Source organism: Zalophus californianus, chromosome 8 (assembly GCF_009762305.2).
Source record: "Zalophus californianus isolate mZalCal1 chromosome 8, mZalCal1.pri.v2, whole genome shotgun sequence".
In the NCBI taxonomy this organism is placed as follows: Eukaryota; Metazoa; Chordata; class Mammalia; order Carnivora; family Otariidae; genus Zalophus; species Zalophus californianus.
Genome location: NC_045602.1, coordinates 8974641 through 9118123, shown reverse-complemented (window position 1 = coordinate 9118123; position 143483 = coordinate 8974641). Strand labels below are relative to the sequence as shown.

Genomic DNA, 143483 nt, shown 5'->3' with positions numbered 1-143483 from the left:
TCTCCATCAGAAACATGCAGAACATGGGGCAAATAAAATGCGGGTGCTACCTAATGCAAGGGGGGGTAGCCTCAATGACTACATGAAGTTTTTCAGAGATCGTGGCATCGGCACTGGGCCTCAAAGGGTGAGTGGGACGGCAGGGGGCTGAGAAAGAGGAGGGGCGGTCCCTGTCTCTGTGTGAGATGCAGAGCGTGTGCTGACAGCAGTTTGCAGCAAGGAGTCAAATCACAAAAAAAAAAAAAAAAATGATGGTGAGGAATTCAGATTGGACCCAGTGATTGCTGGCTTTGTGCACCACTGAGTTACCATGTTCATCCTAACTTCTGAATGCTCACAAGTAAAAGTCACATGGGCCTCACGCCCGGCTGTTGGTGGTTTCGCTGTTTGTAATGGCAGAGTACTGCCTCCAGGGGGCGCTCCGAACCCCCCACCACTCCACCTGAAGGAGGGATGGAGGGGTGCCCCGGACCCTGAGAGGAGGGGAAAGGCGGCCAGAACTCTCCTTCCTAGGAGGGAGGGCCATGAGGATCGCTTCCTACAGTTTTTCTCTCTGCCCCTCTCCCCCATGAACACACACCAGGCTGGGAGGGTTCAGGCCCACCCGAGGCTCTTGAGTGGGTTAACAGGTGTGTCAGGTCAGCTGGGGCTTTGGGGAGAGGTGGACCCTTTCCCTGAGTCTGTCTTTCTATGCCCCCACCACGGTCAGGGGCTTGGGCCCCAGAAGTCCCGGAAAAAAAGGGGCCCTTGGGGGTACTGTCTGGCCTCTGCCTAGGCCTCCAATCAGCATTGCCAAAGAAGTCCAGGCAGCAAACATACTGTGGCAGTTGAAACCCAGATCCCAGCCCCAAGTCTATAGGGGCTGGAGGTGGCAGGATGGGTCTGGGTTCCTGATGATCACCTCCCTGAAGACCCAGCTAACTCCACTGGCTCAGCACCTCTGAAGAAAGGCACTTGGTGGGCAGCACTTGAGAACGGAGAACACAGCCAAGAGAAGGAAGGGGGGGCCAGCTTTGGGGAAGCCTTGAATGCCGAGCTAAAACACCTGGAATGAAGACTGCACTCCAGATTCTCCATATTAGGAGACAAAGTGTCTGGATTTGTGTACTTCCTCCTTACATTGCTTACTAAGACCAACGATCCAAGTGTAACTGATCTGATTTCTCTTCAATATGATACTTGCAGCCCAACCTATAACTACAGGCTATTTTTTTTCAGGCTTAGTGTCATTACTAGTAATAGCTCCATTTACCAAGTACCTGTGACTATTATATCATTAGGTCGCATACACCCCATTATACAGATGAGAAAACTAAGTCTCCAGGAAATCAAAACTTGTAAGTGGCAACACTGGGGCTTGAGCCCAGACCCTATGGCTCCTGTACAACCCACCCCCCCCAATGGTTGCACATTGGGTCCCACATATTTGGCCACTGCTTGCTTACTTTCACAGCCTGGGTGCCTGACCAAGATGAAAAGCACCATGCACGCCCCTGCTAAGGAGTGATAAACTCCCCAATGGCCTGAGGAAAAAAACCTGCAGACTTAGCTTGAGGAGAACACCCTGTCCTCTCAAACCCAGCCTTCTTTTCACGCTCAGTCTAGAAGGCTCCACCCTCCCAGCCCCCCCACCACCACCACCCCCTGTACTCTGTTTATTGCAACCCTACTCTCCTCCAAGGCTTGGCTCCAGTGTCAGCTTCTGAGGTGCCTTCCCTGGCCCTGCCAGTTGGACTTGCTCCTGATCTGCGCTCCTGTGAACTTGGCAGCTGGTGGAGAGCAGGCCCACCCACTCACATTCTGCCTTGACCTCCTGCCGGCAGAGACCAGGTCTCACCCATCCCTCTGTGCCCCATAGGGCTCTGCATATGCTCAGGGCCTGGAGATGAAGCCCACAGTCCCTGGGAATGCTAATGGCCAATGCCACAGGTAGATGGTACCAAGCTAACAGGTGTCCCCGAGGGCTCAGACCTCTATCAGCTGCCCTTCTCCAGCCCTAGGAATGAAAGCACCCCACTATGGCTGGGTCACTTTTACCCTTTCCAGAAGCAGCCAGCCCAGCCTGGGCTCCCAGCCCTGGCAGCGACAGCTCCGGCCTCACCCGCCCTGCTTGGCCAGCTCTCCAGACAGCAGCCTCCTCCTCAGGCTTCCCACACTGCAGTCAGTCCACCTGAGTGTCCGCTTCAACCTCCTGCTTTGCGTTCCAGTTCTGCTTCGCTGCAGCCTGACTTTGGACTTGGCCCTCCCCTGCCCTCCACAGGCTAGTCCGGGACCAGTGCCCCCCACAGCAGCAGGAGGCCAGCCCGCTCACTGGCTAGCTTCCTGGCATCCCCGTGCTGCAGCCGCCCTCCGCGCCGCAGGTCAGATTCTCCCAGACACCCGCACAGCCTGCGCCTGGGGCCCCTGCAGCCCCTGCGTTTGGGGGCAGAGACTCCGCAGGAGCCAGGGCAGTAGCTCCAGGGTCCACCGGCCCGTCACTCTCTCCCACCAGAGAGGCCTCCCCAGCTCCCCCCACCCCACCCCACCCCAGGCAGAAAGTCACACAGGAGGTGCCACACAGCTTGGGGCTTTGGCATCAAGTGCTCAGGGCAGGGTGGGGGCTAAGAGAGTTACAGAATAAAAAAGGAAAAGAGGTGGATTTGAAATCCTTTCTGTGGCTTAACTAGAATGAGCCTTTAGGGAACTGAAGCGTGACCTCTGTTTACAAAGTTCCTAGGCTCCCCGAGCAGTGGATGATTGGCATTTCGCTATCTTATTTACTATCCTATAATGAACATGCTTTTATAATCAGGAAATGTAACTAATAACCAAAACATACAAAGAACGGATACTGTCAAGAGCATCCCCAGATCACAGCATCTATAGAGTGCCCAGGATTCGAGAACAGGGCCTGTGCTGGCCCCAGGGGACCCGCTCCCTCTCCCCACCTCCCAGCAGCCCCCGAGCTCCTGTGGGCAAGTCCCAGATTCACGGCTGGTTTCCTCGATTGTCAAATGGGAATGACAGTGTCTGCACGGCCCGTACAAGAGAGATGCCCACAATAATAAGACCTGTGACCCAGGGCGGCAGAGACTAGATGTCCCCATCATGGACGTGGGCAAGCACTATGGGGGAGCAGTGCTGCCCTCGCACCTCGCAGAAGATGGGGCTGCTCTGGGTGAGAGAGCCATTCCAGGAATGGAAACAAGACCCGGCCATCTTGCTCTCCAACTACCCACAGAACCAGTCTAGTTAATCAGAGTGTGGGTGCTGTTGGTCTACACCCCACTCCTTGGGGTTGGCCCCATTCCTGTCCTCAGCCTGCCTCTTGAGAGAGGGTCAGTGATCAGCCTCGGGCTGTCTTCTGCCAGCACCTGTCCACTCTTGGATAGAAAATATTCACCGAAGGGGCCAGCTGCAAATGGTGTCCAAAGTGGGAGCAGAACCCGGGCCCCCTTTCTCGGTCCAGCACCCCCACTGCATTTCAGCCCGAGCACCCACAGCAACTTCCCAGCAGGGCCTGTTTCCCCTGGAGGGGAAGGAACCACCCTGAGGATGCACATGACCAAAGTGACAGGTGCTTTGGGGAACCCACAGCCTCGTGCATGCCACACCCCTCACTCTATTTCCCTCAGAGGCAGAAAGCCCCAGTTCTCTCTGCTTCCAAGGCACGCAGAAACTTCCAGCACAACCCCAGCCTTGTGCAGCTAAAGACAAGAAGCAGAGAGTCATGGGTGTCCCAGATACCATTCTGGGTGGGGGGTGGGGTGTTCACACATTATCTTCACGGCCACCAAACCCCCCGGCCTCTGGAAGAAACAGCAAGTCATGAATTCTCACCAAAGCCACAGCCCCAGTGCCCACTTCTACTTGGGGTTATCTGAGCACCCTCTACTGCTTTGGGGCTTAAACTGAAAATTACTTCTGAACCGAAGCCCTGGCATCTAGGGTGAGCTCCAAGAGGGCAGAATGGTACTACCTCTGGCTTTGGAGGCCGGTGGGGGCCTACAGCACACACATCACAGCCTCTGGGACACCATGGTTACATGACTGCACGAGAGCAGGTCACTTCAACACTCGGGGTCTCTCCTCCTCGCCCGCACCCACACGGAAGACAGCATGAGTGCCCAGCTCTCTGCCTGGCGGGCAGGAAGCCCGCAAAACACCCTGCGCCCCTGTCTTGACAATCGAAGCAATCACTGTTCATTTTCCATCCAAGGCACAGAAAAAAAGCCTTTAAATTCTTGAGTAAATTCTAAAACCTCCTCTATAAATGCCGTCTCCATGTCACAGGATCCCCTGGGGAGCAGCTGGTCCCACCTCTTATTTGGAGAAATGTGACTGCCTCAATCCTAAGTGAGAGCCTCTGGGCACAGCCAGTCCCCCACGGCCCCACCAGTGCTCCCAGCGGGGGGTGCAGTGCAAAACTGGCCAAGCCCTGGCCCTTACCCACGACCAAGGTGATTCCGGGGAGCTCTTGCCCGGCGGGGGCTCCCAGGTAGACCCACCACGGTCCTGCTCCTCCATGGCCTGCCTGCAGGATGCCAGCTGTCTCCTCGCCCAGCTCCAGAGATCAGTGACCCAACGTGACTGATTTCACCCTCTCTCTGGAGCTGGGAGGCTAAGGGGGGGGCGGGGGGGGGGGGCGGACGGAGCCCAGAGCAGGCGGCTTCCCTTTACAGCCAGGAGCCTGGCCAAGTCACAAGGCTCAGGAAAAGAGCAGAGTGTTGAATTGCAAATCCTCTCCCACCTGGGGACTGGCTAGCAAACAACCCGAGACACCTCCTGTTTCCTGAAGGATGCAGGGATTCCCAGCACACGCCAGTCTGCGTGAGCTTGGTGGAATAGGGGCGGGAGCCCTGACCCCGGCTCTGGTCAGTGAGATGGACTAAGTCCCCCCAGGGCACAGAGCTCTAAGGGGCCGAGGTGGGGGGCTGAGGGCAGCAGGTGCTGGCGAGACCACCTCCCGTGCTGCCCGAAGTGCAGGGAACAGCGTGTTCACCTCCACCTCCACCACCGGGTCCCACCCCCGCCCCGGGGATCCTTTCTCTCTGTTCCTCCAATCCTGTTCCTGTGAGTTGCCTGGGCACACCTCGGGGAATCAGGAAGGCTGGGTTCCTGGAACACCCGCCCCCCTAGAGGCCACGTCTGTCCCCTCCATCACACGCAGCAGCATCAGGCATGGCGACAGCTCACTTATTTTGAACACCTTCCCCCCTCCAAGCTAAGTACTCCAACCGCCTTCTGGTATATATTGTACATAGCCACCCTATAGGGTTACAGTCACAACATGGGAGCTTGAAGAATGGCCGTGGGTCACAAAGTGGGCAGTGGCAAAGTAGAGCCAGCCTGACTTCAAATACGGTGCTGGAAGCATAGTTCTAATCCTACCAGGAGCCCTGGATTCATGGTGTTGGGCTGGGCTCACGGAAGCCCCGGGTTTAGCGGGACCTGCAGCAGGGTTCGAGGGCGGGCATATAATGGGGGCAGTTCCTGGACAAGGCCGGGGGCGGAGGGCGTGCTGCAGGAGCAGGTGCAGGGCTTTGACTTGGTTTGACAAGCACCTCGAGATCCCACCCAGAGGGAGAGGGTGGCCCCCTGAGAGCACAGCAGGGCAAAGGAAGGAGCTTTGGAATAGTGACAAGTCAGGCTCCCTGACTCAACTCTTACGAGAGAGGACCTCGCCCTCCATGCTCTGCTCCTCCGCATGTCCCTGCAACGGGGGACGGGGGACCCTGACACTAAGGCCAACCACCTCCTGATGTCTTTCAACCCCACTTCTGCAACTCCTCCCAGGCCAAGCCTTCTTTGGTTTCACTTTCATGGCTCTTTCCCTCCAGAGAGGACCCTGACCCAGAGCCCGAGCCCACCTGGGCTGGTAGGGCAAGTGAGGTTTAGAACACAGGAAAGGTGTGTCCTATCTAATGCGAGGGGTGAAAGCGCCCCTCCCTTTACAGGTTCTGGGGGCAGTGGCTTCCCCAGGTGCTGCATCCGGGGAGGAGCAAGGAGGGACTCAATCCCAGGCCTCCCGAGTCCAGGTCACCATCGTCCCGGCCACCCTGGTGCCCCTGGCCCTGCTCACCCAGAGAAGCACAGAGAGTGCTAGCAAGGGACCAATGTGCACAGCCTCAGAGCTGGGTGCCCACCCCCACCCCCGCCCCTGCCACCTCCCATAGTCTGAACACTCCGAGTGTCATTAACTATAAGGGAGAGAATCACGCTTTAAGACACTTTTACTGAGCTGGGTCACCACCACTCTTACTATTTTTAATTCATCCTGTCAAGATATTTTAAGAACCTCATGACCAACGAGTGATAAGATTGGGAGTAATTATACCTGGTCGTGTTTAGCGTTTCGCTAGAAACCTCACGGAGGTACGGGACTGCACAGACTAGAAGTTACTCTGAACACGGCAGGCCTGTGTCACGGCATCAATTAGGAGGACGCAGCCCTGTGGACACTCCGGGAGGAACGAGCCAGAGCGGGGTCCTCAGAGCTCCGAGCCCAGGCAGGCTCACGCCCTGGCCGCTGGCCGCGCAGGTCAGCCACCAGAGATCCGGCTGACACGTGTCTTGCTGCAATGTCAGGCTGCTGAGAGCCAGCACCGGTTTGGCCAGTCCGCCTAGAACTGGAGACGTGAGCACTGATGGGACGCCCAGAAGCCACAGGTGACACGTAGACCTCACAACCTGAGTCACACAGACCTGGGCTCTGGCTCTGACCCTCCCCTTAGCAGCAGTTCTGACTCAAGGCAATTCCCTCAGCTTCTAAGAGCCTTTGTTTCTTTATCTGGGAAACACAGGGATAAAAATAGAGTGTCTCCTTCCTCGGGTTGTTGTGGGGACACTTGAGGCCATGTGCAGAGAGTCCTTGACACAATGCCTACCTAGAGTGGGTTAGACTCTCAAAAAAAAGTAGCAACTATTAATCCTCACAATAACGTTGAGGTAGGCATTAATAGCTCCATTTTACAGAAGAAGAAACTGAGCCTGTGTTTATTAGGGGCTTCCGTCAGCTGTTGACTCTCCATCATTTCCTGCCCTACAGCTCCTGAGACTCCATCAGTGCCCCAAGTGGCCGTGGCCAGGACCAAGCTGAATTTCCCCTGAGACACCTCCCCGGCTGTGTGCCCCCCAGCTATGAAGAATCCCCCAGCTGCCGGGCCAGAGTCTGCGAGGCACCTGCTAACCCCCCAAGAACACTGGATTTCTCCATTCCCATTTTCCCTTAGCTCATGCTCTGACCTCTTCCTGGAATGCCCTTCCCCTCCTCTCTTTCTTTTCAAATTTGTCCACTTTCTGGGCTCATGTCAGACCTCCTTCCTCCATGGAGCCTTCCCGGATCTGTCCACCCCATAATGAGTCTTCCATCCTTTGGTGTTTGAGGGAAAGGATGAAGTCAAAACGGACATTTCTGAGCCCTTTCCAGGTGCCTAATGTTTGCTCACACACGCCATCTCTAATCATCAAGGTTTGCTTTTTCCCAGAAGAGGAGACAGGCTCAGGGAAGCTCCCCTGGCCAGGAAGAAGTGGAGAGAGTCCTCCTCATCCAACACGTAGAGCGTGCCAGGGAGGTGACTTACCTGTGAGTCTGTGTCGCATCATCCCAACTACCGTGGGGACCCCTCGACAGGCCTTCCTCCTCTTTGGCTCCAATTAGTACTTCACACAGTGGCAAGGACACAGAAAAAAGTGTCATCAGGTAGGGTTTTTTTCTTTAATAAACTTAATTTTTCTAGAGTAGTTTAGGTTGATCTGCAAATTTGATCTGAAAGTATAGAGAGTTCTCATACACTGTGTTCCCATATATGCACACCTTCATCATCTATCATCATCCTGGCACCTGAGTAGTACAATTCTTACAACTGATGAACCTGGACTACATCAGTATCGTTCAAAGTCCACGGTTGACATTAGGGTTCATTACTGGTGTGGTACGGTCTATGGTGGTTTCGACAAACGTGTACTACCATGTATCTACCTTTTTAGTATCACACAAGTGTTGCACTGCTCTAAAAATCCTCTGTGCCCCACCTATTCACCCCTCCTGCCCTCCGTGTCTTTTCTTGGTCTGATAGCTCATGTTTAGTTTTGTAAGAAACCTCCAAACCGTCTTCCAAAGTGGCTGCACCGTTCTGCATTCCCACCAGCAGTGAGTGTTCCTGCTGCTCTGCATCCTCGCCAGCATTGGGCATTGTCAGTATTCCAGATTTTCTCCATTCTAATAGGTGCATAGTGGTACCTCGTGGTTGTTTCAATTTGCATCTCCCTGATTCCTTATGATGTGGAGCATCTTTTCATATGTTTACTTGCCACCTGTGCGTCTTCTTTGTTGAGGTGTCTGCGAAGGTCTTTGGCTCATTTTTTAATCGAGTTCTTGGTTTTCTTATAGTTGAGCTTGAAGAGTTCTGTGTGTATTTTGGATTAAGAGTCCTTTATCATGTGCACACGAGATCCGTCAAGGTCCCAGTAGAAAACAGATGGGACACCTGAGCTGAGTCCTTAAGGAAACCTATTAAAGAAACTGTTGACAGGATATGGGCAGAGTTGAGGAAGACTGCCAGGGGGCTGTGACAAGACCAGCATCAGCCAGAGGAGGGGCCAAGGCCAGCCTGGGCTGGGGGAAACAAGAGGGGGCAGTGGCCTGAGCCCAGGTGTAGGAGGCAGGGCATCAGCCCCCAAAGGTGTCCATATCCTAATCCCCAGAACCTGTGTCTATGTCACATCCTGGAGGTCACATTACACGGCAAAGGGAAATTAAGGCTGCAGTGGAATTAAGGTTGCTGGTTGGCTGGGCTTAAAATGGGGAGACTGTTCTGGATTATCTCCAATCACCTGAGTAGTCGCCCTGAACCCCCCTCCTGCTTTGCTGCTGCAAAGCTTGGAGCACGCCCATCACCACTGCCTGTCACTGCAGTCTCTATCCTTGCCGTGTGTATCAGGTGGGCCCGATAAAATCACAGGGTTTTTAAAAGAAGGAGGAGGAGGCAGGAGAGAAGCAGAAATGGCAGCATGGGAGTGATCTGGCACGACCTTGCTGACTTGGAGAAGGAGGAGACCATAGGCAATGACACTGGCAGCCTGCAGCAATGGGAAGGCAAAGACACAGGTTCTCTGCTAGGGCTTCCAGAAGGAACACACCCTACCCTGCCAACACCTTGATGGTAGCCCCACCAGACCTGTACTTCTGACCTACTGAACTGTAAGGTACTTACTTTGCATTGTCTGCAGCCACCCAGTTTACTGTCATTTATGACAGCAGACATCGAAGGCTAGTTCACGAAGTAGCTGGAGGAGACCTCTGCAGGGGCTTTGGTGGAGGGTGCCAAGGATTGGAGCCAATCCATGGTAATCCAGCGGGGAGGAAGTGAAAGGAACAATACCTTCAACTGTCTCCTCCCACTTTCCCATTGTCCACCACGCACTGAACCCATGTGGAAGCCAGAGAACCCAGGGCAGAGCAGAGAAGATTGAAGAACAGATATGGAAATGCATAATGAAGGGAAGATGTGTGTGTGTGCGTGCACATGCCTGCCTATCTCTCTCTCACACACACACACACGCACACACACACACACTCTGTGGTTGCTGTGAAGGTAAACTCTGCTTATCTGAGTCAGAAATTCCTACCATAACTCAATCCTGGAGTGAGGGAAACAGGCATTAACTCTTTTTTTCAAGGTTCAAGTAGCAAATAATCTCTCCAGGTCTTCGGTTAGCACCAGGATCCAAAGCTGCATAGGGATTGGAAGCTGTGTTAGTGCAACAAAGTACCATGAACTGGGAGGCTCCAACAATAGAAATTCAGTTGCTTACAGTTTTGGAGGCTGGAAGTCCAAGATTAAGCGCCAGCTGATTTGGCTCCTGCTGAGAACTCTCTTCCTGATGGGCAGACAGTTTCCTTCTCACCGTGTCCTCAGATGGCAGAGAGAGAGGGAGCTCTCTGGTACCTCCACTTGTAAGGACACTAATCCTATGGGATCAGGGCCCCACCCTTCTGACCTCATTTAATCCTAATTACTTCCTTACTCCTAATACAACCACACTAGCGCATAGGCTTCAGCATACGAATTGGGGGAAGGGAGACACAAAGCAGTCCATAGCAGATGGCCTTTTGATTATATCTTGCATATAACAGGCAAGAAGGTCAGGAATCTGGGCACACAAAGCAAGCAAAAGGTCCTGGCCTCAGAGACCCCCTAACCTGGCCAGGATGCCTCGTTAATACTTTACCTGATTGACACAACAGCCCAAAACAGCATCTCTCCATCTCTGGCATCCCTGGACTCAGAACTGCTGTACTTCCACAGCTGCCCACACCTGGTGGATCCCTCTAGCACTGAGTGGTTCTGAGTTATATGCTGCATAATTAAGGTGGAATCATTTAGCCTGGCGTGTGGTTCAACGGGAGAGCCAAGATGTTGATTCTAACATAGACAGCGGAGGATGTCAGGGATCAGTCTTCCAATATAGACTGAAACCAGTCTTAACACAAGTGATGTTTTGTTTTTATTCTAAGGCAAAATTAGGCTCATATGGGGATGGAAGAAGCAAGCTCTAGGCCCAGAGCACCCAGAGAGTGGATACACTCTCTGAGTAGACTTTCAGGTTAGAAGGACCACAAATGAGATTTACAAACAGAAAGCACATCGGTCACTCCGCTGTGGTCCCCTAGGTGAAGAGAGAAATTGTGAGCCCTCTGACATGGTCACAGGGGGAACCCACGAGGTGAGTCAATGGGGCCGATTCTTCCTCACTTCCACAGTAACTGCATTTTACAGGCTGCCTCTGACCAGGCTGGAGAGGCTCATCCATCGAAGCCACCGAGGAAACTCTCCTCTTTCTACCTGACAGAGGATGCTTACGGAGAGCTGTCCTAAAAAGACAACAATACCTCCTTCACCTCTTGGGACACTCCCACAAGGGCCACAAGTGAAAAACCAGGAAATATTCCCTTTGTCTTTGAACTTCCCTACCAGGTAGGAGTTAAGGTTGAACTCTCGTAATGACAGCCCGGGGACTCCAGTCCGGAAGACTCCTATCTGCTCAGTGCTCTAACACACTAAAGTAAGAGGCTGATGGCTCGCTGGAGACATACAGCTGGTGAATGGCAGAGCCGAGGCTCCTACCACCTCTCCTGATCCCAAGCCCCCTGTCCTCTCCACCGTTCCAGCCTAGACCTTGGGAGACTGAGTACTTAGAGAAGTCTTCCAAAGGGAAGCAGCAACTTGCCTTTTTCCAGATCCTACAGGCCTTACTGAGCTACACGAAACCCAGTAAAGAGTTAAAAATTTATTAATGTAGAATTTTTGCTTCAAAGAAAATTTGTCTAAAACTCATGTATGGAATCCTTGTTGTGGACTGAATCGTGTTCCCCAAAAATCCACTTGTTGCATCCTTAGCCCACAATGTGACTGTAAGGTTATATATCTGGATGGAAGATTAAACTATCAGTGGGGCATAGCAACTTTGCCAAACACAAAAAATCAGGAGACCTGTATTTGGCTCTAGTAAGGATCAGGGGTTCTAAGTGCAAGATAATTAAGGGTCTTTTAACTCTAAAGTTCTGGCATTTACAAGGGCTAAGGAAAGAGACCAATAAAAGGTTTTAAAGCATGTTAACACACTTCTTTTCACCTCCTCACCCTGCTCCACGGGAATGACACCCTAAAAGCCTGGAAAGCCTGATACCCTGAGGATGCATCTACCAGTGACAAAGGAATCCCTGGAGGATGTTAGTGTGGTGTTCAAACAGCCCTTTAGCAAGCAGAGTAACAGCAAAGTGCCAAAGTTCTGGCAAGTCCCTGACCAGCTGTTTCTGGGACCACATGCACACAGCAGCACAGTGCAAGCGGGCCAGGTGCCTGGTACCCACGGCATGCCCATTTATGCTGAAGGTTTGGAGCTTTCTCACAGATTGGCTCATTTAATCTTCACGGAAATTCTGCAATGTAGATAATAGTTTTTAAATGCAGAAGTGGGTTGAGAGGTTAAAAAACTTGCCCAAGTTCACACAGCTGGTAAGTCAGGCCCAAACCCCTGTATCACCTTCCACCCAGCACCCAGCGCTTCCGTGGGTTGAACTGAACGGAGAAATGTAAACGCAGCCAACAGGCTTACGTTCGCTGTCCCATCCCGCCCGGCGTTTGCTCAGGGCCACCCTTGGGAGGGGGGTGGGAGGGCGGGTCCTCCCATCCTGGAGGTTCCCGGCGAGGAGGAGGCGCTCACTCTCCTCTCTGGGCAGCTCGCCCGGTCTCCGCGCAGTGAGAGGGAGGGAGCGCCGGCCGCAGGAGCGGGATGGAGAGCAGCAACCCGCGGCCCCCGAGGCCCAGCCCGGGCCCCGCGCTGAGCCTGGACGCCCGACTGGGCGTGGACACGCGCCTCTGGGCCAAGGTGCTGTTCACCGCTCTCTACGCGCTCATCTTCGCGCTGGGCACCGCGGGCAATGCGCTGTCCGCGCACGTGGTGCTGAAGGGGCGCGCCGGGCCCCCGGGGCGCCTGCGCTACCACGTGCTCAGCCTGGCGCTCTCCGGGCTGCTGCTGCTGCTGGTCAGCGTGCCCGTGGAGCTCTACAACTTCGTGTGGTTCCACTACCCCTGGGCGTTCGGCGACCTGGGCTGCCGCGCTTACTACTTCGTGCGCGAGCTGTGCGCCTACACCACGGTGCTCAGCGTAGCCAGCCTGAGCGCCGAGCGCTGCCTGGCCGTGTGCCAGCCCCTGCGCGCCCGTCGCCTGCTGTCGCCGCGCCGGACCCGCCGCCTGCTGTCTCTCGTCTGGGCCGCCTCGCTCGGCCTCGCCCTGCCCATGGCAATCATCATGGGGCAGAAGTACGAGCTGGAGACGGCTGGCGGGGAGCCGGAGCCCGCCTCGCGCGTGTGCACCGTGCTGGTGAGCCGCGCCACGCTCCAGGTCTTCATTCAGGTAAGGGGGCGGGGGCGGGGAGGGTAAAGGGCCGGTGTTTTCACTTCTAAAAACCGCGACCGCCCCCGACTCCGAAAATTTGGGTCTCACTGCCCCATTTTACAGAGGACTTGCGGAGAGGCTTGGCAAAGATGAGGTATTAAGAGAAGTCCAGATTTGAATTCAAAACTAATTCTGAAAGTCTGCGCTCTTCCCAGCGGTGCAAGAATGATGAGCAAACATCACTGGGCATAAGAATTGTGGGGGAGGGGGGCTGTAAAAATATAGATTTCATAATCCACTCCAGCCTTCTACTTTTTTATCATCAAAACTAACCATCTTCATTCAGCCTCACTGCAGAAATATCCAGTTTAATGGGATTTTGTGGAGATATAAAAGAGAAGCCTGAATATTCAGTATTAATGATTTCAGAAGAAATACATATATTAATTGTAGCCTTAACAAGAATTTGGAAAAATATAAAGTTAAACCTGATTAGGAAACATTCCACTTGGCTTCAGAAGTTGCTTATTATGTTCACTATGGAGAATTACTCAGAAGCAACAAGGTAGGATCACTAATTTTTAAAAATCCACTTCCTATATGTTTGTGGGTTGTCACATTCCTTACCCAAATCTGGACCTGATGATAAAGAAGACAAAAACAAAAGCAGAAACACACCAGCAAGCAGAACAGTAATGATACTAATGAAACTGGTCATGCAGGGACTCCAGACCGCAGTCAGAAGGAGGGGCCCCATTGACAATAGTGGGCTGCTCCTCCTACCATGTCAGGTGGACTAGTCATGCCCTGAGACCCCATCGGTCCAGTCCGCACGTTGCCTCCCCCCATGCTGGCCCAAGCATATCACAGCCACAGAGCCACGTATCTAGAGCACCCATCAAGTCTCAGCAGCCTCCATGCAGGTTCTGAGTTGGACCAGAATGATCTAGCTGAATAGTCAGAGCACCACAGCTCCTGCCTTAGGTCTGACTGTGTAGCTCCCTTCTGCACCCTGGTATGGCCGTGGCAATGAACCAGGAACCACATGCTCAAAAGGCGTGGTAGCCAAGGTCCACCAGTTTTCACAGACTAGGGTGGTAGCTTCCAGGCTGCACCTATTTTGGAGTTGGGCTTAGGGCAGGGAGAGAGCCAAGCAAGGTCTGTGCTGTGAATACGCTGCTTGCATAGTTTACATTATGTGGTGCAAACTGACCAATGCGATAGAAACTGTGAAATGTGCCAGGGGCAAGCTTCTGACATTATGCATAGTGAATTCCTTCATGGTAACAGCATTATTCGACAAATGGTATATTAAAAAATATTTAACTTGAGACATACAGTCTATGTTAACACAACAAAATAACCAAACTCAAATTAGGATTATTTCACTAAAAAGTGTCTTATCGCTCGCTGTCCATATTTATCAGTGTTTTCTGACCACAAAAAACATTGCTCATAGTTTTTGAAAGTACAAAAAATCGTCTAGTATTTCAAAGCTCCCAAAGATTAATTACTAACTGATGAATATATTTTTACCCTAGATGTCTGCCTTGATGGGCATCAAAGTTACAATTTGTTAATAAGTATGTTGTTGCTGATAAAACCCTGCTTGGTTCTGCAACAAACTAAAATGACTGTCACTTAGTGTTTTATTTTTCTCTTGGTGCTGCTGATTTGTAAGCATGTGTTATGAAAAAAGCATGAGTGATAACTCCTTAAAAAGGTACAGCACCCAACCCAGATATTTTGTACTGATTTTAAAATGTTATTAAAATGTTCAGTTTAGGGGTGCCTGGGTGGCTCAGATAAGCATCTGCCTTCAGCTCAGGTCATGATCCCAGGGTCCTGGGATCAAGCCCTGCATCGGGCTCCTTGCTCAGCGGGGAGCCTGCTTCTCCCTCTCCCTCTGCCTCTCCCCCTGCTCATGCTCTCGCTCTCTCTCTATCTCTGTGTCTCAAATGAATAAATAAATAAATAATCTTTTTAAAAAAACAGGAAAAAAGTAAAAGAATAAAATGTTTGGTTTAGGGGCACCTGGGTGGCTCAGTCGATTAAGGGTTGGACTCTCGATTTCGGCTCAGGTTGTGATCCTGGGGTCCTGGGATCAAGCCTCGTGTGGGGTCCTATACTCAGCACAAAATCTGCTTGAGGATTCTCTCTCTCCCCTCTCCCTCTGCCTCTACCCCTGCTCCCCCCCAAATAAATAAACTAATCTTTTAAAACAATAAAAACTTAAAATGTTCTGTTTAAAACAAAATGTTTACACAGAACCAATAAGGAAAAACCCTATAACACACAGATTCTGAATATTTTTTAAGATTTTGTTTATTTATTTGAGAGAGAGAGAGCATGAGCAGAGGGAGGAGCAGAGGGGGAAGAATCTCAAGCTGACTCTGCACTCAGTGCAGAGCCTGACATGGGACCCGATCCCATGACCCCAAGATCATGACCTGAGCTGAAAACAAGAGTTGGACGTGCAACCAACTGAGCCACCCAGGCACCCCATATACCTAGAATCTTAAAAATTAAACACTTAAAAAAACAAGGTATTATATAATAAACTCGTTTCTCAAAAGTCAAAAAATACCAACTAATAATTACGTTACAAGGCTTGTAACATAAAACGCTGTTCCGTTACCGCCCCTTCACTCTTTGATTTATATTCTCTCATTGAGGGGCAGCTACCGTCCACCCTTAGTTTTGCTGCTCTTTGCCTACATATTTCTAAAGAACATGCCTGCTTGATTTTGCAGTTTTTACACTTCAGGCAGAGTCTTCTACCTGGAGAGAAGGAGCATCCCGCTCTCTCGCACTGCATCCCTACCCTCCTCATCCCACATCCACACACACTTCTCACGGCTCCTCCAGTGCAATTACGGCAGGGTATAATAAGGTTCGTCTTACGCTCAGTACTTACGTACTGCGACTATGCTAAACGTTCTTCACAGATGAACCACGTCATATATTTTTATTATATTTCCTTTCCAATGTTACCTTTGCTTCCTTGCCATCAATAATGGTCTTTTTTCCAATTGGCTTAGGTTCCTGTGATCTATTTCTCAGGCATGTTTTACCCCTCTACTAGAAGCATAAATACTATTTCGGTGTGTCCACACCCATCCGGTCAACTGTCAGTTGAATCCTCCAGTCGCCCCTGCAGCCCCCTCTCCTGCTCCAATCTAACTGGATGTGCAGCGGCATATTCCATCACTCTGCTCTTCTGTCACGTACACTATTTTTGGATCCTGGGTCTCCCTCTTTATTGGTTTACCACCTTATCTTGATGGAATATATGCTCTCGTAACTTCCTGTGACCTGAGAAAAGTTCTACAGAAGGTTAAAAAAAAGTGCAATTTTGCATGTCTGAAAATGTTCCAGATTATGGAACATAACATGGCCGGGCACAGAATTCCTCAGAAGTTGTAAAGCATCACTCCACGGTTTTCCAGCTCCCATGGTTGCCTTAACGAAGTCCAATGCCATTCTGGTTCCCATCCTTTGTATGTGCCCTGTCCTATCCCTCTGGAAGTTGTCAAGGTTTTCTTTACCCACAGCGTGCTAAAAGTCCTAAGAACAGGCCTCGATGTGGGCTTATTTTCATCCATGGTTCTGGGGTCCCAAGCAGCCTTTCAATCTGGAAGCTTCTATCTTTCACTCTTAGAAAAACTTTCTTCAATGTGGTTTATTTTGAAAAACTATTTCCTCCCCTCTGTTTTCTCTATTTGCTTTCTAGAACCCACTATTACATAGACGATGAGTGCCCTCAACTAATCCCAAATGTTCTTGTAGTCTCTCCTATTTTTATTGCTCTTTCCCATCTTTCTGAGAAGCTTCTCAACCTTATCTTGTAGCCCTGCTGTCGCCCTCCCCCCTCCTGCTGCTGCAGATTCCTGGGCCCTGGGCACAGCCTGATGACCAGAGCATCACAGAGCCTTGGTGCCACCACCATAAGCCATGGAATTACCTTTACAGGTGAATGTGCTGGTATCCTTCGTGCTCCCCTTGGCATTAACTGCCTTCCTGAACGGGGTCACTGTGAGCCACCTGGTGGCCCTCTGCTCCCAGGTGCCGTCCACTTCTGCCCCGGGCAGCCCCACCCCCAGCCACGTGGAGCTAACGAGTGAGGAGAGGAGGACGCCCCCTCTGGGGGGCCAGGCCAGCCTGGTGAGACACAAGGACTCCAGCCGGCTCCGCCGTCTCCAGCACAGCGTCCAGGTTCTCAGTTAAGTACTCAGTAACACTGCCCTGAGTGGAAGAGTTGGGGCTCCAAGGATGCCTCCCCTAGCCCCTGGCCAAGTGACCTTGAGCAAGTTACTACCTCTCTCCAGGCCTCATTTTTTTCTCTATGCCCCAGGGGAATTGTATGACCATAGGGTTTGGTGGTATGATTAAAGGCTAGAATGGGAATTCTGTACATGAAACCCCCATCTGCTCCAGGGAGTAATGCATAAAGACAAGCAGATACCCAGTTACCTTTCAGGGAGTCCAGCCTATGGATGGATACAAGGAGCAGCTATAGTTAGGGACCTGCTGCCCGGGATTGGAAGACTCAGACCAGCTGGGTCCCCAGCCCAGTTCCCCACCAACTCCCTGCTTTCCCTGATACAACATTGAATGTTGGTTGGTTTTTCTAAGTATCTAGGTCAACTTGGCCTTGCAGGGGAAACATTAAGAGGCACAGGAAAACAGGTCTCTCCAAACGCCTGCACTAATGCAGGCACTCGCTAAGGTCTGGGAAGATTGAATAAGAGATCAGGGTCTCTCATCAATGCCCCCAGTGTCATCCAGAGGACAGCAATGCAAGAGCTAAGTGTCATGTGATGTGACAAGAACAGAGGCAGCCCATGACGTGCGTGGACTTTCGTCTATAGACAACGGGCAGCAGAGAGAGTCAATGCCCAAGAATGCAAGGAGATCTGCTTTGGAGATAGGTTTTACTCATCAGTCTCTGGAGTGTAGGCTATGCTTCTCCGCTTCTGTGTGCGTGAGAGCAGTGTGGAGAGTTGTAAAACACAGGCTACAGGGCCCCATCCAGAGATTCTGATTCAGTAGCTCTGGGTGGGCCCGAGACTCTGCATTTCTACCAAGTTCCCAGTTGATGTTGATGCCCTGGTCCAGAGGCCACACAGGATTACAGAATGGATTTGCCAAGCAGGGCAGGTGTGGGGGGGGAATGGGAGGGGTATAAGGGTAGGGACAAAGGGGCCAATTCGGAAACTGCTGTCACAGTCCAGTGGATGGGAGATATGAGCCCCTAGGGTGGGGCAGTAGAGGTGAGGCGGGAGGAATCAAGGGATGCTAAGGAAGAGCTTTTTAACATTGCATCTGGGGGTGATGGAAAAATCAACAGACTATCTGGCTTATGACTTGAGAGCTAGATGGATTGTGGACCATCAGTCAATCAGAAAAAGCGAGAGAAGAGGCTTTATGAGGCAGAAGGACATTTAAGTTCAGTTGTCTCTGCCGTTAGACACCAATCAGGTGGGAACATCTAGCCCTGGTTTTTAGAGTATATTCTGGTGGTCAGGAGGAGGTTATAGAGGTTGTAGAAGTTTCTAGAAGCATGTTGGTGTACAGGTGGGGGTTAAAGTGGGCATTCACCCAGACATCAGAGTAACATCGGGTTTGGCTTCAGATTCAGATCAGAATGTCAGATAGCCTCGAAGTTTCCTCCCAAACCCTGGATTCTGGGAACAAGTTCCAGGGAAATGCTGTGGTCACCTTGGCATCTTCCTCCATGGAGATGGCATAAGTGGGAACGTTTGCTCTCTGTCGCTCTGTCCCTCCCGACCTGTTCTGCAGGAGCCATTGTGGCTGTGTATGTCGTCTGCTGGATGCCGTATCACGTCCGCAGGCTCATGTACTGCTACGTTTCCGATGACGGGTGGACTGGGTAGGTGCAGCGGAGGGACCCAAGAACGTAGGCAAAGGGCCACTGGGTTGGGCCTGGGACTTTCTATGCTCTCCACAGGGATTCCCGGTTGCTGGGTCTTTTGGAACTCTGGCCTCCATTCTAGCTGGTCCTGCCCCGTCTGTGCCCTCAAACTCTCAGAGCTGGGGGTGGGGAACAGGGCGTTTTCTAGCAACTTCACTGAACTGATAAGGTCATGTGAGTGAGAAGTCTCAGTGGTGACCAGGGCTATGGGCATCCTGACCACAGGATGGAGAGGCCCTCGGGTGGGGGAGCAGGGGGAGGGCCTTGCTATTGCAAGGAGAGGGAAGGAAGCCTCAGAGCCTCCCTGAGTCCATGAGCTAACAAGGGCCCCTTAGACAGAGACCAGACCATGTATGCCTTTTGGGACACAACTGGAAAAGAGGAGAGAATCTACTGTCTTCCATTGGGAAATCACTATGCCTCTGATCCAAAGTGGAAAGCAAACATCCAAGAGAAGAGAGGTCCATGCAGCCTCCAAGGAAATGGCTGTGTCAACAGATGCCTCATCCTCAAGGGCAACTAGCACCCCTTACATTCAAATGCATATGCAAAGCCCGCCCCACAGCTGAGAATCCTTGTGGCGAGGAACATGGCTTCTCAGGAAGACGTTCACTTCTTAGGGAAGCCACGTCTCCTGGACCACACCCAGCAGCATGAGGCTCCCAGCGTCCCAGCGGGCTAGGCGACGGCCCTGTCGATCAGCAGGTGCACCCTTCACTGTGCAGGGCACCGGGAACTGCGCGGGGAACAGGGAATCAGAGGCTGGGTGGAGCGCACCTGCCAAGGGCAGCTGGTGTTGATGGACCATTTATCGAATTCACACCATGCTTCCCAGTAGCAGAAAACAGGCCTTCCTCACCTGGCCCTTTGGAGGAGAGATGCTTTCTCTAGAAGAAAGGGGTGCACCCCTGTGAGGAGGTGCAGATGGGTCCTCTAACACACCTCCCGGGTTTCTCTTCCAGGACACTCTACAATTTCTATCACTACTTCTACCTGGTGACAAACACGCTTTTCTACGTCAGTTCAGCGGTGACCCCTGTCCTGTACAACGTCGTGTCCTCCTCCTTCAGAAAACTCTTCCTGAAAGCCCTAGTCTCCCTGTGTCGAGAGCACCACCGCATGGAGCCATGACCCCAGGGAGCCCCGGAGCACCCCCTGAATGGACCCAGCTTCGGGCTCCGGGGATCCCCCAGACACGCCGACCTGGATGAAACAGAAGAATGAACAAAGCAAACAGTGACTGACTGCTCAGTCATCTAGCATTCAGACAAGTCATGTTACCACAAGTAACTCAAGCTCTGCAGTCAGATGCACTCACCTGGACCCCCGGCCCCGCCACTTATCAGCTGTGCATCTGCAGGCGAGCCACTTACACGCTGAGCCTCGGTCTTCCCCTCTGTGTGATGGAGATGAACAGTACCCAGCTCTTAGAGTTGTTCGAAGATTAAAGTGCTTAGCACAGTGCCTAGTGCATAATAATTAATAAATGTTGGCTGGCATATTTTTGTCATCGTTGTTACTGTTCTTATTATTGCTGTTTTTCACTCTCCTGGATGTCCACCACATTCTCCTGTAGCTTTATGCTCATCAGTTGTGGGCTCAGATGTTCTAAGAATTTCCGCAAATGACAAAGGACAGTGCTCCAGAAGCTTACTGCATTGTCACATCACATGAGCTGTAGTAACCTTCTCCAGTCTTGCCCTGTAGGACTCCGTGAGCCGTGGGAGGGCCCGGGGGCACCCACTCCCCTCCCCTGGCCTCAGGCCGGCGTGACTGCCTGACGCCAGGCATTGGGACCACGCAGGGTGGGGGACAGATGTATGACTGACCCGGAAGCAGGAGGGTGCCAAACTACTATTTCTTTTGGGGATCCTGGGAATACGCTCATGACCACTGCCACCTTCTATGTGGGAAAACAAGAGCAAAGAGAAGTTAAGGAAGGTTCTTCTCCCCCTACTTAGTAACTCAGGGACCGAAGGCCAGGCTTGGGAGTGAGCAACAAGGCTCACCAGTGCATCCTGCTGCTTCCCAAGAGTCTGATGGCCAAAGAGCAACAGAAACAAAAGGCTCAACATGAAGGAACTGAGTGAATCACAATAATCCACTCCACAAATTCTATTTGTCAGGCCACCATTAAATAATAAGTATAAATCTTATTCAGCAACATAAACATTATGGTTGTACTATTAAAAAAGAACACAATACAAAGATACATGAGGATATTATGTAGAAATTATTCAGATGCAGAGAAAAGGTCTAGAATGAAGAAGCCCTTACTGAAAATGGTGGGTTTGCTAAGGAGGCACGAGTGACCCGAGGACAGGGGTGGTTTCTGTTCTCTTCATGCCAGGATCTGAGCCTAATGACACCTGGCACGCAGCAGACCCTCAGATGTCTGGTGAAGGGTGGGGAAACCTGGATTGTTTTCTTCTAATTTGTTGGTATAATATTGTTTGTATGATATCTAAATAACAAATTTCAAGTAGAAATTAAGTTCCCCCCTATCGTCTAGAGAGCCCAGAGCATGGGATGGATCCTCCCTCTGTCACTTACTAGTTGTGTGACTTAAGTTCCTTCACCTGCTTGGGCCTCATGTCGAGTCCGTGAAATAAGACATTGTAGCAATTATCCCCTGGGTTTTAAGAATTAAATGGCATCATAAATATGACAAAATGCTTGAAAGTGTAGTACCTAGCACCCGAAAGAGCTCGGTTGGTAGTGGCTGTCATTAATTTAAAGGAAGCTCTTGGTCACCAAATGCAAATGATCTAATTCTGTATTTAAACAACTTAAGCTGTTTGTGTGGTTGGCTGGACCGTTGGCTTGCTTGGCTAAGATCAAGAGACCCCAAAGGTGTTCCTTTCATCAGCCTTAGTCTTACAGCCATGACTTCCCATCAGTGCCAGAATTTTAGGACGCTTCCACCAAACTTTGAAAGATGAAGGATGCACTGCCCACCTGTATGAGTTTCCTAGGGCTGCCGTAACAAAGCACTGCAAAGTATGTGGCTTAAAACAACAGAAATCTATTCTCTCACAGTTCTCAAAGCTACAAGTTCAAAATCAAGGTGTCAGCAGGACCATGCTCCCCAAAGGCTTGAGAAAAGAATCCTTCCTCGCTTCTTCCAGCTTCTGGTGGTTCCCAGCAATCCTCGGCTTGCCGGTTCATCATTCCGATCTCTGTCTTGATGGTTACATGGCAGCCTTCCTCTGCTACTCACTCTCTTAAGACACCAGCCATACTGGATTAGGAGCCCACTTTATTCCAGTATGACTTCATCTCAACTAATTACATGAGCAACAACCTTATTTCCAAATAAGATCACATTCTTAAGTATCCGGGGTTAGGACCTGGATATATTTTCGGGGATGTGATTCAACCCAAAACAGCAACCAAACCCACCCTTCTTAGTAGGGTGGATTGCCACCCTTGGGAAAGATCCTTTTATAGAGCAAGAACCAGAGTCAGAGTGGCCAGAGATCCCAAGAGAGAGAAATTAGTGCTCGTCAGAGTTAAAGAAAGAAAGGCAAAGGAAAACTGGGACAGTATATTCAGTGAATGACAAATGTAGTCATGGATTCTTGTCTCTTCTCTAGACATGAAGGGCTTGAAAACTCTGCACTGGCTTTCCAACTGTTTTGTTAATTAAAATGCTAATTCCTTCTGAGCTGGGAAGTCTGCCTAAGCAAGAAGACTAAAAAAGAAACGAAAGCCATCGACACTGGACGTGCCCTTGGTTCATAGTCTTCCTTAAAGAGCTGTTGCAGACTCTAAAGCCAGATGTGGAAGGTTTAATGCAAATCTTGTTATTAAAAGCGTTTCTAAACATTAATGCTGAGATTGCCCAGACTCAGGATGATACATAATGTAATATATTGGCTATATGCTGGCATCCGGCACTACCTCCCACAGGCGACCCAACACCTCTCCCGATGAAAGAATTTTGGATCTATACTTTTATCGTAGGGAGAGCCTTCGGAGCCAACAGTGCCTTTCTAATATGTGACATTTGGTGGAAGTAAATTACTCAAGATGGAAAGCAGCTGTGATTTTAGTGGAACAATGCTTACACCTGTAGGCATGAATCTAGATTTGTTCTGTCACTTGATAGCTGGGTGATCTTAGACAAGTCATTCAAACTCACTGAGCCATAGCTTTTTCATCTGAAGATGTTCCCATTGGAATCTACTTCAGAGTATTGTTGACTAAATAATAAGCAATCAGTCACCTAGTTAAATGCGTGGCACAGAGTAGGTGTTCAAAAATGTTTGCTACCGACTGTTACTCATTTCAGAGCTAACACATTCTCCAGGGGGCCAGGTGACCTGGCAAAGGAATCAAGGCATGAAACCAAGTCTCTGGGTTTCAAATTCCATGCCCTCTCCCTGCCACATCCACCGGGAGAACTCTGACATCCATGTGAACGTTGCTCTTACAGCCCAATTTCTCTTCCTTTACTGCAAGAGTTCTCAAATTGCTGTAAGTATTCAGGAAACAAGAGCCACCGTCTCTGTATTTATTATTCTTATCTGGTTTGAGGGTGACTATTATTTCTGGTCTTGCAGAAGTACAGATTTCAGTAACTTCCAATGCTCTGGCATAGTTTTAATTTTGTTATGGCAAAATACATGTAAAATGTACCATTAGTGTCATTTAGCACATTCACAATGTAATGCAACCATCACCTCCGTCCGGTTCCAGGACACTTCCTGGAATTTCTATCCCACAGGAATTTTCTCCTCTTTGGAGGGTAATGACTTTAAATCACACATGTTACTGTGTCCGTCGACTCTCGTTTCTATTGGTCTTCTGTCTGTATTTCTGGAGAGATGCCCTAGTCTCCAATCATGGTTATTCAACTATTCCATTATTACCCTATTCTTTTCCTGTTCTGGCTTCCTAGACCTCACAGCAGTTCTGGCATAGCTACAAAGTTTTGTGACCATCATGGTCTCTTTGGGTTTAACTTGAACTTTAAAGTATCTCTTCACCCACTTAATTTTCTAAAAAAAAAAAAAAAAATATCTTTCAAAAGGGATTTTTTAAAATTTTATTATGTTATGTTAATCACCATACAGTACATCATTAGTTTTTGATGTAGAGTTCCATGATTCATTGTTTGCGTATAACACAATTTTGAAGCCCATTCTGTTAGCTTTCCTAACCCAGTCTGGGAGCTTCCAGCTGCTATTAGGTGAATTTAATCCATTTATGTTTTTTGTGACGAGGGATACGTTTGGATGTGTTTCTGTCAACCACTTTATTTACCAGGCTTCTTCTCTCTCCCCTCCCCAGCCTGCTCTCCCCTTATACCACATACACTGGGTTTTTTTGGTGTCGCTCTCCATTTACTTTTTAGATGTTGGACATCCAGAGATTACTGTTTGTTTTTTTTAACATATATTTAAATGTTTCTTTTCTGCTAACATGTTAATCAATCCCACCCCATTAAATCAAGAATTTTAGCTCAGTTTCACTCGTCAGCTCCTCCATCACCGGCCACTCCCACCCCCAGCTCCCATGTTGGAAGCACCTAAGACAGAAAAGAGTCCATCGATGGGCACAAGCGCTACCATTTGCTGGGCATATTCAAGTCTTCAAGGACACAGCAGTGAACTTGTCTTACAAAGTTCTTACTTTCATGGGGAAAGACAAATAAAACACTAAACAAAATGTATTCTATTGGGGATGACCTCATTAAGGAGGGGACCTTTGAGGGATCTGAGTGATGTGAAGGGAAGAAGCGTTCTGGGCAGAGGAAACAACAGGCCTGAGGTGGGTGCTTGCCTGGGAGTAGCCAAGTGGGCCAGGAAAGCCAGACGGCTGATGTGCAGTGAGCAAGGGGAACAGTCAAGTGTTAGCACAGACCACCAACATTCCTGTTTGCTGCCTTCTCAGAGACACGGCCCCCACGCCTCAGCTGCACCTTCCGGCTACTTTACTCTTGAGCTTGTCTGGTTATGTCATCTGCCTACCGAGCTTTTAGTTTTGATTTCCAAGATCTGTAATCCATCCTTTTTGTTCTGGATACCATATAATTTCACTGTGTTCTGATCTTAATCACGCTTGTTTTATAGGATTCTGTTTGCTTTGTTGACTCTTTATTGAGGTCATCACCCTTCACTATATAACGTTTGCTTTTTCAGGAGTCTTAGTTTTTTGTTGATTTCCAGACTAGAGAGTTCCTGTTTGCTTATTTTGTTTAGTGTAAACTGCCCCCACATTACTGTGGGGGACAGGACAATGCCCTGGAGAGGGGTGTGACAAAAACTTGTCTTCACAAAAGTCTGGACCCCCATGCCCTCCTCCCTGAGGCTCCACACTCTGCCTTAGCAACGGCCACCTGCTCAGCCCAGGTTGGTGGCATCTCTAAGTGTTGCAGAAGAGCTGGAAGGAATCGAAGAGCCCAGCTGCCCTAAGCTAGAATCACCCGGACAAATGCACCAGGCCCCCTTCCAGCTTCCTCAGCCACTCCGAAGCACACAGCACCCCGACCCCATCTTCCCCTGCAGGTTTCTCTGCACGGTCTGAGCTTGCTTTCCTTCATTTCTGTTCTTCTGTACACCTAATTTTGTCTGCTTTTCTCTTTCAGGGACTCCTAGACATGTGAATATATGCTTATTTTTATGGATTTATTATTTCCTTTCCAAAACTGTCTTTTCTGAGATTTTAAGCAGGGAGCCCCTGGAGATCACTGGCCACACTATCTCCTCTCAAAATAATGCAATTAATACTCACCAAAGAAACCGTACGTGCACTCTATGTTTTATTTATAATGCTGGGACAAACAAGAATATTTTGGGGTTTTTTTTCAAGTTTAAATTAACTAATAAAAAGGGAAGAGTAGCACAGAAGCTGCTATTTACAAAAGACAAATATAACTAAAGAAGATAAGTTTTTATTCCAAGATAGGAATAATGGCATATACAAAGTGATCGTTTTATAAACATTGAACTAATCTTTTATACTCGTGGGCTTTTTTTTTTCTTAGGGAAAAAAAAGATTAACTCTTTGGCATCATCTTTTAAAATAATTTCTTCTTGGACTGTTATCCGTTAGAGTGCTTAAAAATGTCTGAGATGGATGTGTCGGAATGCTTTCTGATGGTTCATTTCTAAATACCTTTAAATTCTCCCTTCAGTTAGGGACACTCCAAAAGCACTGTAGTGCAGGGCAAGACAGACTCTGGTCCAGGATGCAGGAGTCTACTCGTCCATCTCTCTGCTCCTCTCCTGCACTGTGATCTTAGAGAGGTATATGCTCTGCATCTGAACCTTCTCGTCTTCCAAGTGGAGAAATAACTGCACCCACGCGGGCTGTTGGAAGGACTAAGCAGGATCCTAACTGTAAAAGCACACGGTCCAACGCCTGGCCTGTGGTTGGAGACTCTAACACGCTGGCTTGATACACATTCCAGCAGACAAATGGACCGGTGAGCATCATGGAACATTCCTGCTGTCTTCTCTGCTCTGCCCCCTTCCACTCTGGTCAGGGCCAAGCACTCATAAGAGAAAACAAGCTATTTAAGGAACCAAAAACTGAGCTTCAATAAATTACAGTCAAAAGTTTAGCTCTTACCAGCTATTTTCTATGTCACTTTGGTTGTCGTCTTTGTTGTTTCAAAGCAAGCAATTTGGTCCTCTTTCCTTTGTAAGGCAAAGTCTGTCTCTTCGGGGTCAACCTCAGCAACCCTAATTTCCTTTCTGAAACCCTTTTTGTTTTACAGAAAGTTTCTTTTCACTTTTGCCCTTTCTAAGAGGTAGGGTATGGACCCTATTTTATTTTAATAGAATCATATGTGCTCTGACGTCAAACCATTTGTTTTACTTTATTAGAGTTGATGCCTTTGGGCTAGCTTCTAGAAGAGCAAACTTGTAGGCAATTACATAATTCTTAGGAAATGACCTTAGTTTCTTCCTATCTCCGACCTTTGTACTTAAAATGTTCTTCTGGAATATTGCTTTGTAGCAGGTGATAAGGAAACCCACATAGCCAAAATCCTATCCTTCACCCAAAATACTGGCACCTCTGCGAGAAAATCCAAGAGCGATCCTTTAGCACTACGGGAAAAGTCAGGTTTGTCCATGGAAGCACATGGATGACATGACAGCAGGCAACAGTTTGTTCTTCATGAAACAGGCTTCAACAGAGCCCAGGGCCACGTGGTCTGGCCCTGTACCTGGGAGGCATGGGTTTGCGCTCCTGCTGGCCACCAACTCCGCCTCGATGCTCTCGCTAAGACTCCGTGCACGTCTCGGCCCAGGGTTCCCAGCACGCAGCACAAGGGGGCGGCACACCAGTCCCGGGGCCGTTCCAGTTCAAGCACCCAGGGATCTCAGATCTCCTGCAGCCTCAAGCGCATGAGGTTCTGAAGGCTCCACTCTCGCAGACAGCCTGCCGCTGTCGCCCTCAGATGTGCCGCCCCGTCAGAAAGAACAGCGGCCGGTCCTCCTTGGCGTTGGCGGTCTGGAATTCGTCCCTCAGCCGGAACTGCCACTCATCTTCCAGCTCGAGGCGGACCACTGTCTGTCGCAGGGAGTTCCGGTCCTGACAGATGACGCACAGGGTGGCACCTGCATGCACGAGCAACGGCAGAGGCGTTGAAGAAAACAGGTGAGTTTATCCAAATGCAAGCGATCGCCTGCACTCTGCTTGCAATAAGGAAATACGATGCTGCTTGGGAGGGAAGGACCAGACCACCAGGTGGCCTCCTGTGACTTTTGGAACGCCTCATAATCTTAACAGGACACACAGTGCGACTGTTAGCTGGGGAGGCCAGAAGAAAGGTCCGGAAAGAAGTAGGGGGAAGGAAGGGGAGAGAACCGGAAGCAGACACATGGGTTTGCTTCATGCAAACCAAGTGGTCCCAGCTCCAGCCCTGGGTGAACTGCCCTGTGCTAGCCCGCCTCCCAGCGGGACCCCCCCCCCTTCTTATCCCATGCAAGCTGCCTGCCTCCAGGCCCGATGCAGCAACCCCCGCTCCCCGCCCAGCCTTGGGAATTCTCCCTCCTCCCCGCTTCTCGAATCATCAGTCCATGACTCTGGCTTGTTCATCCGTTCATTCTGTTGGTCTGTCTCCCTCCTACCCACACATCTTGTCCTCCTGTTACACAAAATGTTTCCCGAAGGCAAAGACTGTGTTAGAAACCTCTTATTACTTCCCAAGTCTTATAGAGCATTGGTGCTCAGGAAACACCTGCTCGACAGTCAGAGTGAAGACGCCCAAGGTTAAGTGCAATTGGTGAGGGATACCAGCTGGCTGGAAACCATTTTTGTATGTCCTATAGAATCAATGTCTGTCATTCTCAACCACTCTAGCATGACAACAGCTACAGGAGCAGGAAGGTCAGAGTAAAAGGCATGGAGAGGCAGTACCCCGAACGAGGAGGAAGAACTCGGGCACCAGGAGGAAGGAACTGAGGGAACTGCGTGCTGATGTTAAGAATCTGGGCTGAAGAGGAACACAGAAGTTGAAACTCTCTCTTTGCCTAAAAGAAAGGGGATGTGTCTTGTCTCTACCCAGGCAGGTACAAGGGAATGAGAGTCACCGAGGGATTGCATCCCAGCCTTCTTGTACTTTCCTGGATAACTGGGGCCGTCATATTTCCTCTCTGAGCCTCAGGTTACCCGTGGGCAAATAAGGATGAGGACCAGAAGTCACCTCCTCAGATGCACTGGGTAATGAAAGGCATTCAAATCAAGGTCCAGAGTAAAAGGTATGAGCAGTTACCTTTCAGAAAATGAAACTTTTTCAAAAAGCTAGCTCCCACAAAAGAATCACAGAGGTATAGCAGGAGTCCACTAAACATGAAGTCAGAGCAGCTGATGTTTCGAGAGTGGGGCCTGGAGCTCACATAGCACACGGAAATCTGAAAAAGAAGAAATCCAAGAGAAACCATTGTTTTCCCTGAAATTCTCAACCACATGACGCTAGGGCTTTGCATCCAACAAAGACTAACTGCTTGGTCAAGCTCAAGGCTGCTGGCACGGGGGGAGGCGGGCAGGTGCAGAGACGATACTTAGTGTTATTTTCAAATCTAAATCCTAAAAATCAATTCCGGGAAATTGCTCCCGATTATCTACTCATTAATTCATCTGAGCCCCAGAAGTGTTTTGGCATCGGAGTGGCTTTCATTCCTAATTTATGATATCGGGGCCAAAGCATTTAAACTCTCTCAGCTATAAAGGGAGGTAAACACCAGAGGCAAAGGAACTGAGTAGCAGTTACAAGTCCAAGTCCTGGACGGTGGCGCATCTGTTTTAGGAATACGGCAGACTCGCGGGCTCAGCGGCCGGGGCGGGGGGGGGGGGGGGGGGGGGCTCTGAAAGTCACCTGAGATCCCAGGTTAAGGTAGCAGTCCACCGAGAGCACAGGGTGGCTGTGGTTCTTCAGGGAGAGAGGGAAGAAGCGGTGGCTGTGGTGCTGCAGAAACTTCTCCAGCAGCAGCTGTGCGGGGGCCGCGAGGAACGTGTGCTTGCTGTCCGGGGCGCAGATGTACTGGGCCGGCACAATGGGCACGGCGTTGTCAGACACCTGCGCGGGGAGGCATGGTGTCAGCCGCTCCCAGCCACTCCCCGCAGCCAGGCTTCTGGGAAGGAGGGGGAGTGGCCCTGGCCCGGAAGACTCTGTCGCAGGGTAGGGCTGGCAGTGGAGAACCCAACCTTCAACCATAAAATTCTCTATTAAGAAAAATTAGGCTTTTCCTCAAGTGGGCCGTGTGAAACTAATGAATGTGATCAGGAAGAACTGTCACAGTGATCACTCCATGCAGAAAACCGGCCGTCTGGTCTAGAAAAATCAAGAGAACCCACGGAGCTTGGGAACTCTCCCCCAAATCCAAGGATGCAAACTTCTGGGAAGGTTCGGCCTCCCCCTGCCCCCAGATCGTAACCACCTCCCACCTACCCCCACTGCACTTCCTGCTGACCCCTGCCAATCCTCTCCCACCACCTCCTACTCCAGAGCCAACAGGCTTTCCAGGCTGCAGCCAGACAGACCGTCGACATAAATCAAACTCATCAAATCCTCCGCTGGACCCCCATCAGTGGTTTCTCATTACTCCTACAGAAAGTCCAGAACGTTCCCACGGCCGTTAAGGCCCCGCCTACTCTCTTCAGCCCATCTCTGCCACTCTCCCTGCCTGTTATGTTTCTTCCACACTCACCTCCTCGCCCCAGCTGCTCAGCTTCTTCACCCAGATTCTTCCCTGAACCTGGATACAAAGCCGTTTCTCACCGCCCCTGGGTCTCTGCTTTAATGTCACTTTCTCAGGGACACTCACACAGACTCCCACGCCCACCCTTCACACGGGGAGGTCTCCCTGTGACACACATCACCCTAGCAGTGCTTGTCACAAGGACACCTCGCTACCTACTTAACATCTGCCTCAGCCGCAAGGCTCTACACTCCTGAGTGAAGGGACGGTGTGCTCAGTAAATACTTAATGAGTAAATGAAAATAAGTTATTTCATTCAGATGAATGATTACCAAATGTTCCCAGCTCTCCTATATATAATCAACATGCAACTAAACCCAATGGAAAAGAAGATGATGCTCAAAATAGGAATGAAGATAAAATATATAAGCTAAAAAATGATACTGAGGGATATAAAGAAAAATTAGTTTTACGAGCATAACAGGCTCCAGGTGCCTGGGTGGCTCAGTCAGTTAAGCGTCTGCCTTCAGCTCAGGTCATGATCTCAGGGTCCTGGGATCGAGCCCCGCATTAGGCTCCTTGCTCAGCAGGGAGTCTGCTTTTCCCTCTGCCGCTCCCCACTACTCGTGATCTTTCTGTCGATCTCTCTCAAATAAATGAAATCTTTAAAAAAAAGCACATCAGGCTCTTTGATAGACTTAATGTGATAAAGATCAGAATTTTAAAAATTAAACTTATAAATCTAACACAATTTCAGTACAAAATCTTAGTGGTGGGGGTGGGTAGGACTTAATGATTCTCAAGTTATTCTGGAGGTACGGACCTTTTATTTAAATGTCTTCCTACTTTTTAAGAGAAATGAGCATGGACTTTCCCTTTCAAAGAAGGCTTCACTCCCTGCTGATCGGAAGGGGCAGACAGGTAGGGGTTGGGGACTGGTATCCGAATTCAGACCTGGCCCAGCTCAGGATAAGTAAGCCACCACATAAGGAGTTAGTGAAGACAAGGAAGGACAGAGGCTGGGAGGAGGCAGGTGGCATTGGGACTGGCTGATGTCCAGCACCAGGGCAACATTCAAGGTAGATGGAAGGAGAAAGCAGAGAATGGGGCTCCAGCCCAGGGATCGGAGAGACATGCCAGCCCCATATGGCTTCCTGGAAGACAGAGACCTCTGAGGGTTTGCTGCGACTTTGCACCTCAAATTCTGCAGCTAGCACGGCCGTAATCAGACCATGTTTCTCCCCACCAGGAGGCTGGCTCATGCACAGACGGCTCAGCTCCCGAGCCAGCCTGTTGGTGCGCTCGGTTGTTTGGCCAGGCCCCGTCCGGGGGCCCAGAGATGAGCAGAGCGCCCCGCCCCCCCCCCCCCCAGAAGCTCTGCCCAGCAGGGAAGCCAGACCACTGAGCACAGAGCACAGCCAGAGGACAGCTAGGTTGGCGGCGGGAGCGTGGGCGGGATGGATACCAGGTGCTGACGAGAATCTGAGTTCAAGAGAAACCCGACAGCATGTTTCCCTTCCCGAGGCTCCCAATTAAAACCCTTTACTAACACCAGCCAGCGATCAAGCCCACCCCACGGACCGGCCTCCCCCCAGCTCCGAGCCTGTTTGCACACCACGACAGCCCCGGCAGCAGACTCGGCGGGCGCACTCACCTTGGACGTGATGTGGAAGGACCTGTGCCCACCCACGGCAATCTGCTTCTTCATCACACTGAAGCGGTTGAATCGGCAGAGCAGGAGGCCGGCGCTGTGCACGCGCAGGTTGAAGTCCACATCGTCACACATGAACCTGCTCAGAAGCAAAGTGGGGGAGCGGATAGGACTGGATGCGGCCGCCCACCCCCCACACGCCCCACCAGCCACATGGAGGGTGTGCCCCTGTCGGGGGGGGGTGCGGTCCAGTGGTGGGGTAGGCTGCTTCCTACCATACAGAGGCATGTGAATAAGGCCAAACAAACAAGGAGAGCAGGCCCAGCTGTAGCTTGTCTGCACCAGGGCAGGCAGCATAACCAAGGGTAACAAGACAGAAGCACGCCCATGGGCTGACCCGATGCTACAGGCCCTGCGTGAGGGACTCCACAAACACTGGTTAAAGAGAAAACAACAAACTGCCCAGAATAAAAACAGGAGCCACTTTTTACAGCCGAGGAAAACAAGACTCAGAAATGGAAGGCCTGTGCCTAAATTGCAAAGCTGGTAAGTGGCAGAACCCAGATTCCCAGCAGGGCGACCTAGCTTCCAGACTGACGCTCCTACGAGGGCCATCTTGGCTGTGTGCCCACTGCCTGGCCTACAGGGATGCCTGATAAGTGTTAGCAAGTGGGTTATTCTTCAGATGTGAGCGCTTCTGTGACTAGACCTGGAGAGAGTATCACACAGAAGTTACTTTTTAGTTTTAAAGCAATGTGTTCCAAGAAGGAGACAAAAAAGCAAGAGAAACAATGTAGCACATATGTTGTCACTAAATAAAGTATCACGTGGACTGAGGAAGAAAATTGCATGATCTTATGCAAATCCCCCTCCACGAAATTATACAATGCAAAATTTTTTTTAAACCTGAGAGCTGAAAGCAGGGCCAGACCAATGCTATGGGCAGGAGGGCCCTGGGCCCGCGGGCTGTGCTGACGGCCGCAGCCGGGCAGGACTCACCGATTCTGGTTGTACTGCACATTCTGGGTCAGGTCCACGTTCAGGATGATGAAGTCGTGCACGTGGCAGCGGGAGAAAGGCTCACGCACCTCACCGCTCCCCGTCTTGCTGGACCACTTCCGCATGCCAATCAGGGCGTAGTGGGTGATGTTGGGGGACGCCTCGATATGTTGCATGATGTGCTTCAAAGACACGTTTCTTTCTGACCAGGAAAATTCCCTGCTCGAAAGAGGAAGATTGATGTCCCTGGGTTGAGGCGCAGAGAGCAGCAAGGCCCTCTGGCTCTGGCCTGGGGGCTGCTTTCCAATGGGAGCTTATGTGCCGGCAGGTAGGGTTGGTGTGGCTAGAATCTGTCACGACCACCCCTGAGTTCCAGGCGCCATGCCGGGCATGTCACATCTACTATCATTTATCCTCACGGCAATCTCATGCCATGGACTATCACCCCCGTTTTACCAATGAGGAAAAAGAGGCTCTGAGTAGCTTGCCCGGTGTGACAAACGGGACTTGGATTCAAACAATACTGTCTCCGAAGCCCTTCTTCCCAACCCGTGCTAAAACACTTTGCATTTCTGGTTTGCAGACCTGAAGGTCAAGCGGTGAGGAGAGCGCCAAGCTTTCCACGGTGCGTGCCAGGGAGGGGATGGGAAGGAAGAAGGTAGTGCACCAACCCCCACCCCAACTGGACTGCCAGTGTCTGTGGTCCGTGAAGAGAACAGGGACACCTGATGACCAGGGAGGGGGCTGACGGCAGGGGCACCAGGGAGAGGAGTTGGGCCCAGGCATGCGGCTCAACTGTTCTGGACCCAGCTTGCTTTTCCCCCACCAAGGAGCTTCAGTAAACTCCCCAGGGCCCTGGCCAGCCCCAAACCCCAGGACGTTAACTGCTGCTTCAGAATGGAATTCAGGAAAGCAGAATGAAAGCCAGTTCTCTCCCCGTCTCAGCCCTTGGCCACATTCTTGCCTTTGGAAGAATGTCTGGGAGAATATTGGAAGCAAAGAGGAATTGCTACTCCCATAAGCCACATGTAGCTCTATCATTCAGAAAACATCTTTTTCTAGAAAAACAGCAATCAGTGGTCATTGTTTCATTAGGATATCAGTAGCATAAAAGAAGTAAACGAACCTTATGTCTCTTAACAACAACAACAACAACAAAGGGCACCTGGGTGGCTCGGTCGGTTAAGCGTCTGCCTTCGGCTCAGGTCATGATCCTGGGGTCCTGGGATCGAGCCCCTCATTGGGCTCCCTTCTCGGAGGGGGAGTTTGCTTCTCCCTCTCCCTCTGCTCCTTCCCCTGTTCCTTTTTCTCTTTCTCTCTCAAATAAATAAATAAAATCTTTAAAAACATTAAAAAAAAAGCCAAAAATAATCAGGCAACACTAAACTGAAACATTCATGTGGCAAAAATCACAAAAGGAACTATTTTACCAATGATGATGGGAGTCTATCTACCGAGCCTTTTCCATTTGTGCTGCTCTCCTGCCCACCTCCAGGCACGCCGTTCAGAGTCTAAGTTACCCTCATGACAAACCTCCAGTACAGGTCTTAGTGCCCCTTCAAAAGATGAGGAAACTAGAACCCAAAAGAGTTCAGTTGTTACCCTAATGTCACACAGCAAATGAAAATACACCTGGGTGTTAGGAGTTAGGCTAGGGTAGGGGACAGGGTCTGGAAGGCTACAGGAGGGAATTTCTAGGGCACTCGTGATGTTCCATTTCTTCAAACAGGAATTGGTTAAGTGGGTGTTCAGTGTGTGAAAATTTCTGGATATTCATCATAGTTTCATTTTTTGTGGATACTTTATTATTTTTTTTAAGATTTATTTATTTATTTGAGAGAGAGCGTGCTCGTGTGCCTGAAGAGGAGGGGAGGGGAGGAGCGGAGGGAGGAGCAGAGGGAGAGAAGCAGACTCCCCACTGAACGGGGAGCCCGTCATGGGGCTCGATCTCACGACCCTGAGATCGTGACCTGAGCTGAAATCGAGAGTCAGATGCTTAATGGACTGAGCTACCCAGGCAACCCTGTAGGTATATATAGTGACTATATATTGTGTAATTTTCTGTATTGATGATACAGCAACACAATTTTAACAAAATTAAAAACTCAAAATAAAGCTGGGCTTGGAACAGGAGCCTGCCCCATGCAGAGCCCTACCCACCACACACCATACCTTCTAAGATGAGGTGTCCCCCCGTGGTCCTCAGACAGTAGCTGAGATTCCCCCGCTGAAAAGGAACAGGGTCGGGGGAGGCATCTCACCTGCTTCTCTCCCCGCCACAGTCGACGTCCACCACGTTCCACATCACGCAGGAGTCGTCGGAGATCACGATGAAAGGCCAGATGTCCTGTGGCTTGATCCCAAGCTCCTCCTGCCGGTTCCGCTCCAGCTCCAGGTTGTGGTAAGACAGCTCCTTGATCAGGAAATGGGCGGCACCTGAAATGGGCAAAACCACTCCCACTCTCCGGTCTGTCCTCCGGGGACACCCACACAAGACCAGAGCCCCGGTGAGAATTAGAGCGGCTCATCAAGGCCCACCCCGAGACCAGCCAGCTCCCGATGGTTCTCATCTCCATCACCAACGTGCACACACACCTGTCTGCTTCTCCTTGCTGATCACAGAGAATGTGAATTAAGTCAATAACCAAACATCAAAGAAGAAAGAATATTCCAGCAGATCAAAGCAGCTTTAAAAATCAAAAAGCCTGATGAAAAATGTTAAGCATGCTCATCTCTAGAATATTCTCCCGAGCCTCCATTCACAGAAATTTTACCGCGTAGGGCAAGTTCAACAATGCCTACCAACTCCAGCACTGTTGAAGATACTGGGGAGCACCAGCATGATGTGGTTGGGCCAGTATTTCTTATAAATAGCCATTTCATACTCCTTGACAACCAGCACATGCAAATGGCTGGCACCATCCATTGCGTGGTACAGATTAAAGAGTCCATGTTCATGACGGCCAGTGGTTGGAGTGAATGTCGGACTTTTTATACATTCGTGACTCTGGAAAACACAGGAATAACAAGGGGAAGTGTTTGTAAATATGGTCACAATCACTCCCCTCCGTTTGAAATGTGACTCTGCAGCCTCTTCCATCAAATGATGGAGCCTAGAATCCAGCTTAGCCTCGGGACTTGCTTTTACGAATAAAAACAGTGAAAATGATGGTATGCCAGTTCCGAAACCGGCCTCCAGAGGACGGACACATTCTGCCCTCTCTTAGAACCCTCTCACGGATGAGCTGGGGCTGGCGGCTGGAGGAGGAGAGACCACAGGGAGCAGAGATGGGACAGGCACCCCATGGAGACCACCCTCCCCGGCCATCCCCCAGCCAACCTGGCAGCTAAGCACAGACATGAGTGAGCGCATCGAAGCCAGGGTCACCACACAGCAGGACCAAGCCCAAGCTGCTAGCCCAGAGATTCAGAAGCTAAGTAAGTACTCGTTTGGGAATGGTTTTCTTATGCAACCCAAACTAACCAGAAATCTATCAATTACCCAAATGCATTACCCTGCCAAATTAGCATCGACTGCGTGCTGAGTATATGTTATTCTGGATGATTTAAATCCCTCAATCCCTTATCCATACAGCCTAGCTCCTTATACACTCGGGTTGTGAATCTTTTATATAAATAACTAGGTTTTCTTCCATTTTGGCCGAGCGAGGTCTTCTACTCCTTCTGAGTTCCTCAGAGCACATGCTACAAGGCTGTGATGTAGCTGGTGCCCTTAAGTTCTGGTGGGCACTGGCTGGAAAAGTGACTGGGGTAACAGAGAAATCCTCCACCAGGGCAACAGTCCACCCCAGCCCAGGGAGTAGGAGACACCCTATAATAAATGCCCCATTGGTTGTTTACAAATGTTTTCAATGCTCGGTAGAAGGCTGCCGGGTCTGAAAGGCTATTCAACCCCATCATATTGGCCCTCTCACCCAGAGAAGGAAAAGCAGCATTCCACACAGGGCTGACACTGGCTGGGGCTGGCGGGAGGGCAGCAAGCTGACCCTGAGAGTGTCGGGCTGATCTGCCAAAGCAGGCGTCCCTAGGAGGAGCGTCCCTAAGGATGCCGGTCGCAGAGACAATGGGTTATGAAGAACACCCTCTTCAAAAGAGAGAAAATTTATCTTTTATGGATGACGTGATGCACCATCTGGGATTCGCTTCCAAATAACAGAGGAAGGCAGAAGAAGACAGACGGATCGAGGCTGGCTGTGAGATACTAGGCTAGTAGTATCGGCTAGGTAACAGGCCTGCGGGGGTCACCACACTATTCTACTACCTTGGCCTGTTTCAAATGTTCTGTAACGGCAGTAAAGACAAGGTGGGGAAGGGGATGAACATCTACGGAGCACCTGTCATTCACCATCCAGGCACTGTGCAGGCGTCCTACGTCGGTCATTCCAAATCATGCTCTCAGGAAGCTCCTGCAAGAGTTACTAGTGCCCAAGTTCACAGACACGGGAACTGAGGCCCAGCAGTATTCAGGGACAGGTTCAAATAACACACCTCAAAAATGGTAGAGCGAGGTTCGAACTGGAGTCGGAGGGACCCTAAAGCCCAAGCGCTCCCCAGCCGCCTCCAAGTTCAACCACCATACCCATCGCCACGTGCCCCACCTGCCCCCGACTCATCAGGCAGCTCCGGTGTCCCGCTCAACGGTCAACGCCGCCACTGTAGTGTCACCCCCTGGACTCAGAGCCAGTACCTTGTCTGTGACAAGGGGCAGCCGCATGCTCTCCAGCTGGCCTCCGGGTTGGCTGAAGACAAAGTGGTGCTCCTTGGACTTGGGGATGATGAAGTGGAGTTGGATCTCCTCTCCTAGCATGGAGTAAGAGAAGGCAAAGGCGTGCAGGGTGGACTCATAGAGCTGAGGTGTGAGGGGAAAGGACAGAGCTTGTCATCAGAGTCCGGTGTTACTTCCCAGAAGAACCCAGGCCCACTGTGGGCACGACAACACAAAGCTCATTGCCACCGCCCCGCAGCACGAGAAACCCACCCACAGGTTGACTCCGGTACAAAGTGTGGACACCCAGGTCTCGTTCCTGGGCAGACACACTGGAGCCCACACCCACTCAGACGGAGACCTCCCCCTCTTTAATTCTGATCGTGCTTCACCCAGTGACGGCCCTTTAGACGCCAACCCCTTCTGGACTCTGGATTTCACCCAGAGGCACGCTAGGTTACCGACAAAAGCTTTCACACCACAGACCTCATTTTTTGATTCTAATAAATGTATTTTCCATCACAGGCATGATGCATTGCATACACTTGTACACCCTTGTCACCCTCACTGTCTGGGCCCCCTTCCATCCCTTTGGTGCCGTAACGAACGATCCTATGAAGCAGGTACCGTCCCCATTCCCACTGTATGGATGTGGAAACTGAGTCAGAGATCTTGGTTCACCCCTATCCCCGGGCCTACCCTCCCATCCCCTCATCCCTTGTCTGCCTGCACTGCCCCCTGGCGTGACACCCCCCCCCCGCCCCCCGAGCCACATGGCTCTGCCCAAGCCTCCTTCCCTGACCCCTCTCTGTCTCCAGTGGACAGCCCCTCCCCAGACTGGCTGCTTGCATGTGTGCTGCCCTCCTGAGAACCCCTAAGGCCTGGAGAAGGCAGACCACACACAACACCCCAACCATAAACTCCTACTGTGGTTCCACTAGAACCACAGAGCCCTTTGGGAGCAGAGATGAGACAGAAATAGATTTTGACTTGGGGAGGGAGCAAAGGGGGACATAACTGAGGAAGCTTCATAAAAAAGATCAGGGAGGCTTGAGGCAGGGGGAACGGAGGCTGGAAAGGCCAGCAGGGAGCGGGCGTGTGCCCTTCAGCACTCCTCACGTGGCCTGCTTCTGAGTCCCCTGCGACCGTGGCCCCCAGACCTGAGCGCCCCTGGACACGGGGGCACAGTCCAGCCGGAGCCCAGGGTCTCCAGAGCTCGGTTCTGTTAATTCACTGCAGACACCGACCGAAGTGACCGTGACTAAAATCCATGAGTCTCCTCCGGTTCTTTAAATTTCAAAATTAAAAGAGAACGTTTTCACTTATATTTTCTCTGCTTTGAAAGAAAAATTTCATCTCCAAGGAGGAAATGTTAGGACAGCTTATCTGGAACAAACAGAATTACCGACTATTTTTAATTCTTTAAAAAACTGCTCATATGCATTTTCTAATTTTGTCTCCAGTACAACTGAATAGTTTAAAAAAAAATCAGTCTTGATGCTACTTCAGTGAGAGCTAAGCTCCAGGCCGGGTAGACTTGGGAAAATTAAAGCCACTATCTGCTTTTCCCCTCTGCAAAAGGGACAGAGCTGGCAAGCCCGTGCTCAGGCTGCCGCAGAGCCTTCGGGAAGCAGCCAAGGGCGTGAGCTATCCTGCACACCCCTGGGGGCTTCGTAGGTGTCTGACTGGCTCCCACCACCTCCAGCTGCCCCGGCTGCTACTTCCTCCCCTTTCCCTTACTTAGGTCCAAAATGAAACACTAACTGTAAAATCCTGCCTGCTGTCTGCTTCTTCATGACCGGCCTCACAGGCCCTCTGTGAACTTGCAAAATGCAGCTTTGCCCACATTAGGCCACTCCTTGGAGTTGTCCCTGAAAATGCCCCCATTCGGCCTTCCCCACAGCACCTGATGCCTTTTCTTAAAATGTTTTCTTCAAATTCAATTTAGTTAACATATAGAATGTATTATTAGTTTTGGGGGTAGAATTTAGTGATTTGCCCGGTGCGTACAATACCCAGGGCTCATTCCATCACGTGCCCTCCTTAATGCCCATCCCCCGTAACGCCATCCCCCCACCCACCTCCCCTCCAGCAGCCCTCAGTTTGTTTCCTAGAGTTAAGAGTCTCTCATGGTTTGCCTCCCTCTCTGTTTTTATTTTATTTTTCCTTCCCTTCCCCCGCTACGTTCATCTGTTTTGTTTCTTAAATTCCACATAGGAGTGAGATCACATGTATTTGCCCTTCTCTGACTGAACCTGATGCCTTTTGTGGTGTACTCTCTGCCCCACCTTCCCAGGGTCCTCTCCCGGGACCACCCACCCCTTGCACTTCAGGGTCCAGCGATGCCCGACCAAAATCACTTCTAATTCCCCCAGAGACCCCACGTCTCCGCTCTACTGCAGACATGGTTCCCTCTCTTATCTGCCTCGGCCCCTTGGCAAATCCTTACTGATTCTTCAAAACGCTCTCCTCTGCTCCCCGCCCAAGACGGTATCTTCATTTATAAAATGGGGATAATGTTATTGCCTTGCAGGGTTTTAGTGAGAATTAAGTAAGAAACCAGACAGGAGAGTTTCCTCTCCGGTGGGTGTTGAATGGGTGAAGGTGTAGCTTAAACACTGACACGTCCAGGTGACCAGCCAGAACTGGGGACAGCCAGAGCCCGGGGTCAGTAGCCTTATCCATTTACCCCAGTGTCTAAAGGAAGTATCATTTTCTAGCACGCAAAAAGGTTAGAGGAAGTACTGACATATCAAAAGTGCCTAGCACGTTGCCTGGTATGCAGTACGTGCTCAGTAAGTGCACACTGCTCTCCTTCTCTACATAATTTCTGTGCTTCACCAGTACTGCCTTTCCTGCCAGCCCTCATTGTTCTGAGGTTTTATGCCCGTGCATCTCTCCGTCCCTAGACCGTGAGTCTTGACTGGGGACAGAGTTTATTCAGCTCTCTGACTGGTACATCAGCACTCAAGTGTCTGCTGCGCTGAACTCAATTCAGAAATTGCTAGAACGTCAAGAAAATGAAGACATGCACAGTCAGTTAACTCTGCCACTAGTAAACGTGTAATCCCAGGAGAATCACAGTTTCTATGCTGTCAGCAATAACCCTGGAGATTACTGAAGGGAACTGGAGGTACACGTAGACCAGGAAGCAAAGGCTTCCAGAACTTTCCACGTCCCGCTCTGGAATGAAAACTGAAAACATCAGGAGAAGAGAGAACCAAGGATGTCGGCCAAGATGGAGTGTGCGGGAGAGGTGCCCGCTCCAGGGCTCCTGGAGACTGGGGAGCCCCGTGCCCCGCGGCCTACCTGGTAGCGGGGGTGGAAGCCCATGTACTGGTAGCACTGCTCACAGTGGTGGTATGTGTTGTACGCCGCGTACTTGGACAGCCTCATCCGCGCCGTCTGACGCCGCAGGTAGAGCTCCTCGGGCTTCCGGGACATGCCCCTGTCTGCAGGAAACGCCAGCGTCACAGGGCAGCTGCAAGCAGAACAAGCCTGCCCTCCGCGCTGCTCTTCCGATCGCAAGGAACGCAGGTGCTGTGGTAGGACTTCCTGTGACTGCACCCGCTGGAGCCCCGGGGTGACTCGGCTGATCAGAAATAGCCGAGGCTCCGCGGGAGAAGCCAACAGACTCTGTTCACAAGGGGTCTTCCTAACGGACATACAAATGTCTTAGACACAGATTCAAGGGTTCGCTCCAGGACAACGCAAATGAATTGCCGACCTCGGATGCAGATACCATTTTGCAGATGAATCACCTCTGGTTTGCCAAAATGACTTAGCCAGATTAAGATGTTAACCCTAAACCTGGAGTAGAGGCTGATCTATGTGAAGGACTGGTCAGTGAAAGCGCTTCAGAAAGAAGACAGAATTCTTGGCGTGACATGGAGACTGGTGAGTATCCTCCTCCCCTTTCCACTCACCCGACTTTCCTAGCCTGCGCTTAAAATCACGCTAGCCCACTCATACCTGGTGCTTGCTGACGGTGACCCTGAAGCCCTGCGGGGTGTTAAGACCCTGCAAGTCAGTGGTCCCTGAAGGAGGAGGGCGAAAACAAGACACTGAGTCTAGAGAGGGAAATACGTGCATTTCATTAGGACAACCCCAATTCGCGCATTAATATCCGTGTCTCGTATCCCCTATGAACCAGAACCTTGAGGATAGTCTGACCATGACACACTCCCAGGAGCGCACTCGTCACTGTCCGCATGTGTGGAGCCAGCAGCCTGCCTTCTCGGGAAGAGCCTGTCCTTCGTCCACGGAGGCAGCGACCTCAGTTCCCTCCCAGGCACCGCTGGTTACTTCCCACCACCAGACAACTAAGCTCATCGCCAACACAGTTCCGCGCAGCCCTCTAAGAGGCTCTTCCTACACCCTCTGGAAGAAGGTGGAGCAGGAGGTTTATGGGGCTGACCTTCGCTCTTTACGCTCTGAAGGTGGGAGCAAATCAGACTGGCGTCTTCATACTTCGGGTCATGAATAATGTAGTCGAAAGGCAACTTCTTGAACAGCTCCAGGTCTGGCCAGGGGTCACTGAGCTGGAGGTAATGCCAGTCTGATTCCTCTCTGAGATCTGTAAGATTGGTAGAAACACAGGCGACAAACTAGGAAGTGAGAATGATTGATTTTTAAATGTGTACAAGGGTGACGCTTGCGGGAGAGCCGTTGCTGAGTCTATGGGCTACCAGGGGATGCTACTGTATCTTGAAGGCTCCTGGAACGTATCGCATTTTCAGGATTGTTCTAAGGAAGCAAGAGGTGCCTTTGGGTCTACCTCTTATCCATGGCCTGTGCTGTGTTTCCTGTGGGATGGGTTTGTGTTTCTGGCTCCCATGTTGACTTCAGCTCCTCCCAATATACGTACTGCTTGCTCTGCACGTCCCCCCAGCAAGCCCCACCCCATGTGCCGCACACTGGTTCCCACCGCCAATGGAACCTAACATAGTTCTCGTTCTTGTCTTACATCTAAATGCTACACAGCCAATATCGCCAACTCCTCATGCACCTCTAGAAAGTCTAACTGTTCAAGCCCACTGGTTTCTCCCTTCTGAATGCTAACACTACTCATGGCCCAAATTCTATCTTACATCTTACATCATAACGTATAATCTATGATGCTCAATCAATGCTTGTTGGCTAAAAAAGTAAAAAAATCTAAACGGTCCAACTCAAATTACGTAACGTATTGATTTTTATAGCCATGGTACGTACACGTGGGCAGAGTGCATGTCCATAAGAGAAGAGACAAACAAAGAAGAGGGAGAGGCATGTTTACTGCATGTGTAGTAAGTGCTCAGCGCTTCGTATGTATCTTAATCTTCGTAACACCTCTTAAAACGGCAATTATCCATGCTTTCCCAAAGAGAAAACCAAGGCAACAGGAGAGTTTCTGAGAAAATGGGCTTTGAAGTTGAACAAACTGGGCTCAAATCCTATCTTTGTCATTGGGATATCCAAGAAAGTGAAGACACAGACACTCAACAGGTCTGCTGATTGTCACCTGAAATTCAGTTCCAAACTGTGAGAGGGGAGGTGTGAAAGCTCAGAGCTTGGATGAAGAGCCTCCCTCCTCTTTCCTTCAAAGGAAAGACTACGGGATGGATGAGCTTCCTTGGTTCCAAATTTTCTCCATGTCAAAACTCAAACACAGTCAAGAACATCTAAAGAAGTGTGTTTGCAAATGGTAGGGCTTTCTTCTCTTTTAAGGCTGAACGATATTCCACTGGGCGTATATACCACGCTTTTCTTTATCCATCCATCTGCTAATGGACATTTATCCATCAACGGACAACACATGGTTGTTTGTGTATCGTGCCTACAGTGAATAACACTGCAGTCAACATGGTAACTATGAAGGTGTCAATTAGCTTGATCGTCATGGTGATTTCACAATGTTATACACATATCAAATCAAGTTGTACACTTTGAATGTATACAATAAAAATAAATAAAGAGAAGCGCTATTTATATGCCAGTGCGATCTATTCATTCCCTTTCTTTGCAACACAGACAGGCCTCCTCATGCAAATTTTAATTCACAAAGCAACAGATTCGTTTACCAGACCAAGTGGATGAACCATTGGAGGCCACGTGAGGAGGTAATGGAGCATCAAACAGCTGTTCGAAGGGAGTCTTACCTTAATCAGGGCAAATTCTGTTCCCTGAATAAGGAGAAATGCCTTTTCCCCACATATTGTATACTTCCATTTTGCCCCAAGCTGTGGACCTATGCGCTCAGCTGCCTGAGTGGGAAATGCCCCAATGGATAACCCTGCTTTCTAGAAGCAGCCATCAAATCCGGTTCAGCCCCAGCTCTGCCGTCTCCCAGCTGGGCGCCTGAGCATGTTACTTACCAGGAAATAAGCAATTATTCTCACTGGGATGTGCAGAAAGTTAAATGCGGCAATTTATGTAAAGTATCCAGCACATGCCGGACACTTGGAAGATACGCAGTAAACAGCAGTTATTTTCAGTGTAGCAATTTTATCTCCAGGAAGGCCTCCCAGGCGCTATTCTGATATTGAGCAAAACAAGGCAAACAAGGGAGATAAAAGCACCCCTCAAGGCCCCCGGGATGAGTGGGATCACTGATCTGAAAATTCCATCTAGATGGTAAAAGACATCAAGTCACCCAAGAAACTGATTAAAGAGGATTCTAAGCCCACGTGTCACCACCGCATAACTCACTGATATTGATCTCCTCTTCATCATAAACATCCACTTCTGTCAGCCGGATGAGCATTCTGGACAAAATACTGAGGAACTGCAGGTAGGCACCTGTCTTCCCAATCTGTGAAGACATCAGAATTGGAGCCAAGTTGGCTCAGTACGCCCTGTCTACGTGCAGGCACCAGCTGGAGCACTGGACATGCTTTGTGTCACCTATCTCTTTCAAAGACCCCACCTCATTAAAGCAAGAGCCAGGGGGATGCAAAGCCATTTGAGGGGAAATGTGACCTAAAGAAGGATGGCAGGCCACAGGGGGACTCCCGTGAGCAGCAGACCTGCCTGCTATATTATAAATCATGGCAATGCATCTCTACTTTTAATTGGCCACATTTTCTAAGCTGTTAGAAATAGGACTTTAATAGCAAACTGAAGAAAGGTTGCTTCAAAAGATGAACTGACAATATAAAGCATAATAATGTCTTAGAAGAATCTTGTATGGGGGTGCCTGGGTGGCTCAGTCGGTGAAGAGTCCAACTCTTGATTTCAGTTCAGGTCAGGATCTCAGGGTCCTGAGATCAAGCCCCGCATCTGGCTCTGTGCGGGGCATGGAGCCTGCTTGAGATTTGCTCTCTCCCTCTCCTGCTGCCCCTCCCCCCCATGCACTTGCACTCTTTCTCTCAAAAAAAAAAAAAAAAGAATCTTGCATAATTAGATTGCTATTCTTGTGTTAATCAATAGGTCTCTAATAAGAGAACAAAATCTGTTGTGCAAGACTTAAAAGTCTGGCATCTCATTTCTCTCCTCCTAAGGCCAGGAAAAGAAAATGATTTTTCTTCTCTTCCTGTTTTTCTTCTTGTATCATAGAGTCCCTCGCTCCCTCAGCCACACACCAGGCTAGGACACTATTGAGTCTTAGTTCACTTTGGTCACAGGTGGTTAAACGGGCACCTGTGGGCTAACCTCCCATCCTGTTACTCTGGGAATGTGCTTTCCAAGTTCTCAGCTCAATGCCTGGCTCATACTCTGTACTCAACAAATGTGGATGAACAGAAGTAACTAACTTTAGAAAAGAAAATATGAAATACAACCGGGTGAGCCTTCAGAGAAAATATCTGCCATACATGTAATAACAGACAAAGGATTAACATCTATAATCTCTAAAAGGCTCCTGCAAAGCAACAGGAAAAGGTCAAATGCCTAAAGGAGAAGTAAACAAGAGAAACACACCAGAAAAATCACTGTGAAAGTCGTAGCAGTGACCCCTAAGTATATAAAAATATATTCAACCTTAATAAAACTATAATATACTATTTTTTGCCTATCAAATGGGTGAAATTTTTTAAGATAACATTCAATAACATGACAGTATGGAGAAACCTGGGTCCCCTTTTTCAAATTTATAAAAAGTTAATATACGCTCACTCATTTAAACATTCAAGAAATACAGAGTGATGGAGAAGAAGAAAGTTTACGAAGCCCGCGCCCTCTTCAGTGGCAATCCCGCCAGGAATTTTTTTTTTTTGGTATTTTCACACAGAGACATATACATACACACCAATACTTATTTTCCTAATTGATATTACACTGTGTATATATTACTCTGTAACTTGATTTTTTTCAATTTCACTTTCAAATTTTTCATTTTAAAACCTTAGAGAAATTTCAGGGTCGGTGTGTAGAGACCTACCTCCACCCTTCTATGGCTGAACTGTGTGATCCAGTTGTGCCCAAATTTATTCAACCAACCTTGACCAATGGAACTTCAGTTGTTTCCAGTTTGGTTTTTGACTATTGTAAACAAGTCTAAAATGAGGATTCTTGTACGTATTTTTGCGGGTTTGCATTTCTTGGAGCAGACTGTAAGGAAATTAACAGGCTGAGTCCGAAGGCAGCCACCTTGAAACGGGACAGGATGGTACTGATGGGGGTGAAGACAGCAGTAGCTGACCCCACATGCTCTCTATGGTCAGGCCCTACTCCAGGTGCCCTGCGGTTAGTCTCTCGTTTACTGATCACATCTCTGACTCAGGTGCTACTCTTTTCCTCATTCTCGGAGAGGACACTGAGGCACAAAGGCTGGATCCTGCCCAGGGTGCCAGGTGTTGTCTGAGGCAGAATTCGAGCCCACTCCGGAGCCCACCTCCCACCTCTGCACTGTTCTGACAAAGCCCCTTCCAAGACCTGACACGGTCAACTTCACATGCTCCCAGCACTTGGCAGCTGTCTCCCATTTTGACAACTGCAACGGTCTTCTGTTGTTAGGAAAATACAGTGAGGTGAGAGGTTGGGATAGGGACAGGCCTCCCGCCTCCCCGTTACATTTCACCAAAACCTTCCGGTGCAGAACCCCCGGTGGGGGTGGGAGGGGGGGTTCCAATTGGCACAGACTGGCCGTGGGGACCAAATGAACTAATGTGGGAAGAGCAGAGTCAGGGTCTAAAGAAGCACCCACAGAGAAGCTCTCCGCCCCCACATCCCGCGAGGCAAGCACCTGAGGTCCGAGGCTGGACGTAAGCCAGTCGTGGGTGGCAGGCAGGTCCCGACCCCCAACCCCCCGCCCACTGTGGGGTCAGCCGTCGGAATGGCAAGATGTGACTAAGGGGATGCTGTCAGCCCCAAAACGGCCCTGTGGGCATGAACACGAGAACCCTCACGCAGCCCAGGCCCTGGCCGGCAGCACCCACCTGGGGGGGCCCGCTGAGCAGGAGCCTGCGCGGGTGGAAGCTGTCCACGCGGCCCTCGGCGCGGTTGCCGTAGTCCATGTGGCTGGGCCGGGGCACCGTCCACTGCCGGTAGTAGAGGGACTGCTCCGTGGACGTCATCGTCTTGCTGAGCAGGGGGCGGAAGGAGCTGGCCCACACGACCGAGTGGGAGGGCAGGAGTGAGGCAGCCTTGGGCAGGCCGCTGCTGTCGGTGGCCGTGACCATGTCATACACCAGCTTGGGCAGGAAGATGATGGGGGGCTGCCGGCAGGCCTTGGTCATGGAGCACTGCGAGGCCTGCAGGACGAGCGTGCCAGCCGCAGGGGTCATGGACGAGGAGGAGGAGCCCGAGGAGGAGAGCTGGGAGGACGACGGGGTGACCGACACCTGGACGCTCCTCTGGCTGGCTCTCGGGCCGGAGTCCGGCTGGGGCGCCAGCCCAGGGCTGTGCCTGCTGATGACCGACGGCGGCCCCCGACTCGCTTGGGGCCTCTGTCTCTCCCCGGGGGCCCTGCCCTCCTCCGAGGGGCCGCAGGGCTGTGGCGACCTGGCCCGCTCCCCCTGCGACGGTGGCCCAGGCTGAGCCGAGGACTCGCCGCACAGTGCCGAGCCTGGGGAGGGATGCACCTGTCAGTCGTGCCCCAGGAAGGACCCTCACCAAACCGCCCACCACTCCTGTTCCCGTGACACAAAGTACCCATACTTCACGATCACTGGGAACTTCCACAAACAAAAACGAAATCCCCCCTCCGGGTACACAGAAACTCCTGTCTTAGGACAGAGCCACGGCTTGCTGAAGAGAGAGAGCCTGTGCCATGGGGAGAGACTTCAACCCACACTCACCCCAGCACCCTGCACACGGCCTCAAAGCCTCTCTGTTGCAAGCCCCCAACCCAATCTGTTCCACAGCACCCTGCCTTCAGGGCTCAAACTCCGCACACGCCCCCTGCAGGTGTTCCCAGGACGCCGCTCCCTGCTGTCCCCCCGGGGAGCTCACATCTAGCCTCTGCACCAGCACAGTGGTGGCTTCTCGTGCAAACCGCCAGCAAGCCGCACGGGACTCAGAACTCAGGAGGCTTTAACCAAACGCTGGAATTATCTAGCTTTTCAAAGGATCCGGGGAGGAAACGCAGAGCGGCCAGCCGAACCCAGACTTCCTTCCGCCCCTCCCCCACGTGCACCACGTTGAGGCCTCGGGAAGTGTGGCCACACACCGGGCAGCACCCTGCTCTCTCATATCATCCCAGCCTTACGCACCAGGGCTCGCGTGGCAGCTCACAGCAGCCCTTGCAGACCTCGGGCCCGCAGAAAGCAGGGCAGATGGGATACTGCATCGTTGTCTTAACTCTGTCCTTTCCCAAGAGACGGTGGGGACAAAAGACAGACCCAGGGAGGCCTGCCTCAGAAAGGCCTTCCCGCCACCCTGCAGCACTTGGCCCAGCCTGCACCCCACGCACCACGCCGCTCAGGCAACCTCCCCTCTGGATCCGAGCTCCCCAGCAAGGGCCCTACCACTCGGCTCTACGGCCTGCATCTAGCACCCTTCCAGACGGCTCACGGAAGGAGGAAATGCAGCACTGGCCAGTCCCCCTCCGCTGGAGACTCCTGCTGAGATACCTCGCGCTCGGGCAAGGCACCTGAAGCGACTGGCTCAGTGTCAATGGACTAGCCCGAAGAGCACATACGGGGAGGCTGTGAGGGACCGGGGCACTGGCCTGGGACAAGGGGAACAGATGGGCCTGAAGGACATCAAAGAGGCACAAGATTCCAAAAGTAGACCGAGGGAACCCCAATGTCTTCATCCGCTTCCCTAGGTAGTGAGGCCCAGCCCGGTAGGACCCTGAGGACGGACACCCACACGGACGTTTCTCTCCATCCACCCCCAGACCTCAGTTGGTCTGTCCCCAGTTGAATCCAGGGAAACTGTCAGTCTATAAAGATGAGACCCACCCTCACCTAGGTCTCCACCCTGACTCGGGTGGCCGTGGCCAAGTCTCACCTCCCTGGGCCTCCATTCCCTCATCTCTGAAATGTATGGCAGCCAAGGCCATGAGAAGCATCTGGTCAGAGACCCCTAAGACCTCAGGACCTTCTTCTGAGGAGTCCTGGCTAACAAAGTCACCTCACCTAACTGAAGAACTCCAGAAGGAGAGAGCCTGGCTCATAGCCTAGACATTCTACTCCTGAAGACACTGCACAGACCAGTGTGTCCCCAGAACCTTCTAGAAAGCTGTCCCACCAGGACTGGGGAAGAACAAAGCACCATTCCTCTCTATTCTGAATAGCACAGATTCATTCACTCACCCATTTGCCAGCTCCCTATATTGTTTGGGGCAGAGGACACCAGAGGCTACAGCATTTGGCTTTTCTGACTGCCCCGAACCGAGGACTAGGTCTCCCTTCTGCCGCAGAGCTGCCGGCTGATGTGAAGGTGGCCTCGTTCTGACTCCCTCTGGGCACAACTGTGAGGGAGACCCCCCCACCTCAGCCTAGCTCACTGTCACCCGTGGGCTTCATGAGGACGGGGCAGAAGACAGAAACCAAATCCCCCGGTGTGCTCTGACCTCCACAGCCAGGTGACCACCACGCCCTGTGCCCAAGCACCACATGCTCCTCCACAGCCCGAGCCTCCTCCATCCTGAGTATCTTCTCCTCCGAGACCCAAAGGCCCTCCTCTGAAGGACCGCAGGGCTGTGGCGACCTGGCCCACTCCCCTGCAGGGACCGCACCCTACCCCTAAACCTGCCCCCACCGGAGGCAAAACTACCTCTCCATCCACGGAACTGTCCCACGTCATGTGTGCATGTGCGTAAACAGCAACGCGGCCCCTGTCACGCTATCACACGGCTGACGAGGAACCATGAACTCCCTGAGAGCGGGTCTGTAGCTCATCTATCTTTCTGCCCTGACTCAGATACCAAGTCGGTTCTCGGTAATGGCTGCACAGGAAGACCGCAGTGCTGTTTCATGTGGGCCAGTCCTGACTGCTCCCAGACACCAAGCATCCCTTAGGCAGAGACTGGGCATTTTACCCACATTTCCCTGCGGTCTGGGTCTGGGGCTCAGGGACCACCTGCTACCTTTTGTTGCTTTTCCCCCAGGGAATCGGTGTCCACTTCTCTCTGCCTTTAGACTCAATAAGAACACCTGACCCCAGCCCCTCTCCTCTCCCAGGGCACAATGATTCCCTAAACCAACAGCTGCCTGGGACACAGCAAGGGGACACTGCCCAGCACAGGCCACCGAGGGAGACAGGGTCCATGATCTTCTCCCAGGAATTCTGAGGTCCTGCCCAAACTCCTCATGTCCCAGACCCCAATCCAGAATCACAACCTCTAAGAAGCTCCAGTTCTTCAAAGATTCAAAGATTCTTCAAAGATCTCAATAAAGATCTCTTTTCATTCTCTGAAATCTCAAAAGAAACATCCAGATGTGCACTGTTTCCCACCTGGAGACTTACTGGATGCTTTAGAGGAGAGGGACGAAGACACCGAATCGTGGGAGCAGGACCTCTCCCTCTTCACCGGGCTCCTCTTCTCCGAAGTGGAGCCTGTTTCAAGACACACATGCTGAAAATGCCTCATAATCATCTCGTATGTTCACCCAGCACTTCAGAGTTTGCAAAGTGTGTTCATACCTAGCATCCATCCATCCATGCATTCATCCATCCATCCACGCATCCATCTATCCATGCATCCATCCATCCATCATCCATGCATCCATCCATCCATCCATGCATCCATCCATCCATCCATGCATCCATCCATCCATGCATCCATCCAACCATCCATGCATCCATCCATCCATCCATGCATCCATCCATCCATGCATCCATGCATCCATCCATCCATCCATGCATCCATCCATCCATGCATCCATCCATCCATCCATGCATCCATCCATCCATCCATGCATCCATCCATCCATGCATCCATGCATCCATCCATCCACCCACCCAGCTACCATCTTGCAGGCGCCTGCCTCTGACAGAGCCCCGAGGAGACAGATGGGAGGCGACACAGGCCAATCAGGCATTCATGGCTCATGGGGGCTCCTTCTCACGAGCCACAGCTACAGGTGTAAGGAGCGCAGAGAGAGACCTGGGAGCCTGAAGGCCAGGCTCCCGCCAGGCACAGAAAGGCAAGAGCAGGTGACTTTCTGGAAGGAGTGACCCGACCTGAGCCCTGAAGGGCCAGCAGGGGTTTCTAAGTGAAGCACAAAGGAGGGGGAGCTCGAAGCCACGGGAGAGCCTCCGTGTGGCCCAGAGGTGATAAGAGCAGAACACAGCCAGGGAAGCCCGATGAGCTGAATATGACTACCAGCATGGGGTACGGTGTGAGAAGCAGTGAGACTAGAGAGGTAGGCTGTAAAATGCCAGGAATGCGGATTCATCCCACGGGCAACAGGGAGATTGAGGCATCTTAATGTCAGGGTCACAATGACGTTTGTGCAAGGTCACTACAGCTCCAGCAGAGTCTGTCCCGGGGGCCTTTCCGTCTGTCTTACAGGTGAGCAATCTGAGGCCAGTAAAGGAAGCACGACGTGTCGCAAGTCACACAGCCAGCAGATGCAGCAGGAAGAGAAACCGGGTCTTCCAACCCTGCATCACACCCCACAAACGCTTCCCATGTTTTTATAAACAGCTTTGTCTTTATTCTTGCTGCACTGTTGACAACAGTCAGATGCCTTGCATTGCTCTGATTTATGTGTCCTATTAAAATATAGTGTTGGGTTTTCATGTCTTGGAATGAAACTGGCCTTTTCTCATCAATCTCCATAATAAACCCAACCTGTTGGTTCACACAGAGGAAATACGCGAGCAAAGCTTATATGGGGCAGTAAAGCCACTGACTAGTCAAACAGAGTAGGAAACGGAGTCCTGAGAAATCGCAACTTTCCTTCCTATTCTCTAAGAATTCTAGAGCTAGGAAGAACCAATCGGGATTTCCATTTTCTCATACCACCAAAACGGGGAGGGGGGGGGCAAAATCTGAATGCCACCAGGGATGTGCCATCTCCTGCAAAGACACATCTAGATAGCACTCATCGGAGCTGCTGCCCATGAGACGGGCCCCAGGGCCACACAAGGGCAGGCTGCCCCCAAGATGAGCAGGCGAGGTGGACCTGCCACCCCTCACCTTCCGTCACCGGCTCCTCATCCTCATTGTCTGTGCTGCTTAGCTTTTCCGCGTCGCTCTCTAAGGGCTCGTGCCGGGCCCCCTTCTCCAAAGGAACCTCATTGCTCACGAAGTAAGCAGCCAGGCCCAGCTCCTGTTCCAGGGCTGTTCTCACCAAGCAGGAGGAGTTTATCAGACGCAGGTCGCAGTACCTCAGAGACCTGGAGGGAACGAGAAGGTAGCTACTGAGTGTCTTCTACAATGAGGCATCACTCCCAGCGCTGGGGGGAATGGGGATCGGGACCAGCCCCCTGCCACCTCTTTAGGGCCCTAGGTCTTGTGCAAACGGAAAAGTAGATCGCAGTACAGTGAGCCCTTGGCAACCAAGTCAGTTTAACAGTAAGTCTCCTGGGGCACCTGCTATGGATTCAGCCCTGTCCTGCATGTCATTGAGAGAGCATTTTCAGGCCAGAAGAAAAGCAGACTTGAACCCCAACTCTGCTACTTCTTAGGGCCAGAGCTGGGCAACCTCTTGCAGGCTCAGATTTTCATCTAAAAGATGAGAATTAATATTAATAGCCATCTACGTGCACTGTTTGAAAACTATATGCAGTCAGTGGACATTTAATTATTCAACCAGCACTTAAAATGTGCCAGGACTGTGCTAGATGCTACGGACAGGGTGACAATCAAGTCACCTTCACCCGGCCTGCGAGGACGCCGTGTGCAGTAGTCCTCGTGTAAGTGTGGGGTCGCCCAGGGGAAGGATCCCCGGCTTTGGAGTTGGGCAGCCTAGAGTCCATGGTCCACCAGGCTCAATCTGTGTTAAGTCCCATTTCTTCACTGCTCAAAGGGGACACTGAAATATTACCTTCCCCCAGGGTGAGAGCAGTGAGAGTAAAATGAAATACAGCACATGAGAAGAATCCAGTACAGTGCCAGCACATGACAGGAACCCGATAAATGTCAGTTCTTACTCTTTCGTTATACCCGGAAAGATGTGCACGGCCACCTGCTCTTCTCCATGGTATTAAGTAAATCTTTAGGAGCCAACCTGTTGCCACCCATTCAAGCAGCTGCCTTACTGGAGGCCCAGTGACCTTCTGTCCTGACCGCTAGGCTGTCACACGGACAGGTAGACACTCAGGACAGAAGGTCACTTCTCCGTGGCTGTGGTCTCCAAAGGAACACAGCCTTTGAGACAGTCAGCTGTGTGTGCGGAAACGAGCTCTTCCTAAGGGGCATCAGCTGCCTCCCCACTTCCCAGAACACCTCCTACACCGGGAGGGCCCCGCTCTCCCAGCAGCGAGATACCAGAAGTGGAGCCTTGACCCCCAAGATGATCAGATACTTTCCTACACAGAACAGCCATCCCCAATGCACATACATGGTGATCCTCACGGGAGAAACTGAGGGAGGCATCAAACCCTCACCCCAGCGGGAAGACCTCCACCCACCGGGCCCAGCCACAGCCATCCCACCCCCCGTGAGCCCAAATGGTGCCTATCTGAGAATTATGGAATGCTGCCCAGACCTCAAGACACGTTCCACTGCCATAGGCTGGAAAACTGTCATGATGAATGCACAACTCTATGATGACTCTGAATATAAAGACTCCACCTGCCACTGGGCACTGGAAGCCTGGCCCGACCACCCCCCAGAGCTGTGGGTACAGGCAGCTGGCTCTCCAAAGACCCCGGGGCCACACAGCCCCTTCCCCTCACCTCGGTAAGGACTCCCCGTGAGGATCCATCCCACTGAAGATCAGGATGCACGGCAGGCCCTCCAACTCCAGGTAGGTCTGAGGCCTCCACTCCGCGTCCTCAATTTTCTGCCACATCTGCGGATAATTAAAAAGCAATAAGGCGGCGAGACTCCTTACTTTCAGACTAGCCCAGCTCTGACAGATCGATGGTGTCCTCCTCGTGACTGAAAGCGTTTCGTGAAAAGGACAGATAAGCACATCGTCTGCTTCACGGCTGCATTCCCAGCCACACTGCCCGGCACGTGTTAGCCATCTGCGGAATATCTGCTGCCTGATCCTTGGGAAGAAAAGTGCATATCCTCGATTGTGTCTAACCTTTTTACTGTGCCTTCTCAGCCACGCCTCTCCCTCATAGCTCCTGCTCACCTCTTCTCTCAGGATTCTTTGCAACCCTCCTGCTTTTTCCTTCACCTCTCTGTGGGTTCAGTGAGAAGCTGGGGGCCAGGCACTGTGCTAGTATGGGGGGGCCTGAGGGCTATGGGGGTGGTCCCCGCCCTCCACCGCCTGGAGAAAGAGCCAGGGGACAGGCAGGGAGCACCACACCAGCCCCGCCCCCTGTGCGGAGGAGAACCTGGGGGCAGGGAGGGGCAGCTTCCCGAAAGAGGAAAAGACAGGAGCTGAGTTCTACAGGCCACTGGCTAAACCAAGGAGGAGGAGAAAAGCACTCCCAGGAAGAATGAAAGGCACGCTGCAGCCCAGAAGTTTAAAAGAGCAAGACAGGGGGCGCCTGGGTGGCTCAGTCGGTTAAGCGTCTTCCTTCGGCTCGGGGCATGGTCTCAGGGTCCTGCGAGCGAGCCCCCCGCATCGCATCAGGCTCCCTGCTCCGCGGGGAGTCTGCTTCTCCCTCCGCCCCTCCCCCTACTCATGCTCGCTCGCTCTTTCTTTCTCTCAAATAAATAAAATCTTTAAAAAAGAAAAAGAGCAAGACAATGCATTGGGGGAGGGGGCAACATTTATAAATAGTTTAGTACTGCAGATAGGGACAGGGCAAGAGAGGCAGCCAGAGGGGTGGCCAAGCGTGGAGGGGGCCCGAGGTGTTTATCGCCACGCCGTCACCCCTCCCCCCTACTCTCCCAGGCACCTTCCACCCCTCCCTGCCCCCAGCGCCCACCTTGAGCTGCTCCACGAAGTGCTTCCCGACAGTGATGCCAGAGCTGGGGTTGCCCAGGATGATCTCGAAGTGCTCCTCCAGGGCCAGGCGCGCCCGCACGTGGGCTAGCCGCTCGTAGGCCACGGCCGCGAGTGGCGAGCAGGGCACCCGCAGCAGGACCATGAGCCCGTGGCCGCAGGGGCACTGTTTGGGGGAGTTGATGAGGTTCTGGGTGATCTCCAGCGTCTCCACCGACGTGTAGTCCTTCATCTGCGAGAGGCCGCTCACAGCCATCATGGCGGCCGCGTAGTGCTGCACGAGAACAAAGGTCCTGATCACCGCGCTGTGCAGGCGGGGGAACCTGCAACAAACAGAGACACGGAGCCGTGACCGGGCTGCTGGCCACCTCCAGGACGCCCGGAGCGCTCCGGGAGGAGGAGCAGGGCATGCGCCCAGCAAACGAGGGTCCCAACACAGCCCCCGACGCGGGCACGGCAACCCCCTGGGGGCATCCAGGTTGTGTTTCCTTTCGAAGCTGGTTGTTTCAAACCTGAAAGGGAAGCCTTCCTTAGAAGTCAAATCAAAAACTGCTCTGTTACTTCCAGCTAGGAAAGAAGCACATAGGTTTGCTATTTCTCTCTGCTTTCCAGCACCTGGTGCATGGTAGCGGCTCAATAAATATTTGTGCAATGAACGAAGAGAGGAGTGAATGAAACAAATGATTGTTTTGTCTCTCATCAGCTTAATTTGTAGAGTAATCTGCCCCCAGTTCCCACTGAAAACAGAACCACTAGCGATCAGCACGTTAAGCGCAATGATCACATTCCCCAGATTGAGGGCGACCATCCTGAAGGCACGTCTCTGCATCTGTTTCAAGGACAATGAGTAATCAGAAATGTAACTAGATGTGATTTGACAGATGAATTACAAATCAGAACATACTCAGTCAAATCAAGAACCCCAGTTTGGGCTTCAGAAACTGTTACCATCTGTGTTTCCACACAAAAGTGGTGACCCCGCCAAGACCACATGCCCTGCAAGCACTCTTCTGACCCACGCATCAGAAACAGATCTGGAGGCCAGCCCTGGAGGCCACCACATTTCTCTGTAGGAACAAATTGACATCTGCTTTACACATGATGCTCTTGTGGGTTTATTTCGCTGGAATGTATCCCCTGACACAGTGGCTTTTTGGGGCAAAGATAAAAAAGTTTCTTGATCTACAAAGATTGGCCCCTTACCATGGCCATGCCACCCTGACAGTTCTATCAGGGCAATCAGTCACCTTCCACAGAGTTTCTGAGGTCTCCTCTTACCTACTATTCTCCTCCTTTTCTTCGTTCTTTGTCCTTAGCATTTCAACTACATCATGGATTCTATAAGTTGGAGAGCTGGCTTGCTGTCTCAGGAAGGCATGACTGATCTGCAGATTCTGGCACAAAGGGGACTCAGCAGTCCAAGGACTGCTTTGCCCTGCCCCTGGAGCACTGGCCAAATAGTGCCCAAGAAGAAAAGAAGAGAGCAGGGTGGAAAACGCATGGTCTCCCCTGTCCTACAGTACTGCCCCCACTGTGGTGGCCCCTTGTCACCCTGAGCAAGGTGGAATGAAGGGGGATGAAGAAGGGCAGGATGTCATTTGGGAGGAAGCATACTTTCTCCCAATCTCTGATATGGTGGGAAGTGCCTCCATTCAACTCTGTCAAAGGACAAGGAGAGTCAGAACAGGAACCATATTTAATGACAAAAAGACTGGACAAATATATGAAACAAGAGTGTTTCAAGACATTGGGCATCAGGAAGTGAAAGACAGTGATCCTTAGAAATGGAAAAATTGGAGGAGCGCCCAGCTTCTTCCTTGAAAAAGTTTCTGGAATGTGCTCAGGAAAGGGAAACCCAGGCAGAGCATCAGCGGTCTCCCTGACGAGGAAAGGCACTGGAGTCCAGGGAAATCGAGTAGCAAGAGTTCACAGGGGAAAGCACGAGAGAGGAATAAGGTGCACAAATAGAGAACTCAGGAGAGCTACACAGTGTCCCCCAAGTCATCAGTTGAGTAGTGATCAGTGCATATAGGTGAGGAAACTACTCAAGGCCAAGAAAGAAATCATCCAAGAGAATTAAAGGGAACAATGCCTCAAGGTCACACAGGGTTTAAAATAATTCCTGTTCCCATTACCAGCATGGAAGACCTCAGAATTCGTGGAACATCATAGAATATTTAGAGGGTTTTGCCTTAGTAGTGGGACAGCCCTGTACTAAATACTGCTCTGGTCCTGTCTAACAAAGCTCAAAGCTTAAAGCAAGACCTGAAAGGATTAAACCATCTCCAAGTAACTTAACTATATCCCAGAACAAAGCTGAAGATTCATAGGAAAACAAATACATCCAGCCCCAACAAGGTGAAATTTACAATGTCTGGAATCCTCTCAAAAATTACCAGATATTTAAAGAAGAAAATAAAACCCATGATAAGGAGGGAGAAAAATCAATCAATAGAAAGTGACTCAGAAATAACACAAATGATAGAATTAGTAGATAAGAACATTAAAACAATTATTGTAACTATATTCCATACATTTAAGAAACTACAGGAAAGATTAAGAATGGTAAGTGGAAATATAAAAAAGACTCAGATTCTAGAGATCAAAGCTAAAAAGCCTGAGAGAGAAGATGAACTGGACCCTGAATTCCCAAGGAAGCTACCACCTTGGTCTTTGGACTTGCCCTGCCCTGCCAGCATTAATAGATACATTCAGGGATGGGTACCTGACCCAGGACAGGTCATCAATCTTTTCTTGGAATTTTTCAAACAATGTTTAAAACAATCAGTCTCCCTCTAGAAGCTGAAGACTGTGTAACTCAGCAGCAACGAGGAGTGATGTTTTCATGGAAAAAGCCAGTGCAATGAGATACAATACAGCCAACACAAAGAGAGGTACCAAAGACAAGACAACACAGTCATAGCAGCGTTTTAATACCTAAGTTGCTCCTGAAACCAGCTGCATCTCTGACATTCTGTGGTTTATTTATTCAACCTCTCCTTTTATTTCATGACTCACTACATTTCTCTCCTTTTCTTAAGGTAGTTCAAGTTGAGTTTCTGTCACTTGCAAGGTAGAATCCTGATTAATAAACAAATACAAGTAAGTGTTTATCATCAATTCATCAATGTGAATATACATTCATGCATGTGCTACCTGAAATTGTCTCTCTTCTTTTCTTAGAAGACAACTTCTTCTCTTAGGAGAAAAATTTCTTCTTGTCATATAAGACTCCTTTGCTTTTATAAAAAAAATATAAACAAACAAACTGGATATGACTGACAGCAGGAAAAAAAGATTAGTAAATGTGAAAACATAGCAATAGAAACTATCTAAAATGAAACAAAGGGAAACAAAACAATGACTATAGCATCAGAGAGTTATGGAACAACTTCAAGCAGCTTAATGTATGTGTTATTGGATTACTCTAAAAGAGAGGAGGAGAACGTAGAAAATATATTTGAAGAAATAATGACTGAATTTTTCCTCAAACGTAATGAAAATTCAATTAACTTAAGTACAAGAAACATGAAGAAAATTATACCAAATCCTATCTTAAATTGCTTAAAACCAGTAACAAATTAAAATATTTTTTAAAGCAGCCTGGTCAGGGGATGGAAGGAGCTGGGAGGGGAGGGCACATTACAGAGAGAAACAAAGGTGAGGATGGTGGCAGATTTTGTTTGAAACAGTGCAAGTCAGAAGACGGTAGAGCAACATCTTTAATGTACTGAAAGAAAAAACTACCTAAATTTTATACCTAGGGAAAATATCTTTCAAAAATGAGTAAAAATAAAGACACACAAAAGCTTAAAGAATGCATCACCAGCAGACCTTCCCTACAGATGTTGAAAAAAAGTCCTTCAGAAAGGATAACAAAACCAGATAAATCCACACAAAGAAATGAAGAGCACTGGAAGTAGTAACTATGTGCATAAATATAAAAGATGTTTTTAAAAATTATTATTATTTAAATATCTGTAAAAGATAATTGACTATCTAAAGCAAAAGTAACTTATTGTGCAGTTTATAACGTATTTAAGTAAAATGTATGAGCCTGTGAGGTGAGAAACAGATATACTATTGTAAGATCCTTATCCACAAAATGGTATAATATCACTCGAAAGTAGAAAGTAGGTTAAAAATATATACCGTAAAGTCTACAGCAACACCTAAAAGAACATATGAGTTACAGCTAATGAGCAAGTGGTGGAGAGAATGAAATCATAAATGCTCAGTTCATCCAAAAGAAGACAGAAAAAGGGAGTCCATAGAACAGATGAAACAAATAGAAAAATTGTAAGATGGCAGATTTAAACACAACCACATCAATAATTACATTAAATGTAAATGGTCTAAACACCTCAATTAAAAGTCACAGACTGTCAGATGCAATAAATAAATAAGACCCCACTATAAGCTGGAAAACAGCTTTAAATATAGACACAAATGGGTTAAAAGTAAAAATACGGAAAATTATAAACTATGCTAACACTAATCAAATGAAAGCTGGAGTAGCTATGTTAATTTCAGAAAAAGTAGATTTTAGAACAAAGAATAATATTCTTTGGGTCATTTCATAATGATAAAGGAATCAATTCATCAAGAGACACTTCACCAAAGATGACATACAAATGACAAATAAACACATGAAAAGATGCTCAACATCATCAGTCGCTGGAGAAATGAGTGAACTATTGATATATACTGTATAATTTCATTTATATAAAACACCAGAAAAATGCAAATAGCCTACAGTGAGAAAGGGAAAGGAAGGAATAACTACCAAGGGGTAGGAGAAAACTCTTGTTCATTATCTTAATTGTGGTGAAGGTTTTGCCAGTGTTTACATATGTCAAAACTCACCAAATTGAACACTTTAAATATCTGCAGTTTACTGAATGTCAGTTATTCCTCACTAAAGCTATTGTTTAAAAAAAAAAAAAAAAAGAACTACTGTGTGGGAGGCAGGGACTAGCCCAGCTCCAAACAATATGCCTAGCCCTAAGCCTTTGTGGTTGGCCCTATAGGAAGCTCCACAGAAAACATATTGGAATAAAATTGGGAGTTGTTAAATGTCTAAATCTCAGTAAGTTTGTGATCTTGCAAGCGGACTTCCCAGCCATATGCTAGGGTCTGTGTGCAACACAAGGCAAATCAACAGGCTGGCCATGCACATGGTGGCAAGAGGCAGTAACCACTGTGTTCTTACCTTTAGTGCCCTCTGTCCAAGCTGCCTGTTTCAAGAGATTTCCAGACAGAGGATTCCTGGGAAAGGCAGCACGGCACAGTGGAAAGAACATCAAACCTGGCTATAATCCAGGTTGCCACAAATAGGATATGTGACCTTGGCCAAATCACTTCCCCTCTCTGGGCCTCAATTCCCACAATTACAAGACGGGGTGGGGTGGTCGGGTTCAATGATTCCTAGGCAGTCCTATGAGTCTCCAGGACTCAACATTCCAGAGTTTTCTATCCTATTCTCACTTAGTGAAATGGAAATCTTAATCTCTGCGCAACACTCCCGGTTCAGCAGAGGGGGAGAGGGGCGAGAAAGGAAGAGGGCAGTGGTGAGGATGGTGACAGCGGTGATGGTGGGGACAAAGCTGTGTTGGTGGTGGCTGCAGCTGCCGTGAGCAGGTAACGTGCACCAGGTATGCTCTTAATGTTTCGTATGTATTAGGGGCGCCTGCGTGGCTCGGATGGTTAAGTGTCTGCCTTCGGCCTCAGGTCATGATCTCCAGGGTCCTGGGATCGAGCCCCACGTCGGGCTACCAGTTCATCAGGGAGCCTGCTTCTCCCTCTGCCTCTGCCTCTCCCCCTGCTTGTGCTCTCTCTGCCTCTCTCTCTCTCAAATGAATAAATAAAATCTTTAAAAAAAAATGTTTTGTATGTATTAATTCACTTAATCCTCATAACATCCCCGTCTGGTAGACATTATTGTCCCCGCAGAGGAATGAGAAACGTTCCTAAAGTCTCCTAGCTGGTAAGTGACAGACCCAGGACTTGAACCCAGGAAACGTGATTCTGGAGCCTGACCTCCCAGCACACAGCTATTCCTGAGTCTGCACATGTTCCCATTTCATCAAACTCTCATGAGAAGCCACTAGAAAAGTAGATTTGTTCATAGGTGAAGGTACGGAAGTTCAGATGGGTTCAGTGATTTGCCAAAGGTTAAAACTCAAGTTTTCCTAAGTGTAAAGCCAGAAGGTATGGTCCCGCGGTCAGTCTGGCCTTCTGGCCATGAGACCTTGCTCCATATGGCTTGGTGGTTCTACTATTTTGGAGTCAAGTGACAAGAATTACATCTGGCTTCACTACAAACCCCCCATGTGACCTAGGACAGGGGACCGAACTTAAGTCCGTTCCTTCCTCTGCCACACAGGGATAACAGTACCTATTCCACTGTGCTGCCATGAGGATGTTTTAGGCAATAAACATCGAGTACTGGGCCCAAAGTGACAGCTCACCAAGCACCCAACAGAAGCTGCTGCGTGAGGAGAGCAGGGCAGAGAGGCAGAGGGAGAGGCAGGGCTCCTTCCCTGAGCAAGCGTATGAGCGCCCAGCTGCCCACGTGTGAGGTGAAGAGTGGATTAAGTCCACCAGCATCCCCGCACTGAAAGGGATTTAGCTTCTCAAAGGGCATTCTGGGGAACACTGATCCCAGAGCACACACCGGAGATGCCGCACATTCGAGCCTCCTCCTCGGGACTGACGGCATGCGTGGCAACAGAAGGCTCGGAGAACTCTCGTGGAAAAGCAAACCTTAAATGTAAGGTTTCTCAAACACATTTGACCATGGAACCCCTTTTGGCCTAAGAGCTATTTGCATCCAGCCCAAGCAGTACAGCTTGGAACACAGCTTGAGAAGCCCACGTCTAATTTAATCCCTTCGTTGGCACAAGAGAACAGGGCGCCATGAGGGAAGGTGACAGAGCCCATGGCAGAACCACTCATTCTGTTTTGCAGTAGCCAGTCTGTAAACTTTGCCTGGCTTTATGGCGTATGAACTGGGTGATGATGGTAATCACTTAACCTCCCGGGCCTCGGTTTCCTCATCTGAGAAATGGCAACATTAAAATCTACCTCCGCGGTCTGCTATGACATGGGTCGGAGGGCGAGCTGTAGAGTCAGGCTGATGCCGGGTTCATGGCCAGTTCTGTCACTGGCCAGATGTGGGGCCCGGGAAGTCATGGGGGGGTCTCTCGGAGCCTCAGTTTACTTGCAAAATGGAAATAATAGCAGCAACTGGCTAAGAGAGATGGTCAGGCTCTTGGAACAGCAAACAGTACAAAATAAGCACTCGACAGATGATACACATGGGACATGAAAGGATGAAGCCAACTATGATTGTCACTATTGTTTCCTTTAAATCTTTTGGTGTCTTACCTCCTCCCATTTACTTGGCTTCCCCGTGTCTCAAACACACCCTCCCACATTCCAACATATTACTGCCCATTCCCATCTCTAAAACATTCTGGAACAACAGCACGACAGATATCACTGGCCCCACAGGCAGGGCAAGAAATAAACCAGAATCCCTTTAGTGGAGGGACAGAGTCACCCAAGAAAGGAGGATGGTGGCCCCCTTCCTGGAATTCTCTGGCTGCACACTCTTCAGCTCACACTTGACTCCTGAGCATTTTAGTAACTTCCAACAGAGACATGTACCTTTTTCCTAATGCCGTGACCATGGCCTCAAAGGAACTGTCGTATCTGAGCAAAGGGAGGCTGTGTCCCGAAAGGGTGGACTCAATGAACTCTGACAACCCGAAGTACTTCTTAGTCTCAGGATATAAGTCCACCCCCTAAAACAGAGAAGAACATCAGTCACACAAACACTGCATTTGCGGGGATGGAGAGACTCACACGCTGGGCACGTAGATGGCCGGCACAGGCATCTTGATCTAAACTGTGCTGACGTGGGGAGCCTCGATGGCTCAAGTCAGTTAAGTGTTCTACTCTTGATCTCGGCTCAGGTCATGATCCCAGGGTCAAGAGATCGAGCCCCATGTCAGGCTCCATGCTCATCGTGGAGCCTGCTTGAGATTTTCTCTCTCCCTCTTCCCCTCACCCAGCTCATGCGCATACACACACACATGCTCACTCTCTAAAAAATAAAATCTTGTAAAAAAAAATAAAAAATAAAAATAAATTGTGCTGCTGGGGCGCCTGGGTGGCTCAGTCGTTAAGCGTCTGCCTTCGGCTCGAGCCATGATCCCAGGGTCCTGGGATCGAGCCCCACATCGGGCTCTCTGCTCCGCGGGAAGCCTGCTTCTCCCTCTCTCTCTCTCCCCCTGCTTGTGTTCCCTCTCTCACTGTGTCTCTCTCTGTCAAATAAATAAATAAAATCTGTAAAAAAAAAAAATAGTTTTAAAAAAATAAATTGTGCTGACTGCAGTCCTGTAGCTGACATTTTATATATTACTTCCCTCTGCAGACCCAGAGCACAGAGCACTCTATACTTAAAGGATGGCGCATCCATATCGGTCAAGACTTTTCCATTCATCTGACCCTAGTGTCTCTGCCAAGAAAAACATCAGCCTTGTTTTTTTTTTTTTAAACCCACAACTTTCTTGGTTAAAACGACTTCTTTCCAACAATTTTAAGCTAGTTTTAGGAATAGGCCAATCAACCATCTTGTGTTCAGCTTGCTATTAAAATCAGCAGGAAGAAATGCATTTATCTAATCAATTTCACTCCCATTGACCTAACATTCCTAGTTCAACCCTCCTCTGCCTCATTTTCTCCATTTGTAAATCAGAAATCATCCTAGCCTCTGCCCCTTATAGGAGTTCATATGATAAAGCACTCAGAACAGTGCCTCGCTAGCTCACGGAACTGCTACAGAAACACTTGGTATTGCCACCACTGATTCCACGTCTGCTGGACTGAAGCCAAGCATCAGTATCTTCTTAAGTCCCTCAGATGAGTCTGGGACACCCCCGAAAAGTCTAGAATTTGAGGTTTGCTTGTTACTTGTATAATTAAGTAGACTCCAACCACCCAGAATTCTCCAATTATTCTCAGAAGTCTCAAATTATCAGCTGTAGCCTTCTATTTTGATGAGAAAAGGCAGGGGATAAACCAAAACCTCACCAGGTTTTACGGATGTTTGTTCCATTTGAGAAAGGAGATTTTGAGCCTTGCAGCTTAAAGATGTGGGGATGGGAAAAGCAGGAACCTTTCTAAGGCTTCTAGACTAAACATTACATGTCCTCAGATGGGGAAGATAACTAACGTCTTTTGGGAAAGTTCCTAAAGACCAGGAAGGGTTTAAGTCTAACTCTGGGTCACATCAAAGATCCAAGAAACAGGAGACCCTCTTGACCCCCAACTACACCAGTTAATCAGGGTTTTTACTAAACAGAATTTCTCCCAACTCAAGGGTCATGGGGACACCAGACCTAGCAGCCCCATGGCACTCACATTACTGTAGGATGCAGGCCAGTGGATCTCGTTGTAAGGGCTGATGAGGGTATGCTGTGTCTGCAGCGCGTAGGGGAAGGAAGTCACGTGGAGCGTCACGATGTTGGGGGCCTCCTTCACCTCTCTGCAATTGAGCAATCTGTCCACCAATCCCACGGCCGGGTCACTTTGTGAATAGAGATTATGAACAGTGCTACTGAGGGAGGAAAGGGGGGAGAGGGGGAGACACACTGAGTGGAATGATGAATACTGCTCTATAATTTTACAGGGATCAAGCAGTTGAATACATTTCTAACTAGCCCCACCCCCAAATGTGCAAGAAATCAAGGCTTCTGGCTCTGCCCATGACGAGGAAAATTTAAGAAAAAAAAAAAAAATGACCACACTGCAGGCACCTGTCCGGGACTCCCCTGACCTTTGCTGCCTATTAAAAACCTAGCCAGGGGAACAGTATTTACAGAGGACTGCTTTCGGGATACACAATCCACCCACCCCTCTAGAGCAGGGCTTCTCACCCAGGAATGCTCCTTTGGCCCCATCTGAGCGTGCACTTGTCTCCTTAAATTCTTTCCCCTAAATTCCTTCTGACCTGAAATGATCCACAGAGAATATAAAATGGTACATTCCATATTAAATTTAAAGGTACAGGACCAGGAAGGGGAAGCATTTTAGACCAGGGGCCCAGGATACAAGCGCAGCTCAGCCGTTCCCTGCAGGCCATGGCCCGTCCTAGCCACCCAGCAGAATAGAAAACTCTTCGGCTATTGGCTGGCAGGCGGCTACTCTGAGAAACCTACCCCCCAAATGAAGATTCACAAGATAGCTCTTTATACAACTCAGGACGTTCAAATACCTCCGAGCCCATGCACAGGGACCTTATATCGCATGCCCTGCGTATAGGTGATCTCTGAGGTTCTGGCCAGCCCTATGCTTCTGCATCCGTGAGAAATCAAAGCCTTCCTCTGCAATCTGACCCAGGATCTCCCTTCCCTCCTCACCCCTCCCGGGCCAGTCTAGGGAGATGACAGATCCTGGTAAATCAGGAATCCTGCCAGACTCTGAGCCTGACAGCATCTAAAATGCACCTAGAGTTACATTCATTTGAATGGAGTCCATAAAATCGCCCCTAAACAAGGGTGGCACCAGCTGTGACCCTCGGTACTGAAGCCAATGGGGCCTCCATCAGCAGGGGAGTTATTCCAGTCAGGATCCCCTCCTCGCACCAGGGGGCACCCTGTCGCCGGGTGGGGTACAGAAAAGGAGGCCCTAGTTCTAGACCGGCTCGGTACTAACACCCTCCTGCCCCCACCCCAGCCCTGTGACCCTGAGCCTTAGTTTCCATGATAGCACCTTTTAGAGGCTCCACTAGATGTCCCCTGAGAAAATCGCCAGCTCTAAGGCTCTGGAATACATCCATGGCATCTGCTTACAAATGCCAAAACCCCAACATCATTCATCTTCTCAAGGCTTGTACCCACAGGCCTGAGTGTCATCCACATATTAATTCAGGGAAGGAACCCGTCAACCCTGCCATATGCCAAAGCCGCTCTCACCTCACGAGATCCCAGTGGGCATGGTCATGGATTAGGACAAAGAGCGTATGTGGGTTCTGAAAGGAGTTTTGCAGGAAGGACTTAAATTTCGTCTGCGCTTCGGCATCAAGCTTCAAAACATACTGTTCGACCCTCTGCTTAGTCATGCGCTCCTTTTCCAAGCCAAGCTCCAGTAAAACCCCTGTAACATGGTAAAAATACATCACAAGTAATCCATGACAAGTAAAACCCTTGTCACTAGTTTCTCATTCACTCAACAGACATCTGGTGAGCACCTGCTATCTGGCTAGCATTCTGGCTGGCCCCAAGGCTATTGGGATGTGTGAGACGTGGGGGAGTCGGGGCAGCTGACCCCATGCCAACCGTGGTCACACGTATGTCTGTGCAGGAGTTGGGCAAAGAGGCGGGCCCGTTTCCTAGCGAGGTGTGTGCACGGTGGCCCACCCAGGGGGTACAGCAAAGCTGGCTTCATGAGGCTGGTGATCCTAGGCTCGGTGTGACCTCCCCACCCTCCCCAGCAAAATCACCTCCCAGCCTGAAGGCCGTGGAGCTATGGGTTATAGAACCCTAGAACAAATCCTTTCAGTGAAGACACTGACTCTTTGTGTATTTCATATTTCGTCCCCTTGAAAGCACAGGGAAAGTACGTGAAGTTGAAGCAGGATATCAGCACATGGGTTGTTGACCTGAGTGGGGGAGAGTGGAAATTCAAGTCATGGTTCTTGCTTTAATGGATTATAAAATCTTGGGCAACCTGCTATCTCTGAGCATCTGTTTCATGATCTATAAAATGGGGGTATTAATCCCTGCCCTACCTACCTTAGAGGCAAAGACTGGTATTTCAATTCCGAATCTGAATTTAAGGGAATCAAAGCTTCTCCCACATAGACACCACAACCTGCCCCCCAAATGCCCCGTACCTGAATGCCAGACACGGAACAGGGTCTGCTGATAGGTCACTTCGGAGGGGGGAATACAAATCAGAAAGTCCACCTTCTCAAAGGATCCTAAGTCCAAATTTTGAGTGCTGGAATCCGCAATTGAACACACATGGGAGAGGAGCTTCTGAGCCACGGCCAGCTGGAAGGGCCGGATGTGGTGGGGCTCCAGACTGTAACCTGAAACCAGAGCCCCCATAAAGGTGAGATGCAGAGGGCCAACACCCTGGACGTCTGCTAGGGAATCCAGCAGCAGGGCCCTGCCTAGTGCACACAGTGACCAAAGGGGGATCACACCAACATTTATCAAGTGCCTACTCTGGGCTATGTACATTTCATACTTTTCAGAATTTAATAATAAAAGGATGAACAGTGCTCAGGGAGCACAGAGGCGGTGACCTTCTCTACCTAAAGGGGACAAAGACAGCATCCCAGGGAAGCTGACCCTGAGACAGGACTTTGGAAGAGGCTGTGAGTTCTCTGGAAGGGAGGGAGACCATCACAGCTCTTCGGGAACTCAGGATACATAACATATTTCAATGATGCACTGATAAGCTGGAAATCTACACAGAGAAATATGCCATCTCTGGAAAAGTGTACAAGCATCCATTTCAGAGTAGGATGAGACTACTAGTGTTTTAAAGACTAAAATAAAAATTATGTATCAGTCCACTTTGATGCTAAGAAAATGCCCTGCCTTCTGGATGTGCCTCTAACATTGCTTCCTCACAGCCCCCCTGGCGCCCCCTGGGTGCTGTCTTGCCAGCCCAGCCCAGACCCTGGCCGCAGGCTCCCCACATCACTCACTTGTGCATGCTGGAGCTCCGCCGACATCCAGGGATGCTGATTTGGTGACAGAGGAGGCGGTAAGTGAGGACGGAATATGGCCTTGATTTTCCTGATGAAATTTGTCCAGCAAAATGTCAATGTCACCCTCTGCCCAAAACAGAGAGAACAACAGAAATGGGTTTTCCATCCCAGTGAAACTCAGCAAACCTCCATGCGACACCTGTGTATGAGGCACTGTCCCAGGACTGGGGTAATGGAAATAGAGAAGACATGGCCCATCCAGTCGAGGAGCCCATAGCCTAGTAACGAAGGCGATTATGTCAGAGAAAATTGCATTGTGAGGTGGCAGGTGCCAGGACAGAAGGAAGAGCCAGGTGCTGAAGGACAGGAGGAAGGGGTCCGAGCCCATCCTAGGGAAGGAAGGGTCAGCAGAAGTTTCTGGGAGGAAATGGGGTGAGGAGCCGGGCAAAGAAGGGAGGAAGGCACAGAACTCATAGGCGAGAACACACAGACTCAAGAAATTCAGAGGGGGGGTAGGGAGCCACAGTGCACAGGGTGGAGAGGTACAGGGCAACAGGCACAGGACCCTCGGGTGCCCCAAAAACCAGGAACCACAAGCCCCCCCCCAACCTAGGAGAACCCAGTCAGTGCAGGAAGATGGCCAGCCAGAGACCACCACAGAAAGGGTCGTAAACGCTAACCTGGAGAATGAAGGGCTCACCCTGCACATCCAAACCAAGGCCGGCCTCAGCAGGTCCCAGGGCACGGGCTCCGAGGGGACTGCCCCTCCCACTTGTGAATTTACACCTGTCTCACTACAAGCCTACCTGGACAGAGGGTGCTAAAAAAGGCCCCCAAGGAGTCCACTTTCCCCGTAACCAGCTCATAATTGACTTCTTTCTGGTACTCCGCTGGGGTGAGAAGGCTCTCGGAAAGAATTCGGGCTTGGTATTTTCCTGGAAAACAAACAACTTTCACTGGGCCCCTCCACTTAGAATTAGCACGTGAGCCCCTCGATGGCAGAGTCTGTGCTCACCGCTCTCTCTTTCTCTCCCTATCCCCAGACCACAGCCCAGTCCCATCCTCTGCCCTGGCCTCCTGCTTCCCTACAACGTGCGAGGCACAGAGTGCTGCCACGTGGTCTTGCGGAGCCCCACAGCCGTCCCCAGTGGCAACATCGCCTGCCTCATTTCTCTCAGGCCCCTGCTCCAACGTCAGCTCTGTCAATAGGGTCTCCTGACCCCTCTTAATAGCCAGCTTCCCAAACGGGCTCCTCCATCCCCTGGCCCTTCCACCCGAGATGTTCTGCGCTGTGTCTGGCGTCTGCTTCCCCGACCAGAATGTCCGCTCCAGGGAAGCAGGGACCTCGGTGCCTTTGTGCCTGTGTCCCCAGCCCTTAGAACAGCAGCTGCACATAGTAGGGCTTCAGTAAGTACTTATATAATTTATTAGTTAATTGACTCATTAATCTACAGCATACAATAAAGGATCACTGTTGTTGCTGTTCGGCATTAGCTAGTTGAAGGAACAGAGGGCCAGAGTCAGGGAGGGACCAGTCACATCACCAGGTGCGTGCAGCCGGGCTTTCCACCCCGTCTATCTGGGCTCCAGAGTTGCCCAGGCTCTCTAGGGGGAAATGGGAATGCTCACCCTCCACTCGGAGGAGGAATGAATCCTAACTCGGCATGCTAGCCAGTGCACGCACCCCTCACACGGGAGGGCACTAACCGCAGTCCCTGACCGACTGCTGCTACAAACCCCGGCCACGAGAGGCAAACTGCGCGGATCTGCAAGGGAAGAGGACACAGCTGCTCTCCCTGCAGCCGCCACGCTCGGGCGCGGGGCTCACCGGTGACCGCGACGCAGGAGTCGATGGCGGGGCTGCGGCAGGCGCGGACGATCACCACGTAGTTGGTCTTGGCGAGCTTGCCCTCGATCAGCAGCCGGAACATCTCCGAGAGGCCCTCAGCCAGGGAGTAGGTGCACTCGATGATGTGCACGCTGTCGTTGCCGGAGCTAGCGGCCAGGCCGGCCAGCCAGGGCAGCTGCGCCGAGGTGACCGGGGCCGCGGCGCCGGGTGCGGGCGGGCAGCGCTGCGGCTGCGCCTGCTGGTACTGCCGGATCTCGGTCAGGTGCGACTCGCGCCACGAGCGCAGGAAGATCTGCTCCAGGTCCTCCATCAGGGGCACCTGGTCGGCTGCTGGCAACGACAAGACAAGACGGCCCTATTGCTTCCAAATAACCACTGCTATAAATACCTCCGCAACACACGTCTTCAGGGATGGAACCTACTAACTTCCTAAATTCTCACAACCGGGCTTCCAGAGCCAGCTAGTACACATGATCGGGCTCTTTCCAGGTGGTCCAAGCGTGCCAACCCACCATGACATTAAGGGCAGGTGAGGACACTGGGTTTACTGCACCCTTAGCTCCACTCGATACCATCGCTTGTGTTAATATCACCGAAAAACATTACCTGATTCGTTCATTTGTGCTTCTCAGATGCCTAGTGAGACTGAATACTTCTAGCATTTCTTTCCTATAGACATTTTCTGGTGCATTTGTCCAAATTTTGTATCTGGGTGAGCTGGAGGAAAGAGCACCCCACTTCAATTCAGAAGACGTGCTCCTTCCCAGCTCCACCCTGCACCAGCTCGGACTGAGAGCTAGCTATCCTAGGATACTGGTTCCTGACCTGAACGACGGGGATCACACCACCCCCTCATCTGGATAGGCCACGATTTTATTAGATTAGCTGTTAGACCTCCCATCTCTAAAATCTTGCCCCTAAGCCCACACCCCCTTGTGGAATCACCGTCACCAAGCAAAGCTCTTGGGAGAGTTGTCTACCCTCACCACGCCTGTTTCCTCACCTCCTCTCTCCGACCCCCCACAGCACACGCACAGCTTCTGCCCCCACACTCCTCGTACACACTCATCATCAGGGGGGCCAGGGGGGCCGATCGCTTCCAGACACCCAAACGCAATAGCCAATAATGAGCCCTCACTCCACTCCTGGCCTGACTCAGGGGACTAGTCCCTCTCCTGAAATGCTTTCACGGGATTCTGCGTCCATGTCTACTGTTCGTTCAACACGTGCTGAGAGCCAAATTTACACGGCTGGTACTGCTGGACACACAGACGAGAACGAAATCGACAATCCTGATCTCACAGCCCTTACATCCTAAGCGGGGGACACGCACCTAAAGTAAACAAATACACACAGTGTGTAATTTCTGGGGGTGCTAGTGCTCTAAACACAAGACAGAGTAGACAGAGCCCCGGGGGCCTGGGCAGGGGGCGCCGTCTTAGATACGGTGATGAGAAGGCCTCTCTAGATGACATGTGAACCAAAACTCCGAGGCCATGAAGCACTAGTTATGCAAATGTCCTGGGCAGGTGCGTTTCTCGACAAAGGCACAGCCAGCGCAGGGGAGACTGGTGTGCCTGGGGGGACAGCAGGGCTGGAGGGACTGCGGGAGGCAGGCCGGTGTGGCCCCTGGCACCAGTGTGGGTTGAGTGTGTGATAGGAAAGCTCGGCAGGCTCCAGCAGAAGACAGAGACGATCAGACTCACAATTGTAACAGATGCGGTAAGAGCAGCTCCCTGGCAAGGAAGGCCCGATGGGGACGGTGGACAAGGGCGGGTCTGGGACAAAGCGGGGCTCACCAAGGACTATGGATCATGAGGAAGAGCAAGACACACGCCATGTTTTCCCAGATTCCTGACTGTTCCAGGCAACACTCTCAAGGTTCCGCCCAACCGCATGCCTCCCCAGCTCTCCATCTACCTCCTCCTCCAGATCTCTGACTGCTGGGTCAACAGAGCTCAAACATCGGCGCCTTTCTCCCAGGGGCTCTTTTCCAGTCTCCCAGCTTCAATGCAGATCATCACTGGGCCAGTGTTCCCTAAACTGACACCTGCAGCTGCACCTTCTCCCTGGGGCTCAAGTCCTGTCCAGCCAAATCCTGCAACTGGCCCCTCGGTGGCCTCACGGGCATCTCAAACTCGAAACAGCCAGGGCAGAACTTATGCTCACCCTCTGGCTCCACCATTCACCTGGGGGCTCAGGGCAGAACCCAGGCTGCACCGTTCCTTCCCTTCCCTCAGACAGACAACCCACCGCCCTTACAGCTTCAGAAAAAAATCCAGCGCCACCCTCCCGTGACCCTTAGTGGTCAAAGCCACCTCCCACTTTCACTGGGACAACACAGCCCCTGCACCATCCAGCCCCGCGCAGCAGCCGCTGTGGTCTTCTGGAAGTGAAGGTCAGATCATGTCCATTCCAGAGGTGCGGCAGATTGAATTGCGTGCCCCCTCCCCAATTCATATGTGGATGCCATAACCCTCATTGTGACTGTCTTCGGAGATAAGGCCTTTAAACAGGAATTGACGTTAAGTGAAGTCATAGGGTGAGGCCCTGGTCCAGTGGGACCCGTCGTGGTATGAATAGAGACACCGGAACCTTCTGTCCCTCTCCCCACAAGCATGCGCCCAGGAAGAGCCCGGGGGCACACAGAGGAGGTGCCGTCTGCAAGCCAGGAAGGGAAGCCTCCCCAGAACCCGCCCGTCTGGCACCCTGAATGTTGGGCATCCAGACTCCAGACCGTGAAGCATAAATGTCTGCTGTTTAAGCCCGCAGGCTGAGGCACTCTGCTATGGCAGCCAGAGCTGACAGACACAGAGCTGTCTGTCAGTGTGTCTAAAGTGCAAACTCTTGGCTGTACCCTGAGGCCCTGCCCCTCTGCCGGCATCCCCTCCCCCACTGTGCTACAGCCACCAAGCCTGGCCCGCAGCCCTCACCGGCCTCTCCCTTGCCTCCCCCACCTCCTCACGGGTCCCTCTGGGCCCGCTTCCCACTCAGGCCCCCTCGAACACCATCTCCTCACAGAGGCCTTTCTCCGTGATGCTGAATCAATCCCCCACACACACAGCTCCCTCTCCCTGCTCAAACGGGCTCCTCTCCCACTAGAATATACTCTCCTGAGGGCAGAGCCTTTGTTTTATTCCCTGATCCCTCTGTGCATCTGGAATGGCAGGTGCATTGTTTTTGGATTATCTCCATAGGTTCTGACCCACTTTAAGCCCTGCCCAGGGCCTCAGGGCGCTGACCTGACTGCAGCGTCAGCATGTTCCCCGGGCTTCCATTCCCACGGGCCCCGTGGCTTCACAAGGGCTCCGGGTGACGGGCCGCGATCAGGGCTTCCGCATTTCCCACTCCGCTGATTAGTCTACCAGTGACTCCCGCGCAACGTGCAACGGGAGGGAGACTCACCCAGCTGGACGAGATAGTAGACGGTGAGCAGGAGCTGTGTCTCCTCTGAGATAGGCTGTATGGTGGAGGCCCCATATTGCTCATACGCCCGAGAGATGGACTGTGAGTTCTGGTAGCACGCGTACAGGAGGGGGCTCACGACCACATCGTTCAGGTTCCCACATAGGTAAGGGAAGTTCCCGTGGCCTGCAAAAGAAGCCACGTCTGCTTGGCAGCCGGCATTGGGCACAGCATGTGGCCCCCACACGTGCGGCATCTCCAAACACAAGGGGGCCAAAGCGTGCAGGCCAGATGCCGCTGGGGTAACTCTCGTGCCCCGTTTTGGGGAGACCTCGGACTCCGGCCCTTGCTGAGCTGGCGCAGCGGCTCGGATAACAGACCAGGGCTGTGGCACGTGTTCACTGCCTTGTCTCTCACGTGAGCAAGTTGTGGCCCAGAGGGACGGGCCCGTGGCGGAAGCGTCACACCGGGCTGCTCCTCAGCATGGACTACAGAACGCTTCGTGGAAGCAGCACCTTCTGGCTCTCTGCCGACTGCCTGCCAGCCAGCGCCCCCCGCCCCAACTCCCCTACGTGGGATGCTGATTCACATCCTCCCGGGGCTCTTGAGCAAGCTGGGTTAGGAAAATAAATCACCGTACAGGCCAGAGGCTCCAGGCCCTGACAGAACGTGACCAATGCTTTAGCACACGTTATAGATTCATTCTGATGACAACCCCCAGAGGCGGAAGAGCCCGGCTGGGCTGGACTCTCTGCACCGTGCACCAGCTGGGGGGGCCCTGGGCAGGAAGTTTGACATCGCTAAGCCTCAGTCTCCACATCTGTACAATGGGGTGAACACATGCAGTCCCCATGGGGCTGCTGAGACGATCAGATGTGCTAAATGTGTGTGTGCTGTCCTGTACTCAGGCGGTCTGTAGACTTACGCACCAAACACACACTTACTGAACACCTGCTGTATGCTACGTGCGGGCGTCGTGCTTGGCTCCAGGGAGAATCTGATGACTGAGCCAGTTCACACCCTCAAGGAATTGCTTCTCAAACCTGCGGGTGCATGAGGATCCCCTGAAAGGCAGCCTAAGACACAGATTGCTGGGCCCTACCACACAGCTTAGGATTCAGAAATGGGGCCTGACTGTGATTCTGGGATGCTCCTGGGAGTTCACGCCTCTAATAGGTCCTGGAGGGGGATGGTTCTCTGGACCAGGGACCACAAAGGAGGTGCCACTGCTCACCAACATGATTCAAGCTGCATGGGGGCCCAGATGACAAAGAAACTAAGGCAGCCTCACAGAGAAGGCACGGGGGTGGATCTTAAAGCACAGGTGGGGTTTGGGCATGTGGTGGGTAGGGGCGGGAGGGGAGAGCCAGGGAAACAAGCATGTTACAAAGCGCTCATGGCTCGAACAGAGCAGCTGTGCCGGGAAGTGCAGTGAACTTGAGGAACAAGGAGGATGGTCTCCATCTGAGGTCGTTAGCCATTAGACACAGGTCTGCTGGACCCTCACCCCGACTCTCCTGGGGCTGCTGGCTTGGGGGAGGTGCAGGTGCAGGTCCTGCCCATATCACCATGCTCTGTTTTCCCATCCCTGTGTTCTCAGGGCCTACCACAGACACGAGATGGCCATGCGAAGAACATAGGTAATGTTGCTGCATGCTGACCTCCACCTTAATCAGCTAATAGGGCCCAATGGGATACTGGCCCTGTCCCATGCCCAGTCCAAAACCCACATTTGCACCCTTCTTCCTAAATACCCTGTCCACTTTTGGTTTTTTAGGAAAAAGGAGTGCCTCTCTTAGTAACTGCCTGTAAGATCTCCCTCCCACTCTCCTACCACCCTCTCTCCTCTGTTCCTACAGACACGATACCAAATACAGTATTAACTTAATTAAGGATCAGAATGCACGCGTGTGCATTATCATAGGCCAGCATGAGGAACCAGAGAAAACCATCATCAAACAAGTCCCGCCCAAGCTTCACATTTCAAGATCTCCTGCTTCACTGGAAAGGGACTTCTTTAGCTGAGCCAAACATCTACCTCCACGCAGCATATGTTGGAGGCCAACTGTCACAAAACAGATCAAATCTAGTTTTCTTTTATGCTTCCACAGGGTGACCATAGACATTCCTTTCCCAAAGTCAGATTTCATAGTCTAAATATACCAGTGGCCCAGGGTGACAACAGGACCACCCGCCCGACCAGGGGTCCTTGAAGCAGGGGGCTGATGGATCCGTCTCCGATCCCTGGTGCTTCATACTGGGCCTGTTCACGGGACAGCAGCTCGGTGAGGTTGAATGAATGAATGTGTGAATGAACGAACAGATGGACATCATGGAACCGAATCATTTCTCCCGGGCTTGTTGTGGAAGACCATGACCAGCTCTAGAACTCTCGGCATCTGATCCAGGGCTACGCTAGTGACTGGTCCGCTTCGTTCTTTCGTTGCCCTGGGTGGGGTCTTAGAGCTTTCTCAGGAGGACACCCCCGGCCTCAGCCTGTTGCCTGTTCCTTGCGGACTCCTCCAGGCTCCCCAGCCTCCACCACTGGTCCCACTGCTATACTTGCCTTTAAATATCACCGGCTTGGCCTTGCATATTTTCAGCAAGTTGTCAGGAACGGACACTGGTTCTCCGGAGGCCACGACAGGAAATGTGACCGAAGCTGGTCCCACCAAGCCAACCTGGGGCACGCAGGACATGCTTGCGCTCTCTAGAAACATGCCAAGAGTGTTAGGAAGACGCGAAGAACGGGGCCTCCCTCTCCGGCAGACCCGACATCAGGCTGGCCTACACATCTGCTACAGCCTGACATTCACCCCCACTTAGGGGAACACCTGAGTCTTGGAGTCACAGATTCCTGAGGTCAAAGCATCTTTAAGGTCGCCTGATCCACCCTTCCCCACCAAACAACACAGTCCCCTCTTCAATCTCTCTGCCACGTGACAGGCAAGCCCCTTTTAAATTTCTTCAGTGTCAAGGAGCTAGCTTACTGCTGTACAAGGACCCTGGGCTCTGCTGTGCAGCTCCAACATATGAAAGACCCTTCGGTCATACCCAAGTCTGCCCCCTAGAACATCCTCACCAATTCATACAAATTCACACAGTGTGCAAGTGCACACACACCCCCGGGTCTCACCGGCAGCACCACCACCAGCCCCCGAGTCTTGGATTTTTGGCAAGGCCGCTGTCACTTACCATACTTAGCTCTGTTCCCACCACCCTGGGAGTAGCCACCATCTGCAGCTGATGGAGATTCTGGAGACCACCCTTTGTGGCGTTTTTTGGGGGGCCCGGAGTTTGATAAGATACCTAGACAACGGAGTGTAGATTAGGCTGTCGCTGAGGACGAGCTTCAAAACATTCCCCTGATTTGGAGAACACTTGCCATTTTAAAACATCAGAGCTTTACAATCGTTCTTAGCTGTTTTAGTGAAGCATCTGGGCGTGAGGAAACATCCCGCCCCTTTCAGTAAACATTTCATTCCAAACCACCCAAGTGCTGAGCCTTATCTCTGAGCCTCGGCACCCTATTCTTTAAAATGGGATCATAAACCCGACCGTGAAAGGTGGTTTGATAAAGACTAAAGAGCATGCACATAAAGCACAGAGTCTGGGCCCACTGACTGGCAGCCGCCGAGACCACATCCTCCTCCGGGTCCTCCTCTGAACATTCCAGTGAATGAGACCAACCACTGAAGCCACCATCACAGCTTCACCACTGGGGGGCAGTACTGCTCCACCTGTGCTCCACTCCCACCCTAGCCTTGACCGCCAGCCTCAGACCAAAGAAATCAAGGGGGAGAGAAGCCGGTGCTCGCGCTCGGTGCTCGCCGCTGCTGTCGAGTCATTTCTGCCCACTCTAAATAACAGCATGTGCGTGACTCGTGCTTGATGTTCAAAACATCAAGAATCGGTTACCATATTTTTTTGACCAATCCGACACAAAATTTCCCTGACCTTTAGAGCTACACATTCAACTACGACTGCATGGTAAATTCACCTGGGGAAGCTTTAAATCTCTCTTGTGCCTGGACACAAGACTATCTATCCCAAGTAAACCAAAACCCAGCACCTGCGGGAGCCCGGGCATCGCGAGGGCCCCGAGCGCCCTGGTGACGCTAACTCACAACCGGGGTTGAAAACCATAGTTTAGAGCAATGTTTCTGTAAATGTGGTCTGAGAAGGAGCTGGACAGAAGCAACAGAGGCTTGTTAAAACTGCCCGCTCCTGGGCCCTGCCCTGACTATAGAACCGGATCTCTGGAAACAAGAGAAAACTGCCACTATTCCCAGGCACCCTGGCTATGCCTAAGTGCTCTGCAGTTTGAGGGTTATTGCTCTAGAGTCTCTTAAAGGTAATAAAGTTATTCTCACCTCTTCCTTAGACTGATCAGAAACGAAGAAAGTGAATAAAGAGTTAAAATGCAAGGTACTTTGTTTACACAGAGCTTTCAAGCAGGTGGGCTCCTTCGACCACCCCCCACCAGCAATGCGGGAGGCAGCCACGATTATGGCCGTTCTGTTCAGACCACAGCTTCTACTGCCCAAACATCTGTCCTCCAGTGCCAACAGACAGGAAGATGCCAGCGCCCCTGAAAACCACATTAAACTAGCAAGGAGGCACTGGGCCTCGACACTAAGGACGGAAGGTCTACAGATATTTTCCCCTTTGGGACACAAGCTCTAGCCGCCCCTAGTGTGGACTCAGCTCACCAGCTCTCCCAAAGTGACAGCCCCAGGAGCCGTCCCTGTGCTCCCAATGGGGACCATTTCTCGCGGTGGCTCCTGGTACTGGGGAGGGGGTCACTACTTGGCACTTGGGTGAGCAATTCTTCATTATGCAGTCCACTCACTGCGGGACACGGAGCACCGGGACCCCCGTGTGGGACCACCAAAGAAGGATCCTGGGCACCTGCTAACAGCCGCCACCAGGGGGCAGTACCTCTCCACTGAGAACCAAGGAGCCACAGCCCTCAAGCCCATAGTCAAGACTTCTTGTAGTTTCAGAAACAGTTTCTTAAACCTGATTTCCTCTCTCCCCAGAGCAGGCGGGAAGGCCCAGGACCTGTGACATTTTGGCTATGCTGTTAAAGCAACTCCATTCAGTAAGCCTCCACGGCAGCCGGGCACCAGGGGCCCCGAGATGGGGAGCACACCGACGCTGCTCTCGGGAACTTCACTACCTGCAGGACACACACGGCCGGGAAGGGAGACAGACACCTGGGGCATCCCAGAGAGGGAGGGAGCCCTCCTGCAGGAGGGGACACCTGAGCTACGTCCTGAAAGGCACGGTCAGCCAAGGTGAGCCGCGGGGTGGGGAGAATGCTTTGAGGTCACGATGTATGGCCAGGGGGTGGGGACAGGACCTGGACGGCACTGAACCACCCCACACGGCCTGAGTGTGGAGGTCTCAAGCAGGAACAGCAGGGAATGAATAAGGTTCTATGGGTTGGCTGGGGCCAGAGTCCAGCAGGGCTGGAGCGCTGCTAGGGACCTGGGGGCTTTCTCCTCCCACACCGCTCCTCATTCACCAGAGCAAGGCCCTCGTCCCCTGCTGCTTGGGTGAAGGTTGGGTGTGCACCTGCAGGCAGGGCAGGTGTGACAGGTCAGGCCTGCCGTCACCGTCCCAAAGGCTTGGTCCTTGGCCACCCTAAATTCAGCACCTCACAGTCCCAGGAAGAAAAGTGGGTGCCTGCCTGGGGCTCCTTCTGCAGGAGGAAGGACGAAAGGCTTGACCTTGGATGTGGTTAGGTCTGGGGAGTCTCAGGTCCAATTCAGAGAAGACACTGGTCCTTCAACTAAGAGGGAGACTCCCACCAGGGAAGTCCTCTGCTGGCCACGTAACAGAAGCAGGGAAGCCTGGGCGAGCCTGGGCTGCCTCTCTGTGTCTCATGTTCCTCTTCTACCAGAGTGTGGGGCGGGACAATTGCTACAGGCACTTCCAGTAGATAGTCTTGGATCCCCAAATCCACTTAGCTGTGTGCATGGAGGAGGAGAGAGGGCAGCCTGGCTCACTAAATGGCTCCCGCGGGCATGGAGGGGCAAGCACAGAGCCCAGAGTCAGACTCCATGGCCTCAACTCTAGCAAAAGGTCTGCTTAACCCCTTCGTTCACCTCCTGATCCTCCTCCACGCTCCCTCCCTTACCATCTCTCTTGCTCCCCCAACTGTAAGTGGTAGCTCAGCTGTCACCTCCTCCAGGAAGCCCTCCTTGAGAACTCCAGCTCAGGGATGATGATGATGATGTGGGTGGCATAATGGTGTCCACTAGTGAGCTGCCAGATGTGCCCTGAATTTCCATACAGCCCCCCATCTGACCCTCTCAGCTGCCCTAAGAGCACAATTCTTATCTCCAGATGAGGCAACGATTTAGTCAGAAGGCTTGTCCAAGACCCCCCAACTAATAAGAGACACGGTTGAGTTTCGATTTCACATTTATCTGATTTGGGAGCCCACGTTCTTCCCTTGACACCACGCTGCCCCCTATTTCTCCAGAACTCTACAGCCCTCCTGATGCGTAGCCCACAGGCGACTGGCCGCCCACTGCTTCCTGGCGTACACCCATCACCCAAGTCGGTGGCCAAAGCTGCGGTCCCACCCAGCACTGGGGCCTGGATGGCCCCCAAGACTCGGGAGGCACCTGCTGGCCAGTCCTGACTCGCCCTCTATGCCACACCAACTCCAGGAGGCACCGTGGCCCCAGCATGGTGGCTCCCGCAACCCCCACGACAGCCCGGCCCGGAGGAAAGCGCGACCCCCCAGGACAGGCAATGGCACCTAGCGCCGAGGGCCGCGGCATGGCCGACAGGTCGTTCTTCACCAGCTGTTGGTGCTTTGGGGAATCTCTGCCATTGAGAACGGCTGGACCCACGGCTGCCGTTAGCGAGGGGTGCTCAGAGACTGGTCCTGGCAGCAGAGAGAGAGAAGGGGGGGGCGCACAGTCAGTTTACAGGATGCTCCGTGAGCCCAGCTAGCAGGAAATTACTTTTCTTCCATTTTTATAAACGAGCTTTACGCTGACAAGTGAGTCTGCCTACTGAGAACACACGCACACACTCCTGTTCCAATGAGCACGGCCTGGGTGAAAGTAGGACCAGGGAGACCTGAGGAGCCACAAGACTCTTCCGCCTGCCTCCCCCTCCCCTTCCCGGCTCAGGCTTGTACCGAACACGCTCAGGAAACTTGTCAGGCTTGCAGTCGCCCAGCTCCGGGCTGCTCACAGGGCCTGGGGCTCCCTGGGCCTGAGGATAATGCTGGGGGAAGTTGGGGGTACTGCTCCTCCAAGCCTCACTGCACTGCTTAAATGCCCACATCAGCCAGAATGGTCTGGAAGGCACTCCAGAGTCGGGGGTAGCACAAAACGTTTCCTGTGGGTGAGGTGGCATGATGAGGGGGTTCAGAGCATGGTTTTGAAGCCAGCCGCCCTGTGTCTGAATCATGCTGATCGGTCCACACCACCAATAAGGGGATCACCTTCCGTAGCCAAATGGAATGCAGGACACCTTTACAAATTAAAAACATAGCATGCTGTGCCAGAAACTACTACAAATTCAAGATGAAACACAAAGGTGCTGCAGGCAAAGAGGACTAAAGCACGTCTCTTATTTATCTTGAAGAATGTGTGGCTGCCTCATCGAGCCACCATGCCGGGGACACGCCAGGGACACGCCAGGCCCACGAATCCAGCACCACTGGTGCTTCACCACCCGCCGCTCACCCGCCTGCTGGGCTCCCATCGGGATGCTTGGCGTCGTTCCAGGAACGGGCTCACTGGAGAAGGCAGCCAGAGGCCCGGGGCTCTCCGCGGGCGGGAAGAGGGAACTCGAGCATGTCCCGGCCAAGGTCTGGCGGCTTCTGAACTCTAAGGGGACAAGATGCACGGGTGAAAACCAATTCCCCACCGGTTCTGAAATGCTTTCTAGACTGGAGTTTGTCCCAGAAGAGAGCCAGATACCTAGGTAACTCAAATGGTGCCAACACCTTCCTAGCTTTGCTTCAGGGTAGCTGGGGAAGGCGGGGGTGCTCCGCGCCAAGGACAGGGGAATCCATCTAGGGGACAGCTCTGATTATCAGGAGTTCTGGGAGGCATCGTGAGCATTTGAGAAAAAGGGATGACACAAATGAGTCACCCCATCGCTGCCCTTCAAGTCCAAGGAAAGAACAGACTTATTACTCAGAAGGAGAGGAATAGCCAACACCCGGCTCCCCCCGACTCCATCCTGAAAGTCACCCTCTGTTGGAAAGATGGACCCCCAGCGGTGCGGTGCATCTAGCTGATGAGGAACTTGGTCACAGCAAGTGATCACAGACTCTTATCTGGTCCCACAGTGGAAGAACCACTGCCTCCCAGGACCTAGAAAATGACTGACACACAGCAGGAGCTCAAGAAATACTCATCAAGTGATGTTAAGAAGACGAGAGGGGTGGGGAGGAACACCCAGAGCCAGCCCCTCCTGAAGCCCTTCCTTCTCTTCATAGCAGCTGGCTGGGGGAGGCCAGGCGACCAGAAGTAAGCCAACGCAGACAAGTGACGGATAAAAGGTTCTCCCTGAGACCCCTCCTGGGACATGTCCCTCTCCACAACTGGTTGGTGGGGGTGGGTATCTCAGGGACCAGGGACCACCTATGGCTGGGCCTCTGAAAATCCATCCCCCGCCACTACCATCCTCTTCCCTCCGTAGATGACTTAGCCATGGGTGATACGGGGAGACAGGAGGGAGGAGAGAAGCCCAGGAACTTCTTCAAGGTCAGGACTGTAAGGCTGGCCTTTCTATTCTATTCACAGAGTTCAGGACAGAGAGAGGAGAGGCATTATTCAAGCCATTATTCCTCTAAATCGGGGTTTCTCAGCCTTGGCACCACTGATATTTTAGACTGGATAATTCTCTGGGGGGGGCTGTCGTGCACGATGCAGGATTTCCGCAGTGTCCCTGGCCTGCACCTGCCAGATGACAGTTAGCACTCTCCAGTCATGAGGACAATAACGGTCTCCAGGCATTGCCAAATGTCCCACGGGGGACAAAATCACCCCCGGTGGAGAACCTCTGCCCCAAACACTTGCCACAAGAAGGCACAGGATGGTGTGGCCCTCTGTCAGCTTTTAAATGTCCCACACAATTTGGCAGGTACTAGACCCACCCATAACACATAGAGGCGTTGTGTCTTCACGGGGCTGACCTTTGGCCTGCAATCGTGCCTGTAGAGCCGTCTCTCCTCAAAGTCCTGCTGCCTGGCATCTGGGCCCACTTGGAAGACCCCCACCCCACCCCCCGGTTCACCCACCCAATCCTGCTCAAAGCCCAAGTGCCCACCTGAGCCTTTCCAGCAAATGAGAGGTCCTTTGGTGAGAGTCCCTTGTGCATTGCGGACCAAGTAATACTTCAAGTGTTTCTGCTTCTTGGGCTGAGTGGTCAACTTAAGATTTATGTGATTAGAGAATTCCGTGAAGTAACAGAAGCCTTTCTTTCCACAGCCAACACAATTCCCAGAGAAACCTGGGGGAGGAAACAAACCATGAATGTCTCCAACTTACCTTCAATATCCTCTTCAAATAATACAGACCTCATGGAGGGGCGCCTCATGGAGGTGGCTCAGACAGTGAAGCGTCTGCCTTTGGCTCGGGTCATGATCCCAGGGTCCTAGGATCAAGCCCCGCATCTGGCTCCCTGCTGAGCAGGGAGTCTGCTTCTCCCTCTCCCTCTCCCCCTGCTTGTACACTCTCTCTGTCCCTCTGTCAAAAATAAATAAAATCTTAAAAAAAAAAAAAATACAGACCTCATGGAAACTCTTATCTTCATTCTGTGCCACCAACCAGAAAATTCCACAAGGCAAAGGTCCCTGGCACCTTATGCTGGGCCAGGGGTCAGTATGACCTTGACTCAAACAGAAGAAGGACCAAGAAGACTTAGCCATGGACAAACCGCCCCCACTCCCCCGCCCCGCCGGCAAGCTTGGAAGACTGAACTTGCCCCAGGGGCAGATTTTAAAGCCTGTTACACAGAGCAAACTTTACAAGACAAGAACTGTTGTGTTCAACTGTCTACACTGATCAAGTACCTGTAACAAGGTGGTACGTCCCTATCTCCAGTCATAGAATCTCGACCCTAGGATGCACTGAGAGACCTCCCGGGAGCCCCAGATCGCACCCCGATCCCATGAGTTGCTGAAAAGAAATGAGGAGAGCTCCACGGTGCAGCCAGAATGGCGGCAAGGAAATGCTGGGGGCCCGGCAGCCAGGGGAGCGGAGACCGTCTCCAAGAGCGTGGCTGTCACCGTGTTGGTGTCCCGCTGCTGAGGCCCGAATAGGCCTTCCTGGGGAGGGACAGAGGTTCCCACCAACTGTGAGGCTCCAGAAAGGCTGCCCCATGACAAAACTACCTCCTGTGAACAGTTAAAATCCAGACAGCACGCATGAGAAGAGCTTTATGAACTATCAAGTCCAATCAAACCATCCTCAGAACCGCTGGCTCACAGAGGAGAAATGGGCTGATTTGCCCTTCCCCCTACAGCTGCTGCCGTTCACACCCACCATCTCAAGAAAGCCTTCTTCAAGACCTCGCTTTGCCCACTGGTGCATCTGGTTTCTACGGTACAAAGTCCTTTGGTAGGGGAGCCCCTGAAGCTAAGACTAATCTATTTTGTCATATTCTCGGGCTGCAAGTGTACAAAGGTCACTCTGACTTTGCCCGTGGCCATGTGCACAAGCTCTCCTTTTTTAAACAGGGTATTCCTGAGGCCTCTGGCTAACGTTCAAAATAACATGTTAGTGAAGGTTCACCACATCTGCACGGGGAAACGAGACATCTACGTTACAGAAACTTACTGGATTTTCTGGTCTCTTTTATTCTAAGCAAATTTAATATTCCTTCAAAGGCCTTAGAAAGAAGGACAAGTCTCTTGGTCGAGCCACGGGACGGGTACAGGTTGGTTGAAACCTTCCAGAATCCTATTCTCTGGGCACCAGAGCAAAGAGACAAGGCATCAAGAAATGTCAAACACCGTGCTCTCCATTTACTTGTTTTTAAGGGGACAGGGAGGGAATGAACGTACACAGAGAACCAGGGACGTTCTGGTCATCTGCTGTCCTCTGGGCAGGTCACTCAGCTTTACTGGCATAACAACTAGTCAATCGGGACAGCAAAACCTTCTTTGGGGAAGCCTGAGAACCAGAGAGGTAATGTAAGAGTCCAAAGTGGATGCACACAGTGTTATCACTCCATTCTAGCACAAGAACGGAGCGTAGACCCACAGACATGACATTCAAGGCCACCCCGAATTCTACCCAACCCCCATCTCCAGCTTCCGCTCCTGTTCCCCACTCTGCTCTGCCAAATCGCCAACTGGACCCCTCTGCCCACGCCCACCACCCTCCTGCCTCCAGGCTCATGCTCCTTCCTATGGAAGCCCCACCTCTGTGTGTCCCACTGTCACCCAAGGCCCAAGGCCCAACTCAAATGTCGACTTCTTCAGAGCTTTCCTTGACCCAAAGGACTGAAGCTTGCTGTTCTCAACCCCCTACCACTCTTTATACTGCTCAGAGGACCATGGTAACTTCTTCTTTTGTGTTTATCGAAATTCACGTCTTTTCCCCCCATTAACTATCCCCGTGCTCCAAAGCACCGGCATCATGGTGTGAGTGCACGTAGGTGGGGGGGCTGTGTGTGTACATGTAAGTTTATGTGCACAGACTAGCATCCAGCACATGGTAGACAGTCAGTAAATATCGGGAGGGAAGGCAGGAAAAACAAGGCAACGATCCATGTGAACACTTTAGGATTTCTGCATATTCTCTGAAATAATAACCTACTGTTTTTTATTTATGCCTTTGTCTCCAACCTGGATCCCTTAAGATACGCACAGCTCAACTGCCATCGAAGAATGAGGCCCCAAGAAATCTTCCAAGCTCTCGAGAAGGGATTCTGACACCAAGTGTTGAAGAGATGGATGGACAAGAATGACTGCCAGGCCGCGGGATGCCATGAGCGCCATGCCGAGGCCAGCACAGCCATCCAGAAGCAGCTACACAGATGTCAGGCCCTGGCTCCATGAGTAACGTGGGCTGTGGAACCGCGGCTCCCTTTCAGACGCAGGGCTGGGAAGCACAGACCGTCAGGAACGCCTCCTTGTGGTTCAGAAGGGGGAGCACGGTCCCGCAAATATTTAGGGAGGCAGCAAGCAAGCTGCTCTCCTGCTTTGGCAACAATTTCTGGCCAGGAGAACAGGCTGCTCTTCAGAGAGGTGATCTGGGACCACGGAAGGGGCTGATCAAGAACACCACAGGACGGCTTCCCAACCAGTCCCAACAGACCGAGGGAATGGCTGAAATCACCCCAGCTGAATACATGAGGTAATTCTAATTTTTCACGAAATTGTCTGCAAGGCAATAAAAGTTTTCACAAGGATGCATAAAATGAGCCATTCTCTTTGGAAATCTGCCTCAGGACTGGGGAGTTGATAATCTCTTGAGAAGACAGAGAACACGGGATGCAGCCCAAATCCTCAGACTCCCAGGCACAAATATCCAGAGTTGAGAGACACAGTTCCTTCGATGTCCTACAGCACAGGAGACAGTCCATAAAATCGAGTCTCTCGTGACCACACACGGCGGCCCTATCGCTGGTCCCACAGGTCCCCGTCTAGCCGGGCTTGTCAGCTCAGGTGGCACCCGCTGTGCGTGCACACGGAGCCAGGCTCTCCCTTCTATGGGGAGACCTCCTGGCAAGGCAGGGCTCAACGGGGCCTCCAGGCGAGGTCGGACCTCGAGAGGGGCTCCAAGCTCTATTTCAGGATGGAGCCTTCAGGGCACCTGGGTGGCTCAGTTGGTTAAGCAACTGCCTCCGGCTCAGGTCATGATCCTGGAGTCCCGGGATCGAGTCCCGCATCGGGCTCCCTGCTCGGCAGGGAGTCTGCTTCTCCCTCTGACCCTCCCCTCCTCATGTGCTCTCTCTCATTCTCTCTTTCTTTCAAATAAATAAATAAAATCTTTAAAAAAAAAAAAAAGGATGGAGCCGTCATAGGCGGGCACGTGCCACACCCGAGAGGCGGGCAAAGCCTTACGGGCCAAGTCAGGGTTCAGAGGAGACAGGAACAGGACGGGGACAATGCGCATGGAAAGATGGGCTAACGCTGATGGTACATTAGCAGGCTTGGAACATAACCAACAAGACCCCGGGATTATCTGGAATGCTACAATAAAGCTAAGAACTACTTCCCCAGCCTCTAGTTCTCCCTTGGGAAGAGGGGGGGAAGAAATCAGTTGCTCATGTGAGCTCCAAGAGATCGTTCTAAAATGCAAGTTAAAAACACAGCAATCACCTTATCTGAACGCTTCCAAACATAGAAACTGTTAAGGGAAAACTAGGAAGGAGGGGCCTGTACAAGAAGAGAAAATTATCGACAGGTCAACCAAATGCTTTGGGAGAATCTTGTTTGGATCTTGGTTCAAACAAACCAACTGTAGAAATGAACAAACAAACAAACAAAAACTATAAGACAAAATTTGAACATCAAATTTGATATTTGATGTTATGGAATGACTGTTACACGTTTTAGATGTGATAATGGTACAAGATTTCTAACAAAAAGCCCTGACTTTTTAGAGATACACACTGAAATGCTTACAGATGAAATGACACGTCTGGGATTTGCTTCCTAATAATTCAGAAGGCAGAGAAGAAAGGAGCGAGATGCGACTGTGTTAGTAACTGCTGAAGAGACAAGACAGATACACTATCCTACCATAGTCTTCTCTCTACTTCGACAGTTTAAAAATGACTTGCTGGGGCGCCTGGGTGGCTCAGTTGGTTAAGCATCCAATTCTTGGTTTTGGCTCAAGTCATAATCTCAGGGTTGTGGGATCGAGCCCCATGTCGGGCTCCCTGCTCAGCACGGAGTCTGCCTGTCCCTTTCCCTCTGCTCCTCCCCCCTCTCCCCTCTCAAATAAATAAATAAAATCTTAAAAAAAGGGCGCCTGGGTGGCTCAGTTGGTTGAGTGACTGCCTTCGGCTCAGGTCATGATCCTGGAGTCCCGGGATCGAGTCCCACATCGGGCTCCCTGCTCATCAGGGAGTCTGCTTCTCCCTCTGACCCTCTTCCCTCTCATGCTCTCTATCTCTCATTCTCTCTCTCTCAAACAAATAAATAAAATCTTTAAAAAAAAAAAAAAAAAAAAACTTCCCGGGCACCGTAGCCTTTCGCAAGCGGGGACCAAGCAGCCCCCATTCCCAGTCTCCACCCTGTTTCTCCAGCACACCATCCTCCTTCATCCACATGCCCCCGCTCCTGCCCGAGAGCACCCCGTCCTCTGGAGTATGAGACCAGGGCCAGAGCACCTGGGTTCAAATTCAGGACCTGCCATTTACTAGCTGGGTGACCCTGAGCAAGTCGCTTAACCTCTCTGTGCCTTTATTTCTTCATATACAAATGCCAGATAATAAGGTACCCAACTTGCCGGCTTATTTGATCCTACCGAGCGGTTTCTGACACACAGTCAGTGCTCAGTAAGGTGGCTGCTATTAATGTTTAGCTGCTGTCGTTGTTCTCCGACTGGCAAAACGGCACTGGTTTTTCAGGGCCGAGCTCAAAACACCACACCCTCGGAGACACCCTTCCCAACACCGGGGCTCAGGGCACCCTTCAGGAGCCCCCCAGCTACAACGTGCAGCATGGAGCTGTAGTTTCAGCTTCATTTCTGCAGCTCCCTGAGCTGAGTCCCTGTCTGCCTGAGCTTTCCCACCAGGTGGCAAACCCCCAGGGAAGGACAGGGTTGGACTTGACTTTAGGGCCCCGGGGCTGAACTGAAAGCCCACCTGCCATCCGGGGTCTACATTCCATGAACGCTTAATGCTTTGCCTGCTGAATGAACACAGGACTCATTGACACCCAAAGGAAAAAAGTGAACATTCTAGCTCAGTGTTTTCTTCCGTCTTAGCTGTCAGCCAATTTTGATGAATTACCGTCAACCACTGGAAACACACACCTAGATCTTCATCTTCTCAGACAAAATCCCTTGGTTGATTCAAAGTCACTAAAACAAGATTCCCTTGGTTACAGATTGGGGGGAGGGATTATAAATTAGGAGCTAAAGCCATTCCTTCCCCCAAGATGCTTCACAGCTCCCATTTTATAGATCACTAAAAAGCACTGAGCCCAGGCCCCAGGAGGGCTGCAGGGCCACCCTGCCCTGTGCAGCCATCAGGGTTAATTGCAGGAAACCTAAACAGTGTTAAGTGTGCAAGCTGAGAGCATAAAGTTATTTTAAAAGAAGAAAGCATCGGTTATTACCAACCAGCCCTCGTTACCCACCTCCGATGGCTTTTTGGCGAGCAATTAACAAAGACCCCACTTCCTCTGCACTGGCCACCTGAGGAGCTGGAGCTGTTAGGGGGCTGGCGGCCAATGCACTGAAAGATTCTTGTCTCCACCTTTCAAGACCCAGAACCTCCTTGATTTACTGCCCTCACAATTCCTTTACAGTCACAAAGTGGTGGAATTCAGCTGGAGCCCCGGCTGCCGCCAGATCAAACACTGACCAAGTCACCAGCACCGTCCTACCAGCAGGCTGCATCCTGAGTGGGCTCGATGAGCAAATTAAACCTAAGACGGAAGGACGCCATGAGCTTCTTGGGCAGTGAATTTTCCGGGATTACTCTTGTTTTCAAGAACTACTGACGATAAGCCCACACCGGCCTGAACCTCTTCTCTCTCGGGTCACTGTCCCAGAGCTGTGTGTGTCCCTGCAGCCCACATTCACCTGCCTTGCTCCCCAGCGTTAACCCACTGCCGCATCTCCTCGAGGCAGAAACCACTTCCTTGTTTTCTCTGGCTCCGTTCTTGTCCCGCCCTTCTGTCTCTCCTCCCCTCCGGTCCTTTACGTGATGCCTCAGACATAAACTGTGCTTAATAAACATCCGCTGACGTGCATGTACCTACTCAGCTTTGCAGGCTGGATCAAGCGTGAAATTTAATGTTCCACAGTGAAGACTGTTCCTGATGCTACATCTGGACCAGATCATTACGGCCCGTCTGCCTGCCTGGTCCTCCTCCAAAGGAGACACCAGGCCCAGTGAAGGAGCCAGACTGCCGAACAGCCAAGAGCACGTGTGGGAATCACTCCCTACTTTATGGAGAAGGTATGACTGTTCTGCAAGCAGGAACACACACTCGGCCCCGTCCTCCCTCCACCTCATGTCTGATGGCTTCTGAAACCACCCAGGACAGGTCTGTACCCTATTCTTGACACAGGTAGGCACTTAGAAAAGGTGTGACGAACAAACACCCAAAAAAGTGAATTCTAAAGGACGGGTTCTCTATAGGAGGTTCATCACATTTTAAAATAAATCTCATTTACATCCTAATTCCACACAGAAATAGCCAACTGAAAAACACAAACGGGACAGTAGGACCCGCTGAGGAAGAAGTCCCCAAAGGCGGCCTGCCCCTCCACCCCCAAAGGCCTCCCTTGTCCCTGCCCCGCATGCAGATGGAACCGCAAAGAAGGGACTTACCAAGAAGAGCGTTGTGCCCATTATCATCGGGCAAGAACCTTTTGTCAACGGCACACACCAGAAGATGGTCCGGCAGGCTGGGGGACTTGGCCCCCACGAGGAGAAAGCCTGCAGGGACGTCGATAGGCTCACTGGAAATGGAGACAAGACGCAGGTCCTTTCCCGCCTGGCAGAACCCTAGGAGGAATGGACAGGGCTCACGTGTGCGCCAAGGGGCTTGCCCAGAACCAGGCTCTGCATGGGCAAAGGGAGGACATTCCAGATCTCGTCAGGAACAAACCTCACCTCTGCGTGCGGCTGACTTTAAAATTAGTTCCAAGAGACAAAATACAACCATATGTACTCAGGACACTTGCTGCATGTTAATTCCTCTGAAGACTATCGTGTCACCATATAATATTCATGTACAAAGGAAACTCAGCAGGAAAACCAGCAGACAAGTGGCGGTCAATTAAAATGTATACAAGATACATCCATAAGAAATTGTGAGTAACGTGGTATTTTTTGCACCCTGCATTTTTCACATGTATGAGGAATAGGCAAATGTCACAAAGGAGGAGCCAGAGCCTGGTAATGCTGGCTGCCTCTGGGGAAGGGCCTGGGACCAGAACACAAGGAGAGTGATCATCAAGGAGGCTTGCACTCTATACCCTTTTGAACATTTTGTATTTTAGAGCTTTTAAACATATTTCCCATTCGAAAAATAAGTGCCCTAAAATATCTGGAAATAAAAGGAGAGAAACAGCTGAGATTTATTTGGAGGGGTCCTCTCCCAGGTCTTCCTGGATGAGGGCACATTCGGCCCCATCTCCTGGGTCAGTTCCATCCTTAGTTACCGACTGAGACAATGAGAGTTAACATGACCCTGACGGTCCCAAGGCTTTCTTGCCAAACTCTACAGCGTGAACAGACCCCTCCGGCGTGCACCTGCTTCACCACCTACAGCACCTGTGTCCAGAGTCTCCCACCTGCCCCCGGGAGAGGGCCACGAAGGGACCCTGAGGGGCGGGGAGGTTGGCAGGCCCGGAGCCAGTGCCCACTGTGCACCAGGCACTGGACCAGGTTAAGTTCTGCAAAAGCTCTCATTGGATCACCTCTGGGGAAGTGATTCAGCCCCCAGTTTGCAGAGATGGAAATCGAGGCTCACAGAGGTTCCATGATTCGCTCAGAGCTGCTGAGAGGTGGGCCGGTATGGAGCCAGGTCTGCCCCTCAGCTTGGGGTGGTTCCCCTTCATTGTCTTAGGGAAGCTAAGCAAAGTCCTGAGGCTGAGGTCAAGCACCCCACAGGCCTTCTACCTACATGGCCGGGGCCCTTCCTTCTGAAGAACTGGAGGAAGACAGGCCATGGACACAGTATTTACTGTGTTGACTTGGAAATTCTCTGAAAATCACTATAATGACCACTGGACGGTTCACGGTTTCCTTCTTTAATTAGGTGACCTTTTAACATGTGGACACTAGAAGTCCTACCTCATGAAGAGCCATTGCGCTGGTTTCTCTCTCCCTGGAACAGTAGCCCTGGTGATGGCTGACTGTCTCCCCCGCCGCCATCCTGCACAAGGTCAAGTCCAGGCCCACACACAGGGTACCTGGGACCTCTACAGCCCATCTGACCACTGCACCAAGCCTTGCCCAGCCACACCTCAGACCCCTACCTAAATAAGCTGCTAGCAGCTCCCCAGATGGGCTATATTCTCAACCCTCCCGAGCCTTTGCACATGCTGTTCCTCCATCTGGAATGTCCAGTTTCCCCCAACCCTCTCACAGACTCCTGCTAATCCTCCAAAACCCAGATAACGGGTCACCTCCTCCAGGAAGCCTTCCCTAAACTCTCTACCCACGTAAGGAAACTTTCCTGTGCTCCCAGGCACCCCTGCTTGCCCACCCTACCCTGTCGGCACTTTCCACGTCGTGTGCGCAAAGCGTCTGCTTACCTACATAGCTCCATTAAACTGGGGGCTCTTCTACCTTTAATCTCCATATTTCCAGAGTGGGGGGCCCAATCATTAGTGAATTAACTGACTGACTGACTAGTGACATCCCTCGACTGGTATGGGGACAGGGCAGATGAATGTACACCATTCAGAGAGTTTGTCCCACTAGTGAGTGACAGAGCCAGGGGTTTACTCCAAGTTTCTCTGAGTGCAGAGCACGAGCTCTTATCATCAGACCAAGGTGCCCCCCACCTGGCATTCCCGAGCCTTGGGTCCTCAACACTGCAACAGGAGTAACATGCTGATTCTACAGGGCTCCTGAGAGAACATGTATCTGCCTTCTTCAACAGTAAATCACAATCGCGGACAAAGATTATTCTTACTAATCAGTCTAAGGGAAACGTTAGCGCAAGCAGACCCGAACTGGGAGATATATTCTAGTTTCCAAACAACCAGTGTAGAAAAATGAACTGCTGGACCCAAAATCCATTCGTAAAGTTGAGCTGTCCAGAGAGTGCCGAGGGTCGGTGAGCCTGACAGTCTCCGGGTGGTATAGCCAGGGGCCAGGAGCACAGGGGACGCAGCGGCGCACAGCCGTAGACTCTGGGGGGGGGGGGGGGGGGCCAGGCGCCAGGCTTACCGTCCATGGTACAGCAGCCTTCGGGCGGAGGGTGCATCTGGTAGGGATTTGGGGGACAGTTGGGCTCCAGTCCCCCTTCCCCCTCTTCTTCCTCGTCCTCATGGTCTACTCGGCTACCACCTAGAAGTGGCAAAGGGGAGGGAGGAGACAGGCAGAAGCCAAGGGTCAGCAGGTCTCAGCCATTTAATAATTAAGCCATCCCTACAGACACGCTAGGAGTCGGGCATCGTGCCCCTTCTCTGCTCAGAGGGGACAGCTGCGGTCAGAGGACTTTCCCAAGGTCACGGACTCAGGCCCCAAGCCTGGGGAGAGCTGCGGTCAGAGGACTTTCCCAAGGTCACGGACTCAGGCCCCAAGCCTGGCCTCACGACTTCAAATTCAGGTTCCTTCTCTTTCCATCCAGCAGAGCTGCCCGAGTCCGCTCACGCACGAGGGTTCAATACAGACATAACAGGTGGATAAGAATGGCACATGAAGCACTCCAAAAATCTTTCTGCGGGAGGTGCCCCAGATTAAGATATAGACCATTTTACAGAGAGGGACCCAATGACTGGCCCACAGCTCTTCGGTGACCTGCTAAGAAGCACAGCCAGCAGGTTCCCAGGTGCATGTGAGGCCCACGTTCTGCGGCTGATGTTCTGCCATTGACTATCCAGCCTCACTTAGAATACAAAATATAGTGTGAGCTGCCTCTCCCATCATATAAACTCTACGTGTTTATTTATCCCCAAGGGAAGAGTGGATGCATAGACAGGACTAGAAATACGAACACACCCAAATCTGGCACATACACACAGAGCGCCATTCCAGAACAAGGCCAAGCATGTTATGACTTTAGGAAACTTTTTTTTTTTCAAGTCTTGCAGTCGCATTTTTGGAGTCCTGGCAAACATGGAACTGGCCAAAAGAGCCAGGGACTGGCCGTGGACACCCCACTGTCCCCTACTCCTCGAGGCAGTAAAAGAGCATCTTGTCATTCCCCGCAGACTCTTGGCTCCCAGAGAGAGCAGTCCCCGCCCTCGCTCATCTCTGTGACCCAGGCACCCCACAAAATGCTTGTGCAGAGGCAGTGCCCAGGAGACCCACGCCCAGCTGATATGGGCATACACCCTCAGGCCCCGTTTACCCAGCCCTGCTCAGGAAGGGGTTTCATCTAAATGAATTTCCAAGGCTATGGAAGTATCATCCTAACTCCTTTTAATAGACATTTTTGGCCAAAATCCTTCTCAACTTGTCCAGGTTTAAATGTCATTTAGTAACTAGCATGCAACCTTCTTCATGGAATAGGGTCATTACAAGCATCCTTAAATGGGCTGGGCTGGAAGACAGTTTTTCTTCTTTTTTGTTTCTCTGCCTCCTGTTTTAGCGCTCGTTTCTGTGTTCCCATTTCTCCTACCTCCTCTTCCTCGGCTCTCGCACCCTCAGTCCATCCAGTGGGTAAGTGGTTCTAGGTTAATAATGGAATCGTGTGCAGTGGGGAAAGAGAGGGGCTGGGAATCCGGGAACTCAAGCTTCAGTTCTCAAGCTCGCCATTGTCTGTGTGGCCACAGGAAAGTTACTTAACCTCTCTGTGCATCAGATCCTGCATCTTTAAAATGAGGTGGTTCTATAGGGCCACTTTGAGCTGCTATAGTCTATGTGGGGGAATACGGCCCTCAGCATTGCACAGTCTTCCTCATGGGATTTAATCAGTACAGTGGCCAACATTTTAAAGGTGCCCATGAGACAAGAGGCAGAAGAAACTGAACGTTTTAAGCCAGCTCATGCCCGTGACCTTGGGTAGGTCAGAGCGGGAAGTGAAGAACCCTGGTGTCTCGTCTTTCTGAGCCTAGAGTACACCAAGGTGGCAGGAAGACCGTAAAAAGATTACTCAGGAAACACACAAGCGGGGGGAGGTGGGGATAAACTCAGAGCCTCCTTCAGATGCTTTCTTCCTGCCATTAAATGCAGGCATGGAGTGGCTGTAGCCTAAGGGATAGAGTTCCGCCCAGACCCCAGGCGCCAGCTATGCAGCACAGGGCCCCACGGGGGCTGGGACTGTCCTGCGGCCACCTGCGGAGTGGGCGGCACAGAGCACTTGGCTGCACCATGCACTCTCCTCCCGGAGCCGGGGCTCCAGAGGCTGGGAGAGTCTGAGTAAGAAGAAGCGAGAACTCAGAGACCCTGGAGCTCTGAGGGCACACAGGAATGCCTGTCTGCAGTTATTCTGCTAAAGCCAAATGGAAGAAGAATTCAGACTCTCCGAAAGAATGAGAGAGGAGGTTCTTCAGCCTCAGAAAGTCAAAGAAAGAGCTCAGAATCCAGTGGATGAGAAAGCAGACCTCAAAGGTCAGAGGTCTACACCAGACATCCCAGGGCCTTTGATGGGATCAGTCAGGCAGTGGCGAGGGTGGGAGACTTATTACAGCCAGGAGCAGACCAGACCAGACTGCTGGCCAAGGTCGGGGGGGTGGGGGGGGGGGAGGGGCGGCATTACCACTGCGTCAGACAAGACCAACCGGATTGGGAGCTGAGGACCTTCACAGGAAAACACAGACGCCCAGAGATGCTGTCCCCCTTCTTCACTCTGTAGAGCTACATTTTCTTTCCTTTCCACAAGAAGAAACCACATGACATTTTGAGGAGGGTGGGGATGCAAGAATTAACCGCATCTTGTTTAATTAGCTAATACTTATCTCAAAATGCTGGGGTGGGATTTGTTTTGTTTGGTCTTTCTCCAAAAATTAAAAAAAAAAAAACTAGCCCATAAAAGCCTTTTCCCCTGGAAGGAGGTGGGGTAAGGCCTCTAATCCAGGGAACAAAGTCATAAGGCCAACGCTCGGGAACACGGAAGATGTTAACAGACCCAGGGGTGTCTAGGATGCCAGCAGCCTGGCCATAAAAACCATCTTTAATGTAATTGTCTGAGGAAGGACAGCAGTAAGAGACCCTGGCAGACAGACAGACAAAACAAGGTGTGGCCAAGACAAGTCATCGGCGCCAAGTTTTATGACGCAGAATCCACGGGGAGAGCTGTGTGTTCCATTCATGGTGACATCCAGCAAACTAAAAAAAGAGAGTGTTCCCCTTCCCACCAGACCCCTCCTTTGTCCTTCCTGCCCCTCGGGAGGATTTCTCTATTCTGTTCCCGGACGAACAGGAAAAGCTGGAGGGTCTGCTCTGGTTTTCGTACAGGGGGGCTGCACCGATAGCTGGTGGGGCGCCTGCAGCACTCAACACGAGAGGCATGAGACGGGGACGCCTCAAAGCTGTCCCCGGAAAGTGCCACCTGCCCAATGCCCTATCGGCAGGGGAGGGCATCCTAACAAGTCAGAATGTTCGAGATGCAGACTCCCAGGTAGTCCGTAGAGATCTTAGGCAGGAGGAAAAGCTGGCAGGGAACCTCCTAGGGCTTGCTCCTCTCCCCCTTTCTCCCCCCAGGTGAGCACCACACCACCCCCACCCCCGCCTACTTAACCACCTGCTGCCCCCTTTCTATCACAGAGCTGCCAAAGCTAAGGGTGCAACTCCCTGACTCGGGCACTCCTTCAACACTGCAACCTGCAAGCAAACCCATCTCCCAGCGTCCCAAATCATGGGGTTTAATCACTTTAGTGGGTGCAGGTGGAAAGAACTTTGTAGATTTTAAGGTGCCATTCACATGGACTAAGTCATCATTGTCATCATAATTAATTTATCATTAGCAACAAAGCCTTTCAGTACTGAAAGTAGCTAAGGCTGACTGTTTAATGCATACATTTTACACAAGTCTGCCAGCTAGCCAAAAACACAGCCTGTATCCCCCACTCATTTCTCATCTCCTCCCTGTGTTGCAGTGACGCTTCCCCTGCTGGAAAACGTGCGTACTTTCGATACGTACAGAGAATTCTTGGTTTTCCTAATTCATGCTTTTGAGCATGGTCCAGTTTCTCCCAGACCCTCCTCATCCAGCTCTTTTAGGTCCTTACTGTGGCTGTTTGTAAAGTTAACGTTGTATGGACGTTTCAAAGATGGACACAAGGAACTGTGTGTCCCTGCTAGAATAGGGAACTATCAGATTCCACACAAGCAACTCTGTGCCTCATTTTCCCTTATGTGCAACCCTCCCAGCCAGCCATCCCCACACCCTGCCAACACACACACACACACACACACTGACCCACACACATGGTGACTACCCTAATACAGGATCTGTCATACTGCCTGCGTGCCTTCTTAATTGATTTATTTTTGTTTCAAACAATGGTCCTTTTTGCCTTCAGTATCAAAGTGAAGTCTGCAGGGAACTTCCAGTGGAAGGCATAAACTGACCAAAAGTCCCATGGACTGCTGTGGGGTTACTTCTGACATAAAAAACACATGGCTATTAAAGAGACACACTAAAGATTGAAAACACAACCATTTTACTCTCTGGATAGCTAAGTAAATCCTAAAGTTGTCCCCATGCCTGAATATAATTGATTCATTCATTCCTGGCACACGTTCAATTCATAAGGGTTTGTTCTTGGTTTTTTTCAAAGTTTCCGGAGGGCTCTTGTATCTGCAACCACAAAGAGAAACCACCTAGAGACTATTTTGCAAAGATATGGCCATGAATCCTGAGACAGAGAGAAAAAAATATCACCAAGGGCCAAAGCATGTTAAAATTTCTGACTTACCCAAGTGAGAAAGTCAAACCTTCTAATGAGAGCATCAGTAACAACCAGCTCACAACAATCCAACGCAGCCCTCTTCCTTCCCCCTGTTATCCAATGAATAACTGCATTCCTTGTAACTTTATGGCCGAAACTTAGTCTTAGGCAAGGAAAAAGGTAGGTGCACCTTTCTTTTTGCAATAATTCTTTTCTGCTAGACTCTTCCGCACAGAGGGGAGAGGAGCGAGTTCCCCATTCTGTTACAACAGGAGTTGCACCAGACGCAGGACCTACCCCAGAGCATCTCCTACCTTCCAGGGCAGAGAGCTGTGGCTCTGTTTCCAGATAGAGCTGGGAGAAGACCGGCCGGGGCACCAGGCTGCTGGACCGCAGGGATGCCTCAATGGAGTTGTGCAGGACCTCTTCGAAGCGCGTCGTCTTCAGCTGTCCGGCGTAAGAGTTTCCCATCTTCAGAAAGGACGACAGAGGATGCTGTTTAAAATGACATCTCAGCGTCAGCTGAAAAGACTGACGCTGCGCCCAAAGCCCAAAGGCAGACGTGAGCCAGTCACAAGGAGGGAAGGGCCAGGGAAGGGCCGTGGATCGCCCTGCTCGGCCGAAAGGAGAGGGCGGCTCTCAGCACCAGCTAGTGCTGGGCAATGACAGGAAGTTACCGGAGTAACAGCTTTCTCCAATCCAGCACTCAGAAAGCGGAGGCTGACACCTCTTCGCATATTGCACTGGAAACCGGCTCTTTCGTGATCCCTGGTTCCACAGACCGCGCCCCCCCACCCCGCCCCGCCTTTTCCCTGAGGTGGGATCCGGCCCTCAAGAGAGCTCAGACAAATGATGGTTTATTTTCCTTGACTTTACAGAAGAATAGCCTGGCGCCACTTTATGTCTGGGACGGCGGCTCACAATTCCACCATCTCCAGATTGTAGGATTACAAGACCTCCCCACACCTTCTCAGAAGGTAGGCTAGCAGATTTCCCATCACTGCCTTTTCTGCTAAAAGGCCAAAAGTTAACATTCTTCCTTTAAAGTGTTTTTGTAGCTTATTACCATTTCCGTTATTCAAGTAATGTAGAATTACATCTGGAAAACGTGGAAATCTAGAAATTACAGAAGAGGGTGGACAAACAAAAGGAAAAATCACTGATAGTCCCATCCCCCCAAGATAACCACTGTGATTTTTTTTCTGGTAGCAGTTTAAGATACAGTTCACATACCATGCCATTCACCCACTTAAAAGTGCACAACTCAGTGGTTTTTAGTATATTCAGTGCCGTGCAGCCATCACACGTTCAATTTTAGAACATTTTCATCACCCCAAAAAGAAACTTCATACCCTTAAGCTGTCACTCCTTAATCCCCCAACCCCCCCCCCCACCCCCAGCCCCTGGCAACCACTAATTTACTTTCTGCCTTTGTAGATTTGCCGCCTCTGGAAATTTCCTATTAATGGAGTCCTATGATCTATGGTCTTTTGGTGACTGGCTTCTTCCAGATAAGCACAATGCTTTCAAGGTCCTTCTGTGTTGTCATGAGCATCAACACCTCATTCGCACCATGCTAGGGTGATGTATTCTTTCCAGACTTAATTTTCTTCACAACTTGGGGATAGGAGGGAGACGGGAGATTATATTCACATAATTATAATCATTCTATAAATGAAATTTTTGATTCTGCACTTTTCACTGGACATGAACATTTCACTCAAGTCCTCTTACAAATGCTTTTAAAATAACTGTCATGACCGCATCATATTCCGTTGAGTGGAGGTGCAGATCCTTGCTCAGATCTTCTCTCTGATCATACGTGGTAAACCTCTATGTTTAGCACTTCCGAAGGAGCAGCACTTAAATTTATATTCCTAATGTTTTCCATTTATTTTCTATTTCATTAAAGTTAGCTTTCTGTTTCCTCTTGGCTTAATCTGTTGTACTTTTTCCAAACTTCTTAAAATCATCTTTATTTTCCACCTCCTTTAATAATGAAGCTATTTCAGGCTACATACTTTCCTCTGGATGTCTCTTTCACTATGGCACAGAGATTTGGTATAAAGTGTTTTCCTTTTCATTTCTTTTGAGACAGAAATCCCCCTTTTGATTCCCTCCTTAATTGGGTTAATTATCCAGGAATGCATTTTTAATTTCTAAATAGTCAAGATTGAAGGGCAGGAAGTTAGCCTTTTTTTTTTTTTTTTTAAAGTAGGCTCCACACCCAACGTGGAGCCCAAAGCAGGGCTCAAACTCATGACCCTGAGATCAACACCTGAGCTGAAATCAAGAGTGAGACACTTTTTTTTTTCCAGTCTTTTTTTTAATAATTTTTTATTGTTATGTTAATCACCATACATTACATCATTAGTTTTAAGAGTGAGACACTTAACCAACTGAGCCCATCCAGATGCCCTTAGTCTTACTTATTTCTAGTTTGTATTGGGTTATAATCATGACTGTGGTCTTTAGAAACTCAGCTTTTAAAATATGAAGGGTTTCTTTTTGATGGATACCAGATGGATTTTCACAAAGAGCCTACCGATGTCAGAAAAGAGACGTATAAACTCTCTTCAAGGGAGGAAAGGAGATAGATCCTTCAGTACTTCCATATTCTTATGTATTTCTCATCTAGCATACTGCTGATTTTCAAAGTAGCATTTGACTTAAAGAATCCCAGCAGATGCCAGTGCCAACATGACCACAGAGCAGTAGTAGCTGGTGCTACATTACAGTGACGCCCGCGGTCACACCAGCTGTGAGCCCGGCTTCACAAGCCAGCCATCACCTCACACACGCTCTGACTTAAGGCGCACGTAGGAAAGCCTCGTTTGGGCGACAGAGCCATTTCAAGATGGGCCCGCTGGTGCCCTGAGGGAGCTCTGGTTTCCCTCTTGACCGTAAAATGGGCCAAGTAGTCACGTTGTTTCTCTGCCTCTATTGTAAGGAAGGCCCAGCCTTTCCTCTTCCAAATACAAGTAAATGAAAACCATTAAACACTTGCTGCTGGGAGCAATAATCCCTGACCACAGGGCCCCTTCGCCAGCCCCTGCTTCCAGCCTGGGGAAATGAGCCTCCAGAATCAGCCTCGCACAGAGAAGGTGCTGGAGAAAGAGGTCAGCTGCCGGGAGCCCCCAGGAAGCCTGAGCCCCCCCAAACAGCCCAGGTCAGAAGGGGCTCCAGGGTCCTCATGTCTGCCTTTTTCCTTGACCTGATACAATGACCCCTTGACCCCTCAATACACAAATGAGGGGTTACTAGCCACATTTGGGGACCCTTGCATTACTTTTGGTTCAGGGTAGTCTATTTATAAAGTTGCTGCAAATTAGTAACATCACAAATGTCTATTTCTATAGATGTCTGTCTGAAGAGCTTAAGGCACACAGAAAGGAGCTTTAAGTCCATCCTGTTTTACATGGTGTCTCTACAGAATCATGCTCAATGATCAAAAGAAATGATGGAGGCATCCATACCCTACCTTCCCAAGGTCCTGTCCCACACACCTGACAGCTGATTGGCACCCTGAGCCCAGAGGGTTCCACCAGTTACAGGAGACAGTGCCTAATGTGCACGGAACAATAAAGAGGAAGAAAGAACTCGAACATTCACTGCCCAACTACTGTGTGCAAGGTTCTGTGCATGCTCCCTTGCCTAACACGTTTGGAGGTCAGGTGAGCGATATGATAAAGCCCATTCTAAAGATGACAAATTCAAGTCTTGGAGATGATAAGTAACCGGAAGGAACTCCTGTTCAAAGAAAAGAAATCGAATTGGGGTGGGGTGTGGGGAAGAAGGAGCAGTGAGGGAAGGCGAGGAGGGAATGGAGGGAGGGAGGAAGCCCGGGGGAGGGAGAGGAGAAACGCAGAAGGAACCAAGGCACAGAAGAGTCTTCACACTCAAAAAATGGAAAATTGTGCAACCCTAAGCAAACAGCGAAGCTTTAGGATCTATAAGCAAATACAGAGAAAAGGTACCCCACACCCTACCGAATGGTGCATCTGAAATCCTAACAAGGAAACACGGGTAAATAAGGAGGGAGAAGGAGCACTGAGAATCCCATGCAAATCTGTGGCCCTTCTGTTAGTACCTGGGCGGGGCGAGCGCAGCACAACTGACCTGTGTGGCAACTTCCTACCTGCGGAACTCTAGCCTACAGACAAAACCACCTGTCAGGTGAGAGGCTCTGGGAGGGGGAGGGCAGAGCAGACTGAGGTGGAGGCACAGTTGGAGCCCTTGGACGTGTGAGAATCCCGCCCTCACCCTCATCAGAAGGGGAACAGGAGAGCCTAACTCAGGGTCAAACCCGGAAGCTCCAATATCTCCCCCAAGGCCTCACGGAAGGAAGAGAACACCTGTGAAGGCCTGGGGCTGCAGTCTCCCCCTGCTCAGCTCTGACTGCGCCCTCCCTGCGCAGGTCTCTGCCAGCCTCCTGCTACAGCTGTTCTGACCCGTGAGCTGCAGGGATTTCTTCCACACCCTGACACATCATCCCCCACTGCCTGTCTTCCAAGGCTAGTCCACTTCCTCCCGATGCTGGTGCACGATTATCTTCAACCCCAGAACCTGAACCACAAACTCCGCCATAACGCACGGCTGCACGAGACTGGAAAGAGCATGTGTGACCCCAAGCGAAGTGCCTGACTCACTGGGCCTTCGTGTTCTCATCTGTAAAATGGGCACTCCGAAGGGCTGATATGGAGAGTAAAAGAGACAGAGTACGTGGAAAGTGCCCAGCATAGCACCTGGCAGTCAGGGCATGATCGTTAATTTCTGGCGAAATCTGCATATTCACCTGAGAAGAATTTCCAATCATAAATGACAAGTGACACAAAGTGCTACAACGTAGAGGGCGCTGGGGGTAGCCAGGGAGAACCTGGGCCAAGGGGCCGGTACTCAAAGCGGGCCAGAAAGGAAAGGAGGGTATTTTGGTAGGATAGGTTTTGGAAGGATACTGAAGAAAGGGACAGGAGAGGACAAAGGAATGAAAGACCCATAAGGACAAACATACAGACATGCCCCAGAGAAAGGACACGCTTGTCTTTGGGAGCAGTCAATGGCTTATAAGATGGCACTGTGCTAGAGTAAAATCAAACTGAGGGTGAACCCCTACGCTGTTGGCGGGAAGGCAAGCTGGTGCAACCACTCTGGAAAACAGTATGGAGGTCCCTCAAACAGTTGAAAATAGAGCTACCCTATGACCCAGCAATTGCACTACTGGGTATTTACCCCAAGGATACAAATGTAGGGATCCGAAGGGGTACGTGCACCCCGATGTTTATAGCAGCAATGTCCACAATAGCCAAACTGTCGAAAGAGCCAAGATGTCCACCAACAGATGAATGGATCAAGAAGAGGTGGTATATATGCACAGTGGAATATTATGCAGCCATCAAAAGGAATGAGATCTTGCCATTTGCAACGACGTGGATGGAACTGGAGGGTGTTATGCTGAGTGAAATAAGTCAATCAGAGAAAGACATGTATCCTATGACCTCACTGATATGAGGAATTCTTAATCTCAGGAAACAAACTGAGGGTTGCTGGAGTGGTGGGGTGTGGGCGGGACGGGGTGGCTGGGTGATAGACATTGGGGAGGGTATGTGCTATGGTGAGCGCTGTGAATTGTGCAAGACTGTTGTATCACAGATCTGTACCTCTGAAACAAATAATACATACGTTAAAAAAATATAGGAAGATAGTAGGAAGGGAAAAATGAAGGGGGGGAAATCAGAGGGGGAGACGAACCATGAGAGACTATGGACTCTGAGAAACAAACCGAGGGTTCTAGAGAGGAGGGGGGTGGGGGATGGGTTAGCCTGGTGATGGGTATTAAATAATGAGGGCATGTTCTGCATGGAGCACTGGGTATTATACGCAAACAATGAATCATGGAACACTACATCAAAAACTAATGATGTAATGTATGGTGATTAACATAATAAAATAAAATAAAAAAACTGAGGGTGAATATCAGACACTGTTTTAGTAGGTAACAGTCCCTGAAGCTTCGAAGCTAGGGATTTACAGAGATAAAGGTGGTATTTTAGGCAGGTCAATCAGACAGGTGTTTGGGATTAAAACTGAGGGCGTGGTGGATGCAGTTTCAATAGGACCCTTGTATATCTGCTTGTTTTTAAGACTGAAGCACAAAAAGTTGCTTGAAAACTCTATACCTAGGAATGCAGGGGATGCCTGGTGGGCCCATAGGAGATCATCAGATGTGGGCCTATTTCATCAAAGCAACCTCAAATATAGGTCTATGTCAGTACTACACCTCCGCTGGCTTGTCTGACCCCAGAAGCACCTACAAACTTGACCAGACAAAGCAGCCTGATCCCAGGGGAGTTTGGAGTCACCAAGGCCGGCTATCTCAGCAGGCTCTCGATGGCTGGGACATCCAGCGCAAGCCAGTCTCCTCCCGTGGCACCAGTAAATCAAGCTCTGTCCTTTAGAGCATTCCGTTAGAAAGAGCAGCAAGCTCTAGGTTGGGTTGAAGTTCAATTCGAATAAGCGTGGGGCATGCACTTCAAGGAAGATCAAGGATGGTCACAAGCGGAGACCAAGGAGAGAGAGGAGGCTCCGGGGGGGACAGATGGAGTATGTGCGTTAGCTCTACGCCCTCCCAAAGGGCACTCGGAGGACAGGGAGGAATACATGGATATATACACACATGCACAGAGCGAGCAGACAACATCAGACAAGACGGGCCCAAGCAATCTGGAAGATGCAAAGCAGAAGGAGAAGTGGTGATAGATTTTGAAAGAGTAAGAACTAAGGCATCCTCTAGGAAGCAAACCAATTCAAACCACAACTGAAGCCAGAAAAGGCTTAATTAAGAACTGCAGGCAACACAGTGAAAAGTGGGGCTGAAGACCTAGGGGTCCAGTCCCTCCGCACTCTTCCCCACCCCGCCCCCAGCAGCCTCTTCCCTGTCTCCACCGAAGCCTGGAGGCTTTCTTAAGAAAAAATCACAGAGAATCTGGACTCAGGGATATAGCTGACAACCAGGGTGCAGGACTGAAAACAGAGGAACGCATTAGTCTATGCAATGATTGATGAAGTGTCTTCCCCTCTCATTGCTTTTCCCTGTTTGGTTCCCTGAGAAAGCTGACACCCAGGCTCAAGGATGGGCAGACACTGAAAACTGGGGGTACCCCAGTGCCACAGATCCACATCTAACCGCATCCCATGAGGGAGCCCCCTACCAGCTACATCTTATGTATGGCGCCTCTCACAAAACCTTCCTTAACAAGCAGACATCCAAAGATCATCAGCATCACAAAGGCTTTTAACATAAAAGGTGGAGATGAAAAAAAAAAAAACAGATGAAAGAGAGTGCCCAAAAACTGCAAGGGTAACACCCACCATCATTCCCATCCTCGGAGGAATACTGTATCCACAAAACAAGAACAGAACGCTATAAAGGTCAACAAGGAACGTGTCAGGCACAGGCTGCATGGGAACGCTCTGTATCTTCCTCCCAAATTTGCTGCGAACCTAAAACTGCTCTGTAAAAGATACAGTCTTCAAAGAAGAAAATGTAAACCTGCAGAAAACAAAAATGAACTCTTATAAACTGTTTAAATGATAATAGAAAACTTAAACTTTACTGGAAGGGCTAGAAGACAGAGTTGAAGATAAAGACACAAGAGAGGAAAGGTAAGAAAATTAGATCAATCCATGGTCCAACAGCAGTTCCAGGAAAAGAGAACAGGAAAAAGGAGGGAATAATACTCCCAAAGAAATAATCCAAACAAATTTCCAGGACCAAACGACTTAAGTTTCTGGATTTAAATAACCCAAGGGCCCAGCAAAATAAATGAAAAAGGAAATTTTAGAACACCAAGGATAAAGAGAGGATTCCAAAGAAAGATCCAGAAAGAAAAAAATGGCACATTCTCAAGTTGAAAATAATCAGAATGACTCTGGATTTCTCAACAGTGATCCTGGGAAACAATGAAACAATGCCCTCAAAAATTCTGAGGGAAAGTGATGTGCTACCTAGAATTCTATACCCAACTAAAATAACAATCCAAAGTAAGAGTAGAATAAAACCATTTTCAGAAATTCAAGATCTAAAAAACAAAACAACAAAACCATATCCCCCAACTATTCTTTCTGCAGAGAATATTGACAACTCTGAAAACATGAGACCCCAGGACAGGGGATCCAGCGTAAGGAGAGAAAGGGGTTCCAAAGGTGATAAGGACAACAGCTCAGGAAAGGATGTCTCCAAGAAGAAAACAATGTAACAGATCGGACTCTCTGATTTGTTGAACTACACAGAGTTTTGTAAGTTCTATTGGAATATTGAGATGAATTATTAATACGTCCATAAAAATTCAAGTAAACAAAACAAATAGAGACAATTCGTAGCTGCAGGAAAAATAAGATGTACAGGAACTGAAAATTTAAGTTAATTGTAGCTGTAAGTCTATGCTGAATATGGATTCAAGCAAAGTTTGTGATAGAACTATTTCGGAAGGAGGGGGAAAGGGAAGTGGAGTGTGCATGTATGTGTGTCTGGGTATGTGCACCGAAGAGTGTGTTTTGGAGACAGGGGGAAGGAAACGTGAGAAAGCTAAATTCTCATATGCCACAGACAACTAAAAAGATGATCTAGAAATTAACAGCTGCAGCACACGTTATTTATAAATTAAGTGGTAAATTCCAGAAAAGAACTAAAAAACTAAAAAATTAAAAGACAGCTGCCTTTCTAGGTAGCAGGACCTGCAGTAGAAATAGGTATTTTTCATTTTAAAGGTTCTAATTATGACTTTTTAGACTGTGTTCATAGTCACGCTTATTAAAAACTGAAGGTTATGTTTAAAAAATAAATAAAATGCAGGCATAAAAAGACATGCAGAGCCTCAGCAGAAAGGCACCTGAAGGTGGTGGCAGGCGACAGGCCAAGAGCAAAGGCAGGCCAGCCTGCCAAGCACTCCCTCACGATTCTCTCATTTAGTCCTAGCAACAACCCCATCTGGCCATTATTTCTATCCCTACTTTTACTGCTATTTTACAGACGAAGAAACTGAAGCTCAGAAAGGTTGGGAGTCGTGCCTAATGACACACAGCTACTGCCCCTCCTGGAACTGAAAGCCCACCTGCAAAGAACGTCTCCCATGCAAAGCTGCGGGAAGAAGTTTCAATTCGAAGACTAGGACATCTCAGACACCCTGTTTAAGGGTTACAAACCTGTATTACCATTCCCTTCCAGTGCTTTTTCCAGTAGTGACAAGACATTTCCCAATTTCACAGAAAGCTATGGCATTCCTCTAAACTTCTAAAGGACAAAGCCAGGATTGGCCTCGCAGGACGAAGCATGCACACACATCAGAACCTCTGGGAGCCCATAACCTCCTGCAGTTTACTCAGAGAAGGTTCTACCTGTACTCACAGAACCACGTGACCGAGCTTGGAAGGTCCCCATTATAGTTCCTACAGATCTCAGCATTAGATCCACAAGGAGCACAGAAAAAGAAAATAGCAACACTTCTGTTTATATCTATTTTACCTAATAATTTTAATAAGTTTTTGGTATCTGTTTCAGAAATGTAAATAATATATACTATATACTGCGGTCCACATGCACAATTTGTAAATCAACAAACAAACATATACATGGAGAGAGACCCAAGTTTGAATGGAAGAGCAAGAAAACCAGTATTTGTCCAGCAGCTACTGTGCGTTAGCACCTCTGTGACAAAAGGATTATCTTCATTTTGCAGAGGAAGACACGGAGTCTGGGATTTAAAGCATGTGTTGTTATCATCTCTTTATTACTTCCTTTAGCAATGTAAACCCCAAGAACATATTAAAATCCAAATACAACTATCATTTATTAGGGCCACTTTGTGCAGCCCCTTTACTCCACTTATACCTGTCATTTTAGATCCTCTTCACCACAGCTCTAAACTGCACGGAGCACGGTTCTCATTTCACTTTAGGAAACTGAGGCAGGGGGCGATTAAGTGACTTGTCCAAGGTCCCATGCAAAGCAGCAGGAAGAAGTTTCAATTCGAAGAATAGGACATCTCAGACACCCTGTTTAAGGGTTACAAACCTGTATTACCATTCCCTTCCAGTGCTTTTTCCAGTAGTGACAATTTCGGGTAATTTTAGAATGTCCAATAACGGCCCGAAGCAGGAGAGTCTTTGCTTTCAAGAACGTTTTTAAAATTGCTGGGTTTTTCTCACAATGTTCACTTGTCCAGCCAGCTGAAACTTTTGCTTAGGAAAAAAAAAAAAAATCGCCTTAGGCTCTTCCTGAAAGGTGCTTTACCAAAAAGGGGGCGGCCAGGGATAAGAAAATAAAGCCTCTGTAAATGAAAAGCCCCATTTAAAAAGACACATTTCTGGCCAGACAACGGAAACCGGGAGCATTCTAAGAATGTTGCCTAAGACAGGTCTGCAGGAGGGAGGGGGGCAGGCCGACCACCACTCCGAGAGGAAGCAGGCAAAGCGGGGACCTGGACAGTGTCCGCCTCTCTGTCAGCCCGACTGGCCATTCCCTGGAGATTAAAGCAGGAAACTCAGACTCCAGCCCATTCAAAGAAAAATATTCCAGCTCAGCCTCTGCTTGAAAAGTGACTTAGTCTTCTTTCTTTCTTTCTGAATAGAAGATCAAAAGTTTTGCCCAAGAGGCAGAAGAATCCGTTTATCTTAAAAGGCTCACTGACACTTGCTGGGGAATCTGAAGACTTATGTGTCCAGCTGACCTCTGGGCCCACAATTATTCTCCAGTTCCTTTCTGAGCACTTTTCACTTTGCTTTTATCAGTTAAGTAATGGGGCACCTCTGCCTAAACCCAGGGCTCAAATCTGTCAACAGTTAACAGAGTTCACCGAAGATTCTAGAACACCCTTCCTAAGACCACACCCAGCTCCGCGTACCCCTGGGTGCTGCACACGCGTTGTTCCACTCCTTATATAAAGCCACCACGTCTCCAGCTGCACGCTCGTCCAAGCCAGCTCTTCTCCCAAACGCCCAGGACACACATTGTTGGCTCAGTCCCTCTGCACAGAGACGGGAGGCCCACGATGTGCCAAGAACAAGCTCTTCAGTCCTTTGTCATGGTGTCCAGTTAGATCAAAACCAGAGGGACTCTCAGAGAAGGCCTCGCAGCTCCCTTCCAGTTATAATAAGCCTCTCGGTCAAGTTGAACTTTACCAACTTCAAACGAATTTCAAAGTTGGGCCTTGCAAAACATTCATAATCTACCTGCTAGGTGGTTTTTACCACCTATTTAGCATGTACTTTGGAGGAAGACTACCGGGGGCTTAATTCATAGTTAGGCTATTTTCAAGCTGCGTGGCCTTGGACAAGTTACCTAACCTCTCTGAACCATCCCTCCCTCATTTGTAACAGGAGGCTAAGCATTACCTTTCGGAGTTGTAGAGAGAGCCAAATCAACTAACATATGGAGGGCGGTTATTAATTATTCTATTCCATTCTAAATATCTATTAACACAGATATTAATACACTCTAGTTTCTTCTCTAAATTTGGAATTAACTGCTCATAATTCCAATTTCTAGATGCTAACCAGAGACTCTTGACTTAATTTCCACTCCAGCAGAAATCATTCAACTTCTGGCACCGACTGAAATGTGCCAACCCAAGCAGAGACTTGATTTCTACGTCGCAAAGCCTGAAGCTCCTGGACAGCGGGAACAATTCTAGTCACCTCTTCATTTCCCCGGGCCACCGCAGGGCCCCAGAAAATACTTCCTAGAGGGAGGGAGCGGGGAAGGGGAGGTTACAGGGAGGACGCGATGAAAATGGAGCGCAGTCCTGCCTGAAAGCATTCGGGTGCTGGATGAAAACGCCAGCTCTACCAAGTAAACAAGGCTGAGGTTTTAATTTGGGCCCCCGGGGATGCCGTTGCTGCCACAGTTCCAGAAAGCCTATTCGCTCCTGCCCCCCCTACCACGGGATGCGGTGCATCACCTGAACTGACCTCGCTGTACCCTATTCCAAGCAGGGTCAGAAGGAAGCCCTCTCCGCTGAACATCAAAGTACAAGACGTGCACTTTTGTTCTTTTGTTCTGTTTGTGCTTCGTCTTCCTGCAGCTTCCACTTAAGCCAAACGCGTGACTCCCTCTTCTGTCCCCCACCCCCACCCCCGGGACTTTGCTGCTGCCCCCACTAGGCTCCGGGGGGTTTTTCCCCCTAAGAACACAGAGTGCGCGTCTCCCACCTCCTAGGGGGTTTGAACTGCTGGAGACAGCAACCGAGTCCAGAGCAGTTTCTTACAGAGAGCAGATCTGGCAGACAAATGGCTGTTGACTCGGCTAATCGTCCCAGGCTGTTGGAGAGCCTCCGACCTCCACCCAGGCCACCACGCCAAGCTCCAAGAGAAGACACAGCTGAAGGCCTCCTGGGGCTCAGCCCCAACTTGAGACAGCTGGGTCTGTAAATCGACAACTTCTGGCCCGTCCTATGCCTCCTCTGTGAAAAAGTGAACTTTCCCCTTCCAGGATCATGGTTTAGCCTCAAAATGAAAGGCTTAAATAGTCTAATTTGGATATATAGCAGAAATACTTCCTTCCCACTTGGAGCTAAGGGTGAAGGTGAACCAGACAGGGTCCCTGACCTGAACACACTCCCAGTTGTGTAGGAAAAGCAGGTAAACACTACGGCGCAAAGTACAGGGTGGTGGTTGCCTTGGCGAGGACACAGGCAAGGAGGGGGCTCGGAAGGAGACGGAAGAGCGTAGAAGTTTCTATCTCAGGTCAATCTCAGAGGGCCTCCTCAAAAAGCTGAATCAGGAAGGCTGAGCATCGGTTTGCTGCAAAGAAGAAAGGGCATTCTGCGTGGAAGGCGGACAATGCACCAAGGCTTGGCCCAGTGGGACCTAGTCGTTGACTGGGGAAGGCAGGTCCTTCCAGATGCTGGCGCAGATCTGGATGGTCGTGGTGGATCAGGGGAGGAGGGTGGCGAGGGGCCAGTTCAGACTATGCCCTGCCGACATGTTTAGAATCAGCCCTGAAGAACCAGGAAGAGGACTCTCCACAGACCTGCACAGGCTGCACTTCAGAGATCACGGAGCCTTCCTCAGGAAGGTCTATAGGACAATCCTGCAGTACACTGCAACTCAGACTGGCCCCCCGTGGAGGATGCAGGATGAGGGAGGCGGGCCGACTTCAATGCAGAAAACAGGAGCTTGGTGAGCCCAGCGCTCAGGATCCTCCAGCCATGCTGTGACCGGCCGCCTGTTCCCTCACGAACACCTGCTGGGCCCCTCCCATGAGCAGAGGCTCCTTGGTCTGGTACCCACTTGTCTGTGTCCTCTGTCTCTCATCCTCAACTAGAGAAGTGACCGTGGCAGAGAAGAACGAGGCCGTGCTCTGGAGTTCAAGGCCTCAAGAGAGAAAACCCTTCCACAGCTGCCTGCCAGGCCCCTCTCTCCTTCCCTTTCGCCACCTGCCTCCAACTCCGAATCACACCCACAACACACCTGCAGACCTCAGACGCTCTGGCCTCGGCTTCCCCGTCCTTGCAGGTGACGGCCTTCCCCTTGAATCCTGCGGCCCTTTCGGGGCCTCACGGGAAGGGGTGAGACATGCCCCAGCGGGCCACAGCGACACGGGGCCCCACCCCAAAGTCGCACCAGCACCCCCCCAAACTCCAGCTCCAATCTGAGCCGCCACAAATCCCTGTTCCTTCCTCCCCCAACCTCTCCACAGCAAAACTTAAGAATCCTTTAGCCACCATACAACCATGGGGACCTTTCCGGTGAGTCCAAAGTTTCACACACACACAAAAAAAACAAAACAACAAAAACTAAGCGCAGCCCTCTCCAGCCGGTGTTTTCAGCCTCATTCTGTAATTTCCACAGGCGCGCTGGGGCCCTCCCCCGTGAAGAATGGGGGTGTAGGAACAGTGCGCCCTGAATATATGATATGGCCATAAACGCATTCAGACGGCAGAATGGTCTCCTATAAACTCTTTGACAGTCCTCCGGGCAGGAAATGGCATTCTAATGTAGATTTCTCCGATTTTCCCTGGAGGAACTCATAAACTCCACAGGTGCTGTTTAAGGAAGAAAAGCCGGGCGAGGGGCTGACTTCTGTCTAATCCTCTGGCTCTCCATCTGAGGCTGTCCTCCCCACGGTGCCTGACCACCAAGATGCCACGAAGACATCTGTTCGCGACGCGGGAGCACTTCATCCGTCCTAAGCTCTCTCCCCTGGAATTCCAAAGCAGTGGGGTGGCCCCTCCAGCTGGGGGAGAAGCACCTTCAGAAGAAAGCCAGGGAAGATTTTCAGGAAAGAAGAGACTACTGAGAAACTCTTCTCCAGAAACAACCAGGCAGGATCCAGAAAGGGTTGTAGATCTCCTTAGCATATCACTCATAATTATACTCACTGCTGCTTTTGTGTCCACCCTGTGCGGAACTAATTATTCACAACCCCTCTAGATACCATGGCAAACAATAAAAATAAGGAGACTAATTCATCCGGTGGACTTCAGCGGTGCATTGCTCCCTGGCACTTTCCTGAAAGCTAATGCTCTGCCACTGTTCTCCTTGACACAGACCAATGCTGTCTTTATAATAAGCAAAAAGCCAACACAAATCTTTCCAACCCCCATAGTGGGTGCTCCACTCCCAAAGTCAAATGCACCGTACCTTACAAAAAAGCTGGTCATTTCAGGCAGCCCATAAACAAACCAGCCAAGAGCAGGCTCAACTCGGCAAAGTGGGAGCGCCTTCAGAGGCTGCTGCCTCCCCAGGGCTGTGCCTTTGATCGCGTGGGGAGCCCTTAATGCCCCTGAGAGCAGGGCTCGGTCAGCCTGACACCCTGGCTCCCCGGCCCCAGCCCAGAAAAGCAGAGGCAGTCAAGCCAGCCAAGGGAAGGGTTTCAAAGCCAGTATCTGCTCCCGGGGCTACAACAACAACTAGGGAAAAAAAAAAAAAAAAAAAACTTCAGCTGCAGACCTTCCGAGTCGAGCTCCATCTGCCCCGGGCTCCCACTGGGTCAGATGGCAAATGCCAGGGTTCTCTGTCTTCTTAGCGCTGAAATGTTTTGCTGGGTCAGAGTGCTCTCCACGCAGGTACATACCAATCTGTCAGTCTAACCGCCAGCAGTCAAACCGACTCTTTTTAAACATGAAAGTTTTGTACTTGGAGTGGAACCGCGTACTCTTGCACAGAGAACAAAGGGTCAGGAGAGGAGCACGGGCTTTGCCACGGGGAGCTGGCCCTCCAGTTCGCTGCAGGTGCCGCGCTGACCCCAGGAAGCACGCGCCCCTGAACAGAATCTCCGCGAACACCAGGAACATACCCCACCAGGGAAACCTCCCCAGAGAGCCACAGATGCACATCCTTAAACTTCTTTTATTTAAATCATTTCCACTATGGAAATCAAGAAAAACCAGCTCTTGGCCAGAGCTTCCTACACAATCCTGTTGTAACTGACTCTAAAGTCCAGGAATCCCGATCAAATCCTAATTGAAAAAGAAAAGGAGGGGCGCCTGGGTGGCTCAGTCGGTTAAGTCTGCCTTCGGCTCAGGTCATGGTCCCAGGGTCCTGGGCTCGAGCCCCACATCGGGCTCCCGGCTCGGCGGGGAGCCTGCTTCTCCCTCTCCTCCTGCTGCTCCCCCTGCTTGTGCTCTCTAGCCCCGCCAAATAAATAAAATCTTTAAAAAAGAAAAAGGAATGGGAGCTCACTTTATTTGTGCTAAATACCTTTAATGCTTATTTCTAGCTTCTTGTCAGTATCTTTTATCGGCCCCACAAAGATGACTTGGATATGACCAGGGGTTTTCATGTCATCTACCTTTTGTGACAAAGGCCAAAGTGCTAGATTATTCTTGTTAGTGCTCCAGTCAGCAAAAAGAGTTCTCAGCTGTTTCTAGGCCCAGTTCCCAAAAGTACCAGGAGCTCCAGGGTGGAAGGAAGAACCCCACACCGCAGAGCTATTCCTTCCCCAGCTGAGCAGTGTCTCCCTAGAAAGGGCCAGAGGAGACCCCACTCATCCTAGACCTTCCCAGCAAGGGTAGGGGCAGCGCCCCCTGGTGGTTCTGCTTGAGCGAGGCTCCGGGAGTCCAAGCAAACTCCTGGCACCCAGGGCTTTGTCCATTTGGAGAGGCCGGCGGGTTTGCGAAGGACCCACGGGGCCGGCGACCACACACAGAGTGCCTGCTGCAGTGTCCGCCACACAGAGCACAGTCTGGAATGGCGGGATATCGGATGCTTCAGGAATGAACAAGAAAGGGATGCTCAATGCACTCTCCAATACCCACATGCACAAAAGCTATGTGCATGTAGAGTTTTTAAATGATGCAGATGTACGTGGGATATAACACGCAGCAACAAAAAGATTTTAAATTGTTATATATATGTACACATTTTTACGTAATATATATTATATGTTATACGTATTTGTATTTATATATTAGTAACATTGTGTTATTATGTTAACATATTAAACAATATTATATAACATATATCATGTGTTACTATATATTACATATAACATGATACACTATACATTACATACAATTTACATATTACATTTATGTTTATATATTGAAAAATGTCTACAGTGATTGCCTCTAAATGAAAGAATTCAAGATTTTTGTGATGCTTCTTTAAGCTTTCCTATAATGTTTTAACTTTATAAACTGTATTAAGTTGTCATCATCCTGAGGAGAAAAGTAGCCAAGAAAAATGTGTCTTCGTTAGGTCTGATTTCCAATGCCTTTGAATTGACTATGCTTTTCTGTTACCGTCAAAATAGGCTTTTGACGTGAAAAGGCACTGAGATATGTAACGAGGAAAGAGCTCAAAACATCGGCTCCGTAAGGATGTTTCTGGTGTGAGTCTCCCTTCTGAACAGAGCTCTGCAAATCCCATAGATCTCAATGCCAACATTATCTCCCTGCCATAAACCCCTTCCTTCTGTTCCACCTCAAATGCTATTCTCCCCCAGCCAAATCCCCTGCACATGAACTATGATGAGCATAGATGTATTCACCACACCCGGCCGCCAACACTGACATCTGAGACTGTGAAGTGTTGGCTATATTTTTCTTTCTGACCACAAAGGCTAGATGCGATAACTTTCAAAAAGCAGAAGAGCCTTCACCTGTCCAACAAAGTGCCCTGGAGGGCATGATAACACCATTAACAAATAAATAGGCCTCGGCTCTTACAAAAGGTTTCCCTGAGAGTTTTTCCCGTCGCTTTAGATCTGCTTTACAAACTGTGAAGTGTTGGTACGGCTGCCGCTGCCAAACACTGACTGCTCAGTTCCTGCAGTCTCCCTGCCTTGTCATGCCTCCCCGTCCTTTGTGCATACTTTCCATCTGCCTGGAAAGCCCTTGTCCCTCATTTGTGATATGAACTCCTACTCATCCTTCAAAACCCAGTTCTGGCATCTCTTCTATTGTGTGGTGGCCCTGACCTCCCTGAACAGACCTGAGCACTACACTTACTTTGTTTAGGTTTAACAAACTTCCAGAAGCCAGACTAGAGAGACAGAACTTGTGGGCTGATGCCGAAGAAGGGTACTGCGGTATGATGCATACCCGGGGGGAAGCCGAATGGTCCTACAAAAAATCAGAGACTTGGTACTCTGGCATGTGTTAAGTGGAGAAGCAATGCCGAAAATAGGAAGCTTCTTTGAAATACTGTCTACAGAGCTCTTGGTCCCCCCCACTCCCACCCTATGGCCACCTGCAGGATGCCAGCACACAGGCATTCACCCCCCACCCAGCAAAACACCCCACGGTTCCTCCTGACATAAACTGAATCAACTGAGGAGACCTAGGCCCACTAGTATAGACACAGTCTTGCATTTAGAAACCTCCAGAATACCAGCTGATTCTGTCCTGGGCACCCAAAAAGCAACACCTGCCAGGCTACAAGCTCCCCCCAGAGGACACAAGGCTCCCAGTCGACCTTCTCTCTCATTCTTACACACACATTTTGAAAATCCAAGGGTCACAGCATCTGAAGAAGGACTCAAGCATGAAAAGAATATCCAGGAGAAGAAAAGACACTAAAGCAGTCAGAGAAAAACCAGGGATACAAAGAGAATTTAAAAAAACAAAACAAAACAAAAAAAGATTTTATTATCCTCTGAGAGACTGGAGGGCCATGCTTTGTCACCAGCCCATTCAACAAGAGACCCAAAAATTACGGAGAAGGAGCCCTTCGAGGTGACCCAGGCCGTCCCCTGGTTTTGGAGCTGAGGGATGGTCTTGGGCCATTCGGGCCACTATTAACAAAAATATCACACACAGAGGGGCTTCAACAGAAAGCATTTCTTTCTCATAGTTCTGGAGGCTGGAAGTCCAAGATCAAGGTGCCCACAGATTCGGTGACCATGAGGAAGGGCTCCCTGGTTCCGTCTTCTTGTTGTGTCCTCACGTGGAGGAAGGGGCAAGGGAGCTCTCTGGGGGTCTCTTGTAAGGGCGCTAATCCTATTCACGAGCCCCCCACCAGGACCTGATTACCTCCCAAAGGCCCCACCTCCTAACCCCATCACACTGGGGCTTAGCCTTCAACATATGAGTTCGGGGAGGACACGAACATGCAGTCTGTAGCAGGGACTTACGGCTACTGAGTGGACAGGCTGGGGATGTGAAAGCCACACATTTCCACGTGAACGAGTTTTAGACATTCTGTTATGCTGTTCCTATATACAGTCAGTTCTGCTGTCACACTTGTTCCTAAACTGCAAATTCATACTAACAGATTGATGTATTACAGAACAACTTGAACACTCTGTGAATTTTCTGTGGGCCTAGGAGTGATTTCTTGTGCAAGAAACACTATGGTGAGTGCAGAAGAATGGTGCCCAGCTAAACTGAGCTGCTTAGCAATTCACAGAATGCACATCCTTCAAATATCTACCAGCTACCTCCATCACCACGTGCATGCTGAGGCACGCCCATCCACATCTGATGCTAGAACTTTCCATACGATTCCACACCTCCCTCCTTCCCCTACTTCATAATAACTCACAAGCTGCAACGCTTCCAACGCCCACTTCCAAACACAAAGCTTCAATTCGTTTATCTTGCACTTCACAGTAAAGTTCCATATTTATGGCAGTATTTATGTACTTCTTAACCATTTTGCATGTGTAAAACCATGCTTTCCTTTTCTAAGAAGACTGTATCTTTCTTTCTCCAGTGTGTCATTGATGAAGTTTCTGAGGACGTGCCTGTAACCCCGATTTTCCCATAAGCCCTGTGGTTCTTACCGTGCAATTTTGCACGATGCTGTGATTTTTAGGAACACGTATGTCTCATTATAGCAGAATAGACTATAATGTATTACTATATTTCTGCACACAAACTACTTTCTGGAGTTTCTCTGATCCTTGAACAAAGACACAAAGAGCATGGAGTGCTGATTCTGGTTTGGAAAATGTGGTCGCCACCATGAATCACACGCCAGTCACTCCTAGTGGGTTATTTCTGGTGACCCCAAAACTTTCATCTCCTGCTTGGCCTTCTCCCCGCACTGACTGAGCCAGACTCTCTTCCTGGGATAAGGCCATTTGTTGGGTTTTGTTAGCATAAAAGAAACCTGCATAACATCCGTTTTTTCCTTCCAGCAAATAACAAAATAAAATCCAAGCATAAATAATGAAATCTCCATCCCTTGCTTTTGTTTACCAGAAAGTAGCTACGCCTCAGGGAAGTTGTAAGCTCGCACCTGGATTCCCAGGCAGCTGCTCACCCATCTGTTAGCTGTGTGACCTTGGGCAGACTCCTTGACTCTCTGAGTTCTGGTTTCCTCTGTCAGGAGCCCGAGATAACAAGGCTTACTTCAAAGGAGTTTTGTGAGGATCAAATAAGATAATGGAGTATTTAGCACAGTGGCTGGCACTTAAGTGTTTTTCCATTTATCTTTTTTTTTTTTAATTTTTTTTAGGACTAGTCAAGCTGATGTCCTCGCTGGTCACAAAGCTATTCCCTCATCTGCGTCTTATGTGATTTGCCTACATTGAAATCCCCTTCCCTCCCCGACGTCACCTCTGATTTGGAGCTTGAAAATCGCAAAAAGGAATAACCAAAAGGTACAAAGCCTCTGAACTTTTGGAACCAGCTCTTCCGGCTCATGGTGGCCAAGTTCTCTCCTTTTGCCTCTCCCTTCCATCAATTAGCTTGGGGTTGTCAGTTACTCATTTACTTGACATCCACTAAGTGCCTCGTAGGCACTGGATAGTTGAGGGATTACACTTCAGAGAGACTCCGTTTTCTCAGCAAAATGAGGATAATAATACCTATTATCATAAGGTTGTTGGAAGGCTTAAATGACCCCAGGACTGGAAAGCACCTTTTCACTGCCTGGCACATAGTAGGTGCTCAACAAAGAGCTGAGTTTTTATTGGGCATCACGGTGATGAAAATGACGAAGGACAGCCCTGCTGTCAGGGAGCTTCGACTCCGAGGAAGATAAAGACCCCCCCTTTTGTTGCACTAGCACAGACCAGCAGCTCCTATGCTGGTCCAGAAGGTCTGCAGACCTCTCTCCTCCTACAGACCCAAACTTGCTTGAGCAAACATTTCATTGGCTATGGAACAATGACTCTGATTATGCACGCATAGGACTGAAAAGGCAGCAAGCTTGCTTAAGGATGATTCATCACTGTCTGCTGCAGTAATTAGAAGTATTTTGGTTGGTTCTAGGTCAGAATGACCCAGTTATTGTACTTTTTTTTCACTGCAAAAGTCTGTGGTGAACCTAAAACAACAACAACCAAGGCTTAGGAAAAGATAACTGCTCTGTGGCTTTTGCTCAGACGAAGGACAATACTGGCCCCGCTCCTCAGAAGCAAGCTCTAATCATGGAAGCCGCTCATGCTCAGTCTTGGATTTTATCAGAACTAAGTATAATTTTCATGGACCCCCTCTCAACTGGAACTCCTAGAACCTGTTTCTCCAGAACCAAGTATGAAATAAATACCAAGAAGTGTTTATTGAAGAAGTGCTCCTATGGGTAGGTTAACTTTCCAAAAGTAAGGAAGAAGAGAAGTTATGACCCAAAATATGTGAGATTTGCTAAACTCTCCAGGAATAAACAAACATTTTCTACTTGCTTCTTGTTAATGTTGACTCATTGGCAAGGAGAGTTTCTGCATATGTAATACAACATACTTAAGGGCCCCAAAGGAGCACGAATAATAGAAGACAGAGAAAACATACATAAGGATAGAAAGCTATTACCACTCACATCCTTAGCACCTAATACAATTGTAATTTCTTTAAATGCACAGAAAAAAGACTGGAAGGAAATTACATGAAAATTTTAAGTGTGGACGTCTGGGGAAATGGAATTATGGACAAATGTTTTCTTAAAAATATATAGAAAATTAGGAAGATTTTATTTATTTATTTGAAGAGAGAGAGAGATCATGAGCAGTGGGAAGGGGCAGAATGAGAGGGAGAAGCTTCTGTGAATATTAATATCTCGCTTTTACCTTATAGTTTTCGCACCTGCCTTACAATATATTCTAGATTCTCCATTTACTGTTTTTTTCCCTGACGGGGGGGTGAGGAAAACTCCTCCATCTTCACAGGTTTTACTATAGATTTGGCAGTTTCATTATTTTAAATACTCTATTTTTAGAATTTCTTCCCATTGTTTTCAAAAAAGAAAGATCCTCTGAATTCTGGTAAATAGGAATTTTCAAAGTCATTATGGAAACCAAACATACAAACCAGGAAAAAATAAAAATAATAAGTCTTCTGGTTATTTTTTGAAGTTAATAACTACACTGCATTACAGTTCTCTACTTTTGGTGACCAAAGTCACATTTGAACAATGTTGAAAACTATCCAAGCAAGTTGAAAAAAATTGTCAAGGGTGAATTCTTCATCCAATCAGATTACTGAATGACTTCCAACCTAAAAAAGTTATCTGGTCATTCTTTTAGAAAAACTATCTATAGCTAGCAAAAAAAAAAAAAAAAAAAAAGTAAAATTTGACAAACACATACCATTTCATAAGAGTATTGGTATTAAGGATTTGTCCCAGAAAAGACAGAATTTGTACCACTTAATGCTTATACACAGAGTATAGCTTGGCAAAGGGCTTTATAAAATATTCTGTAACCATAGATTTTACAGCTGAAAGGGAACCCAAAACTATCACCGGGTCCAACCCTCTACCTTACAATAAACTGTTATATCATTCTAAAGACAAAGAATAGGACATTTAATCCGAGTAAATAATCCTGCTACTTTCAATGAAGGTGTTCACACTTTATAAACGTTTGCCATTTATGAGCAGATTTGAAAGAGATTTCTGCCACTAACTCACTTTGACATAAATGTGAATTTAGAATGGATGTAAAGTGAAAGAAAGGTCTCCATCCTCGACAAGTCATCATTCTTCTGTTCTACCAGAACACTGACCCCAGGATTTCTCTGATCTGTTCCTCAGACACAGCAGCAAACACATGAATTCAGGGCCCCTTCCCAGTGTGGACAGAGGAAACAGGAGTGTCCAATCTAATCTCTGTGCACTCTTTCCCTGAGCAAGTTTCATAATTAACAGAATGTGATCTTACAACCTCCGAAAGACTGATTCTGCAGTCTCCTGGGTTTACTCTACTCAACAGCCGTTTGACTGTCAATGCGGGAAAGAAGCCTACAAAAAAAAAGTTAAAGGAAAGGGAAATTAAGGAATTCAGTGAGTCTGTATCAGCAGAACAATAGATGTACAGACCTTGTTAAACTATTGGTAGAATTAGGACCGGTTGAAAAGGCAATGATAAGAGGAAACAGCCTCCCAGGCCACCCTGCCTCTGTCTTTACAACACTCACTCATCACTCCAACAATTCACACTTCAATGTTTGTCTTTCCACAAGACCATGAACTCTGTGAGGGCAAAGACCACATCTGTTTTGTTGATTACAGACTCCCTAGAGTCCAGCCCATGCTGGCTGTATATATTTACTTCCTGATTGAATGAATGAGTGCAGTCCTGCTATTTAGGAGACACACAGTCCGTCTAATCCACCAGGCGCCCAGATTTGCTCTTGGATCAAATTTCACCACAGGACATTTTTAACCCCATTAGCTTGGTCCCTCTTGGATTAATAGCAGCTTCACTATAATAGTATAACCTTGACTTTTTTCCAACACCGTCATGGAAAACAGCCATATGGAACTGGCTTTGGCATTTGCTAACATTCAGTCCACTGTGTTACAATATCATATATATGCAATCCCATAACAGAAATTATTTTGAGAATTTAATGCCAGGGGGAGAAGATTCGTTCCCCTGAAGAACTGGTATGTTTCTCCCTTTCTGGTAATATGCCTACTAGCACTTACCACTTCGCCATTTTGTGCTGACCACCAGATAAATAGTGATAAATGCATACCAAAAAATAGGCAATTACTAATTTCAGGGGAAAAAAAGCTATGTGGGAAAAACAAAAACTAATACTAGCACATACATGGCCCAGCTTTCAAAATGTTTACATTGCCGTAACGATGTATACGTTGAGCGGAGCTATCAAAAACGCTGAATAAGCACGTTGGGAGCATGGAGGCCAGGATGGATGTGTCTGTCCGGGGAGAACAGGGCAAGTGTGAAAGGGAAAAACCCTTATCTTCTGTATCAAGAAGTTAATAAATATTACCCAAAATTCAAAAATCAAGAAGTAGCAAAATATGCTCTTTAGAAATGTCAAGATAATTACCAAAAGAAGCAGTTAAAAGGACTGAAAGGTGCTGCCTCCCCAAAACAAAAGGGATCAAAGAGTGGGTAACTGCAGAGACAAAGGCTGCAATTAGTATTTGACACACAATATCTTTATTTCCTCTTCACTAAAATTCTTACCTTACTAATGAGAAAATTAAGGCTCACAGACCAAGATCACACAGCTAGTATTTAACACAGATTTATTGAAATCCAAAGTTCCTAATCTTGCCACTACATTATGCTCCCTCTCTACTCTCCTAAAGGAACTAATGACATAAAAAGAAAGCTTAGAACCACGTGGTTTCATAAAATGCCATAGTATGTAAAGAAAGAAAAAAGTGGCAAAGACGAAGAGTAAAGAACAATGTTTAAGACCATTCATAAAGCTAGAGTTATCTTAATCCACATAAACTCAAGCCCCCAAAGGACCTTTTTTTTTTTTTGCTAGAATAAACTATGTTGGCATTTATAAAAGTAAGCCTTCCATAAAACCCTGCCAAGTGTCTGATCCCTCTATGCAATGCTGGGATGAGCCTTCAGAAGCACCACACACCACATAGGAGCAGTCACTGGGTCCCAGGGCAAGCTAAACTCAGAAGAGCATTTAAGCCCAGTGCACTGTGAAGTTCACAACCAAGAATCGGCCAGGAGGACCTCAGAGCACAGTGTGGAAAGGATGCTGTCAGTCAAGGAAGACGGAAGATACACCACAGATGGAGTCAAGGGTGGGGACATCCGGGCTAGGGGTTCAGAACCAAGTGTGTGAATTGTGACTGGGTTTGGGGTCCATCACATGACACACCATACAGAGGATGAACAGAGCTGTCTGCCACGAACTGCAAAGTCTGATGCCCATTCAGCCGGTGACAAGATGAGTGATGTGTTTTGGAAAGCACAGTATGAAAAGCAATGATAAGATGAAAGCAGACCAAGGCCAAATCTGTCCCAGACAATGAGGTCATGCTGACCTTCTGGGGAGAAGAGGATGTTCAGACAGGACATGGTACTGCAAGGCAAATGCAAAAATATCAAAGTGCTATTTACAATCCTGCAAAAGGCAGCTATTTTAAGGATTTACTATCCACCTGATAGGGATGGCACATGACCTGCCCCTAGAGGATGCTTCTGCCAGGCATTTCACACATCACTTCACTTCATCCTCATGCAGTCCTATGAGTTCAACAGGAGAGAAACGTGAGGGCCCGAAAGATGGGGTGTATTGCCCAAGGACATACAAGGCCGACATGGGACTTGGATGCAAACCTATCACACTTGCAAGCCGGTGACCCCTCCACCTTTCCTCTTATCCAGTTCCATCTTCTCGATACTGGACACCAGCCTGAAGAGATGAGCAAGACTCCACCTCTGTTCTGCTCAACCCAGACCTCTGGCTACTGAGCCAGACCAGAGTTTCAGATCACACCCACCTCCCACAGAGAGTTCTGACTGTCCCTCACTCTGACCTTGGCTCTGTCCTCAAGAACCTTCCCTTCTGCCTGTCCTGCCACCCAACCACCAGTTGATGCTACTCAGGCTGTCAGGCTGTGCAAACTGCTCCAGGCCTGGCCTGGGCTGGTCTGGCCTTGAGCAGCCCACTCCCTACAGACCTCACAAAAGCTCTCGCCTTTTGCGGCTCTTCACCGAGCCTTATCAGTAATGTCCAAATTGTCTTTTGTAACTAACGCTTTCCCCTGAGAGGAAGGAGAAAAAAAGGGTGCATTTCATATTGGAGCATTTATTTACTAGGAGTCTAAATTGCCACTGGCACATTGAAAAGCAATGTTATTGGTCCGTGTGAGAGTGTTTCCTCAGACGCACTAAATTATTATCCCTTCTCTGGGAATAAAGAGTTCTTCAGCTGAGCCTGTATGAAACCCCAAGAAAAGACTTGCTCAAGTATGTACTTAAGAGAGCCTCCATTCTGTGCCAGGCACTTTGAACCAATCGGTCAAAAAGACAGTGACAATTCACAGATTCTAAGTGTCCTGAGGAAGCACCAGAGAGAGCTGGAAGGTAAGTGTCTGTTCACCAGACCGACAAGGACAGCAGGAAGGCGGGGCCACGGGAGCCAAGTAGGCTGGGAAGAGAACACACCAGGCACAGGAAGGCTGTTCCCAGAGCCACCTACTGTCCGCTGAGGGCATGGGGTGGGCTGGGACTCACCGGGTCTATCCACACCCACAGCATGTGAAGAGCTGAGCTGACCTCCTTCCCATCCATATGCGTAAATTCTCTCAATTATGCTGACATCACTCCTAAAAAATCTGCTCCCAGGAAAATGGGCATTGGACCATATCCTTTTGGTTTGGTTAACAGAGACAGGACTCTCTCCATCCAAAACTGAGAAGCCAACACAAAATCCAAGCTGAAGCCAAGCATCTCCTATCAGTGAATGGGTCACCCAGTTACCACATTTTCAACCCCCTTTGGGCTGCCCAGATATGAAAAGCAGAGGAAGTCATTTGGGCAGGTCCTTAAGTCCAGCTGGAGAGGCAGGGTAATATCCCACAGATCTGAAGTAACATACGTAACTGCAGTGCCCAAGTTTGTCCCAAGAACTAACTTCTCAGTAGGGTGAGGTGAACCACAGATCAGACGTCAAGTGTGTACCACCTTGGGGAGAAATAAAAGCAGCCCCCCACCCTCCGTGCTTTTGCCCCCGTGCCCTCCCACCTCTCATGTCAGGGCCTGTTGAAGTCTTAAGCACCTTTTAAGTCAAGAAGGTAACTGTTATGGGTTAAATGTGTGCCCCCAAAATTCATATGTTAAAGTCCTAACTCCTAGCAGCTCAGAATGCCCCCTTATTTGGAACTACAGTCATTGCTAATTAAGATGAGATCATACTGGAGTAGACTGGGCTCTGAAACTAATATGACCAGTGTGCTTATAAAAGCTGGGGGGTGGAAGGGATTTAAACACAGATACGCCCACAGGGAGAACACCATGTAAAGACTGGAGCAACGATGTCGCGAGCCAAGGAACCGCTGGAAGCCGAGAGAAGGGCCTGGAACAGATCCTTCCCTAGTCCTTCAGAGGGAACACGGCCCTGCTGCCACCTTGACCTTGGACTCTGAGACTCCAGAAGTGGGAAAGAATGCATTTCTGCGGTGTAAGCTACTCAGTTTATGGTACCCTGTTAGGGTAGCCCAAGGAAACTAATTCAATGACCATCTTAGTCCATTCAGGCTCCTTTAACAAAATACCATAGACAGTGTGGCTTGTAAACAACAAATTTATTTCTCCCGATTCTGGAGGCTGCAAGTCCAAGATCAGGTGCCAGCATGGTTGGGCTCTGGTGAGGACCCTCTTCCAAAGAACCTTCCAGACACAGCGGCAGAGAAAGAAGTCGGATAAATAAGCAGCGCCAGATGGCTAAGGAGCTTGGTCTTGACTCAACAGGCCATGTCAGGAAAAACCCTGTGCTCTATCCCTAGAGTTTCCCGGGTGGACAGACTTCCCAGGGCAGGGCTCCCAGCCTCCGAGCCCTCACCACGCTACCCGGGTGATGGCAGCCAAGGCTCTTCCCTCCAACAGGCAGAGCTAATCCAGAAAAAGCCCATTAGCACTGGCAACTCTGTCCCTTTTCCCTCCTTGTGTGAGGCAGCTTCCTAGGTAACATAAACGTGAAACTTTCCCTTGGATGGACCCCCCCCAAGATCTAACCTGGGGTTGGGGGGCCAGGGAGTATTAACTAGGCCATTTGGCTCTCACACCCTAACCACACATCCTCAGCAGATCTGAGGTGAGGCTCTGGTCTCCATCCGACTCCTCCATCTACTGCAGCCAGAACGAGGGTAAAAAGAGGACGCGCCCCACGGGAAAGGACAGCAGGGCTCGAAGCCCCTCATGACACGACCTGAGTCATGTTTTGGAAGGCACAGGAGGCTGCCGTGCTAGGAATGGGATGGACCGTGGAGACCTGCCGGGAGCCGGTTCCAGCAGCCCGGGGAGGACCAGCCAAGGGCCCGTGCCAGAGCAGTCATGGAGAGTGACAGAAGGGAACACAGGTCTGCCCCTCCCCAAACACACCCGCAGAGGATGACAAGGAAAGCTACAGCACCTGGAGATCAATCACCTGGCTACGGACTGGTGGAACCCCAGCCTCCAGGAGAAGCTGGGGGGGAGAGAAGATGGCAGTGGGTCCCGGAGGAGATGCGTCGGGGAGACCCCCAGCAGGCAGTGGGATGCCCCAGTCTGAAAATCAGGTGTGAGGGACACACAGCACTTGTTCCTGTCACTCGTGTGAGATTCATTATGCCGCCAAGACGGGCCACCTCCACTTTTCCACTTTAAACGCCCAGGCGACAGATCTACCAAGACAGTTTGAAAATCCTGGAACGCTGAGCTCTAATGAGGTTTCTTTGGGACGGTGTTCCAAAGCGTGCCCGATGGGCTGTCCTGCGGGGCTGAATCAGCCTCCCTGAGCACCTCCAAGCAGGCCTCTCGATCACAAAGGCCGGAGAAGGTGAATGAATGTCCGTTGCCCCCAGGAGTCTGGAGTGTTTCACAAAAACACTAGTAGGCTGAATCAAGAATAATGTCAGCAGATTTGGCCTCTGCTCTCAGATAAATGTGCTGTCACCTCCTGCTCCCAGAGGAGGGGCTGATGAATGATCACTCTGCCCAGAGAACATCTGCTCTGTCCTCTTAGGCAGCATTCCTCTTGGGGAGACACAGGAGGGGTTGGTGAAGTGACCACCTTGCAGCCACCAGGTCAGTGCCCCCGGCCCTCCCTCCACATGCAGCCGCCTACAGAGAGCCGCAAGTCTCAAAGGGCTTCCCGCAGAGGGAAGAGCCAGATGGGGCCTGCAAAAACTTCCCAGAGGCCAAGACACAAGGGAAATGGGACAGAGAGCAGTTGCCTCGTTCATATCTACATCATTTAAGATAAAGGGTATCTTCTTGGAGAGTCCCAGGCATGGGAACAACGACGTCTGCATTCAATCACCCTTTCTCTACCTACCACACTTCCTCTTATCACGTCCAGAGGCCGAGCTCTTTGAGACCATGGTCCGCATCTGACTCAATCTCTGTTCCTCAGCACTAGCCATAATGCCGAGCACAGGGTATATTATTCAGAGAACACTGAACACAGGATAGAGGAATGAGCAGATGGGCAAATGGATGGGATGTATGGGCAGGTGGATGGATGTGCGGGTGCGTGGGTGGGTGGATGGATGGATGGGTGGAAGGTTGGGTAGATGTATGGACAGACGAATGGATGGATGGGTGGGTGGATGGATGGATGGGTGGAAGGTTGGGTAGATGTATGGACAGACGAATGGATGGATGGATGGATGGATGGATAAGTGGATGAAAGGCTGGGTAGATGCAGAGCGGATGGTTGGATATGTGGGTGGGTGGGTGGATGTCCTTGCTTTTTGAGAGCAAGACCGAGAATTCTCAATTAATCAGACTGATCAGGAAATGGCACGTTCATATATTAAGTTTCTGATGAGTCAGAATAAAATTCCAACCCAAAGCTACAGAAGTTCAGAAAAGAGAGAAAATCCTATTGGCTAAGAAGATTAGGGAAGACTTTCTGAAGGAAGTAGGCCTTGAAGGGTAACTAAGAGGTTCCCTAGGAGCCCAGGACTGTGCTAAAGACTCAGGAAGTCCAATTATGACAGAGATCTTGAATGTCGTTCCTGGACAAATTAATTACAATGGCCAAGATGCTTAAAACTTGCTTCCCTGAGAAATGCATCTTTCAGTTCTCAGATTGGAATCCCTCAGGGATGACTTAGAGCCTCACGTCCCATACTGGGACTAAGATAAAGACCCCACCTTTCTCTGTCAGGGAGATGAGCTACAGGTCCCCAAGAGACCCCCCAGAACAGATGAAAAAATGCCCTTCCTTGGAAACAAAGAGAATAGATTGATTAATCTGCAAAGGTTTCTGGAACCATGCCTGTCTACTTATGGTCCCATTTATGAATAATAAACAGGAAAACCACCAGATCCAATTAAGCCCACTGTTTTTAAACTTTTCTTTTCAGCTCAAGCACAGAGAAGCTCTGACTTTATCAAACTCTCCCCTCCCAGGCAGACGGTGTGATGAAAGAATCTATAACCATCTTCCCACATAACCCTTCCCTGGGTTCCTTCACCCAAGCTGCTCCAGCCACAGAAGGAGGGTCACTTTGACCCGATTATCTTTATCTATAAATCTTAAATCATATTCACTTAAGTAAAACATAAAACTAGCTAGGCTATGTAAAATGTCTCTTGAGTTGCTGGGAAGAATCATTTCTTTCATTCTTTTCTTGAGAGGACCCTTCATATCTAGCACTAGGTCATCAGGCACCTGTGTGGGTTTTTTTTGTTTTTGTTTTTGTTTTTGAGCCTTTGGATGGCCTCTTGAGGTAAGAGATCTGAGCCCCTCTGTCAGGTGGGGAAAGAGGCTCAGGGGACTGATCACCTTGCTCCATCCCAGTCCAGGCAAGCTCACTGTGCCTTCCACCAAAAATGGAGTGCTCCTCAACCCTCAGCCCTACAAGCTCAAGATTAATTTTCTTCTCAAGCCTTAGGAAACATGCAAATCCCCCCTTGACCAAACGTTTTCAAGAAAATCCTACAGGAGTCACATCTTTTTAGTGCATTACTAAATACTCAGGGCATAGCACATGGTAAGTACTCAATAAATATCTGTTGAGTGAATTAATTTTTATTTATAGGAAAAGAGTTGCCTCTCTGAAATTCTACTTCAGCCCCATAAAAGTTATAATTTCTTTCTTCGAGTTCTACTAAATTAAATGATGATGGTTCTAAGAAATGAGTTCTTCCCCAGAAGCCAGTGGTTGACAGAGCACCTAGAAAAAAGGGAGCGTGGCCTCAAGGCCTCTTAATGCGGCCAGAATGTTATTTGTCATGGTGGCTGCAAAGCAGGGTGAGCTCAACCACTAGAGAAAGAAAAAAATGTGGGAACAACAAATATAAAAAAATACAAAAATTTAATTCTGATTCATAGAAATTTAGTACAGGTGCCCTTCCCAAAACTTTTAAAAGTTTGAAGAATTTAAAGGCAGCACTGCTAGAGCTGGCAGTGGCCCGGAATTGTGGGTGTGCTAAATGCCACTACATTTTTCACTTTAAAATGGGTTAATTTTATGTTATATACATTTCACCTCAATTAAAAAAAAAAAAAGCCGTTGCATTTCTGGCACTGGTTCTGAGTATATCTCTGCTGCCTTGTGCCTGGAAATTCCACCAGCTGCTGACTGGAAGCCACCTAGTAGCAGAGAGCAAGTGAGACTGAGCCAGGATGTTGTTCTAGGGACGCAGAGGGCAAAGTCTCACCAACGGTACTAGTGGCCACATCCATGGAGGCCCTCACAGTGGACCGGGCGCTGTGCACACATCCGGGGTATATTATCTCATTCATCCCCCACGACATCCCTAAGAGGGCGATTGTTACTACCCCAGCTCACGGTTGAGGCTACTCATCTAAGAAACTCAGTGCATCCGTGGGGAGTGTCGTTCTGGACCAGATGTGGGCCCCACTGTTTAATTACGCATGGTCCCTGTTCCCAAGAAGCTGTCCTGGGGTACAAGGGCGCAGATGAGTCAAAGGACAAGGAGGAGGAAGCACAGCGGTGGAGAGGCCTGGGGGCGAAGGAAGCTTAAGGAGCAGGTGCCGCTCCGGGCACACTCTTCAGCCGCCCCTCCCCCACCCGGGTCCTCCAGGATCCAATTGCTCTTGCCCTCTCCACTCCACACCCCTAATTTGCCCCCATGCAAGCCAACCTTGCCCTGAATTCCCATTCCTCCACCTGGAATGCCATCCCCTGCCCTGTTCCCACTCCCTCACTGATTCTCAGGGAATTAGAGCCACTGCGCCAGGGCTGGATGCCCAGTTCTGCCCTTGCTGGCGATGTCGCCTCGGGGAAAACTTGACTTCTCTGAGCCTCAGCTCAGATAGCGATGATGGTGTAACACCAAAAAGGCTACGACCTCTGGAAAAACGTCTGATGGAAAGTGGACAGAGCGTGACCTTCTGCTGCCGCTTCATCAAAGTCTGGTTCCCCAAGGCCATTCACAGGGAAAAGCTTTGTTCTCAAAGAGCCTACGGGAGGAGGTGAGCCCCACACCGTGAGCCTGGGCCTCACCGAGCCCGGCCTACAGGAGCCGACTCAAAGGGCTCCCACTGGCCAGAGGTGGGCAATATGAGCGCCAAAAACAATGACTTCACTGAATTGAGCATTCTGAGTATGTTAACCATCCATACATTCATAAAAATACAAAAATACTCATTGGTCAGCTTTGGAGGATGCTAGGGAACCAACCCATTATTCTGAAACCTGATGGATAAAGAGCCAAGCACTTCTCTTGCTTTTCCCATGTAAACTGTATTTTAGAGTAGCCAAAGAGTGATGAGGGGAAGTCCTCCATAAGATTCCAGCAAATATGTGGAGAAGGAATTATAAATTAAGGTATCATCATCATTTTGCAGCCCCTAATGAAATCTGGATCTTGGCAGTGACCACCAGTTGTGGCTACATCCAATGCTGAAAGACTGATGGGGAATTTTTAAATGGATCAATCAGGCTCACGATCCCCGAACCCACGGGTCAATCCCAACATCACGGAGGGGGACATGATGTGTCTCCCACTATGATGCAATACAAGGTACAAATCATCACTTGGACATGTCTGGCCAAATATTGAACCTGAATCTGATCTTAAGCCTCTACATCAAGCTACCAATTTCCTAAATAGACAGGGGGAAAGGTATGTATTAAACAACAGCCCACTGATGCAATCAGTAAAATCCAGAAAGTAGGAAACTGCAAGAGACCAATGACCTGGTTCTCGACAAATAAATGGCAAGGAGGGGGGAAAAAACAAAAAAGGAAGAACTGCTACAAATCAAAAGACCCCTAAGAGATTTATCAATAAAATGCAACATACGGACCTTGTTTGGATCCTGATTCCAACAAGCAAACCAACTGCAAAAACCTATTAATGATACATCAGGGGAACCTAACTGGATAGTTCGGATTATAAGGAATTACTGTTAATTTTTTAGTTAGGTGTTAAGAATGGCTTCTTTAAAAAGAGAATACCTTGTTTGTGCACACATCTGGGGTGTATTATCTCAGAAGTACTTTCACTTTTTTTTTATTATAGTTAACACACGATGTGACATTAATTTCAGGTGTACAAGGTGACTCAACAGTTTATATGTCACACAATGCTCACAAGTGTGGCTGCCATCTGTCCCCACGCAACACTATTACAATGCCATTGACTGTCCTCCCGAGGCTGTGCCACTGCAAAAGTAGTTTTGGATGAAACCATGTATCTGGGATTTGCTGTAAAATAATCCAGCAGTGGGGCACCCCTGGGGGGCTCAGTCTGTGGAGCAGGCAACTCTTGATCTTGGGGTTGTGAGTTCGAGCCCCATGCTGGGGCAGAGATTACTTAAAGAAAATAAAATCTAGGGGCAGCAGGGTGGCTCAGTCGGTTAAGCATCCAACTCTTGATTTCCGCTCAGGTCATGATCTCAGGGTCCTGGGATCAAGCCCCGTGTCAGGCTCCCTGCTCAGCAGGGAGTCTGCTGGGGATTCTCTCTCCCTCTCCCTGGCCCTCCTCCACTCGTGCACGCTCATGCTCTCTCAAATAGACAAATCTCTTTCAAAAAAAAAAGATTATAAAAAAAAGAAAATCTTGGGGCGCCTGGGTGGCTCAGTCGGTTAAGCGTCTGCCTTCGGCTCGGGTCATGACCCCAGGGTCCTGGGATCGAGCCCCACATCGGGCTCCCTGCTCAGCGGGAAGCCGGCTTTTCCCTCTCCCACTCCCCATTGCTTATGTTCCAGCTCTTGCTATATCTCTCTGTCAGATAAATAAATAAAATCTTAAAAAAAAAAAAGAAAGAAAATCTTTACAAAAAAATAAAGAAAAGAATCCAGCAGAGAAAAGAAAACTGTTCGTTTTCTGGGAGGTGGGGTAGATAGAAACAAGATTTCCATGTGCTGCTAATTTCTCAAGATGGGAAATGCCTGCCTGGGGGCTCATTACAATCTTCTTTCTTTTGTGTATGTTTAAAATTTTCCACGATAAAAGACTGAAAAAAGGGAAAAAGCAGATTTGGCCCTGGAACTTTGGGACTCAGGGGAGAAATGGTAATTCCTGGCAAATCAGTGGTAAGGGAAAAGAGTCTGGACTCAGCTCTCAGGTGGTCTGTGCTCCAGAAGACACCTGAAAGGATGCTCTGGGCAGGCAAGGGTCAGCGGGCCTCTGCCCTGGCAATGGCGGGATATGGCATGGATCTAGAAAAAAGAGCATCTTCAACATGGTTGAAGCCAAATCCCTACAGTTTATACTGGCTTCAAAAGAATGTTATGTTTTATTTTGTTTCATTCTAAATATAGGTTTAGACTACACTATCCTGGAAAATGACTGTTCCTGGAAGGACTGTGTGTGTTCTTGTTCCTAAAAGCAAGAGTGGCGATCCAGAGATGTCAGGAAGGATGGGAAACACACCCTCCCTGGGCTATACGAAGGACAGAGGGGAGGCCACACTCGGAAAGCCCATTCTGCTATTCACTGGAAAATGAACTCTGGGAGGGCGCCTGGGTGGCTCAGTCGTTAAGCGTCTGCCTTCAGCTCAGGTCATGATCCCAGGGTCCTGGGATCGAGCCCCACATCGGGCTCCCTGCTCAGCGGGAAGCCTGCTTCTCCCTCTCCCACTCCCCCTGCTTGTGTTCCCTCTCTCGCTGTGTCTCTCTGTCAAATAAATAAATAAAATCTTAAGAAAAAAAAAAGAAAATGAACTCTGGGAAATATTCCAGTGTCCCACTGCTGAATCTCAGATGCGTGGGGCTGGAGGGCAAAGCCAACCTGGGTTGTAAGGACTAGGGTTTTTTCTTGAAAGAATTAGAAATTCCAACTGCTAAGGATCTCTGGAGAAGGAAGAGCTACGGATGGAAAGTGGACAAGCAGAACAGCCTGGCACACGGGATCGGGGCCACAGTGGGGACAGACCTGGAGGAGTCACTCATTCTCTCTCTCCCTCCCTCTCTCTCTCTCAGAGATAAGAGCAGACCTCCACCACTGGAGAAGTGAGCTAGAGGCTGTCTAGGAGCCTCTGACTGCAATCCTATCTACTATGTGGTTTTGTGCTTTCCAGGCTATCATTCCCACCCGGGATCATTTCTTTAATACGTTATTGCAAAGCACCACCACCCAGGTTTAGACGACTTAAAAGAAAGAATTCGGGAAAGACCAGAATCCTCACTTAGAATAATTCAGGAAAGCACGAAATAGCCTTTTTCTCACCCACTCCAAGGCCAGCAAGGTGACAGCTGGTCTCGGGACCCCAGCCTAGAGCAGGGGCAGAAGCACAGGCTTGGTGTGGACCACTGGACCCGCAAAGGGGAGGAGGGACTCAGAGAAACAGGAGACTGTGCCTGTCCAGGTGGGGGCGCCATGCCTCTGGGACTCCCGTACCAGTAATAATCATGCCCATTTCAGGGAACACAAGTTTTGGACAACTTCTTTGAAATAGTAACAAAATAAAAAGTAAAACAACGCAGGCTCCCTTCTACTGTTTCTTGGTATCACACATAATGCACCTGACCTAGTGGCCAGACCACAGTAGAGGGTCACCGGAGGGCCACTTTTGTTGCTATTCGTACTCTCATTATTTTGTCGTTGCTAATACTGTCCGCTCACCGGGAGGAAATGTCAAAGCTTGTCTCATTACCTGCTCAGCAAAACTCGTATATGTTGTTTTAACGTCTTGGTTAAACGACTTACTCATTATTTTGCAATTCTGTATCAAAATCAGCATATTTAATTCATGCAAAACACAGACGGTGACATAAATACTTTGTATTTAAGAGGATGACTACTGTGGGTGAAGCTCTGATCCTGACGGTTCGGAAAACCAAGGTGTTATAAGCCTGCATGTGCTGCCGCAGCACGCTGCCGTGGGTCTGGAGCATCGGGGATGACTGGGGACGGCTGGAGAGGCGAGAGCCCTGGCTACACACACAGTATTATTCACACAGTGACGCCAAACTGGAGATACTCAGTTAAAATGCAATTTTAGAGAAAACATTTTGACCTCCAAATTTGTGTTCAGACAGCTCCTTCCATTCCAGAGGGAATGTCCTTTCCTCTTCACAGGTCCTAATACCACAACCCTTTAAAGCGCTAACTCAGACGACTTTCCTCCGTGAAGCTCTCCCTGACATTTCCAGGCAAAAGGGCTCCCTCGCACTCCTGCGTTTCCATGATACCTTTAGAGCACTTCTCTACGTCCTTCCTTCGACTGCCTTCCTTCTACTACCTTCTACTACCAACCACACTGCAAGCCCAGGCCTTAGTCTCTTCTTTCCTGCCCGGCCTCTATCCCAACACTTAAGCACAGCAAACTTTTAATAAATGAAGGAAGGAGAGGGGGAGGGCTGTATCTCCTTCGGAGAATGCCACCCCCAATTCCTAACCACTTGCAAAGGCATCTGGTCTCGAAAAAAATAATAAATACACCAGCTAGACCCCTAACGTTCTCCATTTGCCTCAGTGGGTTTCCCAACATCCCAGTTAACAAAACACCACTGATCAGGTGAGGGTGTGCAGAAAGGACTGTCAGGGAAGTCGATCAATCATGAGAAGAGAAGCTTTGACTCACGGGCCTGAGGGGTTACCTTCCCCGGCCTTCCCGAGCGTGGCTGGTGCCTTTAGGCCACTAGCTCAGGCTCAGTGCCCAGAGAAAGTTTCTGCGCACAGCCTGTTCACATCCCCCTCTGCTCTGCTCGGCTCGGCTGTGTGTTGGCTACCTGCTTACCTCTCCGGCCCCCAACCCAAAACATGCTTCTCAACATTGGCAAGTCCCACTGTCTACACTCAAGCATTAGCTGATGCACTGTGGCAGGAAACACTACTCTGAGGACACAGAGAATGGTTGGGGCTCAGATGGGCAAATGGAGACATGGGACCCCAATCTCCTAGTCTCATCCCTCGTCTTCCAAGTGATGAAATCCCCCCCAAAGAAGCCCAGAAGTGGGTTACTGAATCCTGCCTAACCCCAGATTCCCACCCCTGCCAAACTAAGGAATCAAATTGGCAAGAAAATCCACAGCACACATGTTCATGTTCCATTTTCAGAAAATATTTTCTTACACGTATATGATATACATCGTACATGTTCGCATCTTCTAGGGAAAAATTCTATTTACTTTTAAACACCCCATGGCCAACGCAGCCTCGTGGAGGTCACAGGGCCGTTACGTGTGAGCACACACCCCTCTCCTACTTGACCTTATCAGGATTAAATGAATTTAATCTAGCAAGTGACCCCAAAGGTGAGGACAAGGCATATATCTTCTAATTATGCATCCACTTGACAGTCTTGAGAAGACATCTATGCCCAAAGATCAAGCCCCTGTAACTCATCTGGGAGCAGGATTCAGGATGTGAATGATGTGGAGCCTCTGCTTCATTTGCCTCTGCTCAGGGAAGGGAATCCCAGTCTGCTCTTTCTCGGTTACTACACAGATGCCCCCCCACCTCCCCCTGACCCCATCCCCCACACAACAGAGGGACGGACGAGGGGAGGAAAGGGGTGCTCTCTCTTGCCCAAGAGGCTGGCAAACTGGAGGGAAAGTCAGAAAGTCTGCATTTAGGGGGCATCTGGATGGCTCAGTGGTTTAAGCCTCCAACTCTTTGTTTTGGCTCAGGTCGTGATCTTGGGGTTGTGGGATTGAACCCCACATTGGGCTCCATGCTCATCCAGGAGCTGCTTGAGGATTCTCTCTCTCCCTCTGCCCTGCCCTCTGCTCATGCTCTCACTCTCTCTCTCTCAGATAAATAAAATCTTTTAAAAAAAAAAGTCTGAACTTAATTTTAGCATCTACGAATGTCAGACCCTCTGATTTGGTTCCTTGACTCATCAAAGAAGCTGGAGTCGGGAGCCCTTGAGTTCAGGAAAGCAAAGGAAGAAGCGGCCACTGGCATCTCTCCAGATGTGCACAAAAGTGTGCAGAGTTGGGGAGTGCACAGCAGACCTTTCCTACTCTGCCATCAAGGGCTTAGGGCTTGCCTGTGTCAGTGTTTCCCCCAATTCTGTAGTACGAACAATAAGCTTCAAACAGAGGAGAAAGAAGACATCAGAGAACATCTGCAAACACAGGGAAGCTTTCTTCCAAGACTAGGGCTCTGCCAGGCTTTCAAATGGGGAGCGTGCAGATAAGCAAGAGAAGAGAGGTGACCCCATTAATGGTCCCTGGTGCCTCAAATTCTTGCAGCACTACGAGTCTAGCATTAGAGGAAAGGCACGAAGGAAATACCAGTCGTGGCTATGGCCTGAGAAAGCTCACAACTGCCCCCAATCCACGGGGCTAAATCTCGACTGGAGGCACTCAGGAAGGCCACCTGCCAGCCAGCTTCGAAAACCAGAGGGTGGGCCCACCAACCCCATCAGCTGTATCTGCCTGGGCATTCCGAGGCCTGGCAGAAAGCTTCACAGAGAGCATCAGGTTTTCAGGGGCAGCTTGGGAAGGACACAGGGTTGGGGGGCAGCCCACTGACTGACCACTGCACCCCACTCCCACCCCACCCTCTGAAACCCCTGAAGCAGCAGCTTCCCGATGCTTTGAAGTTAAAGTCTCTCATCTTTAACAAACCCTGAAAAGTCCGCTCAAGTAGGTCCCCACCTGGCTGCACACTCTGCCTTCCTGGCATCCGCCCTCCTGCAAACACTCGCCACATCAGCTGCGCCCTTGGATGCTCACGGTTTCCCGGGTCAGGACAAACCGCCCCACAGCCTCGCAGTTACTGCCAATTATCCTCAAAGCACGTCCTGATCTAGATGTGCTCTCTGCTCTCCTGGAACTTTCTTCCCATCCGAGTACATTCCTCCTTGTCCATTCGGGGATTGTTTGATTGTCTGTCTCCCCCACTCCACTGAACCCCCATGCACACGGGGGCCATGTGTGTTTGGCTCACCAGCCTGTCCCTGGTGTCTGACCTACTACATGTGCTGAACAAATACTGGTTGTAGCAATCAGCAAACACGACAGCCTTACAGATCTTGGGGCGCCTGGGCGGCTCAGTCGCTGAGAGTCTGCCTTCGGCTCAAGTCGTGATCCCAGGGTCCTGGGATAGAGCCCCACATCAGGCTCCCTGCTCAGAGGAAAGCCTGCTTCTCCCTCTCCCACTCCCCCTGTTTGTGTTCCTACTCTCACTATCTCTCTCTTTCTCTGTCAAATAAATAAATAAATAAAATCTTAAAAAAAAAAAAGGGTCAGATCTTGCCATCTGTGACAACATGGATGGACCTAGAAGGTATTATGCTAAGTAAAGTAAGTCCAACAGGGGCGCCTGGGTGGCTCAATCCGTTCAGCGTCTGCCTTCAGCTCAGGTCATGATCTCAGGGTCCTGGGATGGAGTGCCACATCGGGCTCCCTGCTCAGCGGGGAGTCTGCTTCTCCCTCTCCCTCTGGCCCTCCCCCTGCTGGTGCTCACTCTCTCTCTGTATCAAATAAATAAACAAAATCTTTAAAAGAAATAAAAATAAAAATAAATAAATAAAATAAGTCATACAAATGCCATATGATTTCACTTCCATATGGAATCTAAAAAAAAAAATGAATAAATAAACAAACAAAAAGCTAAATCAGACCTTTAAATACTGAGAATAAACGGACAGTTGAGGGGAGGCTGTGGGAGCAAAATGAGTGAAGGGGAGCAGGAGATACAGGCTTCTAGTTACGCAATGAATAAGTCACAGGGATGAAAGGTACAGCCTGGGGAACACAGTCACTGGTATTGTAATAACATCGGATGGTGACACGCGGTCGCTACACTTGCAGTGAGCACAGCATTAGGTAGAGTTGTTGAATCACTATGTTGTACAACCTGAAACTAATGTAACATTACGTGTCACCTATTCTCCAATACAAAGTAAAAATAAAGAAAAAGAAAAAGTAACACCTTTCATGCCTGTCACTTTTTCATTGCAGAACTGTAAGTAAATTCCTCGTCTCCCTGCACCGCTGCACCACCCCTGCAGGATCATCAACCCTACACATCATCATTTTCCCTAATGAATTAGTTATTCCAGCATACCTTACAACTGCTTTTCTTTCAATGTCTGTGTACAAGTAAGTGGGAACATTTTCATCATTTGCTATAATTTATCGATTTGTTATTATCAGATTTCCTCAAGGACAAAGTCAATATTCTGGTGCTTTGTCTATTATTGATCATGATCTTGATGTATGTGTACCTTTCTCTAAACGTATTAAATATAATACAGAGACGTGGAAATGTTTTTGATTAATTATCACAAAAATAATATTGCATCAAAATTAAAAAGTTGGAAAGGGAATATTATCATTCCATTAAAATATATCAAGATTTAAAGAGAATTTTAAGATAATACGTAGCAGTGGCTGCTAGACCAACTAACATTTTCTGGCTTGCTGGGGACCCTGTGATTGTTTCTGCCACATCGGTAATTACTGGGGAGAAGCAGCAGCTCCTGCCACTGATTTTCAGCTCTTTCCGCAAAGTCACCCAAAACACCACTATCCTTTTTTAAATTCTGTTTTCCCCCCAACAAAATTGGCCACTAGAAAGGAAACCAATGAACGAGTAAATGATATCTTCCAAAAACCTTAAAACCATCAGAGTATCTGAACTGGGGAGGTCATCTCTGACCCAAGGCACGTGAGAATCCGCTATCCAAGCTGGGCTGAGGCGGGGAGCATAGCATCTCCTGAGCCCATATGACCATCCTCTGGAAATCTTCTCTTTTGTTTTGTTTTGTTTTGTTTTGTTTAAGATTTTATTTATTTATTTGAGAGAGAGAGAGTGCAGGAGCAAGGGGGAGGGGCAGAGGGAGAAGCAGGCTCCCCACGGAGCAGGGAGCCCGACACGGGGCTGGATCCCAGGACCCCGGGATCATGACCTGAGCCAAAGGCAGACACTTAACCAACTGAGCCATCCAGGCGCCCTGGAAATCTTTTCTTTTCACCAGTTGACACTGCTGGAGCTCCTTCTTTTCCAGCACTGGCACCTGAGCTGGTCCCACCTGCCCCCAAAGTGGAGCAGGCCCGAGGCACCAACAGCAGCCCTGAGACCCAAGAGGCTTTGGTCTGAACGCCGACTGCACTACCTCCCAGCCGCAGGATCCCGTCAGTGAGGCGTTCTCAGCCTCCGTTCCTCAACTACAGAATGAAGATAGTTAAAACTTACCTTGTGGGCTTGTTATGATAATTATGCACTCACTCAACCTCCGACGGACCTTCACTATGTGAAGTTCTACAGATAAAATAATAACATAGGTGGCAACACAGATCAAGTGCCTGGTACGAGGTTTGTGGTCAGTAAATACCTTCATATTTGTAATTATTGCCTTTATTCAGGTAAACGATTAAAGGAGCAAATTAAAGCAATGAGTGAGGCTCCACCTCGTCCTGGTTCTGTTCACTTAAAAGGGAATCCAGGCTCTACTAAGTTAAAATCAGTTCAGCCCAAACAGAAGTAAAAAGGGCACCCTAAGGGGCGCCTGGGTGGCTCAGTCGGTTGAGTGTCCGACCCTTGATTTCGGCTCAGGTCATGATTTCAGGGTCATGAGATTGAGCCCCGGGATGGGCTCTGTGCTCAGCACAGGGTCTGCTTGTCCCTCTCCCTCTGCCCTTCCCCAGCACTTGTTTTCACTCTCTCTATCTAAAATAAATAAATAAATCTTTTTTTTTTTTTTTAAAGGGAGGGGTGGCACTTTAAGAGTGTGATTCCTGAAAATGAAACATAGCAAGGACCAGGCAGGAGGTAGGCACTTCACATGTGTTTGTGGTTGGACACCTCTCAAAATGATCTTCCTAAAAAGCATAATACAAAATAGAATCTAAAAACACCTTCCCTCTGTAACAAACTGGGTCATAGTAACATAGAGATACACGTGGAATGTCTAAAATACTTCACATCCCATCATGGAAAGAATCCCCCCATAGAAACAAGATGTCCCCCTCTCAGGCTCATTCTTTTGCCCCTGGGCTGCCCCTGGCCTCACCACCGCTGCAGCAGTTTACTCAAAAGAGCTCAGGACATAAATGAATAAATGCAAAGTCCACAGGGAACACCACTGAATGAAATAGTGTCCCTTCATGAAACATTGGGCAAGTTCACTGGCCAATTCCAGGAGGCCACGGCACTCTGCTTGGGTCCAGTGGGTGCCTGGATGAGGGGGCCCCGGTTCCTGCCCTCCAGGAGGTGGGCAGGCAGTGCGGGGAGGCACAGGTAACATGTGACCATAACATAGTGTGGTCAGCACAAAGACAGAGCTTTTGTCACTGCGGGATCTAAGACTCTGAGATGGGACCTCCAGCCTGAGATCTCCATGGAAGCCAAGTCACATCACAGCTGAACGGGGGCGTGACATGGCACCCCACAAATTATTCCATTTTCTCACATCTCAGGCTAACACTGAAATCAAACAGTAGCTTGCCAGTATTCTCTCTACCTTGTCTTCTTTTTGTTTCTTAGCCAAAAGCTGGCCTAGGAAAATGTGCCAGGGACCTATCTGCTGTCCCCTGTACTCAGACTTCCTCCCAGAGGTGCATGGTGAGGGGCAGAAGTCTGACCAGTATCCATTCCCTGTCGTGAGGATGTCAAGTATCCTGGAGCTGCTCAACTCTCAGCAGTTCCCTCCTCCCGGCAGCCAGAACCGTTTTAACTGATAAAGTAACAGTATGTTACCTGAATAATACTTTTGAAATGTTCCTGTGAGCAAGGCAGATAATTTTTAGCTACAATAACAATTATTTACTAATTAGAGAAGGCAACCATATCATTTTAATTTTTTAAAGCAACAATTCTATAATGCAAAGCAATTATGTAAAAAGGGATTATGATAGAATACAGATATAAAAATTTGTGTAGTAGAATATTTATAGTAAAGACACACTTCGAGGTTCCTAGCACACCTACAGGTAAATCACACGTACGGTATGACAGCATTTTTGGTTAAAATGTATATTATATATGTGCATTTAAAAAAACAAGAACTGGGGCGCTTGGGTGGCTCAGTCGTTAAGCGTCTCCCACTCCCCCTGCTTGTTCCCTCTCACACTGTGTCTCTCTCTGTCAAATAAATAAATAAAATCTTAAAAAATAAAATAAAATAAAATAAAATAAAATAAAATAAAATAAAAAAACAAGAACTTATTTCTAGGTGGAGGAATGATAGTTTTTTGTTTTGCATTTGTCTGTGTTTTATGAGTTTCCTGCAGTTTAACATATCTTAACATTTGAAATGGGAAGAAAATGTTTTCCAGTCTTTTCATCAGCAAAGTAAATAAATAAATTCTCCTCAGAACAAAACAGAGAGACTGATGCAGATGCTGAATGCTAATATTATTGATCAGTTCTTTCCCGGAATTAATAGCATGAAGGAAGCTCTCTGCTCTCCAGGGTTCCCTGTGGGGAGACCCCTTAAGCACTCAGGGCAAAGGACAGAGCCAGAGAACAGTGTTTAGACATGTCTTTGACATCCTCAGTCATCATCCTGGACAGCCGGACAGTGGAAACAAAAGATCATTCTCGCAGGCCTGGCTGCAGCGGCTCACCTGCTCCCCGCTTCTGGTACATGCCCCCACACCAGCCACTGTACCACCACGGGCCTCAGGGGCGATGTGGTTAGCAATGTCAATATTCTCCACATCCAGCCGATGAGAAAACAATTTTTCTTTCTTTCTTTCTTTCTTTCTTTTTCTTCCTTCCTTCCTTCCTTCCTTCCTTCCTTCCTTCCTTCCTTCCTTCCTTCCTTCCTTCCTTCCCTCCCTCCCTCCCTCCCTCCCTCCTTCCTTCCTTCCTTTCTTTCTTTTTCCTTTTTTTCCCCCCAAATCAGCTTTGTGTCTTCACGGCCCAGCTGGAGAATAGAGTTTATGAAAGAAATGAGCAGTAATAATAATCTTCCTTCCAAAATTAATAATTTTGCATTTACAGGGAATATCCTAGGGTATGGGGATTACAGATAAATTTTGCTTAACTGTGCTATCTACCTCTTCTCCAATGAACACATCTGTGTAACAGAAAACATTTTATTTATTTTTTTAAAGATTTATTTATCTATTTGAAAGGGGGGGGCAAGTGGGAGGGACAGAGGGAGAGAATCTCAAGCAGACTCTCCACTGAGCGTGGAGCCTGATGCGGGCCTCGAGCCCACGACCCATGAGATCACAACCTGAGCCGAAATCAAGAGCAGGACGCTCAAGCAACTGAGCCACCCAGGCGTCCCGTTGTTTTTTTGTGTTTTTTTTTTAAGATTTATCTATTTAGAGCAAGAGAGAGCGATAGATAATAACAGAACACATCTTAAAATAATAACAATAATTTTTAAAATGTAAACTCACACTTCCCAAACTGCACTTGAGTCCTGTGTGCTCCATACACCGGGTTTTAAACAGCCAGCTGCTGGAAGCTAGGACCGAGGCGGGGAGGCCTCACAGAAGCTGACCGCTGAAATCAGTCAGTGATCAGACAGGGCTGCCGCTGACAGAGGAGACAAAGTGGGAGCCTAACCCGGTCATGCCCATGCCTAAGGCAAGTTCAACTCCACCCCAGAGGTCAGTGTGCCCCAGACTGACCCAGGACACCCAGTGTCACCACCCCTCCCTGGAGGGGAAGGTTGCCCAGCTGCACAGCAGGAGCAGAATTCCCCAGGACAGGAGCCTGCCACCACCCACGCAGACTCCCCGGGCCATGACTCACACCCCCACCTAACAGCCAGCAACTCCTGACCTACAGCATCCCTGAGCTGAACTATCCTTGTGGATCTCTCGAAGCCTAAAATTATCTATCTGAGCACCTCAAATTTATTATGCAAACTTTAGGCACTTTTGTGGCCCAATATATTTGACTTGGTAACAAAAAGCACCATTCTTAAAATCTTAAAAGAAATCAATGCAAAAGCAATTCAACGAAGGACAGATAGCCTTTTCAACAAATGGTGCTGGAACAATTGGATACCCACCAGCAAAGAAATGAACCTTGACCTAAACCTTTACACCTTATACAACTCAAAATGGATCACAGACTTATATGTAAAACATAAAATAGTAAACGTTAAGAAAAAAAAAAACACAGTCGAACATCTTCATGTCTAGGGCAAAGCAGAGTATTTAGATTTGATGTCTGTAAGCACCATCCTTAAAATGATACATTGATACACTGGACCTCATCAAAATGTAAAAGTTTTGCTCTGCAAAAGACCCCGTTAAGAAGAAGAAAAGACAAGCTACAGAAAGGAAGAAGATATTTGCAACCCACATGTCCAACACAGTACCAATACCTGGGATTTTTTTTTAAACTCTCAAAACTCAACAGTTAAACTATGAAGAGATATTTTACCAAAGAAGAAGGACACATGGCAAATAAGCCATGAAAAGATGGTCAGCATCACTGGCCACCAGGAAAATACAAATTAAAACCACAGTAAGATATCACTATACGCCCATCAGAATGGCAAAAATACAAAATGGCGACAACACCAAATGCTGAGTATGCAAAGAAACTGGATCTTCATACAATAGTGGTGGGGAGCTAAAGTGGTAAAGCCACTCTGAAGAACTGTTTTACAGTTTCTTATCAAATTAAACAAGCAAATACCATAAGATCCAGCAATTGCACCCTTGGATATTTATCCCCTAGAAATTAACATTTATATTTACACAAAAACCTATGCCCAAATGCTCATACTAGCTTGATTCATTAACAGCCAAAAACTGGAAGCAATTCAGATATCCTTTAACGGGTTAATGGTTCGACAAACTGCGGTACATCGATAGCTTGGCACGTTACTCAACAATAAAACAGAACGAAAAACTGATACTCAAAACAACTGAAGTCAATCTCCAGGGAATTATGCTAAGTGGGGATGGGGAGGGAGCCAATCTCGAGATCACACACTGTATAATTCCATGTATAAAACACTTGTGAATCAACCGAATTATAGAACTGGAGAACAGATCCGTGACTCCTGGGACTCAGGGATGGGAGGGTAGGAGCGGGCAAGAGGCAGCTAGCTGTGTTCCTGAAAGAGCAACATAAGGGCTCCTTACAGGGATGGAACAACCCCTAGCTTGATTGTATCAGTCCTGTTAATAGTGTATTATAGCTTTGCAAAATGTTACCATTGGGAGAAACTGAGCGGGGTACACGACAGCTCTGTATTATCTCTTGCAACTACATGTGAATCTGTATTTACCTCAAAATAAAAATGTTAATCAAAAATAAACAACAACGATCAGCATTTTTTTTTAAAAGATTTTATTTATTTATTTGACAGAGAGAGACACAGCGAGAGCAGGAACACAAGCAGGGGGAGTGGGAGAGGGAGAAGCAGGCTTCCCGCTGAGCAGGGAGCCCGATGTGGGACTCGATCCCAGGACCCTGGGATCATGACCTGAGCCGAAGGCACACGCTTAACGACTGAGCCACCCAGGCGCCCGATCAGCATTTTTTTTTAAATATGCTTCTTGCTAGCAACTTGCCGTTAACACTCTCGTACCTGAGCAGCAGAGAATGCTTTGTCCAGACTCCCTGCTTTGTGAATCAGATATTCAAGTGCAGACACAGGGCTGGAGAAGATGCGGTGTTACCCCTTGCCTCTGTCTCCGAGTGAGAAGTCCCCCTGGGAATTTGCAAGCTTTCCACAGTATAAATGCGGATCGGAAGGGAGCATCCAAGGGCCAAGTCTGACCCTGTTCCTTTTCACCCATGCAAATGACCTCAGATAAATATAAACGGAGGGGGTTGAAATCCCAACAGGGCATTTTTGTTCCCTTCCATGGTGATCAAATAATTGAAAGAAGGCCCTCGTGGTGACCCCAGCCCCAATCTGAGAGGTTTTGCAGCCCTGTGAATTGAGAGCGGTGCACCGTGTGGCTAGCGCCTCCTCTCAGCAGTGCGAGAGCGGGACGTGGAGTTTCTGGGTGCAAACGGGCTTCCTGAGAACAATCTCTGCAGCAACTGCACCGTAGGAGGACCAGGATGGACAGGGCTCTGCAGTCAGACCCAGACCCAGGGACATGTGAAATCTAGTTGCATCGCCCTGGGGAGCTAAAACTTCCTTAAGCTCTCAGAGTCTGGCTTTCCTTGCCTGTAAAATGGGGCCACCATTCAGCACAGGGCTGCTGAGACAATTTCATGTGAGGGTGCACGGCAACCTAGCACAGACTCATGGAGGTGCTCCAGGCGTGCCCTTCCGTACCGGCTCGCCCAAATGCCACTACAGCCCAAATCCTGCTTACTCCAGAAAAAGCACCTTATCCTCACTGGGCTCGAGAGACAAACGCACATCAGCCTGAGAGCTCAGACTCTGGGCCCGGACTGCTTGTGTCCAAAGTCTGTTTCTGCCACTTCCTGGGTATGTGGCCTCAGACAAG

At 49.6% G+C, this 143483-nt stretch overlaps 2 protein-coding genes across 3 annotated transcripts; one reads left to right on the top strand and one right to left on the bottom strand.

The window, feature by feature from the left end:
- Nucleotides 1-12276: 12276 nt before the first annotated feature.
- Nucleotides 12277-20018, top strand: NTSR2 (neurotensin receptor 2). The gene is made up of 4 exons (XM_027621197.1): nucleotides 12277-12900; nucleotides 16855-17104; nucleotides 18685-18775; nucleotides 19780-20018. Exons 1-4 carry the CDS (start codon nucleotides 12277-12279, stop codon nucleotides 19946-19948), a joined length of 1134 nt encoding a protein of 377 aa, XP_027476998.1. The 3' UTR covers nucleotides 19949-20018.
- A 5543-nt stretch (nucleotides 20019-25561) lies between these two features.
- Nucleotides 25562-96875, bottom strand: GREB1 (growth regulating estrogen receptor binding 1). 2 transcript variants are annotated; one of them, XM_027620532.2, is made up of 32 exons: nucleotides 96719-96875; nucleotides 91795-91914; nucleotides 89221-89397; nucleotides 82027-82209; nucleotides 80433-80576; nucleotides 79493-79621; nucleotides 75913-76026; nucleotides 75284-75427; nucleotides 72718-72903; nucleotides 69292-69642; nucleotides 68270-68398; nucleotides 67461-67589; nucleotides 66636-66833; nucleotides 65716-65896; nucleotides 64163-64358; nucleotides 62405-62541; nucleotides 54717-55056; nucleotides 53565-53680; nucleotides 51862-52061; nucleotides 50172-50273; nucleotides 46706-47334; nucleotides 44040-44142; nucleotides 41767-41925; nucleotides 40659-40801; nucleotides 37332-37493; nucleotides 35426-35630; nucleotides 34885-35059; nucleotides 32624-32842; nucleotides 31628-31763; nucleotides 29151-29351; nucleotides 28548-28686; nucleotides 25562-27390 (listed from the first exon to the last, which is right to left on the bottom strand). In XM_027620532.2, the coding sequence occupies exons 1-32, from the start codon at nucleotides 96873-96875 to the stop codon at nucleotides 27227-27229; spliced, it is 5868 nt and encodes a 1955-aa protein (XP_027476333.1). In that variant the 3' UTR covers nucleotides 25562-27226. The 2 variants fall into 2 exon arrangements, with proteins under 2 accessions (XP_027476333.1, XP_027476334.1); XM_027620533.2 differs by having other exon boundaries at nucleotides 50184-50273.
- Between the last annotated feature and the right edge of the window lie 46608 nt (nucleotides 96876-143483).

What these genes read in the sequence shown, in the direction of transcription:
- NTSR2 (XM_027621197.1), top strand. Translation starts at nt 12,277, where the DNA reads ATGGAGAGCAGCAACCCGCGGCCCCCGAGGCCCAGCCCGGGCCCCGCG. An exon ending in GCACAGCGTCCAGGTTCTCA is followed by an intron (nt 17,105 to 18,684) that starts GTTAAGTACTCA and finishes CCTGTTCTGCAG; the next exon opens with GAGCCATTGTGGCTGTGTAT. An exon ending in TCCGATGACGGGTGGACTGG is followed by an intron (nt 18,776 to 19,779) that starts GTAGGTGCAGCG and finishes TTTCTCTTCCAG; the next exon opens with GACACTCTACAATTTCTATC.
- GREB1 (XM_027620532.2), bottom strand. Translation starts at nt 96,875, where the DNA reads ATGGGAAACTCTTACGCCGGACAGCTGAAGACGACGCGCTTCGAAGAG. An exon ending in GATGGGAGCCCAGCAGGCGG is followed by an intron (nt 79,622 to 80,432) that starts GTGAGCGGCGGG and finishes CTCTGCTGCCAG; the next exon opens with GACCAGTCTCTGAGCACCCC. An exon ending in CTACTATCTCGTCCAGCTGG is followed by an intron (nt 69,643 to 72,717) that starts GTGAGTCTCCCT and finishes TGTCGTTGCCAG; the next exon opens with CAGCCGACCAGGTGCCCCTG.